We start from the raw sequence: 144,179 nt of genomic DNA on the forward strand, positions 1-144,179 counted from the left end.
CCTGTGTAGGATAAGCAGTAAATGAAAATGAATGGATATATAGATAAAATGGATGATACAGATGCAGCCTGTAGCATTTCTGCCTTGTTTCATCCTGAGCTTGGGTTACTGTCTGTGTGGATTTTGTTTGCATGTTGCGTCTACATTGGTTTCCTTCCACCTCTTAAAAACATGCCTTATGAAACTGCCCTTAGGTATGACAGAGCGGGTGAATTTGTATGATGCCCCGTGACTGTCTGGCATCCCGTTCAGTGGTCCCGGGATAAGGTCCAGGATGTAGGATGTAGGACCAGTGTTTACTGGTGATGATGAACATCAATTCTACTGAAACAAACATCACTTCACATGCATGTGTTTCATTTATTACTGGAATGATAAAGGTGAGTATAAAATTGTGATGCCACTCTTGTTGCTAATTATGTCCTTTATTGCCTCTCAAGTATTTAACACAAACCAAAGCATTCTTATTACTTTTATTTATTCTTATTAGCTGATCCTATCATGCTGTGCTTTAATTAGATAGCGCAATGCTAGTACCACAACCCTGTCAGCCTTGCTTCTACCCCATTTGCGCCGCTTGTTTGCAGGCCTACGCGCTGCGCATGCGTCAGATTAGTGCGCATGCGCATTGCAGCTCGGGAAAAGCGAGAGAGGGGGGCAGTGCTCGGGTAGTGACAGACAGATGCAATGCGAGTGAAGGAAATGGCGGCTGAGCAGGACGAACGTTTCCCCTCCTAGATTCTGCAAAAGCGTTACATTCATATAGCCTTATCATCTGCTTTCATTTGCTCTCTACTGCACTTTAAAAACTTTACCGAGGTGAGCCGTGTTTTTGCATTACAGTTTCCGATTTTGTGTGTGTGTTTTTTTCCGTCGTGCAGTCGGCGTGTAAAATGCGCACGAGCGTCATCATATTAAAGCGGCTTAGATCTGCGAAATGTTTTTTTTTTCGCCTTTTAGTAGCCAGGTTTTAATATTCGATAAATGTGTAGCGTGTTTTCTTTTTTTGTTAATGAAGTTAATCATTGCTTAGCGTCGCTTAAGACCCATGTTAGTCGAATGCACACAGTAGTTTGAAGCAACAACAAAGCCATAAAATAAACCGAATCCTTTTTCTCCAGCACGCGCATACATAAAGATGCCGTATGGTTAGCATTAGCAAGGCTCTTGTTTAGCTCTTGCTTAGCTAGTCAGACAAATTCTCTCCAAAATATTTCAACGTAGTCTCGTTTATTTTGTTTTAAAGTCCCGGGTTTTAAACAAGACGGTTTGTATTTCTTATCAGCAAATATTTTATCTGTTTTATTCGGTTCATTTTTCAAAAAATTTTCCTCTTAAAAGCTGGCAGTGGCTAGTTAAGGATAGATATTCGACCTCTGCACTGAATAAATACAAATACATTTAAAAAAAAGACGTGTGTATACACAACGGGAGGTTATACCACTCGGTAAATGAGTAATGTATATATTTTTTGTGAGTAATACCTTTATGTTGGTGTATTGGTGAAGAAATAGTTGTCCGGTTTATTCGGTTATATAATTGAGCAGCTGATGTTCTTAGTTAGCATTAGCTAGTCGCGTCGCCGCATTAACTTACATTGACCTATACATTGAAAGTGGATTAGGAAAAGGTTATGTTATTGCTTTAAAAATACATATATGCATTATACAAATATTATCATAATGATGGGTTAATATAAAAAGCTGGTGTTTGGGGCTAGTTTAACTCCGAGGTGAACGCAGTTACTGTTGAAGCGCAAAAAAAAAAAAAAGCTTAGCATGACCGGCTAACTTGCGCGAGCCGAAAGCGAAAAACATTGTCCCGACTTTGCAGTTTTATTCTAAATATATATATATTTTATTACGATAGTTTTTTATTAGGTAGTGTACGATAAGAATGTAATGGAAAGAGAAGAAAGTGTCTGCGGTGATAGCCGGTTAACTGTTTGTGAAGTGCACTACACAGGGTGGATGAACAACACTTGGTAGAGTGCTTTCTGATATCTAAACATCTGAGATTTGCATAACTCGGTGGTTTGATGATTAAAGGTTCTGGCTCTGCTCCAAAAACTAAACTCGTGTACGCCACAATAGGCGCTACACACTACTCAGTGGGGTGGAGAGCGGTTTGGGACGCGGCGCGGTGGGGGAGGGGCGCGAGACGAGTGTGTGTGTGTCTTTAACCCTTTCACCTCCGCGTTGGTCTAAACTGGACTGGAGCTTGTGTTATATTGGACTCGTTGAGTAGCTGGTTTTTGTTGTAGGTGAGGATCTTAGCTTTAGATCTAGTGAGGTGCATGGCTTCGTCAGACTTACGTTTTTAAGTTGTCTTATATACATTACTGCACAGTGAAATCCTTGGGGGTTGGGGTCAGAGTGCAGGGTCAGTCCCTGTAACAGGGTTGGTTGGGGGCCTTGCTCAGGGGCCCAACAGTGGCAGCTTGACGGTGCTGGGGCTTGAGCCCCGATCTTCCGTCAACAACCCAGAGCCTTAACCACTTGATCTACCACTGGGGTGTTACTGTTTAAATGTATGTCTGTTTCACTGTATGATGGTGTTTATTGTTGGACAGACCAAAGGACATATCTGTTTGCTTTGCGTAGATAACACAGGTCGGATTTTCTTTACACACCTGTTAAGGCTCTTTTCTACTTCCTGTTAATGGCACCTATGGAAGATGGCAGCTTCGCTGAAACCGCAATACTGACACAAATAGTGGAGCTGGTATAAGACCCTTTTTCTGTCAATGTCACGATTACGTCACAGTGCTAGCTGGAGGCGGCCATTACAAACCAGTACCGAGTCAGCTACACAAGGAACACAAATGTCATCTTGTTGTGTTGTTGGGTGACGGAATCGATGGCGTACAGGGTCCAATTTGAAGTTTTATCGCATACCTGGTGCCACTGCTAGCCAAAAAACGAAGGCAGCTGTGGTTAAACACAACAAAACGAGTGCACTGGACAGAAACTATTATCAAAAATGCTCACCTTTGCAGCGCACACTTCATATCGGATGAGGGTATTGTTTTTCGTTGGTATATAGTTTGTGTCTAAATATTTCTTTTGCATTCCCACCTCATCAGAAATTGGGGAACAAGTTAAATGATTTCTCATGTAATGCTAACTTTTTAGTGTGCAAGTTAGCTAACTGGTAGCTAACGACCAGAGACTAAACAAAGGAAACCGTTTGTGTCCTCTCCCTTTCTACAGTTGCCAGAAGCACTCAGTTTTTCTATCGGATAGTAGTAGATGTCAGGTCACTCAACCGGAAGTCATCCTGTCACATCGTCCATCCATAGAGTGAGCGTGTACGGGACGGACAATCTGCTTCCGTCCGTTAAAGTTAATTTTTTCAAATAACATTCATGGTCCTGGACAGTGAGTGACCTAACATAATCAAATAATTTGGGATTTTGACCAGTCATTGTTTAAAAACAAACTTGACAAACCTTGCTAACTACGGCCACCTAAGCTCCGCCCACAAAACAATGTTTAACAGAAAACGGGTCTATAGCGTCATGTGACGCCGTGTCCTCAACTGAATTAACAAGATAATATCGTGTCTCAGAATGCGCACCTGTCTATGATTCTGGACTGTTATTGAGTCTGAGGACCAGTCTTCTAGATGTTGGAGATTAGTAAAATGTGTTTGAATGCATGGTGAAGGCTTTTAATTTGAGATTAGCATCATGGAGACAAAGTTTTAAAGAGAAGCAGAGCTTGTCTCTCTGTTTAATGTTGCTATTTGTGATTCAGCTAAACACACAGTTTGACTTTGAATGCAGGTGAACAGTGAGGTTCTAAGGCTCCACCATACCAGTTATTGGATGCTGCTTTTAATCCTCCGTTTGTGAGCGGGTTGATTGCAGGTTGAATTGCTTTCTCACCGTGATGGTTTGCTTGGAGCGATACCAAGACTTGGCTCACTGGGATGGTTGAATCGTACCACAGATGAAAGGGTACCAGGGTTCAATTCGCTGCATTCGGAAGCAACCTAAGTAATGTTTCCGGAGGATGTCTGTAATTGTGACCGTCGAGATTCACAAGGCTTTGAGAATTCACCCGTGTGTGTGCATAACATGGACTGAATTTTAACACTGGATTGAATGTTTATCATAAACCCTTGTATGCATGACTTGTATGCACTCAGGTTGTGCTTGACCATTAAGCGGTCACATGACCATGACATAACACGTATGTATACTATACCCATTTTTAGGAACTCCGTAACTTAAAAAATTGCCACTTCTCTGAAAGCTCCTTTTGAAAGTCGTATATAAAATGCATTCAGATTTCAAACTTTAATTGGTTTCTCTGTGCCGTGATGGAATAAAGTGCCTCCTGGAATGTTTGAAGAGAAATTGTAAAACCTTATTTCCCTCAGGGGATAATGGAGTCTTTATGAACTTTTCAGTTCAGACAGGTTGTATATCCTGGGTTTTTATTCCGCTGGTCATTTCATAGAAGGTAAAATCTCTCATAACCGTTACAGGCACACACATGCACAGACCGAAAATAAATAAAGATATGATGGATACAGATAGGACAAAAATCCCAGATATAAAAATTTGATAATGACTTTACTGCTTTTCTGCATGTAAAACTGATCTGAAAAGAGGCTCTGTTGGGGGAGAATGGTGAATCATGACATAATATTAAGAAAATGACCATCTGATCATAACCAGCACACCATGACACCGTCCCGGGTGTTGTTCTCGTATATTTTTGTGTTGGGGTCCTTTAATATCTGTAATTCTGTTTCAGGTTTGACCCAAAGTGGAATTTATGGTTTGTTTTTGGTTCAGTTTGTTTGCACACTGGACATAAATAAAAGCAAAACAAAAACAGCTTGGAGGTGTTTACTGCTTAATAAGTGTCTGTAACATATCTCACATCTACAAAAAAAAAATGCTGCCCGCAAACCAAAACACAACATGCTGCACCTTGGTTTTTTTTTTTTTGATGGCTGGGTTTTTGATATCTGAAGTTATTGAACTGGTTGCACAGCGTGATGCATTAGTTACCCATCAGCTAGCAATGAACTGAATTTGAACTTAGTTTGTATGAATTTTTTGCGACATGTGTAATGTTTACATCTCACCTTAAGTGCTGAAAACCCACACACACTGTTGTGTAGGCTTGCAGTGAGAACAGGAAAAAGTGACTAACTATTAATGGCGCTGTTGGCCGACATCCAAACGGCTCCCTGTTCGATCTGTAGTGCACTCCGAAGGGTGCCGAAGCCATTATTTTACACCTTGTGTAGGGCTCCTAGGTATTACTGGCCGTTTGGGACCGCTGATTTAGACCGCATGTTCTACCACGGTCATTTTCAGTATTAAATCATTTGTTTAGGTTTATGGAGAATGTGTCGTGTTAATTTGGTTTTAATTGTTTCCTTTTTTTTACTTAGAGAATTGGATGCTGTTGTCACCAAAGACGTTGACAGAGAAGAAACAGGTTAGTTCACCTCGAATCTTACATTTGTGTGTCTGCTCACACCCCTTTCTCGGTTTTTCTAATTCATGCCTCGTATTCAAAGCTGCTTCAGAGAAGCTGCTAGCGTAAGCAGTTGTGGTTTTTTTGTTGTTGTTGTTAAAGGGGTTCAAAGTGCTGCATAAGCTTTACTATTAATGTTAAATGGGTGTGAGTGAGAGTTTGTATGCACACTTGACTGATTTCCAGAATTTACAACTACAGATTTCACATTTTCTGTGATTTGAAATTGAGCTGCTGCAGATGGTTGTTGGAGGATAGCTGACCAGTAACGCACGTAATGGTCAGGAAGCACATAACATGGATGACTGGAAACACAAAACAGGACAGCGATCGCTCTATTTAGATCCTGACGGTGTCCTAGCCATCCGTGGTCAGGCTTCAGAGAGAGCTAAATTGGTCATTCTTTCAGGGAGAGAGGACTGATAGCATCCTTTTTGTCCTTTTATTAATCACAACCATGCCAGCCAGTCACGGTATGTGAGCTAGTGTGTGCGAAAGAGGGCAGAGGGTTTTCCTCCAAGTCTGCACCTACCTGTGATGGAGCATGAGCAGCGGTTCATAGAGATGCAGTCTTAAAGGAAGCATGTGATTTCCTTCACACATTGGGAGCACTGATAGAGGAGATCTAACTGGTGGACAGGAATTGGCCCAGACTAGATTCTGGGTGAGTCGAGTTGAATGTCTAGACTGCAACATGTCTTTATACCGCATGCCCAAATGATTACAGCCTGGCTGGTGTTTTATTCCTAATAGAGATGTTTAGTTCCAGTTGCTGTTAGTGTTGTCATGGTGTGTAACAGGATGAGCTGTTCATAAAAACCAAAGCAAGGAGTGAAAATGAAAGTAAGATGCGGCGTGTTTCTTTCTGTTGGTTGAACATGCTTAAACAAAATGGGGGATGGCTGTATATTTTCTTCAAAAAAAAAGAAGGAAGACGATCTGCTTGCTGATTTACCCTTCTGTAGCTAAAGAAGTTGATTTATCATTAAAAAATAAAACATTTTTATACGTTGTTAAAATGTTCCTCTCCATGTGTGCTGTAAATGAGTCAAATACAGAATGTGTTTATCTGAGCACATGTACAGCTTCAGAGCGAGTGCATGACCGGTTAATCTCCTAAACGTCCAGATCCTGGTCACAGTTTGATAGAGGTATAGTGTCCAGGCTGGTTTTCAAGCGGCATAGTGGTGCTTTTGGCAGATTTGTCCACTTTCTCTAGTGGACATTGTACATGCATCGAGACACTTGAAAAGGCCGGGTTTGAGCGACAGTCCGTCTTGGCTGGCCAATTCTGAGCTGAGTACCTGAGCCGCATGTTAATGCCAGGTGTCAACACTGCCCCCGAAAGCAGGAACATTCCTGTATGTGTTTTTTTCCCCAGAGCTTCCGGGTGTTTGCAAGCTGCCAGACAACCAAAAGGGGTGAGGTAGTAAAGAGAAAGTAACGACTGAGACAAAATGTCTGCATGCTTTGATGTAGATTAGGAGGCTGCTGTTGTTGTCGCAGTGGCCTTATCTGAGGAAGACGATACAGAATGAGGCTGTTTACAAGAGAGAAGACGGCATTGTATTTATTGTTTATTTATTTTTTTTATAATAACTTGAATGGACAAACTGCTCTACAAATAAACCAGTCAAAAAAATATAACATTGAAAAAAACATGAGACAGAACATGTAAATGGACAAATTAAACACTAATCAGTGAAGTTAGGAAAGGGAGGATGTCCATTTTGGCCCATATTGTAGTTTACACATCTTAATAAAAAGGAACAATGTTATGTCTGTACTGGAAATGCATTTTCCTACAAAGTAACTTACTAAAGAACTAAATGAGATTCAAGGTGACTTGATCTGGCATGATGCCATTTTTCTTTTCTGATGTGGGACCTGGCAGTCAACTCGGTAGACCAGATTCCCGAGAACAAGCAGATTATATATCAGTTTTTCATTCGTAGTTGCTTGGCAGATTAAAAAAGTTCATGTAAGCAGCCTATATATTGGTTACAGTGCTTTATTTTCCACTTGTTCAAAAAAACCTGAACTATTTCTACTTCTATTTTTTTCACTCATGCAAAAAACAAAAGAAACTATTTTTACTAGGCATATTGACTAGCTCGAGCAGATGCAAGAGAGCACTTTCAGAACTGTTTATAGTGTGGGGGAAAAAACAGTGCAGGAAAAATTAAAAGCTCAGGTCAGCAGTGTAAATGAAAACACTATCCAGACTCAGATAATGAGATTACAACAAACAAACGTGTTGCGGAAAACATTGTCTGCTCTCTTGCTTTGCTCCACTTTCAGTTTAAAATCTTTCCACTCGTCTGACGTGATAAAAAGCTAGCTACTTGCTAATGTTATGGTAACTTGGTGACTACTTTACTTTATTTTATGTTGTGTTGCTCTACAATGAACTCTGGAATATTTCCCCCTAGATTTGTTATGGGATCAGATTTGTCCCCTCTTGACTCTGACCCAACATTTCACATTTCAGAAGTCGGTGCCAGAAGAAGGGCGCTTGGCCAGTCAGTTAGGATTTACTCAGTTTTAATATTTAATTCCCAAGTCAGTTGTTGACTAACAAAGCCAAAGCTAAAATAAAATTGAGGTGAGTTTTCTAAACGATGTTTTGTGTTAAACAGCAGCAGAGATGCTTATTGAATTCTTCTTTGTTTTTGGCCTGCTTCGAAGTCAGACAACATATTTTACTCATGAGATATAACACTTCCTTTCTGTCGATCTTAAAGCTACAGAGCCAAAGTTTCTGGCAGACATTTAAATCATCATGGCCATCAAGATGCTATCGGCAATCGTCTCGAGTCTAGTCCACAGGCTTCCTGTCGCATTTTAATGTGGGGTGTTGGAGATTTCAGCACCTACTCAGCTTGCTGTAATGAGCTCTGGAATCGAACAGTTGACTGTGTTTGGATTAGATACAGTGGCTTCAGGTCCAGGACTGTGTTTTGTTTGGATGTTCTGGCATTGACGTCTGAGACTACGGTCTGATTAGCTACAGTGGCTTGCAGTCAGGCTTTTATACCGCCTAGGCAAGGCCAAAGCTGAACCGCAAGTTCACTAGCTATAGATGTGAGCGTAATACAGAGCATTGTTTTATAAAACAGGATCCAGCTTGGGGCACACTTTTTGTTTCAATCGGTGCATCTGCTTGATTTTGCTATTTGGTTTGGATTCATTTGTCAAGAGGGTGTTTGTAGTAATTATTATTAATTAATTAATAAATTATTTTTTTAACCACTAAACTGCGATGGTATTACTACAGTTTCATTATAAAGGCTCCTTTAATCAGCCTGCAGACTTTTCTTAACGATTGTTTCTCTTTCTCCTTCTTTCCCCTTGTAACTGTGTAAATTGTACCCCCAAACCTAAGTGTATGTGGTCCAGCGCCTCTCCTAACACATCCATTTTTGTGACCAAGTGTGTTTAAAAAGATGGCTAGTAAATATGTGAGGTGGAGGGTCAGTGATGCACAAGCTACAAGACTGAATGCAACTGAACGTGCATCCAGATGTGACTCAAATAATCAGGCGATTGATGCCTTTGGTAAAAGGATCTCTCTAGAAACCTATGTAAATGAATTTCTTTCTGGGTAGGATTTAACAGGGCGAGTAGTGCCGAGATTTGTTCATATTTAGACAAAGTGGATGTTTCTGAAAATTGATCATTGTTATTTATAGAACAGTATGATTAAAAATGTCTAGGGTTAATGAGAGTTTTCTCTGTATGGTGGTGTTAGGGAGTTTTATTTTGTATTTACTTAAAGTAATGACGGGAACACAAAACAGAGTTGGTGCATGCCTTGTGAATGCCTGGCTTGAGGCAGTGAGGGTTGCTATGGCGACAGCTGACTTGCCGTGGCGATCCATTCGCTCTGCTTGCACAAGAAGTGGGTGTGTTATCCATTTAACCAATCATCAAACGCTCTTCGTTTGATGGGTAAAAGTGACTCTTAATTTCAAGGTGTGTTTGAGGCCACAGGCAGTGGTATTGAAACAAGCAAGTGGCTTATCATATTAGTCATATTGCAAAATAAATATTTATATAGGATGTAAACGATAAATTGGTAGACGGATGCAAGCCTAGCCGTTTGTCTGTAGTGGAGTAATTTACCTCTCTGATCCCATAAGTAGATTATCCTAAGCTTTCTCTCCCCATTACCGATTTGCTTATTTCTCAGCGCCAAAATTAAACTCACAGTAGGGCTTGTGTGTTAATTCTCATGTTTATCGGGAAATCAAAAGGAAAAGAGCAGAATGCGTCGCGACTGGAGTGGAGAAGACATCTGGGGGCACACTGGTGTGTGTACACGTTGCATCATTACAGCGGAAAAATACCAGAAGCTGGTTGTAACTGCACTCGTTAAAGGGGTCAGAAATGCTGCAAAACCAAAGTTAGGACTCAAAAATAAACACTGTGGTAATAGCTGTGACTGAGCCCTTTGAAGATCGCAGTTTAATTATATAAACTGCGTGTGCATTGTAGTGATCATCAGCAGAGTTATTTATAATAAACAACACTGTTTTTGTTTTGTTTTGTTTTTTTCATTTAATACTCGTTAATGTTTTGCAAGTCAAGTCATTCAAGGCTTTATCGGTTTTGCAGCACGGGCAAGATGTTAGATAAGGATGTTTTTTTTTGCCCGGCTCCAAATTCAGACAGCAGGTCATTAAGGTTCATGTAGGATGCCAGAAAAAGCATTACAAAATACAGAGCATTTTATTTTTGTTGCTCTTAAAGCTGCCGAGACCCCATTTTCCCACAGACGTTTAAATCTTCAAACTTGTGATATTGGACATGACAATAGTTGGATCCTGTCTGTGATTCCTAATACAATTGACCGTCATCCCAACCATACATGGTAAAGAAATCTGAAGTGTTGTACTGGCCTAGACTGTCCTCACATTGCCCTGTTAGTGTTCTGTTGTGTTTAATGTCATATATTTATTGCAGAGTTTGACAGAAAGTCTGATGATTCAGAACTTTATCTCTTGACCTCGTCTCCATTTGCAATGTGGAAAAGAACACTTTGTGTGTGTTTTGCAAATAACATTCATTTAAGATGCATTATAGTAGAGCAGTGCACAACCTGGATTAAATAAAGTGTTATACGTCGTCTTTTCTGCAGCACTCTCATTGCAGCATGACTTCTTTTCTTCCCATGGTTAATAAGGAGTCTATACCTGAGGGCTAAGTGTATGTCCTGATTTGAACTGCAGAGTCAAATAGAGCTAGGCAAGCCAAAATGATATCATTAAGAGATTAATGTCTGACATCCCCACAAACTGGAAGTGGCCAAATAGATGATATATTGATGATAAAAGACCATTCAAGGATTTATACACTCACTGGCCCTCATCAATATGGTCTTTCTATCTGCAGATCGGTTGCTCACTGCATTTATTTTTTATTTTTGCACTGTTCAGTGTTACTTTTGTTATTGTATACAATACAGTGACTGCTAAACCTAAAACTGTGAAGGAATTTAACTTAAGTTGAGAATAAATAAAGTATAAATAGAGTACACTATATACAAGATTACACAAGTGTCATTTCTTGGTTATTGGAATGTATTGGAATGAGATGTATATAGGCTACTGCACACAGTATAAAAGAGATATATTACACATTTTATAAGGTGACAAGGTGCACTGTAGTGCATTTCACAGCAAAAGATAGGTCCTTAGTCCATAACAGATGTAGAGGGAGGAGTAGAAGCAAAGGATTGATTCAGTTGTAAATTTTCCCTAGTCCTTAAACAGTTGTAGAGGGGTGGTTGATCCGCTGGGGGTGAGGGGTGGTTTTAGCTAAAGCTTTCGGAAAGAAGCTGCTCTTTAGTCTGTTTGTGTGCGACTTGATGGCTCTGTACCTTTTCCCAGATGATAAGGGAACAAACATACTCTGCCCTGGGTGAGTGGAGTCCTTGATGCCTTTCTTTGCAGTCAGCTAGCATGCGCTGTGTCCAGGTTTGGGAGCTCTGTGCTTGTGATGAGCTGATCCTTGCTGTTTTCCCCAGCGCAGCTAGCATACCACACTGATACCATTTGTGAGTATGCTCACAATGTTTCTCCGATAAAAGTTCACCAGGAGCTGTGGTCTTTTTCAGTTTCCGTAGGAAGAGTAGCCTTTGTTGGGCTTTCTTCACCAGATGAGAAGTGTTGATGGACCATATGATATCCTTTGTCAAGTAGACTCCAAGGAACCTGATGTCATTCACACTCTCCGCTACCCCTCTATTTATATGCCGAGGGAGATGAGTGGACCTCCTGGATCTCTCAAAGTCTATAATGATCTCTTTGGTTTTTGTGGTTCAGAACTTTGCTGCTGTTTGTGCACCACTGAATCAGATGTTGACTCTAGAGACTGCTGTGTGTGTGAAAGTCCTAGGCTTTTCCCTGCAGTTTGTAAAATCTTCACTGGAAACACATTTTCCTCCATTTTAATGTTTGATGTGAAGTTTAACAGAAATTTGCGACCTGTATCTTCATACATGGTTGTATGAATTGTGCTGCTGCTGCGTGTGATTAGATAATTGGATAAATAAGTAGGTGTACAGGTGTTCCTCTGCGAGTGGCACATTTTTTTTTGCCTTAAAACAATATCTATTCAATAAAAAAAAAAATAGACAATAGATTCTATTGTGGGTTGGTTTTTTTTTTTTTTTTTTTTTTTTTTTTTTGGGAAATACTTTTATATTAAACTTTACTGTTATTATCGGGAGAACCCAACCACAAAACACATTCTCTCACTATGTAGAAGGTATAATAACATTTAATAACACTTTCTTATATTAGACTCCCTAGATTTATTCGTTTCCTCTTGTGTCTGGAATTAGCAATTTCTGTAGGCAGATGAAAAGAAAAAGCTTTAGTAAAACATTAAGACAGTGTTGTTTAAGTGCTGCGTCCTCAAGTGAACAAGCTGTCAGTGAAAGCAGTGTACCGAGTTAAGTGTGTGTTGCCTCTGCTCCTGACATCTCAAGAGGTTTAAAAAAAGGCTCATGACATTTCTTGAAATGGCCTCTGGTCTAGCATGAACAGGAACTGCACGCAAGTCGTAGTGTTCAGAGAAAAGTTTCCCAGAACCTTTGCTTGACTTTGCTTTTGTGATTCCATAATGCAGAGCATGTGTCAGATTGACTAAATAAATTCCAACATATAAAGGGACAAAGGGGGTAAAAGGGGGTGTAACATTAGAGTTGAAAATACCTTTCAGGTAAGACCTCTCAACTCCAATTCTGTTGCTTGGGGCTGTGATTTGTTCTCCACAGTTTGAGACATGGCCCTTAAAACCTTTGACAGTGTAAGCATAGCTCCTGCAATGAAGGCTACGTGCATCTCTCCGAAATTACATTATAGAACAGATGATTCTTTATTGTGCAAGCAGAAGACCGATTCTGACAGATTTTTCTCTCTAATGCAGTGAAACGTATGTTTTTTTATGATAAACATTTAGCCTAAACATTCAGAGTTTCCATATTGAATTTCTTGTTGTTATTCCAGTTGAACTAGTTAGATATTGGGAAATCGTGAGTTAAGGTCACAGGAAGGTCTTTCTTCAGTAGCTGCTTCTTGCAGAAGTGTACTAGACAGTAGTCATTAAGGATACACCTTTCAAGTTTTCCCCTTAAATGTGTCCTTTAGTGTTGCAGACACCAACCGAATATGAAGAAAAAAATACAATCCAAGAACAGGAATCCATCTTTATACGATCTCAGGATTACTCCATATTTCAGAAGAAGCCTTTATCACCACGCGTACATTGCAGCACAGTGGAATTCTTTTCTTCACATCTCCCAGCTGAGGAAGTTTTGTTCAGAGTGCTATTGACTATTTAATAGGGACTTCAAGGCTGATTTATTCTTCAACATCTGTGAAGATTTGCAGGTGTATGTTTTTATTGTGCACATGTCCCTCAAATTGAATTTTGTGTGGCAAAATATCACAAATAGCAGATATTCAAGTAACACTGAGTAGGCCTGAATCCTGATGTTTCTTTTTGCACTTTAGTGCCAGAACACACGGAGTGCAGTTCCTGCCAGCCTCAGTCTGCCGACCGCAAACAGCACCACCTCTGTCAAATCCTGCGCCATCAGCGATGCCAACTGGCCCAGAAACCGCCAACGCCCGCCACATCTCAGCCGGAAGCAACTGCTGAAAGTTTAGCGCCGTGTCGCGGCCCTCGCCGCCAACCTGGGAACTCAAGTGCAGCTCACGTCCATCCACCGGGGGAAGCAAAACGCTGAGGGGTCTGAAGTATTCTGCACCAAAGCTCACCTCTCAGGTGTGACCTCTGACTGTTTCTCACTGTACCCTCAGTGCTCCATGTATTGTCTTAGGCAATACATTTACTGCACATTACACCTCTTATGACTTGCTGTTTAGCTAATAGGCTGTACCTTATATTTTGTTGCCTAAAGTAATTCTCTTATCTGAAACAGTCAGGAGTGACTTTTACTAAGAAAAAATGAACAAATCAGTAACCAGGGCATGTGCTGTTTATTTGTTTTTTTTTTATCTGTAATTAGTAGTAAATGTTATAGTTAACACAGAGCTGATCATTTAGGTCCATTGTTGCAGTTAATAAATCCTAATGTACCATACACTGTACCTTATATATTTATTATTCATCTTTGATTCAACTGATCATGGTAGTGGTAGTACACTGGTAAAAAATTAGACCTGGGCAATAGGCTGATGCAATCATCCGTCTGCGATGGTTGACATGTGAGCCAAAGCTAATGTCTGACAGATGATGATGATCATAGTGTTTTGTATTGAAACTGGTGCATTGGGCATGGTAATATAAAAAAAACATTGGCTCACGCCACAACACTGTAACCGTAACTCGGTGTCCTCTATAATCTAATCAGAACAAAACGCTGGTAGCAGTGCTTTTGCAAGCTGCTGCATTCTGACTGCATTGCAGACGATTCACGTTGAATATCTTAATACGACATTTTATTATACACTGATCAGTCATAACATTAAACCCACTGATGGGGAATGTGAATTTCATTGCTAGTGACACCTGTTAAGGGCAGGAATACATTAGGCATCACGTGAATAGCCAGTTTTCAAAGTCGTGTTGGAAGCAGGAAGAATGCGTAAAAATCTGAGCGATCTTGTTGACCATCTTTTAGATGACTGGATCAGAGCAAGGTGGCCTGGTCTGATGACTCAGGGTTTCTTTCAGGGTTGTGTGCGTCACGTACCTGGGGAAGAGATGGCACCAGGATCCACTATGGGAAGAAAGCAAGACTGCAGAGGCAGTGCTGGGAAATTTTATGTCCTGGAATTCATGTGGATGTTGCTTTGACATGTACCACTGACCAAGTACACCTTTTTTGGAATATTCTACCATAATGGCAGTGTCCTCTTTCAGCAGGATAATGTGTCCTGCCATACTGCAAATTTGGACTTCAAATTCTTAAGATCTCAATCTAAACGAGCATCTGTGGGATGTGCTGGACAAACAACGACTTGGTTGAACCAAGATACGGCTGCACACCTTCAGAGGGCATGTGCAGTCCTTGCCTCGATAGGTCAGAGCTGTTTTGGCAGCCCAAAGGGGACTTGCACAATGTTAGGCAGGTGGTTTTAATTGGTGTGTACTTCCTGTGTCTGTTTCCCTGTTACTGATATTACCAAACAGTGCTTGGATTGCATCCTGATGAGTTATCAGGATACAGTAGAGCAAATATTTCACTTCTTTGAAAGCAACATACTGAAAGTTATCCATACAGTTCAGTTTTTTTCAGAGAGATCAGATGAGTTGCAAAATTATCCTAATATATTGCTTCACACACTGTCTTTATTTATTATGTATGTATTTATGGATTTTTGATGCACTAATTGTAGGTTGACTAGTGCTTGGTCCAGGCCTCAACAATCCGCAGATTTGTCTAGGTTGATGTACTAGGATGTGGGTGTGTTCGGTGTTTGAGAGTCTCTGGCCTTTACCTATTGGATCGTCTGGTTCTCCTTTCTTTTGGTTTAATCGATGAGAGTCAGCTTTGCCCCTCAAATGCTTGGTTGAGTATTGTATACTAGGTTTTGGTCGAAAAATTGCGCAAAATTACAAATGTGTATTAACCTAAATCCCCTAGTGTGATGATCACCATTAACTTTACCTGCACTTGTTCACACACTTCACTCCACCAGCTTGGACTTCTACGTCTCTCATTGCATACAAAGCAAAAACGAATGGATTTGTTTGGCTAAAACACCTGTACTGTCATGTGGTGAAATCAATAAAGCTTTTTTCTTCTCTGCTGCTTAACTGATAAGTGGAATAGCATCTAATTTCCCCACTATACTACTTGTGTATGATATTCCTATGTATTTTTTTTTTTAAGCTATCATAATCAAGTTTAGATATGGTACCCAGTCTTAATTACTCCTAATGGGTTTTCTCTTGTCTGATGTTCCCATGTGTATTTACAATTTATTCTACACTTGACACTGTTCTTTGTGAGGCCCTTTATAAATGATTTTTTATATTGTGCTTATAGTGATGATCCTTGGCATTTTACATTACATTATATTTTTGTTGTTGTTTCTTAGGCATGGCTCCCATTCGGGACTCGGTCAGCCACTCCCCTAACCAAACAGGTGATGCTTTTTTTTTTTTGTTTTTGTTGTTGGTTGCTAATTGTAGTGTTCTGTGGGGTGGGTGGGGGGTTTTGGTGTTGGTTGTGTGGTTTGGTGTGTGTAGGCAGGTGTGGGGATGTGTGTGGGTGGGAATGTAGCTCTGCTGATGATTTTTATGAAATAGGGTGTCCCATTGAGTGTTTGCATTTGGATATATAATGCAGAAACTTGCACTAATTACCAAATATGAATGAACAAATATGGTTTGAATTTCAGTATTGTGAAAAATTTACTTATCGTAACCTAGCATAGCTGGTCCTGTTGGGATTGGTCCATGTGTTTTTCCCCCTCTATCTGCAGCTATGCCGAGTAAATGAAGGTCCTGAGGGAAATCAGTTCTTCAGTTCTTTTCCCACAATCTTTGCATAAAATGCTACAAGCTTTCCGAGGTGCTATTTTTAAAAACCATGCATTCATAGCAAAAGCAGTGGTCAGACCCAACCCCAAATTAAATTTGCCTGCTGTGAATACCAGTTCACTAAAAGGGAAAGGACATGGACCATGAAAGATTTATTTGTTTACTAGGATTTTCATTTTCTTTGGGGTAAAAATGATCTTTTGACCTGTGAATTTGATATCACTCTTGTGATACCTATATATAAATTATATAAATATTTATTTATTTTTGGTCAAAAGAAAATGGAGCTGTTTATGTAACAGGCATGTCTGACCCATGCCTCACTGTGTGCTTACAGTTAAGGTAAGCACAATTTAATAAAGAAAATTAACGAATATAACAAACAGAAATAATGTTATAATGTATATCCTCTCAAACCTGTGAGAAATTTAGTGTGACTCAACAGTATCACGTGATTAGTTGCCAAAAACGTCTGTCTGGATCTCGGCGAAGTGGCTTAACTGTAATCTGTGAAATGTGTTACAAACAATTTATATTTTGCGTATCAGTAGACAGACCTTACTTAAAAAGGGGGGTTATGATGTGAGGTGTCACCTTTTTTTTTTTTGTGTTCTTGTTGTGTAGAACGTTTCACTTTTCTGCATTTTTTTTTTTCTTCTTGCTTCTGACCTAAATTATTCATGAGCTAACATTCCTGAGCACTCTCCTGTGTTTAGCATATAATTTATAGAATAAGTTTGCGTGATACTAGTTCAGTTCAGTGACATACTGTCTGCTGTTCAGAATTGTACAGCACACATGACTTAATGATGCTTGAAATCTATAGTGACACCATTTTTTAAATGTAATAATAAAATGTGATCTTTAACTGCTCACTTCTTTTACTTACTTTTACTTCTCATTCGTTTGAGGAATTTCTGCCACATGAAAAGTTTTCCGCTATTGTTCCATGATATCCGCTGTATTGCAACTTGAAACCACCATGACAGCTTTTTTGGGCTTTTCCCTTTCACTGTCTGTGTCGCATCAAAAGGTTTACTTGTTTCTTTATTTTCATTTTGCTGTGTCTGTTGCTAGCCCACTCGATGAGAACAACCACAGACTTGGCAAGTTCAGCTCTTCAGTGCGATTTGGCAGCCATTTTTAGAGTAGCAAGCACAGACTCGCACAAATAACTTTGCTAGAAAAAAGAAAGGAATGCTGAACGTTGCATATTTTGGCTTGACCTTGCCTGTTCTTGAGTATTGTCACCATGTCTGTCTGACCGGGAACAAAGCTTTTCTCCTCTTTTTAATTTTTTTTTGTAAAAAAACATCCGTACACCCTTAAAATATGGGCTCTTGTGCTCTCTGCGTTGTATTCACTTTAACTGTCTGATCCTCTGTCATGCTGCAGTGTCATGCTGCTTTAACAAAATGGTGGGCGCTGTGCTTCTTATTCAGCCAGGCTGGAATGAGACGCTTCCCGTGGCGTGAAATGTCTGCCAGTTTAATACATGCAGTGGCGTAGTATAGAGTCTGGGTCAATGAAGATCTGTGGTTCATAAGCTTTACTGAATTTTCCCAGTGTGTGAGTAGTGAGTGGAAAGACTGGCTTGAGATATACTGCAGCACCGGAGAATTAATGTGATCTGTTGAGTGAACCCCAAAAACCGTGAAAAGCTACTCAGATGTATGCGGCATGTCATTTTTGAAGCATTTTGCAGTATGTGTTTATATATTCAAAAAAAGGCTATTTTGTTTTGGCTTGTTCTGTAAAAGTGATTCTAGACCATTAGCTTTTTTGGTATAGATATAAGATATAAACTCATAATGGCTAAATCTGAAAACAGGTAGCATAGGAAATTGTAGCCGTGCTTAAATATAATGATGTAGGGGCAGCTAACTACATATGAACATGTTAGCCTTCATCCGCTTAGAAGCTGTTTAAAGAGGGGCAACTATGGGGTATAGATTTTAAATAGCTTTATTGGAAAAAAGGTCACATGAGGTTGTGTTTTTTTGTTTTTGTTTGTTTTTTTTTTTTTACAAAATTTGATACCCTTAGGCTTTATTAAGGCTTTTTTTTTTAAACTATAGTTCTCTCTTAGGTTATCTTGTATTGTTTCTAAACAACTCTTATCACTTGTGTTCACAGGTTTGGATCACGCTGGTCTGGACCCTCAGTATGAGAATTCACCCTGGAGCTCTGGCTCACCCTGCAGTGACTCAAACAGTAACTGGGGCAAAGTGATTGTAGACAGCTGTGATAAGGGAGCCTGGCCTTCCATCACTGGTAGTGACCCTGAGCTGGCCTCAGAATGTATAGATGCTGACTCTGTCTCCAGCTCCGGGTCTGAGAAAAACCTCTGTATGATGGCGTCTGGGATTGCTGGTGGTGACAGCAATGGCAATAGGCAAGGCAGCAATCAAGGTTCTCATTTTATGGTTGCAAATGGCAGCAATAATATGGCTAATGGGAGTGTTAAGGGTCCTTGGGGCTCAGTGCTAAGCACATGTCAAGGTTCTGGAGAGAGCCCCAGTGACAAGCTGGCAGAAGGTGGTCATGGAAAAATGAATGCATGGGGTACCCAAGGTCCCTCGACTAATGGAGGTGTAAATCCAAGCACTTTGAACCCAAACGCCAACCATGGTGCCTGGCCCGTTCTTCAGAATGCCGGTCCCAACTCCCACGGGGCTTTAGGCAATGGGAACGGGGGTGCCAACACTCAACGAAGCACCATAGGTCAAGTGCCCAACATGCAGAGTGTAAACTCTAAGATGTCTTGGGGAAGCCTGCAGGAAAAGGTGGTCGACTCTGAAGTCAATGGTACAAGCAAGGTTCTAAGTGGGCCGCCTCAAAACCTTAACACTGAATTTAACGGACCAAATAACACTACTAACCCTATGACCTCTAGTTTACCAAACTCTACAGGTTCACTGCAAATGACTGAACGATCCTGGCCTGTGAGCACAGGGGGATCCCCTCAGCTCCAAACTTCTCCTGTCTCTAACGGCACTTCCATTTCTCAGCATGGCAACAGCGAGGGGATGAACAGCGGGTCCTACGGTACAGCATGGGGTGCTCCGCCCAGCACTACTTACTCTGGAGACAAATGTTCTGTCCCAAAAGGCCAAGCTGTGGGCGACACTGTGAATGCAACTCTAATGCAGTCCGGAACTAATGGATCTTCTGTGAGCGCTGCTTCTTTCAAAAATAATAATAACGGAATCGTCAGTTGTGGAGGAGGCTGGGACTCTCAGTCCACTGCCTCTCAAAATTTGACTTGGGGAGCAGGCAACAGCATGGGTGCTGCTGGAGCCTCATGTCCCTGGGGTAGCACCTCTTCTTCCTCGTCGTCCTCATCAACGTCTTCAAACACTGGCACTAAAGTCTCAAGTGGGGAGTGGGGCGCATTGCCCAGCAACAATCAGCATTCCAGTGATGGCACAAGCGGGAGCAGGAAGGGAACAAATGGGTGGAAGTCCTTGGAAGATGACGCTCTTGGGATAGGGAGCGGTTGTCAGTCATCCCAAGGCAGCACATGGAACAAATCTACAGGCAGTGAAGGAAGTGGGGAAAGTTTGGGACCTCGTAGTGAGAAGGATGGACAGCGCAGTGGCAACCGCAGGAGGGGCAACCAGCAAAGTTTGATTCAAGCAGCTCTCTCTAGAACCGATATGGACCCAAGGGTGCTATCCAACCAAGGATGGGGACAGACCCCAGTCCGACAAAACACTGCCTGGGATGTGTCCAGCTCTGAGAAGAAGGCTGTAAATGGGTCACAAGGATGGGGTGGTGCTTCACCCCAGACATCAATCTCCCACAGTGGATGGGGAGACACCCCCAGCACCAACACTAATGATGCTGGTGCATCTGGATGGGGTGAGCAAAAGCCTACCTCTGGATGGGGGGAGACCAAAACTCAGAATGGCTGGGAAGACTCTTCAGCCGGAATGAACAAAGGTAATTCATCTTGGGGTAACTGCAAGGATGACAAATCCCCTTCCTGGAGTAATGGACAAAAGACTAAACAGGGTTGGAGTGGATCTTCTGGAGAAGGATGGGGCGGAGAAGGGTCAAGAGGAAACCACTGGGGCGAGCCGCAAAAGTCTGGATCCGGAGGGTGGGATAGTGACAGCGACCGTTCCGGTTCGGGTTGGACTGAGACAGGGCGTTGTAACACAAACAACACTTGGGGAGGTAGTGGAGGCACTACCACTCCTGACCAAGGTGGTCAATCAGCTGGATGGGGAGAATCGGTGAAGACTAACAATCAGAACCAAGGCTGGGGTGAGCCAATCAAACCAAGTCACTCCAACCCAGCCTGGGGTGAAGCCACAAAATCCAGCAACCAGTCAGAGTGGGGAAAAGGCCAGGATGCCAATGCAGGGACCTTCAGGGCAGGAAATGGAGCTCAAACTGGAGCCAAAAACAAGCCGACTGGATGGCTGGGAGGTCCGATGCCTGCTGCTGTAAAAGAGGAAGAGCCGACAGGTTGGGAAGAGCCATCACCTGAATCTGTCCGGCGCCGGATGGAGATTGATGATGGCACTTCCGCATGGGGAGATCCAAGCAAGTACAACTACGGCAATGTGAACATGTGGAACAAGAACAACTCCGCAGAGCAGGATATTTCACAGCAGCAACCACCTCCTCCGGCCCCATGCTCCATGGGGCAAAAAGAGAAGAGCTCAGGTATGGTGCCCTTTACTTTTTTTTTTCCCTCTCATGTGCACAGGCAGTGACTCACAGTCTGTATTTATTTACTGCTCTCTAGTCATGCCTTAGGAATTCTCTGCACACTGTCCTCCCACCTACATGCACACTCTGTCCTACTTTCCCCTCCCCCTTAATCCTTTTTTTCAGTACTTGTGCTAGCTAACAAAGCCATAGTGTCATGTCATGTTCTTGTCTTCGGTGCGTACTTGCAATGTAAAAAGAAATATACAAAAGAATGAAGTGAAATTTGGCAATCAAGCATACACATTAGGTTCTGACTGAGGTGTGTGTTACTATGTTAAACATGTAAAGAGGAGTTGTTTTTAGCTAGGTTTTCATAGTTAGGCCATAACATTTATGAAGAATCCAGAGAAGATATGGCTATTCGGATTGGCACTTGGAATAATTTCAGTAGTGTGCAAGTAGTATAAACAGTATAAAACAATCCATGTAATCAGGTTTTATATCAACACGTCATTAATATTAAAATGTAGCTCTGGTAAGGTGCAAGCTTCTTTGAGGGTTTAAACTGTTTAGTTATGGTATAATGTGCTACACAGATTATACTATAGCCTTGTTATATTACTATAAATACAATATACATGTTTTACAATTTAGTAGTTTGTATCCCAAGGTGAATAATATAACTTGCTCAAGAGCTAACTGTCCTAGCTGTGCATGTGGGGTGTGCATGTGCGTGCGATGCAAATTTGTACTCCAGCCACAACTTTGAAAGGTCAAACATGGTGTTTCTCTGAGCTTAGCTGTACTTGATGAGAAGCAGGCTAAGGTTACAGTCATATGCTAGCAACTTGAGCAGGGGGGCACACTGAACTGAGCTATTTCTGTCCGAGGAATGCAGGACATGCGCTGAACGGTGAAAGTGCAGGAACCCCAGTGGTCAGATGCAAACTGATCCAATCAGCAACACAGGAGAGTAAACATGGGTTACATAAGTGTGTTTATATTGGGTGAGTGGGTTATTGTGAGGCCCGGCGCTAGAGGACAGAGCTGTACTCAAACATAATGCATTGCCAGACACAGTTCTGAGAGTAAGAGGTATGATTCATTAAACATATGGAGTTCCATGTAATTCTTGGATGAAAGATCTAGATTAATTAAAAGATCTGTTGCAAATAAAACCGTGTCTTACTAATAGTGCAATGACCACAATTCAGTCACCTGTCCATTCAGGAGATAGACTAGGGACAGCTGCCATTGCTGTATCAATGTTTTAGGGAAGATTTGCAATCATATGATCATATTTTACATGTGCTTCTTGTACTAAATCGAGCAAAAAGTGAAGAAGAATCAAAACTGAAAGTGGAGGCGCCAGTGACGATTATGCCCTGAGTAAATTGTTCTTGATGTCCCTTCCACAAGATAGTTCAGCTACACCTAGTAACTACTGTAAAGTATTTCTGATGTGCCACATGTTTGTGTCCAGGATGGGGAGAGCCATTTGCAGGTCCTCAAAAGGCGGAGTCCTCATCATGGACAGAGCCTTCGGTGGACATTGGTACGTCTGCGTGGGGAAAGCCGATGGATTCTGGGTCGAGCTGGGAAGATCCGGGAAGAGAGAACAGAGGAAATGGGTGGAACTCGCAGTCACAGCACAAATCTGGTGAGACAGGAAAAATCTAATAATCTTTTTCTATTTTCTTAAAGAACCTTTATTATGTTCAAATAATTGTTTATATTGGATACATTTATATATGTTCCTGGTTTTAGAACAGAATGGTGTTTGCTCTCCCTGTTGTAAATTATTACTGTTCCTAATGTTTCTCAGTCATCACTGTCTTTTTTTTTTTTTTCTCTTTATGCTGCAGGACCGAAGCCTGTGCAGAGCAGCTGGGATGGGGAGATGGCGATGCCTGCTCCCTCTAACTGGGGGGAGGAAGAGGAGGAGGTGGAGATCGGCATGTGGAATAATAACACACCACAGGAAGTGAATCAGTCAGGAAACTGGTCCTACTCGAAGAAGGTCCCTCCAAAGGTAGCTACATAGGGATGTATGCCAGATGCTTGTGTTTATTAGCTTGTCCAGAAAACGTCATTTATATTCTCTTCTATTCAAAGGGATTTATTTTTTTTGGACCACTATAAAGTATTTCTTTTGGCCCACCTGGAAAAGCCATCATTCAGAGCTCAGTTTTTGCTTAAAGTTTAGTTGTTCTTTCACTTGATTTTTTGTATTTTTAAAAAATGTAGCTGAACAAACATGTCACTGTTTTTAAAAAGAAAATCTTAACCTAATGTTAATTCCTAAAATATTTTCATCTCTGTAGGAATGCTTGTGAAAATTAGCACCAAAGTAATCATGCAAAAAAATGCTACTAAGTCTGGCTACACACTAGACGATTTTATGCCCCATTTTGGGCCTAATATGCCGCTTCCAGTGATCGTATCAGAGAGTGATGTCTCAAACCATGTATACGTACATATCCATGTATATATCCTATGTGTGTGTAACAATGCAACTTTGTAAGTTACCCAATTTTGTGTGTATGAGTGTTTGTGGTGTTTATATTTTTCACTTAATCTTTTCCTTCCAGATGAACAAAGGCACTGGGAAACCTGACGATCCATGGATGAACCAGTTTGTGAAGCAGTTCAACAGCATGAATTTCCCTGTAAGCTTTTTTTCCTTTTAAAATGCCCGTAAAGCCCCTTTCACACACCAGACCCTGAACATTCCAGCAGTGCTGGCTTGTTTTGTCCAGCACGTTCAGGCACAATGGAAGTTAGGAAATGATGTCAGACATGTGGAATGGAGACATTGGTTTGAACAAATGTGTCGAGCATCATCAGTGGTAGCACTGCTGATTGGCCTTGTTGACTGATTTGGTCTTTTGCTTGTATACATCTCCCAGGTTTTTGCTCTAGTTGTTTTCACAGAAGTTAAAAAAAAGACTTTTCAATGCAAACTGGTGGTGGTGTTGAAAAAGAAATTCCATATAGCTTTCACACAGCTTTGCCATTGTCCTTTTTTCGTCTGTTAGTGTGAATTAATTCAATCTGCTTTTGTGTGTTATTTGTAGAGGGATTCTGAAGACTCCCTGAAGAGCAATAAGATGGACATGCCTACAGGTATACTTGTTGTGGCTTCTTCTTTTTTCTATTGAGATTTTAAACAAAAACCTGTGTAAACAATAAAAAAATATATTTCTCTGGGGATAATGTACTATTTTGTGCATTAAAGTGGATATTCCTTACACAAATAAACCCAAACTGTAGTAAGTACAGTTGTATATGGGGAGTTATGTAGCTACTGTTACACATTTTTAAAAATAAAAGCCTCATTTCTGATTGCTCTTCTTGCTTGGACTTATATAGACCTGAACCGATAAGACCTATGTATCTAAATGCTATATAAGAAAATGGCGCAAGTTCAGTTTTTATTTTGACACCGGTTTTGTGGAGAAAAAAAACCCCTGATATTTAAATGAATGTTCAATAGCTGTTATTATTCAGATAAGCAGAGTGCTGAGTTCTTACTCTTAACAGAAATCACGATTAAAGCAAATTGACTGTTTTCATCTACAGGAATGATGGATAAAAGGATGGATATGGATAAACATAGTATTAACATGCCATCAGCCTCACGCCACCCAATCCACAAAGATCCGTCGCCCATCGATCGCAATTCGTACATGGAGAAGGTCAGTGAGCTTTTAAGGTTAAAACGGCAGTGCCCCGTTTCTCTGCTTCTCCCTTCAGCGCAGTGCTTTTTGTAGCGCCCTCTGCTGTATGTCTTGAGCTTCACCTCAGTTTTTCCTGCTAGACTAGATTTGTCTATTCAGGGCTAAATAAATCAGTGTAATAAGACATTTGGGCTTTTCATCGGACTGTGTTTATAAAGGCTGCATGATTATTACACTGGGTTAAGTTAACGTGGACCTTATGGTTATATAAAATAAAGCAACTTTTCAGCTCTTGTGGTATTATGAGTATTTTAAGAATTGGTTATTGCATACTGCAGTATTTTTAATGTTAGACATTTTGTAGCTGATATTTTACTTGGAAGGGAGCATAAAAGGCATTTTGTCCAATTTGATAGTATGAATATAAAATTTGGAAACCTGAACCTCTCACCTGATCATTTATTACTGGACCCTTTTCTCAAAACACTAACATGATACAATAAATTGCTATACATCAGCACCCCAGCTTGGCACTAACTCTCCGCTTTTTCTCCTGTGTGTTGCTGCTTTCCTCTCTTGGCTTTTTTCCCTTCCTTGTCTGTGCTGTCTGTGCCTTTATCTGTATTTGCCTTCAGCTCTCCCTGCCCTGTGATAACTCTGTAGTGGAAGAACAACAAAATGCACAAAGCTTGAGCTTTCCCCCCTCTAACCCTGCTTCAGGCAGGCAGGTGAGTCGCCGCCTACGCTCAGGCTGAAGTGTAGGAGTTCTGACCGTCGGCTGGTCTGAGAGAAAGTTCATGGCTTTTAAGGATGTTTGCATTTAGTATGTTAAGATCTGTTGCGTTTTGTCTTTTGCAGAATGTTAACATGTACAGTGGTGGAAATGCAGCAGCACAAGGCAGAAACTCCCAGCAGCCTCCAGCACAACCTCTGAACTCGACTCAGTCCAATTTACGCAACCAAGTGCCTCCTCCACTGCTCCCCTCTCAGGTACCAACACCTGTCTTCTGGCATTATTTTGTCAGGGACAAATGCAATTATGGTGCTTCTATATATAATAGAACGTTTGCTGACTAGTTTATTTAACGTCATATCAAAGGTTAACCAAATATTTTTGGTTGGTGGGCTATTTCTTACTCCAGCAGTGACGACAAGGGTTTTTTCCCCCTTCAGTGCCGCTCTGGCCAACATCTCACACACACACGCTCGCATGTCAGTTGTCCCTGCTGCTCTGAAAATGGTCTACCACTTAGATAACATGAATCAGCTATAGTCCCTGGGATGGGAGGGATGGGAAGGAAGGGGGCAAACAACAGCAGGCTTTATTGTACAACTGCAGAGTGAACTGTGTGGCCTTGTAACATTTCAAATTTATAACGGCTTGAATAACTTACTCTCTGTACTTACCTTTTTCCATCCCAAGGTCCCTCCATCATTGTTGAAGTATCCACCCAATAATGCAGGTCTGAATACGATTTTTGGTCCTCAGCAGATGGCTATGCTCAATCAGCTTTCCCAGCTCAACCAGCTCTCTCAGCTTAATCAAATAAATCAGCTACAGGTAAACCAACCCTCTCCTGTACTGTCTTTAAACACATGCTTGTAGTGAACACAATCTTGTAAATTACCTGTAGCACCACAGACATTAACATTATTTCAGGTGGATGAATTCTGTTGGGGTTTTTTTTTTTAAATAGAAGTCTGACAAAGCATGCATATTTTAGATTAAATAATGAGCAGAAAAAGTGATTGAGTAGACTTTTAAAATGACATGTAAATATATAACTTATAGTTACTTAATGTAACAAAGGAATGTACGGTATGCTTTGGTCAAGCTATCTTTAAGGTTTAATCCATGAGCTCACCACCTGTTTTGTACATGTTGCAGCGTCTCCTTATTCAGCAGAAAGCTCAGAGTCAGAGAGTCATGACTGGCAACACCCGCCAAACCCAAGAGCAGCAGGTGAGACTGTTATTCCACACTTGCTGTCACAGGGTTACAAACTGCCTCAGACTTCTCAGTCAGCTCTCATATAATCCTTGCAAGTTAAGGGCACTACTGCTACTATAAAACTACCGTGTTTCCCTGCACATTTTATATAAATATAAAGAGAAGTTTTCCACTTTATTGAACAGACCTGGACCATGGAAATAATAGCTAAATGATTCCAGATTTTATTGGCCATGTGCAGCATTGGTACTCTTGTTTATTCTTACCTCGCAACACAGACTTTTTGCAGTAATATTGCACATATTTTGCACACATTTCTTAATGTGTGTTTTATGCTTAATTCTTTTTTATTGATATATAAAATCAAGGTTGAACTACTCAACATAACCATGCGTGAGTTGCGATGCTTGAGCAAAGTGCATGGAAAGAACCAGACATGAGTTTTAACCTGTGATGTTTTCTTGCAGGTCCGTGGATTTCCTGCAGGTGCCATGGTCCCGCCTCCTCGTCATGTGGATCCTCCCCTGCTGAAGCAGCACTCCCCCCCACAGCCTGCATCACTGCACCAGCCCAAACCCTATATGGATAACTTCATCAGCCTGAACACACCCGACTTGCACAAAGAACACCCACTCAACTCTTTCACCAACTTCCCTTTAGGTGGGTGACCCTGTTCAGATGAGCAGTATGATTTTAAAGGATTTGCTATGAAAATGTTATACAGAACATTTCACATTTGTCCTGACCGTCTCTCCCTGTCCTCCCCCATAGGCTTGGCCTCAAACTTGAATGTAAACAATCCTGATATTGGGAGTGTTGGGTTCAAAGAGCCACAGTCCCGTCTCAAGAAGTGGACCGCCATGGATGTTTCTATTAACACGCCACTCGATCAAAACCCCAGCAAACCTGGTGAGGCAAAACACTCAGCTTTGTTTGTATTTGTTTGCCACTGAATCTGTGATTCGGTATACTGGCTTGTTCTGACATAAAATGTTCTGTTTATAGCATTTCTATCACAATCGCAGTTTTGTTACTGCCCGAGTCGCGTGTTTTGTTTTCTTGACCTAAATGCTGCTCATTGTTGTGTTTTACATCTATTCAATTTAGCTTTTTTGATTATACCAATTTAATGACAAAGTTTTATGACAAAAAATCCAGACATCCTTATCTGGTATGAAACATTAGGCAAATACAGTTGACTGAAGCATGAGACAATATGTGCATAGACAGATATGCAAAATTAAAACGTGTACATCTGTAAATAATTATCATTAACAATATTGTGTTCCACAGGTGCTATGTCCTCTCTGAGGATTGAAGACCCTCCCTTTGGTCCGTACGACTTTATAAACCCCAGTAATTCTCCCATCAGCCCTCCTGGTTCAGTGGGGGATGGCTGGCCCACTCGTGCCAAATCACCTCATGCATCCTCTAATGTCAACTGGCCACCAGGTTTGGATGCTATCTTGTTTTCTTTTCTTTTTTTTTACATTATCACATTAACGTGATTTTCCATTTCCATTAATCCTGATGCAGAAAAATGTCGTTTCATATTTGAGTTTAAAAAAAATCATCTATGTTAAAAAATCAAATGTCAATCACTTTTTGGTGCAGAATCACATGCAGATAAACATGACTTATTTGACTGTGTCATAGAAATGACATGCATATTACGAATGTGTTTGGTAGAGTTTCGTCCCGGTGAGCCATGGAAAGGTTACCCGAACATCGACCCTGAGACTGACCCGTTCGTCACTCCTGGCAGTGTGATTAACAACCTCTCTATTAACACAGTGCGGGATGTTGATCACCTCAGGGACAGGAACAATGGTAAGCTACTCATTAGCACAGTCAATAAATGCTCATTTTTTTATGCTAATAGATTTCTTTTAAAGAATTAATGCTACAGGTAAAACTCTTTGCAAATGTAGCACCCAAAATGCTTCGTCTATATTAATGTGCATATTAAGAGACATTGCCTAAACTAACAATTTGCAAGCAAATGTATTTACATGTTTAATAGTGATAATTTACAGTAGGACCTGGCAAAAGTAAGTGAAACCTTAACTAGTAGAAACATCTTTTGCCTCAATAGCTAATCAGACTTTCTCTCCAAATTTATGGACAATCTCTAACAGTTCAGACATCTGTGGAAGTTCATCTACATCTATAATACCTTAACACACGTTTTATCTTTTAAACAGGGCCATCCTCATCACTAAACACCACGCTGCCTTCCAACAGTGCCTGGACATCCATTCGTGCCTCCAACCACAGTAGTTCCCTCAGCAGTACAGCACAAAGCACTTCAGGTATGACAAATTGTGTTTTAGCCTTCAGATGCCACAGCTTTAAACGGTTAGGAATGGTTTTAGTAGGTAGAGTAAGTGTTAAAATACTAGATGTTTCTGGTTATCAGTGTATTTTCATTACTGACCCACCCATGATGGCATTGATGGTGTTTCTTTGTATTGTCATGGCTGTTGTATTGATGCGAATTAGAGTTCCACCTAGTGGCTTGTACATCTTTCTGCCAGGCAGCCATGCTGCAGTATTTTCTGCTTGTCAGAATAATGAGTACGTTTGCTTCATGTGGCCATTGGGTGATTGTTTTATTCAAATTCGAGAACAGGTAGACAGCACCTAATGTGTCTAATGCAAACACTGGCGCTTAATGCATGCAATTAATAATACCTACTAGATTGCTAAAAAAAAAAAAAACGCATTTTGTGGCCTGGAAAATATACAACACACTCTGAGTGCTCATTAGCTCTTTTTAATGGTAAATGCCAATAAAAAGAGAATGTAAATAGTGTGAGTCTGGGCATTTTGTCAGTGTATTGATCGCTTCTATTGTGCTGTCTCATTGTTTCTTCCTGCAGCCAGAAGCAGTGATTCTAAATGGTCTCCTGGTTCAGTGTCTAACTCCTCTTTAGCTCATGAGCTGTGGAAGGTTCCTCTGTCATCTAAAGGCGTCTCTGCTCCGTCCCGTCCCCCACCCGGCCTCACCGGGCAGAAACAGCCCTCCTCCTGGGGCAATAGCGCACTGAGACTCGGTGCCTGGGGCAGCTCTGAACCCAGATACACCCCAGGTGTGTAGAATACATGTTACATGCTTGACATTATGTGTGTCATGTTGTGTGTATAAAACTGTATTTTTGACCTAAAAGCTCTAAAACACTCATGGTCAGAAGTATTGAGTATATACTGAATATTCAAAAAATAATAATGATTAATGGTTTAAAGTGTATTTACCTAAAATTACATTAAATTTGCAAATGTTTTCCTTTCACAGGCTCCAGCTGGGGTGAAAGCAGCTCAGGGAGAACCAACTGGCTCGTTCTCAAAAATCTCACACCTCAGGTAGGGCTTCCTCTTGCTGAACCTCTTGTTGTTCACTGTGTAAGGAATAAAACCATTGGGGGCGTGCCATTATTGGAAAATAAACAGTTTTAGAAAGTGTTTTAATCCTCTTGATTTCATTTTAAAATATGAAATACACTAAATTAAATGTCAAGTTAAACATCAGTTGTAGCTGCTGCAGTTTTCAGGTTCATGAAACTGAAATCCTTTGTATGATGTGGTCACTCCCACCCTGTGTAGAAATTTTTAAATGGTTACACTTTAAACTTGAATTAATATTATTACTATGACTATACTTGTGTGATCTTTTCCCACGTGTTGCAGATTGATGGCTCCACCCTGCGTACTCTGTGCATGCAGCATGGTCCACTCATCACATTCCACCTGAACCTGCCACACGGAAATGCTCTTGTCTGCTACAGCTCCAAGGAGGAGGCAGCAAAGGCTCAGAAATCACTGCACATGTAAGTATAGCCTCGTTTTCCCTCATTTACTGCTAGTGATTGCAGCTAGGGCACACCGTGACACTCGCTTTTTCTTTCAGGTGTGTGTTGGGGAACACTACTATCCTGGCTGACTTTGCAAGCGAGGAGGAGATAAATCGATTTTTTGCACAAGGCCAGTCGATGTGCGTGTCTGCGGGCTGGCAGGCGCTAGCGTCCTCTCAGAGCCGACTCTCGTCAGACGCCTTTTCCAGCGGCGGCGGTGGGGGTGAGCTGCACTCGTCCTCCTCACTCTGGGGGACACCCAGCTACTCCAGCAGCCTATGGGGATCCAGCGCATGCCCTGAGGGGGGCAATCGGCTCAGCAGCCCCTCCCCCATTGCTTCCTTCCTGCCAGTGGATCACATGACGGGAAGTGGCGACTCCATGTAATGCATCAAAACACAACACAAAAAACCCTGTGACCTCAGCGTGGCATAGCTCATCTGAATCATGACTATATAGATTCTTTATGGAGAAAAAAAAAATCTAAAGGCACTAGTTTCTTCACTTACAAGCGTAATAATATTAATCATAATAAGGCGGGGTCAACCTGTGGAAGTAAGTTACGACTTTTTGTTTTTGATTTTTTTTTTTCTCTCTCTGCACATATGTCCACTTTGTTTTAGCCCAAAAACAAAAACATATCAGTGTGAATACTTGAATCATGCAGGCCAATACGATATAATGTGAAAGGATGCGTTTTAAACCTTCCAGGTCGTGCTCTTCATAGCAGACATACAGGAAAAACAAAATCTTTCAGCTTATTCATGTTTATCTGAATTCCAGTTCTTTTATTATTTTTTTATGTGTTTGTTTGCTGACAATGTTTGAGCTTTTTTTTTTTTTTCTTTTTTTTTTTTTTTTAACTTTGCACTGAATGTGGTTTTTCTCAGTATATAACTCTGCAATATCGAGGGAGCCGACAGTTCCAGTGTAGATGTTTACTCAAGGATGTTCTTAAAATGCGTATGTGTGTGTTAGCGAGTGTGTGGGGGTGTGTGTGTGTTTGTGTGCATGAGTGTGTGCGCTCTACTATGCCTTGACGTACGCCTACCTTATCGTGGTATTGTGGAGTCCGAGATCAAGATAAAGATGCTGACCTTTAGGATTACCTGATGGTGATATTACACGTTAAATGAGTATTGCACCGATTTATCTCTCTTCTTTCTTTTTTTTTTTGTTTTTGTTTTAAAAGAAAACTAAAGAATTTAGCATTCTGCAGTCTAAAGAAACTGTAGCCACAGCTGTGACTCGCAAAAAAAACAGCACTTTGAAGATAGGCTTTTGATTACTTTGGTCTTTTTTGGAGGCACCACATAGGGTTCCTCTTGTTTACAGACTTTCGAGGGGGGAAACGTACGCTCATTCTTCCTTCATTTTAAATGAGAAACATAAAATGCACAAAAACCTTTAAAAAATTATAAAATAAGGAAAAAAAAATTCATAAAAAAAAATTAAATAAATTTTAAAAACGTTGGAAAAAAAAAAAAAACCTACAGAAACTTGTGGATGAAGACGATGCGGTGTATCTCTGGGAAATACTGATCAGTGTTCGGCCATGCCGTCGGTTATTCGATGTATTCCTGTCGTCTGCTCAATAACCAGCATGGTTCTCAGGAAATATAGCCAGTTTTTTCCCCTCAAATAAAAACTCCTAATTGTAGGAAAAATCAACTTTTAGCACTGAAACGACTACTTTGGAGCTGAGTGCGTTTATTTCTCTGCCAAATACCTGCTTTAAGCTGGAGACATTCTACACACCGCGCTCATCAACTGCCCCACTCACTTCCTTTCTCTAATTCTGCTTCTTACTATTCTACTCCTCCTTATTTTTGTTAGTATTCTCTTATTACTCCTCTTTGGATTTGTTTGTTCCCCCCATCAGTGTTCTCTACTATTTTTTCCATATATATATATATTTTTTTCCCTTATTCTTCATTTTGCATTTCATTCTCTCTCTCTCTTTCCCTGTATACCTTTACTGACGTTCTACTGTTTCCGTTTCTCTTTCTGTTTTCGTCTCATCTGTTCTTTTTTCCTCAGTGTTTTTGAGTGTGGTTTGAAAGGAAAGAAAAAGCAGAAACTATGCATTTCCTGTAGCTCTGTGACGGAATTGCTTTTTCTTTTTTCTTTTTTTTTTTTTAAGCTGAAGTTTTCCCAAAAGGCATTTTGAAAAGCTGATTGTAGACTAGCCTTCATTTTTCAGCATTTGCCACAGACGGCAGTTAGTTCAACTTTTAAGTCACCTACATTTCATTAAATGTGTGTGTGTTTTCTTTTTGTTTCCCGAAGATGATGCAACACCGTGGCTTTTTAACTGTTTACAAATCGAGTATGATTGTAACGTGTACAGGTCTCTGAAGTTCTTTTACAATATGGATCAATCTGGCTGCTCGTGTCATTACGATTATCACTATTATTATTATTATTATTATTGTGTTCTCCCTTTGGTTTCTCAGCGCTGGTGTGTCGGTGTGTGAACAGCTGGAGCCTCTGATTGCGCCCTCAGAGGGGAATGTAACCTAAACACACGCGTTAGTCATGTACATAATAACCATATATCGCATTGTTGATGCACAGAGATGTCAGCATTAGGCGAAGCCATGGACCTTAATGTGTGTGTAAGCTGTTTTATGCTCCCTATTGCGTGTGTGTGTGTGAGAGAGAAAGATATCCATGTTTAAACCCGTGAGTATTAGCCTTTATTTTGCGACTTTATGCTGCGTGTGCCAGTATTGAACCGTTTTAATAACCGCTTTACCAAATCGACTTTAATCAAAAGCTTCTTCGCTGTATGATTCCACATTTCCATTAAAAAAAAAAAAAAAAAAATCCTAAAATGCCTTGCGATTGCACTTGGTGTGAACAATCACTGGTGAAAGTGTTTGTCCATGCAGAGTGTAGCTGTAGAGAGTGAGAGGGTTATATTGTGTGTGTGTGTGTGTGTGTGTGTGTCTACATTACACTTTAACTGTACCCCACAATACACACACTTACTTTGTGTTACTACTCATCTGTGTGTGTCCATGTCCAGTCCCTGGCGACACTTGTTCCCCTTCACACACACACACTTCCTTGATGTGTGGTGCTCCAGACCCTTTTGCATGTGCACATGCAGATTTATGTCCACAGTGTCTGTTACACCTCACCCAAGTGTCCATGACTACAGTCCTCTTATTTTAGCATATTCTAAATCCTTATTCTCTATTTGCTGTGTATGTATGTTTGTGGAAAACGCTCAACAAGAACACGCATCCGCCTAGAGAGGAATGTGCATTGTGTTTTTTGTTTTTGTTTTTCTCTTACAATAATGCAGATGAAATGAGTGTTGGTGCTGGTATGATCAGTGTGCATGCGTGTTCGCTTCGTCTTTATGTTCATTTATTGCTCACTCTCAGACTCTGTGCAGTGTTAATTCCACTTCACACATACATCGTTGCTTTGTTTTGTGCGTGTGAACGAACAGCAGTGCATCTTCCTCGATTTTTTTTTTTTTTTTTCCCTCCGTCCCAGTAGACTCACTTCCTTTTTAAACGTGTATTTTGTTCCTGTGCGTGTTTTTGGCCACAGTCCTCCGTTACACTCATTACACTCTGACTACATGCGTCCATTTCTACACTGCTGTTTACTTCACTCAGTACATTTATTATGTGTGTGTTTATTATGGGGAAAAAAAATATCCTCTCTGAGCTTTAACAATGGTTCTGATTTACGCTCGTTTCCTCCTATAACTTGCTGACTGAAATTGAAGAGGGGGGGGGGCGCTTTAGCCACTGAGTTTCTTTCATTTTTGTCCTATTGTATATGTCGTGTTTATGTATGAACGAGAAAACAGTTCTGTAATCCACTGTCATGCCAAATCTAGGGAGAAAGTGCAGGAGGAAAGGGATTACTCTTTAAAAGCTGGAATGTGTGTGTGTGTGTGTGCATTCTAACTGGATGGCAATGTACAATCCCCATAATGCATAATGGCAGCCGGGTAAACGGGGGTGGGAAGGGGTGTAATCTGGCATAGACATTCTACTTTTGTACTGAATGATTTGTTTCTAATTGATCCTGTGAGCGAATCATCGCTGTGTGTGAGTGTGTGGTGTTTATTTTTTATTTCTTTTTAAAACAAATATCGTTCCTACTGTTTGCAATTTTTGACTTTAAACTGTGAGAGCGTCTCGCCGTCGGTTGTTGTCGTTCCGATTCTCGATTGACAAAAACCCTAAAAGCTTTAGAAAAAAACCAGCACAAAGAGGCCGAACGAGAAACTCTTCCACCCTGGAGAACATTCGGAGAACGTCTATGCAGCGAAGGACGAGGCTTCCATTAAGAATAAATCTGTGTTTATGCGTAAATAATAAATAGAATTTAAAAAAAAAAAAATCCCAAGTGGAATTTAAAGGGTTTTTAACGAGAAAAAAAAATCAAAAAAATCCTTCAAACGCACGTGCCATGACTGACATCCGTATTTCTTTTTGTTTTCTTCTCCAAAAATAAAAGCGGGCCAGTTGTAGCAGACTTTGGAGCATTATTAGCGTTAATGTTATTGTTAAATGTTTGATTCAGCGACTTCATGACACTCCTCAGCGGCAAAAGTTTTTAAACTGAAAATACACCGTTCTGGTTTTACGCTCACACAAACGCGCGCATCCTCGATATGCACACCGCTTCGCTAGGACTGTTTTTGAAAAATACAAAGATTTCAAACCGTGGCAGAAATGACGCGAGCGAGCAGGACGTCTCCTCAGCGTTCCTGCCGTCGTCTTTAGCATCAATGTGTTTCGCTTGGGGGAAACTGCACTTTTTTGAAGGACAATCCTTATTTGTAACGGTCATTGTTAACAATATTTAGTCGACGAATAATTACGAGAACACAAGGTAGAAACTCTTGTAGTGATGAATGTTTCCTCTAACGCTGTTTTTATTTTTCCTCTTTGTTGCTTGGTTTTCGATTTAAGTGGAATAAAGCCGTAGAGTAGGTTTTTAGCTCTTTTTTTTTTTGTTGTTGTTGTTGCCTCTACTTGTAGACTGATTAACTGTTTGTAATGTTCTGATCTTAATATCAGAATACAAAGCTGTATAAACCTGGGTGCAACCCGCAATAAATAAATAAAAAGTCTAACATTGAATTGTGTCTCTTTTTTTGTCTTTGCACATCATAACATTAGGGCTTTTCACACTTGAAATTAACCCTGGGGCATCCTAAACCCCAGATAAACGGATTCCTGGGTTATCTGTGATCACATTTCTCACTGTTCGTACTATACCTGGGGTTAACTGTTAATCCTGGGTAGACGTTTCACACTGTACTGTTCCTAAACCCCAGGTTAAAGTAATTTGCGGTGTCGCCGAACTGCAGGCAACCTGTTTACACTACGTGCGTTTCCTGTTACTGACGTGACGGGAGCCTCGCTGCTCAATTTCTGATTGGCTGTCTGTTGCCAAGTGTCCAGCAGCAGCAAGCAAACGCTGCTCCGTTTCACACTGAACAGGACCCAGAGCAGGGTTTCATAACCCTGGGTAAAAAGAGGTGAACCGTTTCTTTACCCCAGGGTTAAAAGTGGTGTTTAGAACAATGATAACCCCGGGGTTAAGTGCAGTGTGAAAAAGTCTAATGTTCTAATTTTGTATTTAAACATTTCTCTCACCTTGCCCCCCCCCCCATATCTATAGTAATTGTTTGACTCTATTGATCGTCATAATCGAAGGTGTCCTGGACAGCTCTCCAATGTCCTATAGTGTTCCCCATTGTCCTGCACAACCAACCCTCCTGTCTATAAATCTAAATGAGCCGTTCCCTCTCTACAGCCGACAAGTTCAGTCTTTGGTAGACCAACCCAATTTATCAGAAGTTGAGACTCACTGACTTCTTTCCAGCACAGACTCATCTGGCCACCGGTGAGCTGGTCACCTTAGCATGCAGGACTCTTTGCTTGAATGTTCACTAGCTAGTAGCACTTTTTAGGGGATACTCATTTCAATTTGGAATCGTGCATTTTAATTTTCAGGGGCCAAACCACTCTAGGGACTTGACTAATGGTGCTTTGTCCATTTGGGACGGTAGATACTTGGTGAGGGCGCTAAAAAACAGTGCCTTGCTAGTCATAAGAGCAGGAAAAGCCTATAGCAGGGATGGCCAATCTTATCCACAAAGGGCCAGTGTGGGTTTTCAAGCAGGAGCCACACCTATTTCCACCTGTTCTTGGCTTTCAGTGGCCGCAGGTGTGGCTTTTGCTTGGTTGGAATAAAAACCTGCACCCACATCGGCCCTTTTGCAGATAAGACTGGACAGCCCTGACCTATAGTAAAGGCCGGTTGTAGGCCACTGCATATTATCCACCCAGAGGGGCTCATTTGTTCATCTGAGCCATCCGAATCATTACAATATTTCAAACAGTAATAAAGTGAAGACTAGATGGACCATCCTCATTTCCCAGTGGTAAAGTTTTCTGATCTTATACTACAGGCCCAAATACCATACATTTTGACAACCTCTATCCGGTGTATCTCCACTCCCAACCGTTCCATTAGAAGATTCTCCTTGGTCCAGGCAGCATGGTGCAAGCATATCTCCTCATGCTGCTCCTGTTACTTTTTCAAATAAAGCATTTGCATGTCCGTTAGTAACCTGGTAGCTGTAGTCTGTAGACCACAACTCATTTACACAGTCACAAACGATGGCGCTCTTTTAGAATACTGTGACACTGTAATATCCAGTCTCCAGCCAGCTCTAGCCCATCATAACAAGTGGAAGAAGATTTGGTGCCACAGGTTAGGTTGCTATGTCCACCCTGAAATGAACCACTATCATCAGCCAACCACAGCTTTTCAAACTGCTGCTTCTGCTGCATCAGTCAGAGGGAGGTCTGATCCAACCTGAGCTCTGCCTCCTAAACTCACCAACACCCAGGACTGGTTTGTGTTGCTGTAGTCTCACGTAGTCAGACCTTCAGACTGACGACAGAAGATCTGGACTCCAAAGCAGCTTTTACTGCCCAATAACTGACATACAAAGCAACCAATCACAGTTTGTGTTGTTTAGGGGGTTGAGGAAATGTAAAAGTCGATGTCCGTACAAAAACAACCCAGCGTTCAACTGTAGATCATTCGTTTTAGAAATTCATGCTAATTAGTGAACTTCACATCGTTTCGAAAATCCAGCCTTTAGCTACGGTGGCTGAGAAGTGCAAAAGAAAATAACAAATCCGAAAATGCAACAATTCAGGTAAACTGGAAAAGGTAGGTTTAGTTAGCGAATAGAATACTTACCACTGATTGGACGAGACATCTGTCACTCAAGATATACAAGCAGTAGGAAATTGTGTATCTAACTTTATTTCTTGTACGTGTGTGGGGATCTGCGTTCATTTTAAATCATATTCTTTTGATAGTGCAACTTTACATCTAAGAAAATATCAAACATATAATCAATATAACTATCAATTATAGAAAATGGAATTCATTCAAGGCTACTTTGAGGAAGGACGTGTATATGGATATACTGATGTATCATGGCTTAAAGATTAGTTTGCGATTTCTAAAAACACACCTAAAGAATGCAGGAATGTTTCGAAGACCAAACTATTTCAAATTATAGTTTGTAAGGAGCGTTATAAGAGCAGAGCTGTGTACACTCACCAATCCACTGTCTACTGCTGCAGCCTGCTGGACTTCCTGTACACACCGATCAGGCATAACATTATGACCACCTGCCTAAATATTGTCTAGGTCCCCCTTTTGCTGCCAAAACAGCCCTGACCCATCATGGCATGGACTCCACTAGACTGTAGGTGTGCTGTGGTATCTGGCTCCAGATGTTAACAGCAGATCCTTTAAGTCTTGTAAGTTGCAAGGTGGGGCCTCCATGGGCTTAAAGGATACTTACAGGATTTAAAGGATACCTTTGATTGATACTGACCACTGCAGACCAAAAACACCCCACAAGAGCTGCAGTTTTGGAGATGCTCTGATCCAGTGGTCTAGCCATCACAATTTGGCCCTTGTCAAACTCGCTCAAATCCTTACGCTTGCCCATTTTTCCTGCTTCTAACACATCAACTTTGAGGACAAAATGTTCACTTGCTGCCTCTAATATAATCCCACCCACTAACAGGTGCCATGATGAGGAGATCATCAGTGTTATTCACTTCACCTGTCACTGTTATCTGATAATGTTATCTGATAGCTGTCTGATCGGTGTATCTTGAGTGACAGATGTCTTGTCCAATCAGTGGTAAGAATTCCATTAGTAAACTATACCTACTTTTTCCAGTTTGTCTGAATTGTTGTTTTCGGATTTATTTTGTTTTGAACTTCTCAGCCACCGTACTTAACTGATCCTCATTAGCACTCATTGTCACAGTTGTAAACACAACAGCTTCCTTCTTTCATAAGATAAGTAGAGCATCATGATGGCTTTGTTTCTAGGTGGACCTGGAAATCCTGTAGAATCTCACCAATCAGGTGACGACATCGATACATAAGAGATTTTTTCCCTAGGCATGGATTGCTGAGGCATTACCAGGATTCACAACTTTCTAAACTACACTATATTGCCAAAAGTTTTGGGACATCCCTCCAAATCATTGAATACAGGTGTTGTGTTTCAGGGGTTGGGCTCGGCCTCTTAGTTCCAGTGAAAGGAACTCTTAATGCTTCAGCATACCAAGACATTTTGGACAATTTCATGCTCCCAATTTTGTGGGAACAGTTTGGGGATGACCCCTTCCTGTTCCAACATGACTGTACACCAGGGCACAAGGTCCATAAAGACATGGATGAGTGAGTTTGTGGATTATGGAGGAACTTGACTGGCCTGCACAGAGTCCTGACCTCAACCTGATAGAACACCTTAGTGATGAATTAGAGCGGAGACTACGAGCCAGGCCAAAACTGAAACATCTGCTTGTACATGTACATGAATGTAATATGGAGTTGGCTGCCCTTTGCAGCTATAACAGCTTCAACTCTTCTGGGAAGGCTTTCCACAAGGTTTAGGAGTGTGTTTATGGGAATTTTTGACCATTCCTCTAGAAGCGCATTTGTGAGGTCAGGCACTGATGTTGGACGAGAAGGCCTGGCTCACAGTCTCCGCTCTAATTCATCCCAAAGGTGTTCTATCAGGTTGAGGTCAGGACTCTGTGCAGGCCAGTCAAGTTCCTCCATAATCCACAAACTCGCTCATCCATGTCTTTATGGACCTTGCTTTGTGCACTGGTGTGCAGTCATGTTGGAACAGGAAGGGGTCATCCTGAAAACTGTTCCCACAAAGTTGGGATCCATTTCACTATAATCCAATCAACAACGTAATCAAGGTCTGTTTGAGGAAGTGAGCTAGCGATTAGAAGATGTTTAGAGAGACTGGTTTTGTTAAACTGAACGCAGAAAGCCAAGGCAAGGCTAGAAATGAAATGAAATATTTCTGCATTAGTTTCAGCTCTTCACCAGAATGAGAAAAAAAAAAATCACAATTTTTTTTCTTTAAAGAACCAGCACTGATTTTATTTGTCCTTGATATGATCCAAGCCTGCTTAAACTCCTTATCACAAAGTAATAAGAACATTTTTTCTTTTTTGCAAAGCGTATCATAGGTACTGAGCTGCTAGCTGACTGCACACAAAGACCAGCAGCATCATCAGTGTCTTTATTCACCCAGGAATGTGAATTGTCCTCTTACTGTCTGGAAAGAGCTACAAGGCCATCAAGTCCCACATGAACAGACTGAAGTTTCCCAAAGCTGCCCACAGTAAAATCCCAATCCTCTACAGCTGTTAAGCGCTACTTTGCTATCTATCTTTGCTGCTATATGCACTACAGCTCACTTTTGTGCAATATATATCACTGAACATTATGACCAGTGACAGGTGAAGTGAGTAACACTGATGATCTCCTCATCATGGCACCTGTTAGTGGGTGGGATATATTAGAGGCAGCAAGTGAACATTTTGTCCTCAAAGTTGATGTGTTAGAAGCAGGAAAAGTGGACAAGTGTAAGGATTTGAGCGAGTTTGACAAGGGCCAAATTGTGACGGCTAGACCACTGGATCAGAGCATCACCAAAACTGCAGCTCCTGTGGGGTGTTCCCGGTCTGCAGTGGTCAGTATCTATTAAAAGTGGTCCAAAGAAGGAACAGTGGTGAACTGGCAACAGGGTCATGGGCGGCCAAGGCTCATTGATGCACGTGGAGCGCGAAGGCTGAGCCGTGTGATCCGATCCAACAGACGAGCTACTGTTGTTTAAAATTGCTGAAGAAGTTAATGCTGGTTCTGATAGAAAGGTGTCCGAATACACAGTGCAGGACGGGTCAGGGCTGTTTTGGCTGCAAAACGGGGACCAACACAATATTAGGCGGGTGGTCATAATGTTCTGCCTGATCAGTGTATAATCTCAATATGCGTTTCAATAATCACTGTCCTTTCATTTTTATGTTCTTGATTTAAATTAATTTCAGGAATGTTGTGATATTAAATATCCTTGTTACTGTTTGATTTGTTTATTTAATTTATACCTCACTTATTTAAAATATAATCATAAATCAATAGCCATAAAGTCAGAAGATCTTGAGTGCATTTTTATGAATTTCCTTTTTTTTTTCTTCCATTTCCATTCCTATACCTGTGCTATATTTTTCACATTTGATTTTTCTCTCATCCATGTTGATGGACTGTTGGTTTTATTTTCCATCCTTCCACATTTCCATAGTTTGAATTTGAACCTTGAATCACTTTATGATCTTGCATAAAAGTCCCAGAGGAAAAGGGAATTTGTCTTTGCTCACCCTGGAGGTTTGGGAGTAAGACTTTTCCCTATTCATTCGAACAGAGCGAAGACGCTTCACTGTGCTCTAATTTTCATAAAATTTTCATAAAATCTTTTTTTTAAAAAAAAAAAATCTGATTTCAGATAAACGAGGTCAGAGCAGAACGAGTCGTGTATGATGTTACACACACGGTGCAGACAGCGAGACTCTGGTTGGTTGCCAAGTGACTTGAGGTTGAAGAGGATCATATAACCTCATGACTCATTTAGATTTCTATGTATATCTGTGACACGGATATGTTTACTGACCGCACCACATGCCACCTCAAAGCCATTAAACGGGAGAGAGTTCTAAGCTCTTTTTCCAGGTCAGGGTTGCAAAATCCTGGGAATTTTCAAGCCTGGAATCTTTTCATGGAAATGAATGGGAAATTTGCAAGATTGCAGGTGCGCCTATAACAGGGAACTTAAATGTAGTTAAAAAAATATATATATATCTTGCAGCATATTCTAGGTTAAAACAACCAGAATTGATGCAATTTCAGTTGAATGTCTCCCCTGTATATTCCTCAGTCACATGCCCACAGTACTGCAGGATATATTTCTCCATAACATGCACCGATCATTTCTTGTCCAGCGTCCAAAAAAAAAAAAAAAAAAAAATGTCCCTCTGGGTGAGTAGTCATGTAAATGACACATTTATATTTAAAACTTTCTTGTGCTGTAAGCTATTGTGCAAAATGTTTATTTATGTTTGCATATACAGTTTATATAAATTTCTAAAGAATTAAAATAAATCTTCTCATCAATTCTTGACAACTTTCTGGAAATTTCCCACCCCTTTGCAACCCTACTCCAGGTCTTCATCAGTTCCGGCTTGGTCCTTACCTTACAACTCTTATAAAAACTCACTTTAGTATACTCTTGAATTAAATATTCAATTACACTCATGTCTCTTTCCCAACAAAATATTATATTTAATATAAACCACACATACAGTATGTACTCGAAACAAAAACTAGACAATGGGGACAAAATACTTGAAATTTTGCTCCATTTTATTATCTTAAACAAAACTTTTTCAACTGGTAATTTAAATTAACAATCATGAGAATGTAACGTAAATTAAAAAAAAAAAAACAATGTAGAGGAAATTATTCACAGTGCAAACATCTCTGAAGCAGATCATTACATGCTGTGCCTGCCACCCATGCTATATCCAGTTGGAACAGTAACCATATTTTATCATACAGTCATTATACGACGATCGGCTTCCTCTGATAGTAGGAATAAAAGGGGAGATTTATGTAAAAAGGGCACGTTTATGTTCACATATCTGAAGTGCCTGTTTTACAGCCTCTACAGAGTTAATGACAAAAAAAAAACAAAAACAAACCCATCAGAAAACAAGGAACAGATCCAAAATATGCGTCCAAAAAATCTGAGCAAATGATTACATCAGCCTTCATTGTTAAAAGGAGGCTCCTCCCTTCGTGTGGCAGAGTTTAGCGTGGTTAAATCATTCATTTCTACAGAACAGTAACCAAGTAAACAAAGCTTGAACAGTAGTCTTTGTAATATGCAGAAATGTCTTTATTCACTGTACCAATGAGCTTTTATATAAACAACTCGCATATCAAGTCTCAAACAGGAGCTTCGTTTTGGTCGTCCTTTGTCCTGTTGTCTCTCTCGTCCTTGTCCTTATCCTTACTCTTTTTCGATTTCTTTTTCTTATGCTTGTGTTTTTGTCCCTTGGTATCGGACTCTGATTCGTTGCCCACGTGCTTCTTGTGTTTTTTGTGTTTCTTGTGCTTTTTGTGCTTTTTCTTTTCTTTCTTATCTTTCTTATCCTTCTTCTTTTTCTTGCTGTCCTGACTGCCTGGGGAGCTTGGGCTGCTGCTGTGGGCATGGCTTCCAGTGGGGCTAGCGCTCCTACTGTGGGCAGGACTTGCGCTGCTTTCCTGTCCCTTTTCCTTAGGCTCTGCCTTGTTGTCTGCGTCGGATGCTTCGCTGTCGCTCTCGCTGTAGTCTGGGACGAAGGCAGCCTCGTCCGTTTCCCGTGTTAAGTCTGAGGACAGACGCATGGAACGGGCTGAAGGAGGCTTCACTCGAGCATCGCTTCGGTCAGCATCACTCTTGGTCTCTGTTAGTGTGGTACTTTGGTTCGTTTTGTGTTGCTCCTTGTCTTTTGCTAGCCGATTATCATAGTGCCTCGTTCCTTCTCTGTGTATCGCCTTGTCTGATTTAGAGTCCTCAGTGGAAGCCCTTCTGGACTCCCGGGACGATACCTTCCTGTCTGTGGAGGGACTACGTTCGGATATTTTTGACTCTTGTGATGTAGTAGGAATCCTCTTAGTGGTGTCCATGGTCATTTTTGAGGGTGGAGGTGGCGAGTCCTTCTTCCTGGGTTGTTCTCTTGACTTTGTGTCTCTCTGCCGCGAATCTGAGTGATCTTTTGAGCTGCTGCGATGCTCCTGCTTCTTGTCACCAAGACTTGCGTTGTTTTCTCTACTTGACGGCTTCCTGGATGTTGACGGAGGCCTATCAGTTAGTCTGTCTCTGGAGGACTGAGATGAGGAGCTTCTCTCACTTCCATGGTCACTCCCCCTCTCCTGCACTCGCTCTCGGTCCTGATTTGATGGTCCAGGTTTCTTTCTGTCCGAGACATCGCGTTCAGTGTTGCTCCTGTCTCGATCTTTTCCTCGATCACGCTCCTTTTCCCACTCACCGTCTTTCTCCTTATCACTTGGCAGATCCTTTGTAGGTTTTGCCTCAGGATGAGTGTCTTTAAAAGTTTTATTAGCCTCTTTTTCGCTAGATTTTGCAGCAGCAGGAGGAGCAGTGTTAGCAGAGGAAGCGTTGGCATTTCCAGAAGAGGCATTCGCCAGCTTGGATTCATCGTCTTCAGATTCAAAGTCTTCTTTCTCCCATTTGGAGCGAGGTACCTGGATCATGACTATTTCATCCTCAGCAGGGGTTGAGCTGTCATTAGTGTATTCCTCCAGTGTTTTCACCACAGTCTTCTTCAGGTCTAGTTTCTCCTCATGCCTTTTGATGGGACTTCCACCGGTTGAGCTGGTGCTGTCAAGACACAACGGACTTTATTCATAACATACATATGCAAAATAATAAATAACCTATTCAACAATTTCATGTGCAAATAGTCTGGCAAAATACAGGGCTTCCTAAAAGTCAGGAACTAACGAGGATACATTGAGCAAAACTCAAACATGATGTGGGTGAGATGCTCAGAGTGCATGTAAAGCATTTGCTGTAAATAAAAATACAGTGTACGTGTGAATGAGATCACATTGTGCTGCTGACCAATCATTAATTGCATGAATAACCAAGTGATCATCAATAAATGGTGTTCATCTTACCTGGTGTAATCAACCAACGTGGATCCAGATCGGTCTGTGCCATGCACCTGGCGTCGCAGCTTGACCTTTGACTTCTGGTCTAGTTTGTTCTTCCCAGCACCAGATTCCTCTGAAGAAAGCCGATCAGTACTCAGAATCCTCTTTCCACTCTCTCGATTGAGCTTGATCTTTCTAACAGGTTCAGGTTTAATGTCCATCAGAGAAGGAATTGCAGGCTTCTCCTTCTGCACCGGTTTCTCATTCTCCAACTTCAGCTTGGGCTTGGGCGAGGAAACGTTGGCCGTCTCGGCGACTTCCACCCTCGGAGATTTGTTTGGCATGCACTCTGGCTCCTTCGCGAGCGGCTTTTCCTCTTTTCTTTTACGTTTCTCTACCTTCACATCACTTGCTTTATTGATGGGTTTCTCCTCAGCTTTGATAGGCTTCTCTACCTTGGGCTTACTATCTTTAGCAGGAGGTTTCTCAACTTTAGTTACCTCTTTGACTGGTTCTTTTTTTACTTTAGGTTCCTCTTTGACAGTTTTTTGCTCTTGGTGTTGCTTGACCGGTCTAGACTGCATCAATTTGCGAGGAAGCATGAGTTTCTCAGATGTATGTGGCTTGCTAGCATCAGTCTTTGGAACAGGATCTTCTTTGATCCTTTTAATGGCTGGTTCAGTGGAAATGACCCTTTCCCGCCCTGCATCTGCCTCTTTTTCTCTGGCAGGCTTGGTGCTTTTTGCTGGGGCTTCTTTCTTTTGTGCAACACTCTCAGTCTTGCGTTTAACTTTTTCAGTCTTGGTTTTGGTTTTCTCTTTTTTCTCCTTGTCTGAAGCACTCTTGTAGGGCACAGAGGTGCTATCCATGGGCTCATCCCTGACGGGTGTGGCATCATCACGACTCGAGTTCATCAGCATCGAGTCTCCCTTCCGTTCGTCTTTCTTGGATTCATCCATTGAATCAGAATGACTAAATACATCTCCCTCCTCCCCTTTCCTTTTTTTCCTATGTTTCTTGTGTTTCAGACCCTTAGAGTCCACAGCAGTGCTTGTGGTTGGCTCTCGCTCTTTGGTAGGTTTCAAGCTTTCTTTGTTTATTCCTCTTCCCACTGCCATATTGTTGACATGAAGATGGCCGTACTTTTCTGCGCACCTTTCCTGATACGTCAACGGACGATTTCTTGGCGGGACGGCGTGTGCTGGATAGTCCTCCCGGCGCCCTCTGCCATACGGCGAGTTGTCTCTGGGCCTGTGAGGCGGGAAACGCTCTGGAGAATACGGATCTCGTCCACCTGGACCACGACCCCGGATCTGACCAGCTTGTGGCCCCTCGTAATTTTTGAAATACTTCTCATACCACTCTCTGTACTCCCTCTCCCACTCCCGATACCTTTCCCTTTCATAGGGGTCGCTCTGGTCAATCACTCGGCCATAGTAAGCTTTGGCGTCATATGGAGGAACCTCTCTGTATCTTCCTCCGTATTTGCGTTCCTCAACCTGAGCAGCTGGAGGTGGTTTCTTGCCAGGACTGTAAGTCCTATAGATTGGTGACCGAGAGCGAGATCGATAGATGCCTCCACCACTCATTCCTCCTGCTTCTCTCCCTCTATAGGAAGGAGAGCGTGTTCGGGACCGATGGTATGGAGGTGTGCGGGATCTAGAACGATAACTGCGGCTACGACCTCTGCCTCTTCGAGAGTACGGAGAGTAGGAACGAGAACGTGATCGCGAACGAGATCGGGATCGTGATCTAGAGCGAGATCGGGATACGGAGCGTGAATAGGAACGTGGAGATCGAGAGCGGGACCTGGACTTTGAGTAAGAGTAGGACGAGCCACTGTAGGAGGAGCGATATGGAGACTTTGACCTGTAGGGAAAATAATAGTTCACACTCATTATCGAGTCTCACTTCAATTCAACATAACTTGGAAAAAACATCTCCGTACTCACCTGGAATAAGACCGCCTTCTCTCCTTCTGAATCTTTCTGTACTCCAACAACTCTTTGGCAAAGTCATTGGTAAACTCCTCAAGTTTGGACTTCTCCCTAACAGCAAATCAATAAGGGAACGACTTATTTAAAAAACGAGAGGAAATGAAACTATGAAAGACATATAACAACCATCATTTGAAATATTAAAGTACAATCCGAGTTGAAAGCAAAAGTCACAATTAAAAAAAGAAAATCCACAAATTGCTTAAAACCAACGTACTCTTCCTTCAGCCGACGCTGTTGTCTGTAGAACTCCTCCTTGGACAGAAAGTGTGTTGATGGTATCGGGGGTACTGGGGGGGTTGTGAGTGGGGGCTGAGTACCAGGAGGTACCCAGGGATTGGGTACATTTGTTGGGGCAGGGGGGTAGCCTGGGGGAGGTATGTTGTAAGGGGGGGTAGGTTGTTGCCCCTGAGGGAACTGTATTGGGAACTGTGGGGGCACAACACCAGACGGATGGGGCAAAGTATGCTGAGGGGGAGGGAAAAGAGATGGTGGGTAAAGGGTTGGAGCAACTGGAGGAGGTTGAACTGGAGGAACCAGTGCCCTTGGGAGCCGATCATTAGGGAGTGGCCGGCCTCGGCCTGAGGACCTAAAAATAAGTGTGAAAAGACAAACTCCGATCAAAAAATTTTAATGTAATAAAATCCAAATTTCATGTATTATATAAAACTGTCAGGATGATGCATTTGTTGCTTAGAAATAAAACAATGTACTATCTGAAGTTTTGACACATTTATAGTCAGTTGAGGAAAAGCAGCCAAATACACCAAAACTGTTCTGCCACCTCTTAGATCACAGATAATGTCTCATCACCAACTTCTGTGCTCACATGGGATCTTAAATACTTTAATTTGCACTCCTTTTCCTTATGAATTTTTAAAAAACAGCCTTAGTAACAAAAAATATTTGTTAGCCAACAATGACTATTTTTATAGATTGCTGACATTGCACTCTTATTTACACAAGACCTTTTTGCCTGTTTACACAAGACTCGTTCCGTTTTCTAATATTAAAGAAAACTGCTGTAACATGCAGCAACACTCACGGATCCCATGAAGGCCGGGTTACTGGTAGTCTTGGGGCACCAGGCCTCAGTGGTCCTGAGAATAAAATAATTATTCAGCATGTCAGAAAAGAGAATAACGGTCTCTACAGAAAATAAATTTATAAAGGCATATATTATTCATTTTCAAACACAGCTACTTTAAATTTTTAATACAGTCATGTACTTGTATGTCTTAGTAACATTTAAAGAAATTCACTTTAGCTACTTTTAAAAAACACTGTCATATATAAGCATTTCTGCTGACCTTGATAAACCTGAGGAAAAACAGTGTGTGCGCGCGCATATGCATAATGGCTTACCTGGTCTGGGAATGGGGAGAGGAAGTGTGTGCATATGCTGGCTGATCACTGGAACATGGTGGCCCTAGGGTAAAGAAACAAAAAAAAAAAAAAAAGGTCACTGATGTACATACAAAATGTCCTTATTAATAATTTAAATGCCAGATTATGAGCCAATGAGAACATGCTATACCTTTGGAATAAGTGGAGTAGGAAGCAGACTGTCAGATAAAACCGCAGGTGTTGGCTGTGTTTCTGGCTCTCTGTGGGGAAAAAATGATCTGTATTAAATACCCAGAAAGCAATAAAACTTTCAACTTTTAGTAATTTTATCTTATGCTAATGCAAGAATTATCAAATGCAAAATTAAGAACCAATGCTGAAAAACATTAATATTAAGCAACGATACAAAAAAACAAAAACAAACAGCTAAACTGTTGCTTACTTGGGTATGACGGCATCATCCTGTTTGGGCTGCTGTGGGGGAGAAAGAGCCACCGGTGGAGGAACACTGCTGTTCACGGCCACAGATGGAGCATCGACCTCAGGTGGTGTGGCCGAGGCCTGCTGAGTGACAGTAGTGGGTGGGGTAATGGCAGCAGGGGGTGGGGCAACAGCAGCAGGTGGGTTCTGGGGCGGTGTGTTAGCGCGTAGTGGATCCTGTTGGCGGGAATTCAGAAGTTTGTGGGGCTGAACAGGGCGCTGGACGCGGGGCTGAGGCTGAGGGGCAGGGACAGAACTCTGAGCAGCAGCTTTACGAATTCTCTTGGTGTAGCCTGTTTCATTCCTGAAGTTGTTCACAGCCTGAACAAAAAAAAAAAAACAGCCATTAATTATGTTACAAGAGCTAATGCATCTAAAATGCTAGCTCTGTTTCTATCCACCATTTTACAGGTTCTTACTTGACGTAGGAATTTGTTGGCAATTAAAGCATCAGGTGAAACTTCAGACTGGTTGCAGGTGGGACACACGTGTTCCTCTGACTCCAACAAACTGGTTCGAATACCTGTAGAGACAGGGATCACGTATTATATACCACTCAGTAATCAAACAGTAACACTCCCCTACCTACTGATGTGTTAACAATACTGAATACAAAATGCAGCACTCAGCAAACACTTTCTTTTTCTTATTCTACCCTACAGGGACCTACAATGATGGAGTGAAATCCTCACATAGCTTGCAGCAAAGTACATCTGAACCGTGATTGTTCTCACTCACATTCATCACAGTAACTGTTTCCGCAGCAGGGAATCACGACGGCATCCGTCATGAGGTCTTTACAGATCAGACAGAGCAGCTCATCTGGAACGGGATCTTCATCATCAGATGAGGAAGACTGTTCCTGAGGGACGAAGGGCGGCTTCTCCTTCTTTCCAATTGCATAAGCCTCACTGTTTAAAGCAAAAAGAGTGCAAGATTGAACATCATTCATGCTATGAGACTGTATTTGGCTGATCACTGGTTATACTCTAATTTGGATAGCAGAATGCGGTTTTTGTTAAACATCTTCATATATTTTATAACCAGCCACAAGCAGGTGCCTACACAGGTCTAGCGTAATAAAGAGAGGTTGTGCTTACGCGTCAATGGTGGGAATGGCGTAAGTGCCTGTGTTGGTCAGCATGGCACCTTTAATATTTGGATCGTCAACTTCCATCATGAAGCTGCGAGGAATCCCTGTGCTCTTTTTAATCCGCTGAGGCGCCTCAAAACTTTTATCCTGCTAACACAACAGTCAGGTCCAATTATGGAATTTTTGAAAAATACTTTTTTTATTAATATTTTAAATAATATTTTCTGGGATTAGTCACAATATTCTGTAACAGCATTTTAAGTGTGACTAAAGAGAGATTAATTTGAATAAATATTTCTATAATTATTTATAATAAAATATTAGTTTACTTCTAATCGCTTATTTTTCTTATTTATTAAAAACAAGCACAGTCACTGTTTTGTACTTGGAGGTGTATGAAACCTGGCCATTTATAATTATTAATAATATTACTATTACTACTATTAATGAAAACCCAGTTACCCCATTGGTTGGGCAGTTTCTGATGTAGTGTCCACTTTTCCCACAGCGAAAGCAGGTGTAATTTGGAGGAGGCGGCCCCACCAGCTTCTTTGTGTAACTGAAGAGATGAGGGGGAAAAAAATCTCATTAAAGTAAAATTACTTCCTTTCATTAGGCTTAACAAAACCACTTATTTCCTCAAGGAAATACTCTGGCTTGGAGAATTATGATAAGTGGAGGGTTGAAAGGAAGAAGGAAGAGATAGAAGAGAAGAGATTTATCCTTATGCTGGGACCTAATAGAACTGCAAATTTCAATAATAATGGTGTTTTGGGAGAAAAAGTAATAATGTAATGGTTAATACTTACTGAATAGGGTCGTATTCGTGATTGGACTGCGACATCATTGCTTTGATTTTGTCTTCCTCTGAGGCGTTCGCCTCTGCCAGATTCGCCGTCTGTTCAACAGGCAATAACGGTTTCAAAGGATGACATTAATAATGCAAACTGAACAAGATACCGAGAGCCCAGAGATCCTTCATGCAGTAAAGAGATGCTCCGTTGCTTTATTTGTTTCAAATTAGACAGGGAGTACTGGAAGCCTGGAATGATAAAATATTAACATTTTTCCTTTAGGAGCTTTATAATAATTGCAGCATAGTGCGTTTTATCCATGTTGCTGTAGTTTATCCTGCAAACTGGTAAGATCAGATGATAAATGTTATACTTTAGGAAGTATGTTGTTCCATGAAATACCCAAGTAGTACTGATGAGTAATGCTTGTTACAAATGCTGATTCTAAATTAAATGCACAACAATCAAGGGTGCTACAGCTTTCAGATCACATGACTGAGGGTTACAACATTTCTGATGAACACTCATTTGGAGTTACATTATCCAGACGGACAGATCCTATATCATGCTGAGTGCATTACATCTAATCAGGATCATACAGATTTCCAGTTATCTCTAGGTGTTAAGTCTTCAAACATAGTTAAGCAACTATAAGAATCGAAATCGAGGCTAAGAACTTTGTGCCTTGCCAAAACCGAGGTTCACTCAAGTGGAGTCAAATGTTTAAGGGCTGGAGTAACGGATATGAAATTGTATACCAGCACAAATCTAGACAAAAATCAAAACATGCGTCACGAAATAATGAATGTAAAAAAAAAAAAGAAAAGAAAATCTTCATAGTAAAATGGTCAGAATAACAAAATAAAACGAACACTTCACAGTGGTGTTGAGGGGAAAAAAAAAAACCCAGCGTGGATAAATTGTGAAAAATAAAAAGGCATTTCCTGTACTCCAGGTCACATTAAAGCAAGATGGAAAGCATCCTCTTTACATCACCAAGCATTCTCACGGCTTAGACCCCGAACGTTAACACAAAATCATATTCACAAATGATTCGTTATAACTAATATTTAAATGTTTTGTTTCTCTGCTCATTTAAACCTCGATAAGACCATGTGACATGAAAGTCTGGAGGTTGTAAACGGATAACAGTTGTCTCGGATCTTTCCACACACGGATCCGTATCACGACAAACCGTTTCCGGACAGAAGGGAAGGATCTGATTATCTAAACGTTTGTGTCATCTTCTAAGACAGCAGCTCTGGCGGCATGTCCTGCTGCAAAGCACATCTAAAAATATAATAGAAATATGCTCGTTCTAAGATGTCTCTGTAATAACTTACAGACAGACTAGTGTGGCAGATGCACCACATAATTGCATGAAACGTGTAATTGCTGATATGAAATTTCCTGTCAGGAAACGGGGAAGGAGCCTCCAGGATGTGTGCTTTGTATCAACATGGGAAAATCTTCAGAAGAGGGGACTTTGTGACTTCTCTGTAAAAATCACAAGCTGCAATAGATGGGAGTTCTACATTACCACAAATTCAGAATTAACTATGAACGGTGATGAAACCTCCAAACCCTTACATCATATCAGTCTTATGAGGTTGAACACTGGGATGTTTTACATTGTGATAAAGCTGAGCAGTAAAGCGTGGTACAGACACCAGATGATTCACCGAGACACACGACCAAAAACTTTCAGGAAGATAATACTAACACAAACGTCTACTGCTTGACAAACATATGCTGAAAACCTGGTAATCACACAAACCCCTGAGGTGTGTAGACACGAGGAAAGACAAACCGTGTGATTTCTGTAGCAGCTTAATGACGAGCAACAACATTTCGTCTCAGGACGATACGGTCTTGCTTTTTCAGCCCAAAAAATAGGGATGATTTTGTCTAACATCAATCTTGGACTATGTACTATGTTTATGTTCTGTAAAGCTGCTTTCAGACAATGTCCATTGCTAAAAGCGCTAAACAAATAAAACGGAACTGAATTTGTTCAAGAATGAGTCAGAATCGGATCAAATGAGAATATTATTAACGACAATTATTAAAAAGGAGCTATAATGACATGCACTACTTTCACGCTAAATCGAAATAAACAAATGAAATGTACCTTAGAGAGCTGGGCCAGAGAAATGGAGGGAGAATCATCAATCTGTTTATAAAAAAACAAAATATTGGACAAGAAATTATATTGCAAGTGACATCGAACAACGAAATGGCTCCAAACTGAGTCACAATGTTGAAAGGAAAATACAAAAACTTGGATTAGATAAAAAAGGAAGCACGAATTTTTACGCAAACATTTACATAAACCTTTCCTTCTTTTTTTATTTTTTTTTTTATTTACAAAAGTGTTTTGTCCTCGCTAGCTGAATTAGCGCCATGTTGTTCTGTAAAAACATGCTGGAAATGTTAATACCACCACAGCTGACTTTACCGTAATGTAACGGTCTCCGTTTGGCTTGACTTCGGGGACAGAAGTGAAAACACGAGGCCGTATGAACGATGTTATAACACTTTAAAACGCAGGGATTTTATTGATCAAGCTCAACGTTGTTCAGCATCATACAAAACACTTACTTTAGTCAGAAATAAAAAATAAATGAGTGGCACTGTGAGCACTGATGAGACACCACTGCAAATTGGAACACAGATGATTTTAATTAATAAATAATAATAATAATAATAATAAAGAAAGAAAGAAAGAATGGTGGATGAGAATTTTTATGGTTAGCCATTTTTGCTCAAGTGGTAGCAAATTATAAAAATTTGAGCATGACAAAGAATAAACATAACATTTAAATTAGAAGAAAAACTTCAACATTTACACAAATGTGACTGACAAAGGGTCATCATACACAAAAGAAAATGACCAGGTACAGTTACCATGGAAACAAGCACAGCTTAATCCACTTTCAGAAAGAAATAGAAATTAAAATCTCAGGGTCATGATGGCAAGAAGTTCAAAACAGTTCTAGATGCATTACTGTACAGATTTGTGGTATACTTAGCCTTCACAAGGGAGATTATTATTATTATTATAGAAAGAGCATCTAAAGCATTTACAATAAAAAAATAGTGCAAAAAAAAAAAAAAATCCCACCCAATTTAAAAAAAAAAATAAATAAATGTAAAAACCAGTGTAAATGCAACCATAGACTGGTACAAAAAATATTATGACTTTATGATTGTGATTCTTTATAAAATCTGTGTGTGAGAAAATTAAGGATTAGTAATTAATGGAGAATGCTTAATATTTGCAATTCCAGTCGTATAACTGCAGATCATTTGCTCTTTATGCAAAGATAAAGCAAGCAAAAATATGAAAACCTTATAGACAAGTTTAATATTAAAATTGTACCATAATTATTAAATTAATATTCTTTCTAAGACCATTATCCCCAATGAGAAATACAAGTCCACTTTCCCACATGTACAGACACACACACACACACACATATATACATGCATGTATATACATACACACACACACACACACACAATTCAACAAAACGTCTATGTTTATTCAACCCATATGAAAGGGTTTAATTTAGCTTCTTTTGCCGAATGACTCTGTAGTAGTGAATATCTACATGCAGAAAGAGACACCAGAGATGGACATGCTGCAGATTCGGGAACATTAACACACTGGAGAATTAAACATTAGCTTTAGTAAGACCTTTGAAGTCTTTCGTAAGTCTTATGCAACCCTGATACTTTCCTGATCCGTTGTTGTTTCGGTTAATCATGCTTAACTACCTGCCCCCTTTTCTCGTACACAGATTTAGCATTTCACATGACTTGCACAAAAAAATATAATATACAGGCCATGCAAAGTCTCTTTACTGTTCTCAACATAAGCTTTATTTGTCACTGTATGAATGTAGACAGAAGAATCTGTCAGAGGTCAAGTCATTATCTCTTTAATTGAGAAATATATTAAAGGGAAATAATCTATTTCTCTTTAATATATACATCAACTGATAATGCATGCAATAAATAGAAGAACTGTAGCACATGAGCATTCGTATGTGAAACAAACTGGGAAGATATATGGCGTCTTTGTGGGGTTTTCTTTCTCCTGTGTATGTTGGCACTCTCGGTACACAGTGACTGAAGTTACGTATACTGCTCACGTTTTATTTCTGTCTTTACTTTGTGGAATTGCTAAAATAACACTATGGTTTTATCGACCAATCGAAGCTGCGTTATTTAGAAAAATTACATCCAAGATCTAAAACATTTGGATTTCTAGTTTGTTCAGAATTGGCTAATATGATGATTAGCTGAATTTTATGTGACTTTTGGCACAATTTGAAAAGACTGAGAAATTTACACATGATCAATCAGAAGCCATCAGGGAAAATACTCTGGGGTGACCAGCTACCAGCCAGGGGTGATCTGGACACAAGTGGCCAGCTGTTTACCGTCCAGGCAGGAGATAATCAGCAGAGCCTGGTGATCCTTTACTTACTCATTAAACACAGTGATTCAACCTGCTACTGCGTAATATTTTGTTTAACTTGCCATCTTTATGTAATAATGGATTATATGTTATTATTAAAAAGAAGCAAGTTTCCACAACGGGCATTCTTTCATAAAATAAAAGCAGAATGGGGAAATTGAAGATGCAGCAGCAGTGTTGCTGTATGCTTTTTTTTTTGAGAGAGAGAGACATATTACAAATGCAGAACAAAAGCAGTGTTACTGTTGTACATGTTATCAGTTGTCAGGGGTTAGGGAAGGGGGGGGGTTTGGAGGAGGGCTGAAGTTTTGCCAATTCAGTTTCAATTTTGCATAAAATATACTGATTTATAGTGGCAAATAATAGTATTAGTGGCCTTAAAAAGAAGTTAAAAGCAATTTTACGCTCAATACATACTTGAGTAGAGAGATGTGGTTCAATTTTCCACTGAATCTCCCACATGCACTACATATGGTGTAGACCCTGTATAACACCTGGTATAACACCCTGCATAATTAATGGGTCAGAAATCATTTGGGATTCAGCTGAACATTTTGTTCATATTAATAAGATACTCATCAAGAGTAAAAAACATCAAGAACCTCTTTTTTTGAAGGGGGGGGGCATCTGGAGGAACTTAGGTACATAAGGACTGTAACTGAGGACGCAGTCATGGAGAGACAGGAACACACACTCGTTCCGTCATCATTTATTCCACAGAATCCCTGTTCATCACATCATCTGTTTATCCACACCATCATGTTTACACCAACATTCAAAATGTGCATGAAAACAAGCGGCTCATAAAAGTGCACTGTTAAATAGACTCGTCAAGGGAGAAGTTGGACACTTCATTTAATAAATTAGTGACAATCAGGCACCTTCACCTGAGCATTAATTTTAAGCATTACCATTAGCATTAACTGTTATAACAATTAGCAGAAATTATTAAAACAGACAGTGAAGCTGTTTGGTAAACTTTAAAAATTGGTAAAAAATAAAAATAAAAAAAAATAAAAAAATAATTTTTTTTTTTTATTCATAAAACAGAAAGACATTGTACAAAGTACAACAGACAGACTTTTAAAGATCTTATAAAGATCAGTGTGATCAGACAGTACATCAAACTGTACAGTATACCCCAGTGTGTGTGTTCAGTGTGTAATACAGTGCAGCAGCAAGCGCACACACCTCCATACACATTTCAATGTAATTGCCAGTCTCAGCACAACACATGACATGAAAGAAACAAGGCACGTGAGAGGGAGAGGGAAGAGAGGTGTGTAATGCGTGTGTGAAAGATAAGAATAAATGAGCTGGTGTTACATACGGCTTTTGAAGATCCAACTGATGGTTCAGAGCGATCACTGCAACACAAACACAGGGACAGTAATCAGAAGGGCTCGCCACACACAAGTGCTAACACTACTCATTGAAAGTTAGCATTTACAAATCAAAAGGACATAAAGGGGCATGTGTAAGCAATGAGGGCAGTAGGTCTGTCTGTTCTGAAATGCACACCACTCACACATCCTTCAAACTGGTCCAACTCCTCGCCTAGATGTCTATACATGTTTATCTACCGATTTGCATCTATAAACATATTCTCTTGTCCATCTGTTTAAATATCAGCAAAAATATCTAATGAACTTTTCACAGAGCTGAAATAGGATAATGTTCAAGCAAGACACAGAAGATACACAACGCCTGGTGCTTTAGTGAGCCCAGAGAATAGTGTCTGAGGTAGGCATGTGAAAAAAACTGTTTATCAAACAAACTTTCTGGAAATGTTGACTAATCTTGACCGCCCCTGCAGCCAATTCTGACTGTGCCTACATGAATTAAACATACACTATATACACAATGTAACGAGCACAGTCTCATGGTGGTCTTTCTTTCTACCACCAGTTTCATATCTGGCCACAGGTAAGACCCTGGTCCTGTCAGGTGCTGTTCCAATGCACACACATAGTCTGAGGTTTAGGATTAAGGTGAGACAAAGAGTTGACTTACATGAGAAATGTTTTGCTGGCTGCCTTTACACCACCGATTGGTATTCGCCTGATAATGACGGATGAGTTTTTGGGGATTAGAGCTCCATCGTCGGTGTATTCTGGCGAAAAAGCACATCACAAAGACGACACAGGAACAAGGAATACTTATTAAAACTGGACAATAACATAAAACATGGTCTCGGCTGAAATAAAAACAAAATGTTTTAACTTACGATCAATAATGAAATTAAACAGTTTAGAGCAGAAGCAGTTCTGTCTGGACACCAGAGGGGACCGGCTGCCAAAATGTTAATTATAATAATCAGACCAGTCCAAGCCAAAACACCAGTATAACTCAATTTTTTTTTGCATTTAAAAATATTGCTGACACGAGCTCAATTAGCATCAAATTAAATTCATCTTAATTAGATCTTTCCTTAACAGGAAAATCAATGTAAGCTTCATGCGATTAGACCATCAGGAAATCCTGTGGTACATGCGGTAATGTTTGGTGTAAACATCAGAGTAGGTTAAAGGCAATTTCTGAGAGTTATTACAGCCTTCCAGTCTGAATAAACACAGTTCAGATGTTCTCTGACTTCAGAAAGTTGGCTTCATTTGCAGAACTGTGGCTCACTGGATGATTTTTGTTTTTCGCACCATGCTGTGTACACATTACAGTTGTACATGAAAAATCCCATAGGATTTCAGTTTCTGAATTACTTAAACCAGACCCGTCATCAACAAGCCCTTTTCTGATGTGAAGGTGAACATGAACAGGTTTGTCGTGTTGCCACATGGCAGGCTGATTATATAACTGCACAGATAATTAGCGGAAGCTCCTTTTAAAGCGATCGGTTGGGAGTATTGTTCTTTAACGTTGCATAACTAGTATTAAGTTAGAAGAGGTGTGTGTGTGTATATATAACTGATCTTACCTTCTTTAGTCTGGGCGTTGGTGATCTGGAGGTCGCAGTCAGCGGCTTTCAGCTTCTCCCGCCCCATGATCTGGCGCTTCAGCTCGCTCACGGTGATGTGCAGCCCGTCGAAAGTCACCGTGTCGTAGTTAAGTTTAGAGGAAAACTTATAATGAACACAAGACATTTTTACACACACGCTTTCCTGTCAGATCAGATCAGATTATTTACTATCAACACAATGAGCTAACGCTCCCTTTCCTCTCTATGCCAAGGCCAACAAACCCCATTAAGCCCATAGCCCAACAACAGCAGCGGAATTAGCAGCTAAAGAAAACTCGAAGGATGTCATGATGGATCCAGAGGCGGTTAATGATGACCAAACACTACAAACAGTCCGGAATTAAAGATATTACAACGAGAAATGAGCGTCCGGTGATGGGGAGGTCAGTGTTCATTAAAGCGTCCGTGTGAAAGCCTAAGCAGGCTTCACGGCGTTAGCACGCAACGTCCACTTTCAACAACGATTTTTTTTTACAAATGCAGAGATTTCCAAATGTATAGTCCAAGTGATGGGGGGGAAAAAGCGCAGTCCGATCAAAAAAAAAAATCACCCAATCTTTTAATTTGCTCCAGAAGCGCTCCAACGTGAAATCCAACAAAAATCAAAAGAAAACAAAGCGACAGAGGCCTACAGCAATGCGGCTAGGGAAACTAGCAGCAAGCTAAAAAGGGAACCGTTCTAAAACATTAAAGGAAAACAAAACAAAACACGAACAGTAAATACAATATCCAGCTTCTTGTCGATTCCTGCAGCAATTAAATCAATCGTACAGTAGATCCAAGCGCCGTTGCGGACATTTTAAAGAAACAAATCCGAGTCGTGAATACGCGTTTCGCTAACGAGGCCGTTCACTCCGCGGGGTTAACCACGGCAAAGCGCAGGGGCAACAGCATCTACGTCATAAATATGAGCCCAATGCTGCATTCTGATTTAACACGTGACTCAATTTCGGAACTCGTGTTAGGAAACACCAACTCGGAATTCGTCGACCGGGGACTATACACACGTAATTATATATATATTATATATACGGTCCTCCTCCACCACGAGCTCACCAAGTGACTTCAAATCATTATGGTTGTTTAAAAACAACATTTGCGACGGACGAGGGACAAAACAGCATTTGAACAGTAAACAATTGTTCCCACTTGGAAGTGGGAAGTCGGAGCTGGTCGGATTTAGTTCGGTTATTCAGCCTCCGTGCATCTGAGCCTCCATGGTCATCTTTCGCTAGTAATAATCCCTATTATCATAATCATAAATATTTACATTTATGAATATTATATTTCACACATCATGGTCAATCAATTATAAATCTTGTTGAACCCCTCCCAACTTTCCTGACATGAGTGTGATGCAAAATAAAATGAAAAATGTCCCAACAGGTTGTTTACTTTATGATGTTCTTTGCAGTGACGTGTTGATATGACGTCACTCTTTGAACTCGTAGTTGAGTCCGAGTAGGAATTTCGTGTTGATGTGGTTTTCCTGCATTCGACCTTCGTGCAGTCGAGTTACACTATGAAGAAACTGTTGCGTTCGATTGGAGAATTGCGAGTTACGCAATTACATTAGCATTTCTGAGCATTAAATAAAGCATGCTCTGTACACATACTATGTTGCTTTAGATCAGAGGTTATTTCATACTATGTAGCCTTAGCTAACCACACAATAATCAGAAATAGCATTTAAACCTCCCCATCCCATATTTATTCCACGATCAACTGAAACATAAGTAGAATTGATTTATTTAACATTACTGGTGATCCTAATGAATTGTAAGTTGCTCATAATAAATCAGGTAAAAATACTAACAGCCCCTCATCAACTGCACAAACTATTGCCTCACAACAGTGAGTGCTTGAAATGCTGGTCAGCAAACTATTCCACCTTGCTGGTCAGAGAGGGGGAGTACAAAACACATGTACTAAGAAAGAGGTTGGATAATATGGTGTAATATAGGATAGTAGGATAATATGGTGTAATCTATCCAACGACAATCCACATGTATTGTAGCTAACAAGCTAGCTAATTCGTTTAGCCAAAACTATTAATATAACAAGTGAAAAACAGACTTGACGTTTGTGAGGTAAAATCTAATTTTAAAAGTTTCCATTATATTCATCAACAACAAGCTGACAGTGTTGACAGATGGTCAAGCTGTATTTTAGAAACTCAGAAATTACACTGACCGATTAGTTGCTCAGGAGCTCTTGGTTGCACAGTTCCTCATGACTATAAACTGTCGAAGAAAGGACATAATCTACATTTACATTATTTACTCTCCAGTGTCACCCAAATGAGGGCGAGGTTCCCTTCTGAGCCGGGTTCTTCTCAAGGTTTCTTCCTCATATCATCTCAGGGAATTTTTACTTTGCCACCATAACCTCAGGCTTGCTCATTAGGGATAAATAGTATCTTAACATTAAACTTTATAATTTATATCCTATGTTTCTATATTTTACATATATCTACACTATATTGCCAAAAGTTTTAGGACACCTCCAACTCATGCACCTAGGCATGCAGACTGCTTCTACAAACATTTTTAAAAGAATGGGTTGCTCTCAGGACTTCAGTGAATTCAAGCTTGGTACTGTGATAGGTTGCCAAGTCCATTCGTGAAATTTCCTAAATATTCCACGGTCAACTGTTAGTGGTATTATGACAAAGTGGAAGCAATTGGGAACAACAGCAACTTAGTGACAAAGTCATAGGCCATGTAAAATCCCAGTGCATGCTTCTCTGTCTGGCAATCCGATGGACGAGTCTGGGTTTGGTGGTTGCCAGGAGAATGGTACTTGCCTGACTGCATTGTGCCAAATGTAAAGTTTGGTGGAGGGGTATTATGGTGTGGGGTTGTTTTTCAGGGGTTGGACTCGGCTCCTTAGTTCCTAATGCTTCAGCATACCAAGACATTTTGGACAATTTCATGCTCCCAACTTTGTGGGAACAGTTTGGGGATGACCCCTTCCTGTTTCAACATGACTGCACACCAGTGCACAAACCAAGGTCCATAAACGCTTGGGGGAGTGAGTTTGGTGTGGAGGAACTTGACTGGCCTGCACGGAGTCCTGACCTCAACCTATTAGAACACCTTTGGGATGAATTAGAGCGGAGACTGCGAGCCAGGCCTACTACTTTGAGCTTAGTTTGACCCTACATCTTACCTTGTTTTATTTTGCTATATTAAACTTGATTTATGAGACAGGGCCCAGGATAGCTGTGTAATCCTTGGCATGCAAACATATTTTCCACCTTGACACTCCAATCACTGGGAGGAGCTTTATGAGAGGTGCACAGAGATGTCTAGGTAAGTCTGTCGATGCTCAGGCCATCAGCCTGGACAAAGGAGCTTATTGTGTTAGCTGTCTGTGAAAGATTGTCAGTTAATCTGAGGCTCAAATACCCAGTTTGGATCAAATTGCAAGGCTCTTAGGCCACCATAAGGGAACAAACCAAAGGTTCACCTTCATGGAATACTGTGAGGTCAGTCAATTTGGAAAAAAAAAAAAACTGAGTTTGAGTGCTATGACCTTGAGCAGAAACTTTAGGTTTAATCACAGAGTCATGTGGCCACCAAGGCATGCAGTTCTCATAACAAAATATTATATACCAAAATATGACTGAGCAAAAAAAGGCAGTTTTTATAATAAGTAGTTTACTATTTCATATTTAATTAGAAATTTATTAACACGCTTTCTTCTTTTTCTTTCTTTCTTTCTTTCTTTCTTTCTTTCTTTCTTTCTTTCTTTCTTTCTTTCTTTAATAATTACTTCTTTCATTAATGTATTTTAAAATAATTTAATTTTTATGTATTTACCAAACTTGTTTCTTCTTTAGTGAAGTTTTCCACCACTTTGCAGGTAATTACAGAGCATTTCAACATCAAATGTGTTGTAATGCACATGTCTGGTCCTGAAGCATTTCTGGTGCCATTTTTAAATCACACAAAACAAAATGACAAAAAACTGAACAGTTAGGGTATTTGCAAAATCTAGACAAAAATAAGACTTAAAGGCAACTACTTTTCAGTCAAAATCTAAACCGTTTACCTCAGGTACCTCAAAGTATCCAGATGTGTATCCTTATCTGGTTGAAATTGTGTGCTTCTATATGAGAGCAGCTGTGAAAGCTCATCACAGTCTGGACGCTTATAACTATTTGAAGTTGAAGCAAGTCAAACAGTGTCAAAATTTTACTATGTTTGGTTTATTGCTAAGGTGATTGGGGAGGTTTTTACTGGACATTGTGCTTACATGGGTTCTAATGTTCGAGTACCAAAGACGTCACTTCTGTAAACCCAGGAATAGATGTTCAATACAAGGTGCAAACTGCTCTATAGGTCTCTATAGAGCAGTTTGCACCTTGTATAGAGCTTTTAACAGAATGTATCCAAGACTCAATGCATGATCTGTGTATGGCCTTAATACAGACATGATTTTTTTTTTCTTAACATCCTTTATTGTTAGCTATATTAGCTTTATTGCTTCAATGCAAAACGAATGAACCAGATTTAAAGTTTCTTTAATGCGTGATTGTTGACTTTTGTCCAGATTGTGCTACAAGAGCACACTTGTGTCACACATTACAGTTGTTAATAGGGTGTGTTAAAATCGGGACCATGATAATATGATGATACTATTATGAAACAAAAATTTTTTGATACTCACTTTTCCCTAACTAGACTCCATTACTGTACACCAATTTAATAATTAAATACATCAGTTAATTATAGGCTCTTTTTTTTTTTGTCAAAACCATCAAAGCTTTTTTGTTTCTTTTTTTTAAACATGTTTTTCTACTTTATGGCCACCAGGTGGCGGTAAAGTGTAATTCTTCAGTTTTTAATGCTTACCGTTTTCAAGGCAGATTAAATAGTTAATTATTACATTTATAAATCTATTAATTTAATTATTTTGTTCCTATTGTTGAGATTTCTGTAGTGTACTCCATCATACTGAATAGTTTTACTGGTCAATCTTGTGGCACTTGACTGTTTTTGTTTTTTGCTTTTTAAAAATTTTTTTTTAATAAACACTACTGTACAGTTTGCTTTGCTTATATCAATCTATACAGAATAATAATAATAATAATAATAATAATAATAATAACGACACTAACTGATCTAAACACAGCTACAGTCCACATAGCAGCATGTTTTATATATTTCTCCTGCCAAATATGAACCGTTTTCGGTTCTATTTTGATATTGACGTTGATTTGTCTTTAGTAAGCTTTACGTACTCTGCAGTGTCCATATAGATATGCAGATAAACAATTATATTGGAAACAGAAAGATATGGAAGATGCCAATTATGGATTTCTTTCCTGCATTTTCTGATACCAACAAATGTAAACTGACTCTCTGAGGATCAGAGAACATCTGTGTGTGTTTCTGTGTGTCTTACTCTTTCTGTCTTTCAGAAGTAAATTCACATTGTCTTAATGTCTAATGTCTTTATCACACACACACACACACACACACACACACACACAAGTTAACCAGATAGATCGAACACACTCATGCCCTCATCACCGACAAACATGTATCTATCTGAAAAATATTAAACAGGAGGATGTGGCTGTCTTTCCGCCTCTTTTATATGGTTTAAAATGCTACAGTCCTTCAGGTTACATAACGTTCATGGAGTTTTTGAATTAGTGAGGTTGACTCATGGCCTGACTCAGACGTCAGCTTGAACTCCACTCAAAAATGAAAACTTCTGAAAAAAAATTACCCATCAATCTCAAGACAGTAAACAAATATAAAACAAATTCCCCAACCATAAGTGTCCATAATGTCTGTCAGTTTCGTGACTAATTTTATAGCAGTGCTATGTGCATCTAGCTCAAAGTAGTTATTAAGCACAACAACCAGAAAAAAGCACTATGCATTGTTGGTAAAACTGTAATAATAGTGTGGTACCCCAAATACTTATAGAGAGAGGGAGAAGGTAGCATTGGTTATGAAACATTCGAAAAGATTGAATGGAAGAGGTCATGGTACTGAAAATGGACTTGCTTGTGGTAGTGGTAATTACATACACATCAACCTTCACTGCATTCAGAATCTAGAATAATTTTAACCTTACAAAATAAAAGCATGGTGCCTGGGTCACATGTTTCTAGAAGGCTCAACATGGGGGAAAAAAAAAAAAAAAGTTTTTCAATTCAATTTATTTGTATAGCGCTTTTAACAATGGACATGGTTCAATGGACACGCAGCTTCACAGAAGTATAGAAACATTGAAAAGAAAACTGATAAAGTTTTATAATTATAATGAGCAAGCCTGAGGTGACGGTGGTGAGGAAAAACTCCCTGAGATGATATGAGAAAGAAACCTTGAGAGGAATCAGGGAACCTCATCCTCATTTGGGTGACACTGGACAGTAAATAATGTAAATGTAAATAATGTCCTTTCTACAACAGCAGCCAAGAGCTCTTCAGGAACTAGTAGGTCAGTGTAGTTTGTGAGTTCATTATAGACTTAGACACTTATTCCTTTCTGCTGAAAGCTGACAGATGCAACAGCGGTTCAGAGACGGTGTGATAGTCTCCAGGTGGTTCTATCCACAGGCTGTTCATGCAGATCTGTCCCCAGCAGCAGTGAGCACACCAAGCAACGAGAGTCCAACCAGAGGTAGAGTGTCTGGATGGATCAGACATGTCCGGAAAGAAGAAGTGGTCACACTGGGAACTCAGAACACTGGGAGCTCGGGAGTGGGACGTATAGCTTGACACAGACAGAGAGAGAAATATATTAGGTATGCTTGTGATCATGTGATGTTAGTTGCTTATTATTACCATGAAGGAACAGGTCACTCTTCACATACAGCAAAATATACATACATACACTACATTGCCAAAAGTTTTGGGACACCCCTCCAAATCATTGAATTCATGGGTTGTTTTTCAGGGGTTGAGCTTGGGCCCTTAGTTTCAGTGAAAGAACTCTTAATGTTTCAGCTTCATACCAAGACATTTTGGACAATTTCATACTCCGAACTTTGTGGGAACAGTTTGGGGGTGACCCCTTCCTGTTCCAAAAAAAAAAATCCCATTAGCAAGGTGAGGAATGCTTGCTAAGATAGCTAAGTCAGGACTGTAAATAATACCTGTAACTACGCTCATGGAAAGTAAAGTATATCAAGTACACATGAATGTGCTTTGTGTTGAACAGCAACAGAGATACTTATTCAATTCTTGTACAGCAAAGTATAACAGTTTTTGCTTAATTGAAATCTCTGTTCATTTATTCCATTATCTGTTTGGCAACAACAGGGAAGGGAAGCTAGGATACATCAGAGAAAAGATGTTTTGTTTACGCTCCTTCACAGTAATAATGCGTGTAAATGTCCACAAACTAGGCCATGGTTTCCACCTAAAAGCATGCCAATAAAAAGTTGAGCCCGTAGCTGTGAATGAGGATATATATGTGTCTGTCATGGTCCCCAAACCACAACCCTCATCACGTTAAAGAAGTTACTGAAGATGAATGCATAAATGAAGTTTCAACTGATTTCTGTGAGGCACAAGCTGCATACCATGCTGGCTGATCCTCTTGGTAAGCACCTTGAAATAAAACCGCCACACACACATTTTGTCCACTGCAGGAATTACCCAGTAGGAGATTTAATCAAACAGTCTTTTTCATTCCTTCACATTTCAAAGATGTAAAATGACAGAAAAAAGGCATGAAAGGAAGCTAATTAGAACATCAAAGTGTGTGAGGGACAGATGTTCAAGGCGGGACATTCTCCTCTTTATGCAGTCATGAAAAGCATCTGATTGCAGTGTGTGTGTGTGTGTGTGTGTGTATGGGGGGGGGTCGAGGGAGATGGAATAACTGCTAAGAGACAGCATAGAGTCGGCCCTCTGTGAAGTACTACAGGCACACACATAAACACACACATACACACACACATATACATACAGTATTGATGTGGCATCCAGATGTTCTGCCTGCCTTCTAAAGTTCCGCCTGATATCAATACAAATTCCCATACATGTGGACAGCAGTGCAGGGAAAATGCGGGAAATATAACGCCACTACTTGGTACAGAAAGTTCATGCTTTTGTTGCCACTAAAACTATTCTAATACTTTACTGTGTGGATGATCCAGTATGTGCATAACAAGCTCCAGTTACTCCTGAATGCCGATACCAGTGCCTTTACTAGAACCAGAAGATTGGATGCCCAGAGCACTGACTCCCAATAAAATTTCACATTGTTTATAAAGGACCAATAATAACTTATAAAGCACTAAATGGTTTTGCTCCACATTACAAGAGCCAGTGCTTTGGTTTCTTATGATCTGCCATTCCTGCTTTGATCAAAATGTGCATGCTCTTATTTAGTACCTAGACTGAATGAAGAATAAGCAAATAGTGTGAAGACTACAGTGTGGGTATAGACCGATCCACTTCTTTCACCTGTAAATCACCCACTACTCCTACGGATAGCCTCACTCAAAAAAGGAGACCAAAATGAAATCTGATGTTCATACTAATGATTATTTTAACACCTGCTGAGACTTTCTAGCAGGCATTTGTGAATTAATCACAATAGCATTATCCCATGTCACCTACAAGATAAAGGATGGGTTCACCTTTGCATCTGGTCCATCCTTAAGCTACTTCAGCATGTCTAAGGGAGTTTTTTCTTGTAACCCTGGTTATAAAATCAGAGACAGCACTGGTTAAAGTGGTAAATGACCTACCAATGGTCTCTGAGAAGGATTGTGTGGTCTTGCTTTTGTTGCTTGACTGTTCTCCTTGATGGACTAGAAAATATTGTTGGACTTAAGAGTATGGCTTGTTTGGGTTTTTTTTTTGGTTTTTTTTTACCTCTGGAATGGTTCTTCACGAAGCTGGACCTACGTAGTGCCATACAACCTGGTGCGTATCCATGAGTGGGATGCAGAGCATCTATTCGCCTCTACTAATACCTTGTCATGCCATAAGGGCTTTCTAGCTCCCCATCAGTGTTCCTGACACAGGTCATGAGGTGCTGAGAGACATGTGTCAAAAGTTTGTTGTGCTATACATTAATGACCTCCGGGTGCCAGCTTTATTAAGTGGGAGAAGTGCAAATTCCATCAGTGCACCATTTTGGTTCTGGGGTACATAATCAGCCCCAACAGGTTGACTCTATGCTGGTCTAAAGTACTGCTGCACAGATTTCTGGGGTTCACAAACTTCTGTCTGTGCTTCATCTGGTGTTTCAGGTCCATTGCAGTATCTGCACTTTAGTCAGGCAGTATCTGAGTAGTTCTTATCCTGAACAATTAGCTTTTAGTTTCCCAATCCCAGTTATTGATTTTCCTAATTCCCCTAGATATCCTAGGTGTTGTGGTTCCCATTTTCCCTGTATCTCAGATTCTCATTTTCCCTCAATGTCTCCTAGTTACTAGCTCTAGCTTCCTACTCTCCATGTTTACCCAGTTCTAGTTTCCTAGTCCCCTTAGTTTTAAACACACCACACACTATTTAAATATTTACAGATCTTTAGTACTGGTACTTTCAGGTCCAACCTTTTAAGTGCCCTTTATTTCAGTTATCAGACACAATTTCATCATTTTGTCAAACGCTAACATATATTGCCATGTACTGATGAAGTAAACAGTGTGTGAGCAGGATTGGAGCAGTTCTGTCTTTGTGGTGTTTTTATTAATCCCGGAAAGTGTGCTGTCAGCGCTTGCACTCTTTCATTTGTGTATTAAGCGGCTTGTGTGCTCTCTCATTATCTGTTTCCACCAATTGACTTTGCCACTTCCTAGCACCCCTATCTCCCTCACGCAGAGTGTGAATGACATTATGAAAAGCTGCTATGAGTGCTTCCCTCGTACTGCAGGAGGAAGCATTTGAAATGAAATGAAATTCATGTTCAGCTTTTTATGGCTGGTGATAAAGAAACTGAATAAATAAATAAAAAGAGGGGAAAAAACCCCCAAAACCCCTGCAGCTGTTAGTCAAACAACAGAGGGAGAAGGCTATATTTATTCAGTGAAATTGACATCAAAGGCCCCCTTAAGCTCTAGCCTTTGAATAAAAAATCTTATTTTATAGCAACTATAAAATATAATTTTTTTCAATATATATGAGATTCCTGTTTCAAACCGATGATTTTTAATTCCTGCATCGACTTATCAAATATTTTTTTGATTTAGAATGTATGTTTATGGTCATCACACAGGTTTTGAAATAAAGCATCCTGATACTTCGTAAAGAAAAATTCAAAATTACACTATTAAGCATATAGGGAAATTCTATTCTATTCTATTCTATTCTATTCTATTCTATTCTATTCTATTCTCTCCCTCACACACATATATATGCAAGACTTGTGTTTGAGGTTTTAAATGACTTTTATTCTAAAATGTCAGCACAGGCTTTTACTGTGACAAGTTGCAGGTATAAGAGAGACACCGGGAATGCTAATTAAGTAAATGGCAAGCAAGCATTGGACACATTTATTTGGCTTCAGTGAGAGTAATTTCTCATGTAACAGGCCTCTCAGACCCAAAAGAAGAAGGAGACCATGTACAAATGTACATTACATAATGATCCCTGGTCCAGTTTGCTGTTTTCAAGCCCATCGTGGCACAGAAGCTGGAAGGAGGGTATGATGGTAATAAGTCAGGGTTTGTGGTTCATACACATTATAGGTTAAATACTTTTTGTTAAATACTTTCCATTTTCCGTTCAGATCTAACACTATTCATGTTTCAGAGCTGCTGCTGCTGCTGCAGTGTCAGAGGGTTCATGATAACTCTGGATGATATGGAAGACACACTCTCCTGCTTGTGTGAGGCATCATGAGGAGCTTTGATTGATTTTGCCACAGTTCCAATCACTGTTGTTATGACACCAAATAACAAAAAGAAGAAACAAAAAACAGCTGTATAACAGCTGTATGTGGTGGGAAATGTGTGACAATTGTCAATCCCACCTACGGTCTGGTTGTGGATCAAAACAATTTTTGTTTTTTGTCTTCCTCGCTGCATGTTTATGCATGGTGCTTATTAAAGATGACATTTTTGTTTTTCTTGGGTCAGTATGCTGCACTGCAGTGGTGTTAGTGATACAGATGAAGCCCTCTGTCTGGTCATTTCACTGGATAAGCTCCGTCTTGTTTTTATCTGATGACACCCCAAAGTGTAAGCTCTTTTAACATTACCTTACCAAGAATGTAAGTTACATTCTGAAAACATCGTTCAACTGTCAAATTCAGGATGACCCACATGCCTTGGTCCTTTTAAGGACAGTTATATGGAGAGTTTGCTGTATAAATTTGCATTTTATAGTCTGACTTCATATCACCAGTGACCAGACAAGTATAGTCTGACTTCATATCACAAGTGACCCATAGCATAACTGTATTTTGCCAGCTTGTTGAGCATATACTGTCAAATATGGCATTTCCCCTGAAAGCAAAAAGCCAAGAATCAGCAGTTATGTATGGTCATGGGTTATAGAAAAGAGCCAATTGCTGAACCCATCCATTCCATGTCCTAAAGCTGCCAGCTTGTCATGTTCCCATCTATGGATTCTTGTATCCTGGTTATCAAAGCACATGTCATGGCAAAGTGCATAGAAATGGCTCATAAGACATGTAGTGGGATATTTACTAGTAAAAACATTCCAAATGCTCGATGTTGCTTCAACTTTAGACCTGTAAAATCTACAGAAATATTTTTATTCTATTTTCCACACTTAGATTCCCCTATCTTTCAGGTAAGAGAATGTGGAAATTTTCCAATTTTAGGAAATATAGGTAATATATATAACTCAGCACAGGTAACAGTTGATTTAAGATTCTCTAGCAAAGTCACTCTTATTAAAGAGAGACACCTTTCAATCCAGATCGTTCACGTTTTCATCAAATTCGGATATATCCTCATGAGGTTCACTGACACAAATGCAAAAATTTTAGAAATTGGATACACCAGATTTCACTGAAGGGAGGCACATTTTCCAAACACAAAAAGCAGGATGTCTACATTTGCAATGTTGATATGAAATTATAGAATACATTAAAAAAATTTGCTACACAACTTATATCTCACTGTTTCAGAGACTTCTGTATATTTTTCAACAGCACATCCAGGTTTGTGTGCTATGAAAAGTGTTGCCAAGTAGTGGAGTTTCAAAGGACATTGTTACCATAACCTATATGGTTTGCAAACACCAGACCATTTTAATTGTCAGAATGCTGTACATACAACAGGAAGTCCATAACTTCTCAGTTTTTAATCCTCCGTCCAGTCCTGATTTAAACACTAATGCCCTATTGATGATGAAGATGTGGACTTCACAGTTCATGCAGTGTAAATAGGGCCCTTATTGATTTAACAACTCAGTTTGGTGCTAAGCTGTGCCCTCCCTAGCATACTAAATTCTTGCCCTTTCTAGAGGGGCTTGATAAATTGCCTTTCACTCATCTTTTTGTACGTGACACGACTGCGATCAATGTCTGACCCCTGCTGAAGTCCTGTGTTCCATTCCAGGTTTTAATGCATACAGTCATTTGCCTCTCATCGATTGTTATTATTTCTCAGCTGTCCAAGCTTTGATTTCATTTCTGAAAATTGTATTTTAATGCTTGAAAACACTCGAGGAAATGGGCATGAAAGGATGAATTTTAGGCAGTATACAGCATTGTGAATATGCCCTATGAAGGGTGGAGGATTGCACAGGGTACTGATGCCATTGCCTGGATGGGTTAACAGTGTTAAATGCTGAACTGGAATTGAGGAATAGCATCATGATGGAGTTGATGTTATCCAAGTTGGTCAGGGCAAAGTGGAGTACTGTCCTGTTAAAACATTCAGTGATGTTGATGGTGAAGGTGACAAGATCTCTTTGATGGACATGACAGTGGCATGTTATGGCACTGGCATAATGGTTTTGAAGTGGGTTGGGACCACTGCTTGGGCCAGAGACCTCAACTCACTGCTCTTAGCAGGCCCAGAGAAACCTCTGATGGCATAGTGTGTGACTGGGAGAAATCCCAGTTGGGGTGATTTAATGGGCGATTCTGCTTTCCTGGTTGAATTGAGTATAGAATATGTTGTGGGAGGGAGGCATCACTGATTGAGGGGAAAGTGTTGGAAGGTTTTTGGATGCCCTGCTTCGAAGGACAAGGTTATTGAAGTTCTTCACTATTCACTATATTTGTCTTTCATCCCCATTCTCCTTAGGTTGGCCCTGGATGAGCTGTAGGCTTCCCAGTCTCTGGACCCAAAAGCAGCATCTCATATGCCCGTTAGATTCAGATTATTAATCCTTATTTATTCACTGGGGAATGCTGTAATTCTCTTACAGGTATTGTGTTGACACACCTTCTAATGTGGCCAGCAATGTCAGTGTGGGAGATTATGGTGGCCTAATAATCATGGCTGTAATGAAGAGTCTGCTCCTTCTATCAACACTTTTAAAATCTTCACCAAAGGCTTCACACGCAATGATGGAGGTGTATTTGGGAAGTAGACGCAGTGATAGGTGATCAGTTTGCAGGAAAGGAATGGCTCTGGATGTTTTAGTAACATTAGTTACCTATAAAATAAGTGTTTGTCTCCTCTCATGGGACAGGAGACTAACAGGAGACCAAATGGATTTTTTGGATAGTAGTCCTCAATTTGGCTTGAATGAAATGGGCAGCAACAATAACGGCTCAATCCAGATGTGCTGTTTGTAACCTGCTAATAGCAGCACAGAGTTCTTTTGTGACTAACTTAGCATTAGCATCCAGAGGGACATAGACTGTAGAACAGTGGGTCTCTGTGACAATAGTGTCCATACACCAGGTCTTGTCAACCAAAATGCGAAAACTGTTCTGTCAGTCCTGAGTCTCTCTAGCTCAATGCACTGATTGGCATGTTACCACTCGGCCAAGCTTCTATAAAAAAATCATAATAATTTTCAATGTAATCCAAAGCAGTAATTTGTTTATTTTGTTTGCCAGAGACCGTGTACTGAGGAAGAAGATGCTGGGCATCACTGGCCTTAACCTAGACTACAGCCCACCTAACTTACTCTGTTTTTGTTTTGGTTGACGTGGGTGTTAAGTATTCCCTGGCTGGCTTTCTTGGGCACTGTGAACTGGAAATCCCCAGTGGTAGCTGAAAGACGTCAAATACAGTGTCCAGAGCTATGTATATTCAGTGAATTTTTATGTCTGGGCATGCTTTGCAATTAACATTGTACATATACAGCCATATTGGTTTAACTCGCAATCTTTTCCTTTGTGCAAGATGAACAGTTCATCTAAGGATTAAAAGACTGTACAACTCTGTACGGCATTCACTGAGCAGAGAATGCTATTCAAATTCACTTTCATAGATGATGAAAGATTGGTTTGCCAAACTGAGTAATATGACCTTGGGTAGAAAATCAGGTTTAACCACAAAGTCACCCCAGAGCCATCTGGTCACCGCCACATGTAAGCAGACTTTGTTTTGAAAGCATGTAAGCAATTCTCCCATTCTTGATGTGATCTCCAGCACTATTTATAGCCAAGCCTTTGCCAGGGTCTCGGAATCACAAATAGGACTCCTGTTTGTGAGCTAGTTACCCTGAAGCCTCAGACAAATCAGTGGTAGAGATGGAAAGTCAAACAGTAGATGGAGAGGCCAGTCAAGGGACAGTGTGTCTTGTCTGAGCAGGCTGTCCAGCTCGAGGAAAACCATATTTGCCATTAGCAAAACATTCCCTTTGCACCTTTGCATGTGTTCGGTGTAGATGACACTCCTCCCAGAGGACAACAACATGTCTGCTGCACCATTATACAGTGCTGCCAGGATACTGTCTTGATGATTAATCTATATGTCTGGGATACAATTGTAGAAGTCGGAAATTTTAGGGATGGATCAAGACTCAGACAACATTTGAGGCGTTACTGCTTGCCATGGTTAATTTCCCAGAATCTTCCTGAACATGTCCCTGCAGAACCTTCTCATTTTGGTTACCAAATGGTATATCTTCAAGTATTTTCATAACTGTCATCAAAGGATCCTGTCTCCTATTGATACAGACATTGTTGACTCCACACATTAACGTATTTCTTAGGTAACTAACATTACACTGTATGCAGTACAGATGATTTTTTTTTATATCTACCAATATATGATTAGGTTTGAAAAAAAAGGAGTTTGCAAATATGTTCCCATTTTTGTCAACATTTACTGGTGTATTAGGTGCAGGGAATAATCACATGCACACTTTCACAAGGTGGCCTTTACCAGTATTGATTCTCCTTCCTTGCCCAGTAATGCTTACACTCCTACCTGTGGTCACATACTATAAAATAATACTTTGCCTTTATGCTAATAAAATAGACATATTTAGATAATGAGGTATAATCAGTCATTCTTTCCTGAGATTGTGTGATGAAGTGTGGGGAGGTTGCTTGCTAACAAAATTGGGGCTGTGGTCCGTGCTTGGACTTGCGCTAGTTTCAGGCACAGGAGTACAAAGGAGGACAAATTTCAGTCTCTTGATCACATTTTTATCCTCTCTGTAATTCAGCAGAATCGAGTGCTTGTGGCTCCATATGGCAAGTTTTAAACCTACAAGGCAAACATATCCAAAGTACACTCCTGAATTCTATGGTCCTCTTGGGTCTGTAATGGAAATCACATGATAATGAGCAGCAGCTGGATTTCTAGTTTATTTCTAGCTTCTTTTTTTAGAGTGGCCAAATTGAAGCTTTACTAATATGCAAGCTAATCTTTGCAGTTTTATCTGGACCATGTTTAACATTCTACTGTAAGAACAAAAATTACAGCATACAATCTAGGTGCAGAAATGTCCGCGGGTTGCATTGTTCATCATATACAGCTTAAAAAAATCAATCCTGAAAATGATCGGAATCTTATTTTCAGAGAGTTTTAGTGATTATTTTAGGATATCAGGATAATCAGAATTATATGTTGAAATATAAAATTACTATTTTAATTCTTTAGCAATGGTAGTAGTAGCCTTCTGCTGGTCCAGCTGCAGGATCCTGTGCTCTCATTGCCGTGACCCGGGTTTGATTCCTGGGCAGGGAGCTAGCCTAGCCACTGAAGAGTTAACTCTCAGTGTTGGTTTCAAGCCTGGATTAAATGGGAGGGTTGCGTCAGGAAGGGCATGATCCACTATGGCGACCTTGAACAGGAAGCAGCTGAAAGTACAACAACAAGAAGTAGTAGTGCTTCATTCTTCTTCTCCTTCTTTTTCTTCTTCTTCTTCTTCTTATTATTATTATTAATAGTAAATCCCCCCCAATTTAGTCATTGCCAGTTTTCACACAATAGTTAGTTCTCCTTTTGAGACCCTGAGGGTTAACATACTGCGGTTCATGCATTACCTTAGGGCAGCTAAATGCACTTGATACCATGACCTCAGGGAACTGTGACTCTCTAGTGTCCCTGATTTAAGAAAGAAAACAGCCAATCCTAAAGTCCTGGACGTTAATGGACATTGTACTGTCAGGAATTGAATTTTCCTAACAATGGAAATTCTTACAAATTCTGTCTGATTCATACTGAACATTTTCACATAATTTTTTTTTTGTCTAACTTCTTTATCTAACCCTCCTTGTACAAAAATGATGCCTCTAAAGTGATTGATGGTGCTGTCTGACTATGAAGATCTAAGTGAGTAACAACCTTTCTCCTTCTTCGAAAATAGTCTCACCTTCCTGGTAATCTCGGCTAGACGATATTGCATTTTCACTAGTTTGGGAGACTTCCGAGATGCTTTACTTTTTCCAAGATAATTCCAAGAAACTTTCTTTACCTTCTTCTTGCTCTGATGTTTACTGTAATTCCGTCAGCTTGAAAAATAACCAATTAGCAACTTTAATTATCTGGATTTTTGGCATTTTGGTTTCTGAATTGCGACGCCTGTGCCTGAAACAGTCACAATAAATCAGCCATAATCCACACTTATTTTTTTAAAAAAAAACTAGTTTAAAATGCCAGTAGCAGCCCAAACATAGCAACAAAACAAAAATACCTCCACATTAAAACAGACATTTACTGTATTTTTTTGGATTGATGTTTTAAACTGCTTCTATTACCCTTTTGCATTTGCAGAAAGCTAGGATTTAAATCTTTAGAACCTACAGTAGACAATTTAGTGCCTTATTATACAGTATGCACTTGTTATAGAATCTACCCTGTGTGATATCTAATATTTTAGGTTCATTTACATTTACGCAAGCTCTTTCATAGATTTTAATACTTTAAAATTAATGTAAGATTAATATAAGATTTTCCGTTACACTATCCACTACACTTTCAGACAGAATTGATTCAATAGAAAATGATCAAATAAAATAAAAAGAAAGAAGGAAAAAATATATATAGCATATTACAAAATCTAGAAATTGAGCAGGAGAGGAAATAATGTGAGCCAGGCCATTTCTTGTGCTTTAGGGTCAATGCTCAACTTACTTACAATTACTCATACTTTTTCTTCAAAACGTTGAAATACAGAATTTATATAATGTAAAAAAATTTTCTTTGCTTGAGGTTGGTTCCTGCTGTGGAAGACATGCCAACAGTGTAGACCTTCTGGATCTTCTGAGCTACACGATCTCTGTAGCTCTAATAATAATAATAATTAAAAAATAAAATAAAATAAAACAAAATAAAATTTAATAAAATAAAATAAAATTGTAGCTTTAATACAATAATAATAATAATAATAATAATAATAATAATAATAATAACAATAAAAAATTCAAGCATATCTTGACTTTATGGTCTTTTAAAAGATTAAAAGAAGCACAGATAATAAAAGTGCAATTTTTAAATATACTTTATTATCTACTTTTTAAATATCTCTGGCTATAATAATTTGATTTCAACTACAGTATTCCAAAGGTGTGCTTTCTCTACAGAATGTTTAAACTGAAACTGAAATATCATTGAAAGGGTCGCATGCATGGCACTGATTGGTTGAACCGAGGGGAATGGAGGCGGAGCTTACATGAGTAATAACAGTCCTGTTACTGGCTTAGACATGAGGAAGAAAGAGACGTCTGAACCTGCTTTGTTCAGGTGAAAATAACAATTTTAAAGTGTATAGCTTTTTTTTTCTCTAAGAAGTGCACACTACAGGAATTTGAAACACACTCCTTACACACTCATTAGGTTACATATAGAACAGCACAACTTTCAGAACACAAATAAAATAATATCATCGGTGCACAACAATAACCCAAATAATCATGGCGAGCTTTAGAAACAGGGTTGTGTACCTTGACTTGGATGATCAGATTACTGAACAGAACCCCAGGGATAAAATTGTAGATAAAACAAAATGAATTTATGGATTTAGATAGTGTACACATACACTACTACACAAAAAGAGAACACTTTTAATGTTCCAATACTGTAGTAGCTAGCTAATTAAAGATTAGCATTAGCTGAGATAGCACTTTCAGGGCACCTATAGGTTTGTTTAACGTACAGTATATGGCCTTCAGATCTACATTACAGATTTCATAGCAAACGTTTCATTTCACTCATCTGAATGTTCAAATATTTCCAAAACATCTTGCCACGTAATAATAATCATTACCCTGCATTCACACTAGAAAGTGACAAAGCGACATTTCTTTTCTAAACATGAGCGCCGCATGGAGATTTCAGTGATTCATGATTCTATGCAAATTAGCTGAGATGGATGAAGTGGGAAAAATCTGAATGATTATCATCCTTGAATGATTCTGCATCCTATATGGCTTGTGTGGTCCGAAATGAATTGGTCCGAACCTTATGCATATAAACGGACAAAAATCTTAGAGTCATGATGTCATCCTGCTATATATGACCTCTCCTTAAAGGAGAAGTTCACTTTCAGAACAAAAATTACAGAAAAATACAGATAATTTCCTCACCCCCTTGTCATCTTCAGTCGTAAAGAAATTCGATTTTTTGAGGAAAACATTCCAGGATTTTTCTCCATACAGTCGACTTCTATGGTGCCTGAGAGTTTGAACTTCCAAAATGCAGTTTAAATGCTGTTCAAAAGGCTCTAAACGATCCCAGCCGAGGAAGAAGGCTCTTTTCTAGCGAAACAATCGTCATTTTCTTATAAAAATACAAAAAATTTATACTTTTTAACCACAACAGCTTGTCTAGCACTAGCTTTGGGATGCGCATCCGCGATGCTACATACTACGTAATCACGTCGGAAGGTCACGTGTGACATAGGCTAAACTACAGACCCATTGTTTACAAGGAGAACCTGCAAAAACCAAGGAAGTGCAAATAAGTCAAACGTTCTTTACTAACAAAAAGGTACATATAACTTTGTGTCATTCCACACACAACAACTTCAGAGCGCTCCTCCTTCTCCACACTAGTAAACACTGGGTCTGTAGCTCCGCCTACATCCCGCGTGACCTTCCGCGGATGACAAGTGGGTGGGTAAATTATTTGTACATTTTTGTTCTGAAAGTGAACTTCTCCTAAATGTCTACAAAGAAGAAAATAGTGTATGTAGCTAGTTTTCTAGCTTTGTATGAAGTATGAAGCAGCATGTAGTGTGTGTAATACACTGATTAGTTTGCATGGTTGATAGTGTGAATGTAGGGCTAGATGTATGCTAGCAATGCATTATGGGTAATAACAATATTCCCTCATACACAGCTTTGGTTCAAATGGCCAGCGGTGTAGTATAACACTACCTCTAATTGGAGAGCCACAAATAAGTCATGAAAGATTCAGACATGACAAGACGTTTTTTTTAACATAATTAGATATACTATATATCTGCATGGCTTTGTAGTTCGTATTTACCTTTTTTCCCCCAGAAAGATAAAAGTAAAAGGCAGTAAATTGCATTACTATGTTTACAGCAGTATTTCCTCTGGCCATTTTAATACACGGATATGTAAATGTGCCATATTTGATATTTGAATGTGATTCATATTTCCTCAGGCATTTCTATATGCTGAATTTCAACTTCTTCAAAGCCCTTGTAAGCATAAGTCATTTTTAATTACATTTTTTTTGTTTATTTATTTATTTATTTATTTATTTATTTATTTTTAAATCAAAAAGCCCTTGGAGGTGTGATGTTAATATAACCACTAAAATACTGTATTATAATTCTATTGAAGTATTTACATCACATTTATATAGGCGTATGTAGATAATACTGCATGAATCTAGCGTAGAGTTTATAATCTTTTGTATTAAAGTGTTTGAACATCTTTTCTTATCTGGAGATTTATTTTTCAACTTTAGTTTTATGGATACCGAGAGAACGTTGTCTAATATATTCTACTTCGTTTTAAACTCTACAAATGAAATATTCAGTCCTACACTCAGCAGACACTGGCTAATCTGTTCTCCAGTACAATAGAATAAATAAATAAATACATATACAATTGTTATATTATAATTTGGAATAGTACTGAATGTAATGGAGAAACATAACACTAGTGCATGAAATGGACTGTACATGACATTTAATAACACCATTCTTTTTATCTTTTTTTTTTAAAAACCCTGTTTGTATTAGATGAGAGAGAGAGAGAGAGAGAGAGAGAGAGACAGAGAATGAGAAAGAGAGAGAACGTGGAAGAGAGACTGAGAGAGGAGAGAGAGTCAGAGAAATAGAGAGAGAGAGAGAGGAGAGAGAGAGAGAAAAAGAGAGAGAGAGGTTTACGTAAGGTCTCTATGGGCACTCAGCTTGTCTTTGTCAATTTGTGTTTGTTTGGATGCCGAGATTTACCCTTAAAACCCCTAGAGACGAGTGTGCACTTGTTCCATAGATGAATTAATGAGTTTGACGGAAAACAAAAGGAAGCACCAAAAATCACTACCTAGCTTTGATAGCAACATAAACCACTATATAATTATCATCCATTCAAATTCAAATTCGAACCATGGCCAAATTGTCACTTTCTGTGTTTCTGTGAATATCCGTTCCTTAAACAGTCAACGAAATGATAAGATCTAACAATCACTAGCTAGGGTTTTATATTATTATTATAGGAAGAAGGTTTATACTAGGAGAAAAGGCTTGTAAAGTCGTTTTTGATGTCATTTCCTGTGTGCTTTGATCCTGCTCATTGTTTTCTATCCTTCTGCAGAGTTGTGTGTGGCTTGACGCTACTTCCTGGGTCCTTTTCTATTTCCTATTTCCTCCATCCATCCGCCCATGTCACACCGGTGTTGTTCTCCGATTGGCTGCATCCTTAGCATTAGAGTTGTGCAGGAAGTCTCTGTCTGAGTCAAGCAGCTTCCCTGCGGCAGTTTTGTCCGAGTCGCGTGAGAGCGTGAACATGGGGACATCACGTGATGGTGTTTCGCTGGAGCGGCGCCCGAACCGGTAACGGTACGTCGGGATGCGGCCAAAGCCGAGACTGGACTTTTTGACGAGCGTCTTGGCACGCTGCTGCTTGCGATGTTTTTCAATAAACATGTGCACTGCGAGCACGCCCACTGTCTCAGCCATGATGAAGGAAAGAGCACCAAAATAAAAGGACCAACCGTACGAGTAACTCTTCTTCGAGTCACTCTGACCCGGGTCACCTGAGTTAGCCGAGATGTAGACAATTATTCCAATAATGTTACTAAGACCTGCATAGAGAGAGAACGAGAGAGAGAGACAGAGAAACAAAGACAGAAAGACTCACACACAGAATGAAAATATTGTAGACCAAGAGTTTGCACACACCTGACCATCACACTTGTATACTTCTTGCCCATTCCAATCCAAAACCAGAGCATTAAAAGTGGCTTGGTCCCCTCTTTTCTGTAATAGAATTCACTAGATTTTGTGAAGTGGCTGCAGAGATTTGTGTTCATTCAGCCATAAAGTCATAAGTGAAGTTAGCCGCTGAATTCAGACGAGAAGACCTCGGTGTATAGTCGGTGTTCCAATTCATTCAACACAAATATGTTCAGTGGGGTTGATGTCAGGGCTCTGTAAAGGTCACTCGAGGTCTCCTTCACTTACTTGGGGAAAACATGCCTTCATGGAGCTTGCTTTGTGCACACAGGCAGTGTCATGTTGGAACCCTGATCGTGGTTTGTGCACATGCATGGCAGTTGAAGAGTTTAGGGAACAGCCACATATGGACATATAGGTGCGATGGTTTGGTGTCTACAAACCTTCAAACACAGAGTATGTGGTAATACACCGATCAGGCATAACATTCTGAACACTGAGAGGTAAAGTTAATAACACTGATGATCTCCTCATCATGGCACCTGTTAGTGGGTGGGATATATTAGACAGCAAGTGAACATTTTGTCCTCAAAGTTGATGTGTTAGAAGCAGGAAAAATGGGCAAGTGTAAGGATTTGAGCGAGTTTGACATGGGCCAAATTGTGATGGCTAGACCACTGGATCAGAGCATCTCCAAAACTGCAGCTCTTGTGGGGTGTTCCCGGTCTGCAGTGGTCAGTATCTATCAAAAGTGGTCCAAGGAAGGAACAGTGGTGAACTGGCGACAGGGTCATGGGCGGCCAAGGCTCATTGATACACGTGGGGAGCGAAGGCTGGTCCGTGTGATCCGATCCAACAGACGAGCTACTGTTGCTCAAATTGCTGAAGAAGTTAATGCTGGTTCTGATAGAAAGGTGTCAGAATACACAGTGCAGGATGGGTCAGGGCTGCTTTGGCAGCAAAAGGGGAACCAACACAATATTAGGCAGGTGGTCATAATGTTATGACTGATCAGTGTATATGACAAACTGCATTAATATATGTACAAAGGGCTAATTACCTCTTAATATATTGCTACACTGCAGGATATTGTTTACTATTTTTACTTAGCATGAAAGCTCAACTCACTGCTGTGTGTATTTTATTCAAGAAAAAAAAAACTAGAGTGTAAATGGATTTAGTCATCAGTTTATGAAAAACAAAAGAAAATGAGTGATGAGAAATAAAATGAGGACCTGGTCATTGTTTGGACCTGGGGTTAGCATCTGTTTTGAGGGATCTAAACAGAATGAATTCAAAATCTTTCCATAGCCAGTGTGAGTATAGCTTTTAATGACCAATCTGTGTACTTGATGAATTAACTGGAGTTGAGTTATGTGGAAATAGTAAGGAGTTAGTCCAGCACATCTGAGACACCGCAGAGAGTAGGCAGGTGAAGGAGTGTGTTGAAATTATTTATTTATTTTTTGACACCAGTTTGTTGAAAGGAACATTTGCACTGTCTAAAATGTAGGATTTGGGCTATACATTAACCATAAAGAATATGAAATATCAGTCTATGTCAATGTTAAATCCAGAATTAAATGATTTATTCTATAATCATATTTTCCACTATTTTTTTTACAGATTGAAGTATGAACCTTAACTTCATATATTACACTATGTAACAAATTTTTACTTATTTCTTGTTCCTGGGAAATAAGTGTTATTTCCCCATTCTTTGTAACCCAAATAAAGAGAAAAATCCCATTTTAGCCATGAAAGTTTGGGTTAGTTTTGGGCAGTTTTTGTTAGTAAAATGGGCTAATTTTGAGGTTTTCATTCTCTTAAAAGCCCAAACCCAAACTTCAAGGGGCTTAAAGGCTATTTTTTTTTTATCGCTTTCCATCAAGAGTAACTGGAAAATGTCATTCACTACCCAGGAACAAAAATCGTGTTACATAGTGTAATATTACAAACTACACTGAACTGTAACCATTGCAGATGAGTGGCTGGTTATAGCTTGGCATTATTTGGCATTTAAAACAGATGAGTAGCTGGTTATTTCACTAGCTTGGCATTATTTGGCATTTAAAAACTATAGATTTGGCGATTAAAAATCATGATAATATACAGTAGTTTACATCACACACATTATAATTTTATGACTTCAATTCAATTTACTGATGGCACACAATCCAAAATATAAACAAGCTTCAGGGTCTTTCCAGTTATTTGCTGCAACTCTTAACAGTAAATACACTGCAGCTGTACTTTTAGATAATCGTGCAAAAAATATGCTGTGCTGGACCAAGTGCTATTTTTAAGTTTGCTGTAATTAATATTGGCATACAAAGGCCCTCCATTACGAATTTTTGCCTTAAGAATTGAAATTTTCAATCGCTTATAAATCTTCACGGCTTATGTTTAAAGCCCATGGTCTAGACTCTATCAAGTAAAAAATATATTTAGACTGACTTTTGGTTTTTGAAATACTTCCATTAAGCAAAAGTAGTTCTAAAATCTGGTCACAAGTGGTCAGTGGAGGCTAAACCACATAAAAAAAAAAAACTGGATGTGAACAGCTATCTGTCTCAGCTGTCTGTTTCTGACTGGATCCCCATCAGTTTGATTTTGACACCAGATCTAGACATGAACCAAGAAAAAGAGATGAAGATAAGAACTGAGGAACAGGGAATTGAGATTTTGAGAATGACAGAGACAAAATGAGAAAAAGAGGAATGTGAGGAAGTGCAAGTGGGAGAAATAGAAGGTTAGTGAGAGTGCAACAGAGAATGACAGAGAGAGAGAGAGAAAGAGAGAGAGAGAGAGAGAGAATGAGGGGATGGATAAATAAGAAGGAGAACATAGAAAAAATAAAAAAGAAAGATGGCAGGGTTCGAAAGGGAAAAGAATAAGAAGGTGTACAAAAGGATTCTGAAGAAAGTAAGTAATTTTTTAGACAGCTAAAGAACAGAATTCAACCGGTGTTTCAATTCAGACTTTAGTTCTTATATTAATTAGTGTTTTACATTTGCTAACAAATAACAGGAAATCATGTCAAACCTTTAGAACCAGACAAAAGGAGGCTAATGTATCACTGTCTACGGCTTCTATGTGGATGCTGATATAGACAGAAAGATTTACAATATGCAAAAGCAGAATTAGTTCGTCTGTGTGTGTGTGTGTGTGTGTCTGTTTGTGTGAGTTACCAGCAGAGACAAAGAAGATTCCAGCACTGAGGATAACATTGTGTTTACTCCTGTAAAACTCGCTTGCTGCTACACACAATCCACCCATAAACAACAAACCCACACTCATGATTGGAAACACACTGGAGGCTCGGAGTGCACCTGAGAACACACACACACACACACACACAAAGAGAATGAGATTGTGGGTTAATTAATCTAAATCTGCATTAAACAGTATGATAGAACATGTTAATATGTGGAATCCTCGACTCTAGATGGGGCTTGAAGAAGCTTGACTTCCTGTAACCTGTAGCTTACCTTTGTGTTTAGACTGTTTTTCTGAATTATTGTGACTATTTTAAAGGTTCATATCCTGACCTCTTGTCCTCTTGATTAAAGTGGCCCGCACATATAGAGTTTGTTGACTGAAGGGTGTCCCTGGTTAACAAGGGCATTAATAAAGCTTCATTTGATTAATCATCAAAGAGTTGGTCAGATCACATCACCAAAAGAGTTCATCTTATGTCAGCTAACTTGCTAGCAAATCTGGATGGCTACTTAACATCAGCTACTGCTCTAGACGATCCCACTCCCCAACAGTGTGAAGCGATAGAGGCTTGATGAAAGGTCAAGATCCTAGGAAGATGAACATTATTCCCAATAAGAGGGGCCAGACCTGCAGACTTTTGGGTTGCCAAATCTTGCCTGGGACACCAGTTCTGTCAAGAGCATCTTGACTGTTAATGAAGCAGCAGTGGATACCAAGGTCTTGCCAGCCATCTTAAGTCTCCAACACAAGTCCAAGGTCCTGGAGCATTCCTGATGGCTGAAATGCTTGAATATGCAGCAATGGAATGGGCACTGCCTGTAGAACCCCTTGTTTGGAACTGTATTGTTTGCTTTTTCTCTAGTTCTCTACCCAACACCGCCAAACCTTTTGAGCCACCGAAGAGACGGTCCAAAATAGATGGCTCACTGACTCTGAAAGGTTTTAGGACAACACAATATTGAACCCCCACTATATTAGTATCATTCATAACGACTAGACTGACGTGGTCAGTGCTTACTGAGGATTGTTCTCAGGAGTAAAATAGGTTCCACTCTATGACCTTTGACCACATTAGATTCGATGGTCTTGATGACCAGCTCAAAACCTTTCAGGTAAATTGCTCAGTGCTTACCAGAAACCTAGGAATGAACCAAAACATATATTGGAGCAAAAACATTACTGGAGCAACTGCTTTAGGGCGATAAAAGCATGAAGAGTGCATACTACATGTGATTTAAAGCTTTCACCAGGGAGACATCAGTGCAGCACTTCACCAGGGCAGTGATCATCTGGGTGGAAGGATTCTTCTAGGAAAACCTCTAGTGACATGGTGCAAAAGTCAACAGAAGGCATATGTCCTTGACAGGACTACACAGATATGGGTGAACAAGCTTTTGTCACCATTAAACATGACAGTACAGTTTTGTTGACAAGCAAAGGAGTCATTAGTGTGGTTGGAAAACCCACTCCAAACAGAACGGGAATCCCAGCTAAGAATAGCAGTCTCAGCAGTTAACAGTGTGTGGTATGTAGAGTAAGTATCAACTTGACGACGCTTAGCAGCACATCTTAGCCACAAGCTCCGTTAGCCAGTTAATTAGCAGAACCCATCGAATTGTGAAATGCTTAAAGGGAGAAAAACAACAGGGAAGATGATAAAATGGTGGGAACATGAGTGGTGTTGTCCCATTCACACAACAAGGAATCATTCAGCTCACTGGAGACCATCCAAGGTGAATGAGGTATAACAAAATGGAAGGAGAACCAACTTGGTGAGAGTAGTGTGGTCACTAATACTGTGGAGTATTGAATGTAGTTCATGTACAGAATACAAATAAAATCATTGCAGAAGATGGAAAGGATTAAAAAATGAGCTAGCAAGATAGCAATTGGTACTGACTTTTGAAAAATTCTAGTATAAATAATCAGAAAATAAGCAGGACAACAATAATACTCTCGAAAAATTGATCCATGATGCATGAAATAGCATACATAATTAAATATTATAGTTATAGGGTCAAAAATATATTTTTCAGTGGTTGTTTACATTTCTAACACATTAGCAGTCAACACCTGATACTAACACACACATACACACACACACACACACACAATGAGCTATCCATTCATCAGCATCTTCGGAGGAGTCGGCAAACTGCAGTGACAGAACTCATTCATCTATTAACGCTCAGGGGAAGAACAAACACTCGTCCATCATCCACTTCTCCTTTCGTTTCTGAAGAATGGATCAGTCACAGCATTTAATTACAGAGGAAGAGGAACACGCACATCGAGGTCTGGCAGAATATTTTATTCAAAACCTGTCAGTATAATATTTCAGATATTTAAAAAAAAATAGTGATACAACAGGTTTGTCACTTTAAAAGCATTTACCAATGAAAGCTTAAAATAAAAACTTCAAATGATTTATTATTAAGCGTTACTATGTGGATGACTCCAGTTTAAAACAGATTTTACTGTTCTTATATATCCAGCAATTACACTGACAGTAATGAGGTGGATATATAGGTAGTGGGAATACAATGGCATTCAAGGGGTTAACTTTTTTCTTCTTTAGGGATTTTCTAGGAAACCTAACAATGGTGTGTATTTGTGACACAAATTACATATTTTTCCTTGTTAATTTAATGTAATTTATTTTAATTTAAAAGTTATGGGCCTAATACTACTACTACTACTACTACTACTACTACTACTAATAATTATTATTATTATATATACTGCCTTTAATGAAGCCCTTTCAATAATAATAATAATAATAATAATAATAATAATAATAATAATAAAGGAATTTATATTTTAAAATCTATTATGATTTTGCATCATATTTAGATCACACTGTTATTTCATTATGAATTTTTCTTTTAAAAACAACAGGAGTTATTTAAGGTCTTTGCTCAAAGCTTAGCTCTGGCAGCTTGATGATGCTGGGATTTTAACCCACAGCTGTCTGATTACTAACCCCACAGCCTTCACCACAAATTTTATACCTCATTTGTTGCATCTACAAAATTCAGTAGACTGCATCTCAACGCTGGATGAATGTAACTTGGCATAAAACTGCAGACTCAGAGGTTTTACTTCATGTTCAACCTGAATACAGCATAGAATAAATTTGCATATTCAGGATGAAACCTGCAGGGTGTGTAGGAGCAAATCTGTGTGCAACTGTGGTCAGTGAGCATGATGAAACACTGCAACACTTTTGATTGGCCTGCAACATAACTGAACCTTAGTCCTGTGGAAAAATTTGGCTTTATTTGGAATATACTGGATTTATTTCTTCTCTATAACAATAACATGGGGGTCAGTGGTGGTGGCGGATCGGGTTTCAAGCCCCAGCACCACCAAGCTCCACTGTTGGGCAAATGAGCAAGCCTCTTAACCCTCCCTATTACTGGGGCACTGTATGATACCTGCCCCTGCGCTCTGACGCCAACTTCCTCAGCTGGGATATGCGAGGATAAGAATTCCACTGTGCTGTAATGTATGTGTGGTGATAATAAAAGGCTTTGTGCCCTCAGTTCTTCTTCTAACATCACCATCACCTCAATAACTTCCGGTAAGGTCATAATTCCTGTACACCAACTGTGTGCTGGCGTTTCAATGTGCTATTTTGATGCTTCGCCTGCTGTTCCGAATAATCCCTTACCTGACTAATAGCTGTCACAGAAGAAGGCACTTGAAGAGCCAAAATCTCCAATATGACAAAGCAGAAAACTTTTAAAGGAGTACACACAAACTCTTCAGTTGAATCATCCATCCATTCATTTTCTGTACTGCTTATCCTACAGACAGCCTGAAGCCTGTCCCAAGGGGAACTCAGGGCACAAACCAGGACAGGTTGCCAACTATCACAAGGCAAAGTTCCACATGCGCTCACACACTATAGACAATTTAGAGATGCCAATCAGCCTACAGTGCATGCCTTTGAACTAGAGGAGGAAACTGGAGTATCTGGAGGAAACCCCTGACGCACAAGGAGGACATCAATACAAACCCAGAGGTGCAAGACAAACATGCTAACCACTAATCACCACACCATCCCCAGTCACCTGTACTGTATTAGGCTATACTAAATAAATTATATCTGTACTGTGTTACAAGCTCTGGGGAAACGTTGTCTCTTTTTATATCCAATGATGTGTTGCAGCTAGTCAGAGACCAAATCAGCATCAACAAAAACACAAAAGTGTGTGATGATTTAGACATGTTATTTTTTATATAATGTTCAGATAGATAGATAGATAGATAGATAGATAGATAGATAGATAGATAGATAGATAGATAGATAGATAGATAGATAGATACTTTATTGAACCCATGAGTGGAAAATTGGGAAATCCTTGTGTCTTCTCAGTCAGTAACAAGATACAACACACACACACACACACACAGGTTAAATTAAATGTAGTAGTGCAGATATTTAACAGTTGTGGATTTTACCACATTTACATCAGTATTACATCACAGTACACATGTGCAAACTGGCAGTAGATAATGAATATGAAGAACCTTGGGAGTCTAGAATAATTAGATCTAATGATTCTAAATATTTTTATAGAGTTCTAGAGTTCTAAATATATTGTAATTTAGAACAATGATGTTAATAGTGCAATGTGAATGCTACACACAGGTGAGCTGTTGTACAATGTGTACAATGGGAATGGGAAGAATGACCTCCGGTAACCTTCTCTGTGACAATGAATCTGAATGAGTCTTTCTAAGAATGAGCTCTACTGACTGTGTATTGTGTTGTAGAGTGTAATGAGTAATAATAAATAAAGCACATGTGCGTTGTCTACATTAGTTGTATTATTGTGCTTAATGTAACATGTTCCTCTGGCTAAGTAAGTAGCCTTCATTGGTCACATATACATTACTGCACTGTGAACAGGGGGGGGGGGGTTGAGGGCCTTGCTCAGGGGCCCAACAGTGGCAGCTTGCCAGTGCTGGGGCTTGAATCCCGATCTTCTGATCAACAACCCAGAGCCTTAACCATCTAGCTACCACCTCCCTTTAGCTGTTGGCCTAACGCACTACCTCTCTTAGGTTTGTTACTTGAAGGCATTAAAAAGGCATATTTTCTTCAGTCACTAGCTTTGGGGAACAGCATTAGAAATTCTGTACGTTACATGTCTCGGAAAAATGTGTCTCGTCCAAAGCTGTCTGTCTGAACCTAAGCACTGTCTGGGTGGATACATTCAGCTGGAGTGTGTGTGTGTGCGTGTGTGTGTGTGTGAGAGAGAGAGAGAGAGAGAGAGACTCACGCAGTAAATACTCAGCTGTGTCCTGTTTATAATCAGCATCTTCAGGAAAGTGATCAATCTTCTTACACACCCCACGAAATGTCCCTACAGAGAAACACAAAGGGAGAGATTGAAAAAGAGATAGAGACAGTACAATGTGAAGGAAAGCCAGAAAAAGTGGAGAGAGTGAGAGAGAGAGAGAGAGAGAGAGGAGAGTCAGATACAAAGTGAAGAGACAGAGAGACAGATACCCAGTGTGAATATTAAATATTTTATATCTTTAAGTTTCAAACATTTGTTTTCCTTTGTGTTATTAATATGGATGGTCACACTGAGTGCTGTCTGTGTGTGTGTGTGTGTTTGTGCTTGGCTGCACGCTCAAGATGACAAATGAACAAAAATAACACGGCTGCCCTCAGGCAGAGCACGCACCACACACACACACACACACATACACACACACACACTAAAATGAGGTTTAGTGGCCCTGATAGTGCACTGTGTCTACTAATTAGTACACTGTGTGTACTAATAGTATAAACATGTCACACAGCAGCAACACTCTTTCCACTGATCATCACACACTCATTCATCACCATCATCCGATTGACCACGCAGAATAGAAAAAATGCAAATGTTTAAACCTTCCAAGACCCTGATAAGATAAAAGAATGATACATATCAGGTACATGATTCCTTTAGAAACTAAAATTTAGTCTGATTTCAACCATTTTTCTTTAAAAATTGCGCTTAGCCACAATACTAAATCAAAACCCAATGACCAGAGATGCCGCTCCCACCAGAAGTGACAGATTACTGCTTAAAACTCTTGGTTAAAACAATGGAATGTAAGCATCAACAAAACTAAAACCATTCAATATTTACTATATTGCCAAAAGTTTTGGGACATCTGCCTTTACATGCTCATGAATTTAATATGGAGTTGGCCCGCCCTTTGCAGCTATAACAGCTTCAAATCTTCTGAGAAGGCTTTCCACAAGGTTTTTTGACCATTCCACTAGACACACATTTGTGAGGTCAGGCACTGCTGTTGGACGAGAAGGCCTGGCTTTTGGCAATATAGTTTATAAAAAAGGCATAAACACAATACAACACAAAACAAAATACATGTAACAACTACACAGCATTAACGTTGAAGCAGAACACTGGAGAAAATCTGTGAGTATTGAGCGCCTGAGAATAAAGAGAAAATAATTCATAACATAATTTGCTCACTAAAAACTAAAAACTACAGTCGTTCCTTTTTTTGTAATCTATCAAGGTGAGCAATAAAACATTCTTGAGAATTCTTTTCAGCTACACATTCCATTAAACACAACATTTGTGAATTATTTACATTTTTCTTGTAACATGTTTCTTATATTATTTAACATGATGTGTATTGAGATAGACACATCCTTTCTGAGTGTGTGTAGAGTGTGTATGGCCAAAGTTCTTGTCACACATGCACATACCACAAAACCAGCATCAGTATCAAGTAACATGATGCGATGTGTTGTGACGACGGCAGCGGACTGTACAAATGTATTTATTTATTTACTACTGTTTATGGTGGAAAAACTGTAATCATGTAGAGATGTAGTCTGCACAAGCTTTGCTCTTTTTAATAGTCACAATTTGTTATGCAGCTTATGACAACAAGCACCATGATGGTGTAAAACAAAATAACCGCTGGGGGAACAGTGGCTTAGTGGTTAGTACGTCCCTCTTAGACCTTCAAGGTTTGGGGTTTAATTCCTGCCTCTGTGTGTATGGAGTTTACATATAATTCCTTTATTTTCCTCTGGGTAGGTTCCTCCCTCAGTCATGTACTGGTGTCTGTATTGTGTGTGATTCTGCCTTGTGATGTGTTGGTTCCCTGGTCCAGACTGTCCCCTGAGTCCCCTGGTATAGACTGTGTAGGATGTGCTACAGAAAATGGATGGATAGAAAAACAAAGAAGAGCTTGTGATAGTCTTTGTATTTAACATGGAATAACTGGGATGAAGTCACTTTTTTTATGGCTTGGATTTCTAGTGGGTAACGCTCCTGATGCACAAAAGATGCTTGTGTAGCTGTTTCTATCCAAATATATACGCTATATTGCCAAAGGTTTTGGGACACCCCTCCAAAAAATCAAATTCAGGTGTTGTTTTTTAGGGTTTGGGCCTGGCCCCTTAGCTCCAGTGAAATGAACTCTTAATGCTTCAGCATACCAAGACATTTTGCACATTTTCGTTGATCAGACGAATTGGGGGTGGCAACTCCTGTTCCAACATGACTGCACACCAGTGCACAAAGCTAGGTAAATAAAGACATTGATGAGCGAGTTTGGTGTGGAGGAACTTGACTGGCCTGAGTCCTGACCTGAACCTGACAGAACACCTTTGTGATGAATTAGAGCGGAGACTGTGAGCCAGGCCTTCATGTCCAACATCAGTGCCTGACCTCACAAATGTGTTTCTAGAGGAATGGTCAAACATTCCCATAAACACACTCCTAATCCTTGTGGAAAACCTTCCTGAAGAGTTGAAGCTGTTATAACTGCAAAGAATGGGCCAACTCCATACTAAATTCATGTGCATGTAAATATAGTGTCTATATAAATACTACATATAAGAATGTGTAATACTAAATAAAGATTATCTCTGAGCATTTGAACCCAATTAACTTCACAACTGAATGGCTGTAGCATGTGTGTTGCATCCTGGTTGATTAGCGATGCAAGCGCTGCTTATGTTCGAGACAGACATATGGAGGATATTCTGCTAAGATGGGTTGTTACTTATTAATATTTGTTTGTCAAATGATTCGTCTAGTGCAGCCCAGAGCTTTAAGTTTGGAATATGTCCAGAGAAATTGCTGGCGTACGACTAAGGCACCGAGGACCTGGCAGAGGTAATGGAGGATAGCAACAGTTGCTAAGCACTGATTTGATTTCAAAATGACATCCCAATAAAGGTACGGAAATAGATTATTACATGAGAACTTAATGACCGTTTGGTTACTGTTTCTTCTGACAATCAAATGTGTAAAAGACGAGTGTTGAGTGAACACTGTACTGACTCTCCTGTTATAGGGTCACAGCTTATTGAAAGACATTTGAACCTAGACTACTAAGAAACTCATATTCTTGGGGCATTTGTGAGGAAATGAGGAAAATTAAAATAGCTTCTGATTTCAACACTGGGTAATGTTTTGAAATGATCTCCTCCTCATCTTTACCTGCTTTACAGTAAAAACAAGGATAATTCAACAGGCAGGCGTAACCGAGGAAGCCACTGATGCTCTCTACTGAAGAGTCAGAAAAGACTAATGAAATAAACAAAATCAAAATAACCTGACTATTTTTCAAATTCAATTTCATTTTATTTATAAAGAGATTTTACAAAGAACCTTGTCTGAGTCCTGACCACAGCCCGATAGAACAGCTTTGGGATGAATTAGGGCGGAGACTGCGAGTCTTCTCGTCCAGCATCAGTGCCTGACCTCACAAATGTGCTTCTAGTGGAAGGGTCAAAAATTCCCATTAACAGTCTCGTAAACCTTGTGGAAAGCCTTCCCAGAAGAGTTGAAGCTTTTATTGCTACAAAGGGTGAGCCAACTCCATATTAAATTCATGTGCATGTAAAGACAGATGTCCCCAAACTTTTGCCAATATAGTATATATATATATAAAGTCACAAAGCAGCTGGAAGAAGGAAGAAACCTGGGGAGGAAAAAAAACATAGAAGGGAGTCACTCTTTTATGGGTGATTCAGGTCAAGGACAAGCATTCAGGTCTTTATGATTATCATTTACTTTCATAGGATTTTGATAGGCACTCTTTTCCAGAGCAACATACACTTTTATACTACTAAGCAGTTCAGGGTTAAAGGCTTTGCTGAAGCTTAGCACTGCTGGGATTTGCACTCATGCCCTTCATGGTCACCTTAATGACCTCCTGACTTTTAAGTAATCCATTGAGCAAACACTGCCACAAATTGACTGAATTCAGGCCAAAATGTGTGAATAATAAGATGTCCAATCTTCACAACATTTTCTCACAACCTTTAAAAAGCAACATATCCTTTACATATTCACTATTTAAAATACACTATATTGCCAAAAGTTTTGGGACATCCTTCCAAATCATTGAATTCAGGGGTTGTTTTTCAGGGGTTGGGCTCGGCCCCTTCGACCAAGTGCAATGAACTCTTAATGCTTCGGCATACCAAGACATTTTGGACAATTTCATGCCCCCAACTTTGTCTTCCATGTCAGTCCATGTCTTTATGGACCTTGCTGTGTGCACTGGTGCGCAATCATAAAGGGGCCATCCCAAAACTGTTCCCACAAAGTTGGGAGCATGAAATTGTCCAAAATGTCTTGGTATGCTGAAGCATTAAGAGTTCCTTTCACTGGAACTAACAGGCCGAGCCCAATCCTGAATACACAGCACCTGAATTCAACGATTTGGAGGGGTGTCCCAAAACTTTTGGCATAGTGTAATTAAGTCATTTTGCTGTATAAGCTGCATACCACTAAAACAAATTATTAATGAAAAAAAAGCAAGAAACAAAATGTTAAAAAGTTTCAATGTTGTGTGTATATATACACTATATTGCCAAAAGTATTCGCTCACCTGCCTTGACTTGCATATGAACTTAAGTGACATCCCATTCCTAATCCATAGGGTTCAATATGACGTCGGTCCACCCTTTGCAGCTATAACAGCTTCAACTCTTCTGGGAAGGCTGTCCACAAGGTTTAGGAGTGTGTTTATGGGAATTTTTGACCATTCTTCCAGAAGCGCATTTGTGAGGTCACACACTGATGTTGGACGAGAAGGCCTGGCTCTCAGTCTCCGCTCTAATTCATCCCAAAGGTGTTCTATCGGGTTGAGGTCAGGACTCTGTGCAGGCCAGTCAAGTTCATCCACACCAGACTCTGTCATCCATGTCTTTATGGACCTTGCTTTGTGCACTGGTGCACAGTCATGTTGGAAGAGGAAGGGGCCAGCTCCAAACTGTTCCCACAAAGTTGGGAGCATGGAATTGTCCAAAATGTCTTGGTATGCTGAAGCATTCAGAGTTCCTTTCACTGGAACTAAGGGGCCCAGCCCAGCTCCTGAAAAACAACCCCACACCATAATCCCCCCTCCACCAAACTTTACACTTGGCACAATGCAGTCAGACAAGTACCGTTCTCCTGGCAACCGCCAAACCCAGACTCGTCCATCAGATTGCCAGATGGAGAAGCGCGATTCGTCACTCCAGAGGAGTCTCCACTGCTCTAGAGTCCAGTGGCGGCGTGCTTTACACCACTGCATCCGACGCTTTGCATTGCACTTGGTGATGTATGGCTTGGATGCAGCTGCTCGGCCATGGAAACCCATTCCATGAAGCTCTCTGCGCACTGTTCTTGAGCTAATCTGAAGGCCACATGAAGTTTGGAGGTCTGTAGCGATTGACTCTGCAGAAAGTCGGTGACCTCTTCGCACTATGCGCCTCAGCATCCGCTGACCCCGCTCCGTCAGTTTACGTGGCCTACCACTTCGTGGCTGAGTTGCTGTCGTTCCCAAACACTTCCACGTTCTTATAATACAGCTGACAGTTGACTGTGGAATATTTAGGAGCGAGGAAATTTCACGACTGGATTTGTTGCACAGGTGGCATCCTATCACAGTTCCACGCTGGAATTCACTGAGCTCCTGAGAGCGACCCATTCTTTCACAAATGTTTGTAAAAACAGTCTGCCTGCTTAGGTACTTGATTTTATACACCTGTGGCCATGGAAGTGATTGGAACACCTGATTCTGATTATTTGGATGGGTGAGCGAATACTTTTGGCAATATAGTGTATATATATATATATATATATATATATATATATATATATATATATATACGTATATATACATATATATATATATATATTTATACAGTATATATATAATATCTGGAGCTTTTGGATCATTTCAATGAGAGCAGAATAGAATAATAAAAATACAGAATGAAGCAGTAAAATGACCGGCTCACCAGTCGGGCCTTTTTCAGTACGGGTGAAAAGATGCAGTAATATTCTGGTGTGATGATATATATATAGAATATATGGTGGTTGTCATTATGTCACGGTTTCTGTTTACGGCCTCACACAGTGGTACTGTAGAAATGCGCTATATAGGATCTCTGAAATAAAGGTTTCCTAACCCTATGTGGTGCAGTTTATGTTCAACTGGGATTCAAATCCAATATAAAGGACGTCCAGTATAAATGACTTTTTCCATTAATCAAATTGGACCTGTATATTTGTAACATAAGTCTTACAATTTCACTGGCTTTTATTACAACAGAGGAAGGGGGAGGGGGGTAGGCTTGGTGGTTAGAGGTCTGCCTCACACCTCTAGGGTTGGGGGTTCGACTTCCTGTGTGGAGTATGCATGTTCTCCCTGAGCTTTGGGGGTTCTTCCAGGTATCATCAGACATCATTGTAGGCTGTGTGGCATTTGTCTGGTGTGCGATTGTGCCTGTGATAGACTGGCATCCTGTCCAGGGTGTACCCTGCCTTGTGCCCTGTGACTCCTGGGATAGGCTCCAGGGGCTTCATGATGCAATACGATAAGCAGGGTCGAGAATGGATGGATGTGTGGATAAATGATCACAGTACATAATATATACTAATATACAGTAATATCACTGCAATGTAATATATCAGTATCTATATCCTTTTATGCCCACAGATAATTTGAAAAACCCAGATCTAGAAATACCAATGTCTGTGAATTAGTCATGGTCTGTGCTTTTCTTATATGTTTAGTTTTGGGGGTCAGTGTTGGCTCAAGTGGTTAAAGCTCTGGGTTGAGAATCGCACCACCCAAGCTGCTAGGCCTTTGAGCAAGGCCCTTGGCCCTCACTGCTCCAGGGGCGCTGTATCATGGCTGACCCTGTGCTCTAACCCCAACCCACGAAAGTTGGGATATGCGATGAAAAAAATTTACCATTCTGTAATGTAAATGTGACAAAGGCTTCTATAGTTGGTTCTCCCACCATGACCCTGACCATTAGTTACAGGTTTTTATTCCAGTCTAGCAGGATCCCAGTCCTGATGCTCGCCTCTCATGCCCTGATAGCCACTCTAGCAGGCACTACATGCAACAGACCACTATAAAAGGAAACCAAAGTGATGCTTGAAGTAACTGATTTCATGCACATTACACACACACACATCACTCTGCGACATGGCATCAACACCATGCTAGAAAACTCGTTATCCACACAATTATTTGAGCTGAATCAAATTAAGAGACAATAAAAAATCTAACGATGAACTCAACATTCAGTATGGAAATGACTTCTGAAGAAATCTGAAGTGCCGTTTTCATTTTAGCATGCTGTCTTCCTTTATAACGATGTACACCAATCAAACTAATAAACAGAACAGTGCGTTATGGGTATTCGCCGAAAGAGCATGAGAATAGTGCACTATATAGTGAACAGGGAGTAATTTTAGACACAGCATCTCTCTCTCTCTCTCTCTCTCTCTCTCTCTCGCTCTTTCTGACACACACTGTTAGTCACACTTCACAGTAAGACCCGCTTGCCTTAATTTGCTTTCACATTCAGTATTGGCTTAAAGGGGTTTACCCTTCATGTGTAACAATGTTATTTATACTGCAATGATGTCAGTGAATTTTCCCTGCTTCCTGAACATAGCTGTACTCCTGAAAAGAAAGACCTTTGTGTTCAGTGTTTTTTGTTTTTTAATAAAAACCTACAAAATATAAGGCATTGCTAATACATCTAATGTTCTGACAAGTAATACTAAATCCACTCGCATGGTTTATTGGATTTGGATATAGACTAGATCGATTTCAGATGTTTTCTCAGTAAGGTTGTACAGCAGGTAGCAGTGCTGCCTCACAGCTCTAGGATCTTCTGATTTTTTTTTTTTTTACATGTTTTTACCATGTTCTCTAATTTCTCTGGTTTCCCCAACACTAAATGACCCCTTTGATGCATTCCCATTCAGTGTGTGTCTCTAAATGTCACCCAGTGTTCCCAGGATAAACTGGATAAAGCCAACACCAGGATAAACATTATACTTCATTTTTGCACTCACTCACTGGTCACTATAGGAAGACTGCACAATACTGGGTAGGACCCTCTTTTCTCACAGATCAGTCTTAATTATTTCCCCAATCTGATCATGTTGCATCACAATTGCTTCAGATTCATCAGCTGCATGCTGTGAATCATCTGTTCTGCCATATCCCAAATTTATGTGAGCGTAATTTGCTGTATGTTGTCAGGAACAATACTGAGATAAGTTGTGGCATTCAAACAATGCTAAACATTGTCATCGTGTGAGAAGAAATCCTTCCTCACACTGTTACACCACCACCACTAACTCGTGGAGTCATGCTGTTTCTATAAAATTTTGATTCTTCATATCGAAGCAGAAATCAAGATTCATCAGACCAACTGATACTCCACTCCACTCCTCAGATTTTTGTTCAGGAAGTAGACACTGATGTGTGGTTTTTTCCTGTTCTACCTCAAGGTTCGACAAGTTGTGCATTCATGCAAACAGTGCTGATGCTTTTTAGCTACACTGGACTTCCTGTTAGCTTGAACCTGTCTGGCCATTCTTTTCTGACATCTCTCATTCCTGACCACAGAACTGTTGCTAAAATCCTCCGCTATCTTTCAAGGGTATTGGTCATCATTCACCTTGTCTCACAGCTTCTGTAAATAAAAGCAGCATGAAACAGAATATAGATGCAATGAAGCATGGACAAAAAAGAAAACAACAGGTCAAGCAGCGAAAGAAAGGGCAAAATAATAAAAAAGCTTTGCAAGCAAATGGTCCAAAATGCATCAAAATAACAGAGATTTTGAAATTAAGTTCAAATGGAAGGTCAGACTGATCTGCAAACATGCTTGTGTAACTACAATATTTAATATTTATCTAGCAACTAAAACGGCAACTTGCTGCATAGTTAACATTCTTGTTCATATTTTTTGTTCTAAAAGTGAGATTTAATGTAAAGGTATAATAAAAGTTCCTTTATTAGTAATGCACATAAGAGGAACAGAGATATCACTTTTTTTATCAGTATTCACAGCACAAGAATAAGCGTGAAAGACTATACACCAACCAGGCATAACATAATGACCACCTGCCTAATATTGTATTGGTCCTCCTTTTGCTTCCAAAACGGCCCTAGCCTGTCATGTGTATTCTAACACCTTTCTATCAAAACCAGCATTAACTTCTTTAGCAGTTTGAGCAACAGTAGCTCATCTGTTGGATCGGATCACACGGGCCAGCCTTCACTCCCCGTGTGCATCAGCCATCACCCTGTCGCTGGTTCACCACTGTTCCTTCCTTAGACCACTTTTGATAGATACTGACCACTGCAGACCGGGAACACCCCATTAGAGCTGTAGTTTTGGAGATGCTCTGATCCAGTCGTCTAGCCATCGCAATTTGGCCCTTGTCAAACTCAAATCCTTACACTTGTCCATTTTTCCTGCTTCTAACACATCAACTTTGAGGACAAAATGTTCACTTGCTGCCTCTAATATATCCCACCCACTAACAGGTGCCATGATGAGGAGATAATCAGTGTTATTCACTTCACCTATCAGTGCTCATAATCTTATGCCTGATTGGTGTATATTAGGTCTGAATGAATGAATTCAGAAATGCTCATACTTTCTCAAAAACCCCTGGTTACACCATTTCACTTGACTCTATACAGTTATAGAGAGGAAATGATTTATAATCACACTCTCCGTTGTCACCTAGATGATGATGGGTTTCATTTTGAGTCTGGTTTCTTCCTCATATCATCTCAGGGAGTTTTTCATTTGCTCCTCATGCTTCTGGTTTACCTATTAGGGATAAATATAAACTTTTTTACTTTTCTAATTTTTATTCCAACTCCTGTAAAGCTGCTTTTAATGACTCCCATTGTTAAAAGAGCTATACCTAGAACAAAATTTTTTTCAAACTGGGTAAAACTGTGCATTCCGAAATGCTTTTCTGCTCATCACTGATACAGGGAGTGGTTATATGAGTTAGCATAGCCTTCCTGTCAGCTTGAAGAAGTCTGAGCAAACTACTGTTTTTTTTAGCGTTTAGGTAAAATTTACTGATTCCCTTATTTTGAAGTTTATAGTTTTTTAGTGGATAATTCCATTGTATTTCCATAAATATACAGATGTACAGGTGTATATTACAGCCAGTGTTAAAGTGTTGGAGTGACTGGGCTAGTGTAAGAGTCCTAGTCTGATTTTTTATTTATTTTTTTAATCCCAACCTGGTCTTGACATATCAAGCCAGAACTATTGTCAGAGCTGCTAGAAACCATGCAGACAAGTTTGGATCGCAATTGCCGCACACTGTTTTTCACCATCAGTGAAGAGTTCAACTTCAATAAGATTTCATGATATACCTAGAATAAATCTCCTGTATATGCAAACTGCACTTTTTGATCATATAGTACACAGTTATAGAAGGGAACTTATTTAAAATCGCACTTATTGCACCCGTGTCACCCAGATGAGGATGGGCTCTCTTTTGCATCTCAAGCTTTCTTCCTTATATCGTCTTAGGGAGTTTTTTTTTTCTTCTCGCCACTGGCTTGCTCATTAGAGATTCATTTAAATTCATTCAAATGTATAATTTAGATATCCTGAATTTATATATTTCTGTGAAGCTGCTTTGGAACAATTTTAAAACATTGTGTGTGTCCAATGTTGTGCAAATAAAATGGAACTGAATTATGGAAAATGTATCAACACCTTCTGAGTCAATCATTCAACATTACTGCACAATAAATTATACTTATTATTACAGGATAACATGATTACCAGATGCTTTTGGCTACAGAACCAGGAAACAGGGCACTAAAACTACAACACCTTCAAGCTTTGCACTTTATTTTTACCTTTAAAACACTATAAATACACACGAAACCTTTTATTTTTCACTTTAGGTTTGTCTTTTATGGTTTCAAATAATATACTGCAGTAACAGAAGCTGGTATATAAAAAAAGAGTGCAGTGTGAGCAAGATGTTGGTTCTCTTTCTAGGGAAAGTAACTAACTGTAGGCAAGACAAAGATGTCTGACGAACACCCACATGCACAAGTCACCCAGCAGACAAGACATGAAGTGAAGCATTTATCACTAATTTCCACAAATGGAACAAACTGAGCTGGAGGAAGTGCACTTTTTAGTTAGACTTTCATGCTTAATGCTTAAAAAAAAACAGTATGTACATGTCTGTGGCATATTTTGGATATCCGTCTGACCAGTATCTAAGGCAGGGATGTCCAATCTTATCCGCAAAGGGCCGGTGTGGGCGCAGGTTTTCATTCCAACTGAGCAGAAGCCACATCTGAGTCTACTGAAAGCCAAGATCAGTTGATTAGCCAGTTGGAATCAGGTGTAGCTCTTGCTTGGTTGGAACGAAAACCTGCACCCACACCGGCCCTTTCTGGATAAGATTGGACACCCCTCTAAGTCATTTGTAAAATTGAGCTGATTAAAAGCCTTACGTTTACAATTACCAGGAGGTCAATAGATGTTCATAAAAAAATGAATATTCATGAATATGCAAATTTAATCCATTCACCTGACAGACCTTCATAACAGGGTTGGAAAAATCACTAGGTCATATGTGCTTTTTATACTGTTTATTTGGTACGTTTGTTTAAATCGCCTGATTCTCTGCGTTGCCATGCGCTAGTCATTTTCAAATCCCTCCACCTGCTTCCCTGTGCATACAAAGCAAAAGATGTGGTCTTGTTAATGTGCTTTATTATCTCATCATCATCAACAGTCATATCATGTTATTTGTTGTTGTTTTATGTCTAGTTAATTGGATTTCCAGGCAACCAAAACATGGAATAGGCAGCGAACTGTAGCTCTCACTTTCCCCATTTCCAACAGTGTGTGTTACCATAAAAACCATATTCTGTTCTTTGCTAACGTTAGGTAAGACAGGTAACTAGCTCATCAAGCAGCTAAATCCTCTCAGCTACCACAGGCATGTTTCCACTCTGGCTCCAAAGCTGCACAGATAGATATTCCCTTGAAAGAGACTCATCAGTTCTTAAACGAGTTCCTGTTCCGCACAGCCATTTTGTCCCTATTTGTCTCAAGAATGAGCAAACTGGTGCTTCATGCTAACAGGAAGTGTAATTACCAGTATGTGGAAGTTCATTTATTTACCATCAGTAAGCAGTTTATTCTTTTAAGGGTTGCAGAAGATCCAACTGGACATAATTCTGAATGGGATTCACTTATTTTCCTGCTTACACTCAAGGACAATCGAGCATAGCCAATCTACCTACTGTTTTGATTTCAGATACTGGAAGTAATCAGAGAACACTGACATAATGGGGTTTATACCTCAACCCTGGAGATATAAAGCGTTGTGAGCAAACTACCTGCCCCTAGTGCAACCCCAGCTCATATTTCTTCTATCTGATGCTACGTGGCTGTTAATATCAGTAAGCAGTGTGCGTCTAATAGTGCAGGTGGAGGAGTACGCAGTGAGAACAACACTTCTAATGGCTTGTTGACTCATCGGCTTTCATTAAGCACGGGCTTAACGATCTCCACAGGGCGCGCTTATCTCCCCCACTGCTCATTGCAAAATTAATCCACACATCGCTTATTAAACACTAGCAAGACGATCGCTGTGCTTTATCCGGACGGTAAATCAGCTTCCTGAGGAGCGTCATTATAAACATGGCACAAGCTTCTGTCTAACACAATGAGCTGCAGGAGCTTACATTTACAGCTAACATATCACTCCCAAAGCTGTGAAAGGTTTCACTTTATTAGTATGGCTCTCGTTCCAATAGTTCCAGCTCAATTCTCCTGCTGGAGAAATCTCCTGCTCTCTTTCTAATATTACATTTTCCTTTTTTTGTAAACAAAAAAAGTGCAATTAAAAATAATGGAAATTATATAAAGATATCATTACATGTTTCATTTTTGGCATCCATATCAGATTATTTGCTGTTCGAATTTGCTGGGAGATTATTTTGCTCTTTTGTGGAATCAGGCAGAAAACCGCACTGAAAACTCCACAGAAAGGTGTGAAGAACGGGCTGATTTCTTTCTAGCTTAGACTTTAGATGCATGCAACCTATCTGTTATGGTCATGTCAGGTGATTACACATGGTAAAATGGCCCCACTATACTGACACATCTATAAAACATCATGAGCAATGCAGCACATGTGAAATATATTCACAGGTGTAATGAATGTGAATGAGGTGAACTTTTTTATTTGAGCCAAAGTTCTACCTGAGCAAACTCAAATTCAGCTTTTCCATCAGGAATTCTGAGAAAGCATAGTATGAACCCAGTAGACCATTATGGATTTGAAACACTAAAAGTCACTTTTGAGTTATGATTGTGTGTAAAATATTTGTTTATCGTGATTTTCCATATACACCGACCAGGCATAACATTATGACCACCTGCTTGATATCATGTTGGTCCCCCTTTTGCTGCCAAAACAGCCTTGACCCATCATGCACTGTATATTCTGACACCTTTCTATCAGAACCAGCATTAATGTCTTCAACAATTTGAGCAACAGTAGCTTGTCTGTTGGATCGGATCACACGGGCCAGCCTTCGCGCCTCAAGTTCATCAATGAGCCTCATAATGTTATGCCTGATCGGTGTATGTAAGCCATCTAGGTTTGAGATCAAAAGATGAACATGTGACATTACATGTGGCAATTACCTTGCTCTGATCTGATCTTCAGGTTTCATTTCCTTATAAATACATCTAGATGTCCAGTTGATGACAGACCACCCAATTTGAAGGTGAGCAAAAGTATTGAAACAGCTACTCTTAAAGGATATTAAAGTAAATAACAATTAATGGTTGCGAATCTCTTACTTGCAATAACTGCATCAAGCCAGCAGAATGAACTGACTGAACCAGCCACCAGAGGTGGGCACTAAATGTAATTCGTTACTGTACTTAAGTATCTTTTTCCAGTATCTGTACTTTATTTGTATAGAACATTTAGACTTTTTCCTTTCATTCCACTACACTTTGATGTAACATGTACTCCACTACATTATCCCACATCTCTCATTACTTGTATAAAAAATGTCCTTTTACAGCACAGCAAACCGAGCTACAGCGCAGGCATTATTTTTGACCTACGTATCTTTTCGGTTTCATCAAATGCAGCGAGCGCAAATGGTTCGGGAAAAGCATTAAAACCCTGACCCCATCCTGCCACCTGCACACCCATGACCCGTGGCCTGACTTGCAGGATTTGTTTTAAGTTGTAGAACAGAAGAAAAGCTCTTTCATATTCAGATTCCTGCTCTGCCTCAGTAACATACAACTTCTTCTTACAAGAATTCAACATCATATTTGTGAAAATGTAGAGTCCTGGATAATCATAATGGCCATTTACTTAAATGTGAAATCTAATGTTAGCTCACAACAATGAACTATTACACAGGTTGCTTGTGTATGTGAAAAAATCTGTCATTATTTTAATTACATTGTGTATGGCTAGTTATGCTTTAGTTAGCTAAGTAAGCTAACATAATCAGTAACTCTTGAGCAGCAGTCTATATTAATGTTACTGATGTTATACAGCAACACAATAACCCAATAGCTCAACTTTTATCGTTGATTTTTGACTAGTCACCCAACACTGTTTTATTAAGTGTTTTATCAGGTTTTAATGTGTTAATATCTTAAGTATAACATAAATCTATTTGCTAATCTAATCTAATCCTGCTATTTTACAGCCCCTAATGTTAATTGACATCTGTATCATGATCATTTCTCAGACCTTGTATTAACAGGCATGTGTGAGTGACAGATTCTTCTCACATCAAATGAATAGTTTGTTACAAAAAATGACAACATTAGTGCTAGGATAAATGTGCTTTTCTAGGCTTCTTTCAGGTGCTCATTTTGGGGGGTTTCTCCCTTCGGTCTCCTCATTAGGAGGTGAAATGCATGCGCAGTTGGTTTAAAGTCTGCCGATTATCTTGGCTTGTATTAGACTTCTTGAGTAACATCACCAATATTGCTTAGTGAGCCTGTTCCAGAAGCAGGCATGCAAGCCCAAGCCATTACACTACCTCCACCATGCTTGTATCATTTTGGATCATGAGCAGATCCTTTCTTTCACCATACTTTGGCCTTTCCATCACCATGATATTGGTAACTTTTGTGACTCTCTGTATTTCTTTGTGATTTCCAGTCTTCTGATTCTGATGAGTGGTTTTCATCTTGTGGTATGGGCTCTAAATTTCTGCTTTTAAATTCTTCAAATGGAGGATCGTTGTGCTTTCACCCCTGCCCTGTTGAGGTTGTTGGTGATGTAACTGACTACTATTTTCAGGTTTTCCTTTACAGTTCTCACACTGTTTCTGTCATCAACTGCTGTTGTCTTCCTTCTCTGGTCTTTTTTAATGTCCCATTATTAGCACACCAGTGGATACTTTCTTAATTCAGGCCATTCAAAATTTTGCCCATGCAATGGCTCTGATTGACCTTCCTTTTTTTCTCAGCTTCAAAATGGCTTGCTCTGGTCTTCATGTTGGTTTAACAACAAACAAACCCCAGGGCTCGAACTAAGAGCAGACATTAGCTAATAAGTGTTTAAACAATCGATAGAACAGGGCACAACTTGGCAGCAAGAAACACCTGTTAATTAACATGTTCCAATATTTGTGGTGCGTTCAAATGAAAGTCATTTAACACATCTAGATGTAAAAATGGTGAAAGTCTGATCTGTCATCTCATATTCATCTACTGATCTGAAGCCAAAATTTCTTCAGTGTATCGTAAAGTGCTGTTTCAGAGGGGACTGTAGTTTATCCTACATCATTCTAAGGCGGCGATGAGGCCTTGTGATAAAATGCTCAACCCTAATAGTCTCATTGTCACACTATTGATAGATCCATCTAATGCCACAACCAGCCATCACTGTTAATTGCTCTCTCTCTCTCTCTCTCTCTCTCTCTCTCACTCAGTTTGTTTAACAGTTGCTCTCTCTAGTTGTATAATGAAGACAAGGCTCTATGTAAGTACAAGGCAGATTAAAAAATATATTTTAGTCAGTCACTGTTTTCATTAGAGAGTCGTTAGGCAGAAAAGTCTACAAGTACACAGCTGTTTATAGAAAGAGTGCCAAAATAACAGTCTAATGAAAAGATTTGACAGTTGATGTTCATTCATTCATCTTTAGTAATTACTTTATCCTGGTCAGGGTCACAGCGATGTTTATGTTCCGTTCATTTATTAAGTAAATAAAAAAAAAAAAGACACTTCATTTCCATAAAGGCCATAAACCATAAAGGCACATTAGAATTTCTATGAATAATAATTCATTGTTCATGATATTAATCACTTACTTGCTTACTTACTTTCAGTAATCATCCTTATCCTAGTCAAGGGAATCTGGCGCTACCTTGGATATGCCATTACACACACACACACACACAAACACATAGTCACACACACACACACACATAGTCACAATTTTATCTTAGCTACATGGAAAATATGTGAAACCACATGAAGAGCATTCAAATCACCCAAGCTCAGGATACAACCTAAGACCCAGGATCTGTGAGATGGGAACGCTACCTGCTGCACCACCACACTGCCTTCAGTGATTTCATGCATAAAATTTTGTGTCAAAGCTACCAGAGAGAGTAAATTGGTTCAGCTTAGTTGGTTCAAGCTGAATCACAGCATTGTGGGCTAAAACAGCCATTTTTTCTCATTCTAATGAATCAGGACCACTCCTTTTAAATTAGTATGCAACACTGTATATCTATTAGCATATAAGGATCAAATAGTGTTAAACAAATTTGATCAGAATCTAACAATGTGATTGCTGATATAACAGAGCAGAATGTCATCACTTATTTGTGTTGTTAGAACTACTGTAAGTAAGCACACATGGCAGGGTTTGCTGTTAAAATGAGGAAAATCATCCATGACAGGATTATATAATGTGGCTTAATGTGGCCTTAAATTTACTGTAACCATCTAGAAGTGGATTATTTTCCTATAACTGCATGTCCCTAAATGTCTTGTAATTCATCGCAGCAATTCTCCTCTCACACCAACCTCTCTTTGGTTCTCTGTGTTGTTAATGCATAAATAAATCCTCCTTAAGATTTTCCAAGGTGGAAAACTTACTGACTTTTGAAAAAGTCTGAGACTAAAGACGCCATTCCAGTAGTGTTAAATAAAAGCCCCCTAACAGAAAGCTAACCCAGATTGATAAGTATATAATTGATAGTACCCATGTTTTTAAACCCATGTATTGTTAGATTTAGATTATGTATGTATGTGGATCATCTGTCATAACCTGTGAAATAGCTGTTATTATTAGAAACATATTAGAACAATTGCACTAATAAGAAGCTCTAATCATAACTGATATCACTTATATTACCATAGGCACAATAAGAATCTCGTACACTCTTACAGTATGAAACCTAGAAGCGCAGTGTATAACAGCCTTCAGCTATTGTGTGATTTGTGCTATGAGAAAAAAAGAACTAGGAATTGTTGCATGTTTTTTTCCCCAGACAAAAATAAGAACTGCTTGTGAGCAGTCAGGAAATAAATAGACATAAATACACCGATCAGGAATAACAATATGACCACCTGCTTTATATTGTGTTGGTCCCCCTTTTGCTGCCAAAACAGCCCTGACCCATCATGCACTGTATTCTGACACCTTTCTATCAGAACCAGCATTAACTTCTTCAGCAATTTGAGCAACAGTAGCTAATCTGTTGGATCGGATCACATGGGCCAGCCTTCGCTCCCCCATGTACATCAATGAGCTCATGACACTGTTGCTGGTTCACCACTGTTCCTTCATTGGACCACTTTTGATAGATACTGACCACTGCTGACCAGGAACACCCCACAAGAGCTGCAGTTTTGGAGATGCTCTTAAGTCAATAAGTGATTAGTTGCTGGCAAACAATAGTGATCAGTAAATAGTCATTGGAAATATAAGCTTGTTTAACTCATGTCTAGTCAAGTCAACACACTAGTGATGGGTCAATCAAATCTGCTCTCAACTCGTATAACCAGTACTGGTATAACTGGAGCACTTTTGATGGCAAGTCTGGACTTTCAGGCGCATCACATCATAGTCTGATCATAGTCTTGAATCATAGTCTGAGGCCAGGCCTAATAAATCAACAACAATCCAGAGCTGGTGCCAGGCAGCAGATCAACATGCTAAAATCATTTTAAGATCTTTAAACTATCATAATGCACAAACCCACAAAAAATAAGTCTACTCAGTAATTTCCACTAATTAGTATTTATAGACCCTGAAGGCCCTATTCTGAATTTCAGTATAAATTTGCACACTTGACTGTTTCTGTAGATTTAATTATTGGAGAAATAAATGTTCATTTTGATAATCCACTAGATCTGCTGAGAACAACGTTTGTGTCCATTCTAGACTCATTACGATGGACATACCCTTGATTTAATATTGATGCTTGGATTAAATATAGAGAACCACACCAGTCTGAAGCTATTTCAGATGACTTCAATATTCGTTTAAAATGGGTCTATAGTCAGTTTATGCACTTCGTTGGACTCACATCAAGTATACAATCAAGTCATCTTTTTTTAAAATAAAAAAATATATACTGTGGTTGATTGGTTCACCCACAGAACATGATCAGGTAATTATATGCTTAGAGTCACCCTTAAAAGGTTGTTTGTCAATGGCAAAACTGAAATGGAAAATTTTCAGTATTAACTTACAGTCAGTCAACTAACTAGTTGATAACTAACTATGTAGAAATAAATATGACCGCATCAGTAGATCGATTAGAATCTTTTACTCCAATTTAACAGACAGAACTAATTTAACATCATCAGTTTTATCAACTTGTGTACTAGATCCTTACCTACATATTTCTTTAAAAGGATACTACCAGAAATAATCGAACCTCCATTAAATTTAATCAACCCCTACCTTACCACTGGCTAGGTACCTAAATCCTTTAAACTAGCAGTTATCAAACACTGACCTTGACTTTTGTTAGCTGTCTTTCTAAGAACCCACCCCATCAAACCTCCCCGTTATGTCTAAGATTCTAGAAAAGGTTGTAGGACAGCAGTTAGGGTCACACTTGCATAGTTATAACACTTATTCAGTGATTTATTCAGGATTTATGCCTCATCATGGCCCTGAAAAAGCACTGGTTAAAGTGATAAATGACTCATTGACAGCAGCTCATACCACAGACCATTCTATTCTTCTTGATGGACTACAAAATCCTGTTATCTGATCATTATCAGTTTGTAGATGCAAAAGATGCTTTCTCAATGCATACAAAAGTCTCGTTTGGTGTTCTGAAAGGCTTTGTTCTAGGCTCACTACTCTTTTCTATATATGTGCTACCTCTGGGTTCATTTATTTGGAAACATGGCACTATCTCCCATCGATATCTCTATGAGTAATGGCTTACAGTTTGGTGCCAATTATGAAAAGATGATTGGTTACAGGTTGTTCTTAAGACTTCTCAAGTCCACATGTCATCGCAAGGAGTGTATTCTTGCCATTGTTGCACATTAGGGATCTAAATCCAAATCTAAATTCAGATTTCTTTAAAGCTTATGTTAGGGGGTTTCTACCATGTGTGTTTCCTCCGGGGATTCCGTTTTCCTCTCCCCGTCCAAAGACATGCGTTGTTGACTGAATTTCATCTTTAAATTGTCTGTAGTGTGTAAATGGGTGTGTGAGTGTGTGTGTGTACCCTGTGATAGACTGACATCCTAGAGAATAGATGGATGGATGGATGGATGGATGGATAGATGGATAAATAGATGGATAAATGGATGGATGTGAGCTGGAGAGATCTACAAAGTGCAGGGGTCTAAAGTCACAAAACGGCAACAATGTCACTAAGTTGGTGAGACGTTTTAAAGGTGTATTGAATATAAAGGGCATCTTGGTTTTAAATTTTGAAGCCAACAAAATGCCTCATGTCGGCAGAGATTAAAGTAGGGGTGGAGTTTCAAAATGGTGCATTTGTCAACATTGTGTGAGAACAGCAAGGTAACATGTCTGAAAATCAGTGGCTGAATTCTCCAAACAGTCTAAGCATGTATCTGAACAGCTAAGCACTTATCTGTGTGTTGTGTGTGAGGAGAACAGATTGCAGGCAGTAAAGACAAACAAGGCCAAATTGGTTCAGGTAAAAAACAATTCAAGGGATGTTCAAGATGATGTTACTGATCTGGACATTAACAGCGCACCCACAACAGGAAATTGAGGAAGTCCATGGGCGTAATGTTATTTGCGCTTGTCCATTTCTCATTTTCACTGTAATTCCCTGCCAAGTTTTTGAAAGACTCTCTCATGGACTAGCTAGCGTTATGTTGGCGTAGCTAAATATAACCATGGCAGTAATGACCTAGTAATCAAACACAAATATGAGTGTTAATGAAAACGAGAAAGAAAATGTTAACTTTCATCGTTCAGTCGAAGTAGCAGATCTTTCCACCATGACTCTCACAGTGAACAGAATTATGAGCGTTCAATGCAGATGCCCAATACTTGTCTAGTGCTATCTTCATACCTGTCCATATGCTGCTTTCCAAATGAGACAGACCTTAATTCCTTCCATAATGCCTTTGTATGCAAGCTAACAGAAAATGGAAATGAAAAATGCTGAGAGTTTATGTTAATATTGTGTTAACTCTGTTTGCTAAAAAGCAGTATTCTGAGCGTGCTTAATTCGCTTTCCTTATTTCGCAGAAAACACAATAAAAATTAGTGTCAACCTGCTTGAATGCGTTTAACTACTGTAGCATATAAAAACGGCTTGAATAAATGATAAAAATATTCATTATTCATCCATTCCTGTGGTTTAAAACACAGACAGAATAAACCACTTAAGTTACATTATAGATAAAAACGGAGTTTCAGCAATATCCTACAAAGAAGAGACATGATTTTTCCATTACTATAGCCACACACACACACACACACACACATTTGTCTTACAGTCCTACTATGTCAGTGTAAGGAGCTTACACTCATACAAGTTAATTAATGATACAACAACACCTAAATTTATAGCTATTCATATTTGTCATAAATAAATAAATAAATTGATGTCATTGCTGCTTGCTCTTCGCAACCACACATAAGTACAAGTACTACACCTTGTACAAACACTGTGAGAGATTACTGTGTATGCATGTGTTTTGTGTGCGTTTTTTTCCAGATTTGTGTTTTTCTAATAGTAGCGCTAATGCTCATTGTGTACATGAATGCACATAGCTCTATTTGGTTAAGATTAAATTTACATCAAAACCTTTTAGATAGACACACTGTTGTAAACACTAATGAGTGTCTATTACGCAAGCAGATGCTGCCTCTTACATTGGGAAAATACTGCTAATTGTTGTATTTAGCTGCCTGTGTGTGTATCCAATTCCCTCCACAACATACTGGATATGGATTGTATATCTTTGTCTATGTACAGCCTATACATTGGAACCCTATAAAATCAATCAGAAGAGTGTGATCCCTAAGCCACTTTATACTGCAGTTGTACCACGGTCATCTAATGTTGGCAGAAATGTTGGCAAATAAATAAATATGATCATATAATGATGTGGGACACAATCTCTTTTCATAGACTAAAGCAACCGAGCAGATGCTAGTCCCTTTCGTATTAATTTAATTTCCATCCAGACGTGAGGATTTTAACATAGAGGAGACAAAAAGGTAATTACAGATGTCATCCAGGGAAACTAATCCTGTCTGGATAGGTGTGTGTGAGTGTGTGTGTGTGTGATGTCACAAAGATTTGACAGTTTTCATCTCATGGGGACTCCACTTGGCCCTGTGACTTGACTTGAAATCAGTGGAGAGACTTGAGATAGACCTGCAACTTAGAGACTTGAGTCTTGATTTGAATGTCAGCTCAAAGACATGACTCATGAGATATAGATCAGCTCAGAGGCTTAAGATTTTACTCAAATGTCAGCACAGAGAATTGGTCTTGCAGCTCTGAGACATTAGCCTTGACTTGAATGTCAGCTCAAAGACTTTAAGCGCAACTTGTATTTGAGCTCAGAAACTTGAGACCTGTCTGAAACTTTGAGACTTGCAGAACAGCGACTTGAGACTTGTCTTAGATGTGCAGCCCAGAGACTTGAGACTTATCTTAGACTTGCAGCTCAGAAACTTGAGACTTGTCTCAGACTTGCAACTCCAATAATTGTCTTAGACTTGCAGCTCAAAGTCTTGTCTTACACTTGCAGCTCCAATACTTGTCATAGACCTGCAGCTCAAAAAACTGAGACTTGTCTTAGGCGTCAAGCTCAGAGACTTGTCTTAGACTTGTAGCTCAGAGACTTGTCTTAGACTTGCAGCTTAAAGACTTGAGATTTGTCTTAGACTTGCAGCTCAGGATCTTTAGACTTGTCTTAGACTTACAGCTTAAAGACTTGAGACTTGTCTTAGACTTGTAGTTCAGAGACTTGTCTTAGATTTGCAGCTCAAAAACTTGATACCTGTCGTAGATTTGCAGCTCAAAGACTTGAGACGTGTCTTAGACTTGCACCTCAAAGACTTGCCGTAGACCAGCAGCTCAAAGACTTGAGACTTGTCTTAGACTTGCAGCTCAAAGACTTGAGACTTGCAGCTCAAAAACTTGAGACTTGTCTTAGACTTGTAGCTCAGAGACTTGAGACTTGTCTTAGAATTGCAGCTCAAAGACTTGTCTTAGACTTGCAGCTCAGAGACTTGAGACTTGTCTTAGACTTGCAGCTCAAATACCTGTCGTAGATTTGCAGCTCAAAGACTTGAGACGTGTCTTAGATTTGCACCTCAAAGACTTGCCGTAGACCAGCAGCTCAAAGACTTGAGACTTGTCTTAGACTTGCAGCTCAAAGACTTGAGACATGTCTTAGACTTGCACCTCAAAGACTTGTCTTAGACCAGCAGCTCAAAGACTTGTCTTAGGCTTGCAGCTCAGAGACTTGAGACTTGTCTTAGACTTGCAGCTCAAATACCTGTCGTAGATTTGCAGCTCAAAGACTTGAGACGTGTCTTAGACTTGCACCTCAAAGACTTGCCGTAGACCAGCAGCTCAAAGACTTGAGACTTGTCTTAGACTTGCAGCTCAAAGACTTGAGACGTGTCTTAGACTTGCACCTCAAAGACTTGTCTTAGACCAGCAGCTCAAAGACTTGTCTTAGGTTTGCAGCTCAGAGACTTGAGACTTGTCTTAGACTTGCAGCTCAAAGACATGAGACTTTACTCAAACAGACTAAAGACTTGAAACTTGGCTCAAATATCACCTCAGACACTTGAGACATGACTCAGACTAGCAGCTAAGGGTCTTCTGACCTAAAAACTAACATGTCAACCACTGAAATCTTTCTGCTTGTTTGAACAGCCCTATTTACTGACCACACTCCTCAACCCTGTAGAAAAATCCTAATAATTGTTCCTACATCTGTGGGTGGCATGTCACAGCCCACGAGGCATACTTTCATGGTTGAAAACCATCTGGAAAACATCTCCGAATGAATCGTCCAGACCATCATTAAAGTCCACCCACACTAACCACCGCCACTGCTTCCACTGAGTGTGAGATCAATATAGCTGCTTTGTGTATGAGATAAGATTCTCCAGCGTGAATTCTTTCACAGTGGTTTGCTGAGGATGACTCCTGGAGACTGAGAGGTGTATCAGAGACGGATCTACACCCACTTCTTCCTCAATTCACACGCTCGTTAGGAATCTTGGCAGGTTTTATTACCTTGGCAGCGTCTTGGCTACCTGGATAACAACGACACTCAAAACCCATATCAATCCCATGCCTCCAGGAGATTTGATGATTTCAATAAATGTAGCAACACAATTATGTGAGTTTCTTGATTTGTGTTTCTATAGTGATGATGACTTTAATATGTATGGCTCCCAAATCATTGCTTAAAGATGTTTGGTTTTTCTGAGCTTTCCCTTACTTGTTTTTTTTTTTTCTTTGGCAATTGTATGTTTGATGTTTGTTGTCTGTTTTAATGCTTTACTCTTCTGCTGGTTGCCTGGTGTGCACACCCAATCCTGGACGGCACGTTTCCCCAGGCCTTCATCCAACATGCATTATTATGTTCCATGTTTTGCTGCTTCAGGGAAATTTTTCAATATCATGTTATCCAGTCTTCATCCCACATTTCCTCAGCTTCCAAAAAAAAATAGCAAAGCCATCACATGGGCAACCATAAGAAAACTGAATCTTCATTGGGTTAGAAATGAGATCCAGATTCTTAGACTAGTAGATTAAACTTACAAACCTGGAAGACAAAATCTCCGCATTAAACACCATATCAAGTGCTGTAACATCAAGCCCAATGAACATGAGCAACCGAACACTGACTTGTCTTTCTAGAGCTCCATTACCTCAGTTACTATTCTTAAATCCCTATTTTTCTTATCCCTGAGGGATTCTAGAAGATTTAACTGAGCTTTTTCTGTAACATGAAGCTGGTTTGTGTGGTAAATTAGTCCATTCCCCAGCCAAGGTAATGCTGTAGCTGTAATGGTTTAGCTATTCCTGTTTAGCTGTTGCTATTTAACTGTAATGATTTGGCGGTAGCAGTTTAGTTGTAGCAGTTTAGCTGTAGCTGTTGATGTTTAGTTGTAGCTGTTTGGCTGTTGCTGTTTCTGTTAAGCTATTCCTGTTTGGCTGTAGCTGTTTAGTTGGAATGATTTAGCTGTAGCTGATTAGCTATACCTGTTTAGCTGTAGCTGTATAACTGTTAGTGTTCAGCTGTTCCTGTTTAGCTGTAATAATTTAGCTGTAGCTTTTTCTGTTTAGCTATTCCAGTTTAGCTGTTGTTATTTAGCTGTAGCTGTTTACCTGAAACTATAAAGCTGTAGCTGTTTAGCTGTAGCTGTTAAGTAGTAGTGGTTCAGCTGTAGGACAAACTGTGCTTTTCAGTATGTCTCATATACACTGTGGATATTGTCCCTTGTCATTTGGTTTTTATTGATAGATGTTAGATTTCTGGCTAATATGTTGTACCCTATGTAGTTAGCATGCACAGTGAAGTTCACATGCTCTGATGATGCTGTGGTTAATGGTGAGGAGGTTTGTCCTGCTCTTCTCCCAACTGTTTGTGATGATTGCTGCTGCCGTTGTCCGCCGTCCATCCCACCTAATAGCCGCCCCGCATGATGCTTCACGCATCTCTGCATCTCCACATCATGACATTCACATTGCTCCTGCCTAATGCTATTGTGGACATTCAGATTATGGGTGTGTTTCCTTCGGAAATGATATGTGAGGTGACATTGAGTGTGGGGAAGACACTAGAAAAGCCAGCAGAATATTTTTCTTGACAAACCTTGCTGAGCAGAAGGAGGAATATCTGTCTCTCTCTCTCTCTCTCTCTCTCTCTCCTGTTGTCGTTCTTTCTTTCTGTTTCTCTCAGTCTCTTTTAGGCGGGAGAGGCCTGTTTCCAAGGTGACGTGTGAGTCTGTGTGTGTGTGTGTATACAGTGAGTGATGTGAGTGTGTGTGACAGGTTGTGCTCTCCCCGAGGGCGGATTTCTCTTATCCTCACTCGTTCTTTGTGCTTTCGCTCCCTTATTCCCTTGCACCCCCCCCCCCACTCGATTCCCCTAAACACACTCCCCTGAGACCTACTGCATTAATCACACACTTCTCCATCTCTCTCTCCTGCACACACACACACACACACAATAACACTCTGTTACAGAGATACAGACAGATTACTAGAGAGACAAAACCATAAATTATATTATTATGCATCATTAGTGTTATTACATGTCAGTTTCTGTCTCACTTTTCATAATTATAAAATAACAGGCATGTCACAAAAAGGGTCTGGAGGTAGCCTTGTGGAATGGTGTGAGATATAATGTAGATTAGCGGCAGATTCTTAGGTTGTCATGTTATCTTCAGAGATTCCTAACAGAACGAAAGGAAAAACCTTGTGAGATGACGAACAGGACTGGAAAGGGAAACCTTAGTAATTCATTCAGCAGCATTTCTATTTTGTCCAACATGATCTGCATCCTCACAACACTTTTTTTTTCCAGATTCTTTCTGATAACATGCAGTCTGAGCGATGTGATCATGCTTAATCGTCATTATTCAAAACTCAGTGAGTCTCGATCAGAGGTCTGAGGTACATTGGAGGTTCAAGGAGGTACAAGTCCTAGCCAAATCCAAATGACTAGCTCCATTGAAAAAAAACCAGCCATGAGGTGCTATTTGCTTTTGTTAGAATAAACATGTCCTACATCCTGCACGTCTCAATTCAAGGCTTCATCCAGACATCCAGACACTTTTTTTTTATCCAAAATGTCTCAGACGTGACTGTGCAAACCGTCGTCCGTGTCCTTGTCGTAGGTGATACACTGATAGAAATAATAAACCACTGATTATTTGTTAAATGGTTTCAATTTGCACGCAAAAGGTAACTGTCCGTTCCAGCTGCCTTTTTTTCCCCACCTTTTCACACCCATGTGTTGAAATATCACCAGCAGAGCGCTGACCTGTTAATCATAATCACTTGTGACTGCAGGTCACAACACAAAGTCATTCCTATTTTAGTTATTTGTCAGTAGACGCCTTACCGTGGTGTGTATTTTTGGTCATTTTTAACAGCTCAAATTCTTGACAAATAGAAAATCTATAAATTTCTAGGATTTATGCAACCCACTGCGTTCGACGAAACTTGGCATGAAGTCTTTCTAGAACAAACACCCTGTTCTCGGTGGTTTTTTGATCAGCATGTCTTTAAATTTCCAGGTGGTGGAGAGATGAAAAGTTATATGTGGAAAGCTCATTGAAGTGTTGGAATAAATTTCTTGTTTTTAAACCTGATGACCAAAAACAAGCTTATTCTGTCGAGCCAGTACACAGTGTGATTGTATACTGTGGTAATGATGGTTTATACTAATCCTACTATTCAACACTGACAATTTGCATGGTATATTTATTTCCTCACAGTGAAAATGAATCTCAGCACCTGGGATAAATGACAGTCAAAGACCTAAAAAGCTGGACCTGCACAATAATGAAAGATTAGTGGCCCATTTTTTCATTTTTTAATTCTAAATGGCTCTAAGGGAGTTTTAATTCAGGAAATGAAAATAAAAACCCTGTAAAAGCAGCCTTAAAGGCTTTACAGCCTGCAGTGAATCGGCTTTGAACAAATTTCGCATTAAGACAAATAATCACTCACATTCTGAAGTCTACTGCTACACCTGTCATCATTACCTCGACTCTATGAAGCCTGACTTTTTGTTTAGCTATCTTTAGCTATTATTGGGTTGATGAGCATGTTTGTGTCTGCTGGACCAGTGGGAAGATGTGTCTTGACAGTGTGAGAATGAATCACCCTTGCTCCCAGGTTGAGTTGATGTCCCAGTTCTTGTGTCATGACTAAACCCAACTGGGAATTTTTTCTTTTTGTAAAATATGCTAGTAATGGAACATCACTTTTTGGTTAACAATGCATATAAAAAATATATATATACGTTTTCTTACATTCATGTCTTTCATTAAATTTGCTTGTGACATGACGTGTAAGAGCTGCGTAGAGCAGGCGTTCATACTGCTTTATGCCTTTGGAATCAGGTGTTGCATAAAGTAGTGCTGATGAAATGACTCAGCTATCATCAGCTCCGGATCGCTCGCTTTATAAACAGTGTCTGCTTTACATTTAGTAGCTATTTTGCATTGACAATGTGCAGACTTGTCGCGCAGCAGCTCCTACTACTACCTTTAGGACAAATTTCTCGGTACGTGTGGTTATGTGGAATGATTTATTGCTGTTTAATTCAGTGACTGCTTTATTAAAGGGCAGGGTCATGGTGGATCTGGAGCCTGTTAGGGGAACAAGAGTGCAAGGCAGGAATACAACCTGGATGGGATGGGAGTCAGGGCACCACACACACACACACACGTAGTGACATGACAGTGTGGCTGATGCATTTTTGGGAGTCAGGAAAGAATCGGAGAACCAAGAGAAAGCCTGAGCTGAGATGGGCGGGACCACGTGAAACTCTATACAGATGTGACCCTAAGCTCAGAATCACACCCTGATACTGTGTCACGTCGCTGTAAAGTTTTAAATTAAATTAAATTTACTGGATATAACTCTTCGCTATTTCTTTCTTACTGTCATTTCCATACAATATGTGTACACTATTAACATATATGTTAATTGCCAAGCTGCCGGACCTAAAATTTTTGATGTGTAAAGTCAAATTCAAATACACAACCAAGTCCAAGGTAGGAGTGAAAATACGAGTTAATAAGGGAACTGAACGGCTCGAACGTCCATATTCTTCTTTATATTTCACAATTTATGTTGGAATTATTCACAGATGAGCTGGAAAACATCTGTCAATTCATCTTCAATAACTGCTTTATCTTGGTCAGGGTTGTGGTGGATCCAGAGGCTGGGCGTGAAGCAGGATTACATGCTGGATGTGACAGCAGTCCAGTGCAGAGCATCACACACACACACTCATACATACGCCCTAATGAGCAGTTTTAGTCATAGCTTCATGCATGTTTTTGAGAGGTGGGAGAATACTAATGGACCTGGATGGAGACACAGGAAGAACATGCAGAGAATCTCCACACAGTACCCCAAGCTCAGGATCAAACCGGGGACCCTGGAGCTGTGAGGCAGCTACCCGCTGCGCCACCATGCCGCCCACGTCTCTGTAATGAAAATATGAAACAATGTTGTCTACACACACACACACACACACAAACTCTCACTCTGTCTCTCTCTCTCTTTCTCTCTCAGGACTGTTATATTGATCTTTATTGGAATGAAGGTAGATCGAAATAAAATAAATGGTTAAAAGAGATGGCCTGAAGCAATAGGTGAAAGCAGTGCCAAGGTGTAAACAGAATGCTTTTACCTTCCAGGCAGCAGGTTCGCCACAATCCGGAGTGGGTCATCACTTCCTCGTTTTTCCTGCTAGTTTCGTTTTCATGGTTGACTTTGGTTTTACACACTCCTCTGGAGTAAAGCCAGTAGTCTGTGCCCACTGCGATGGTCATGAGGCTGAAGGCGGCAAACGCGCCCACTGTAGTGATGAGCATCTGCACTCCTCGGTCACACAGCAGCATCTCTCGGCATGCAAAACTCGAACATACACAAATGTCACGTCTGAATGTGTCGCTGGTGCGATAATAAATCAATTCACCATAGTGCTGCTAGTTATAGTCAGTGATGTTGACGCGATGTAGCTTTCCTGTCATTAGCGCCGATCAACTTCTCCGCTCGATCTGGTAGCTAGATGACCCTGTTTGAAATCCGTTGCACATAATTGTTGGTATTCTCTTCAATTTCTTACCAACTTTTTTTCCCCGTCTCAGGTCAGAAATTTTCAAAATGGCTCCAAGCTGTGGAATAAAAAAGGAAGAAGAAGAAGAAGAAGAAGAAGCTTTTTCTTTTCTTTTTCTTTTCTTTTGAAAAGAGTTCTTTCAAAGCCACATGCCGTTAATGGAACATTTTACCCTGAAGTACCCTGAATTAAATAGACCAGCAATGACAGAGGATACCGAATCTACAGTTTTGCTGATTTTTTGAGCTAAATCTCGGCTAAAATCAAATAACAATTATATGCAAATATGAATTAATTCATACAATTGTCCTTCACTTTGTTAATCCAGCAAGAAAAGCTCTTTCCCGCGACGACAGCAGACGTTTTCCTTTCGAGTCTCAGACGGAGGCATGTTATCCGTGTCATTTTCCCGACCTGCCATGTTTCCCTCAGTGAGAGTAAAGAAGCCGATCAGAAACGGTGTGCTGATATTAACCCCACCGCCGTGGTAGAAATGATGATGCTTCTGTCCTGCTGCTGCTCCTCAAATGTGACTCTACAGAAAAGATGAGCGGCTTTTGGAGCGCTCTGATATGGAAAGCCAAAAGAGACGAACACGCGGAGAATTTATACGTATTCGAGCGAGGAATCAATCACGACGGTGTGTATTGCTATATTAATACACCAAACGCAAATAGCTTGTGTTCTTATATTATATTACATATGTCATATGACACCCTCCAATGATATTTAATTCACTAAAATCAAACACCTTATGAGTTAGAACTGTGTACACTACCACGCAGTGGAATGCTCGAATCTGATTGGTCTGCATTATTTCTGTAGAACTGAACAGATCGAATAATAGTTTCATGACTTATAGACCCTTTTCTTGTCAGAAAGATCGCGTTTCGTTAGTTTTTTTTTTTTTTTTTAAACAGTGACTGGTTAGTATCCCAATTTATCTGACTATGTTAGGTCACTCACTGTCCAGGACTGCAAATGTTATTTGAAAAAATTAAATTTAACAGACAGAATCAGATTGGCGACCCGTACACGCGCACTTGATGGATGGACGATGTGACCGGATGGTTGAGTGGCCTGACATCTACACCTATCTGATAGAAAAACTGAGCGTGTATCGTAATGAAAAACTGAAGGTGTATAAATCATTATACGAGTTAGCTAACTTGCACGCTAAAAAGTTAGCGTTAAATCATTTGACTTGTTCCCCAATGTCTGATGAGGTGGGCATGCATTAGAAATATTTAGACACGCAACCAAACCATAAACTATACCAACGAAAAATAATGATAACTGTTTCTGTCCAGTCCGTTTGTTTTATTGCGTTTAACCACAGCTGTCGTCGTTTTTTTGTCCAGCAGTGGCAGCAGGTATGCGATAAAACTTCAAATTGGAGCCTGTAGTCCATCGATTCTGGCACACAACAAAATGACATTTGCGTTCTTTGTGTAGCCGACTGGTTTGTAATGGCCGCCTCTAGTTTTCCTTTTGTTTTGCCTCCAGCTAGCACTGTGACGTAATCATGACGTCGGCACAAAAGGGTCTATATGTTAATATTAATGCATCTGTTCTTATACGTTATTAGTTATACAGTAAAAGCTCAAACACAAGGATTTGTCCGGCAGACAGATCCCAGGAATGTCTTCAGGACCTAGGGTTTTATGCTGTCTGGTTTCTCTGTAAAATGACAGGATGGTTTCAGAATGACTTAAACAATAGCACTATCATGGTTCTTGGATGTTCATCAACATTCAATCTATCTATAAGCCATTACAATGTGGGAAGTGTCAAGTGGTTAAGGCTCTGGGTCGTTGAACAGAAGATCAGGGTTCAAGAAATATTTTCCTCGTTTCCCTCTATCACACTAGAATTATAATTATAGAGAAAAGCTAGAAATTTGCATTTAAAGATAAGTGGTGATGATCAGTCCCCTTGATTATTAGGCAATGGTTAGTATTAGTGATCAGCGATTGATCATTGCATTGTGGTGATCAACTAGGTGATGCTGATCATTAGGTGATGCTGTGCAGTGATTGGTCACTAACCTGTGTTGGCCACTGATTGGTCATTGGGCCACATTGTTTAGAAATTGGTCATTCTGCTGAGGTGATCTGTGATTTGTCATTAAGCTATATTGACCAGTGACTGGTCATTGTGGAGTGATGTTCAGTGTTTTGTTATTTTTTTTATCATTATCATTATCATTTATCATTATAAATACATATATGTATATAGTGATTAGTGATGATTGATAATTGGTCAGTAACTTGTGGTCAATGATAAGTAATTCACCAGTTATGATCTGTGCTATATCAAAATTGTATATAAAAATATTACAGTTGTGAGATTGGTACCATATTTATGGACTGTTTGGCATTCCATATGGACTCTCCCACTCTCTCTCTCTTTCTCAGTGCTACTTAAGCCTTCATATGCAAAGATATTGTGAAGTGATGCATGAAGAACCAGACTCTGGCGAAGAGAAACACACTTAAGAGAATCACCAAAATTCTCAACAAAGAGTGAATAATTAACAAAAACACTGTTGAATTTTGATATATCAAGGTATTAGCATTTTATAGTCAATTAAATTAGCTGTTAAATCTGTATACTACTGAAATACCACCTATATTGGAGCTGGAACTGGATGCAAATCAAATCTGTAACCATTATTTCAATGTCATTAATTCAACATGGGCTTGCATACCAAAAGTGTCAGTGGTGAATTAACACTAATAACTTTTAACATTTATTTTTGCTCAGTTATACAGTAATAATACAATAAAGAAAATTCAAATAGCTCATACAGTAAGGAATTGCCACCTACATTGTTTATATGCTAAAGCTGCAGGTGATAATTCCACACTGTAGGTATCCAGTGCTGTAAGAAATAATTCAACACCTCAGTGCTTACAGTGCTACATTAAGTGCGACAGCATTGAACGAACATCTGCAGTGTTATATTAATTATAGGGAATTTTGTGCAAATAGGAGTGATTACATCAGAAAAATGTCTTGGCATGTAGGTATATATTAGAAAGGTAGGCCTACATTGATTATGTGAAAGCTGATTTCGCACGCAGCTGATTCAAATCAGCCTCATCAGAACATTTCCTCAGATGTTTACAGAAATTCCTGAAGGATGGCAACTCAGCATGTCAGCATCTAACACATCAATACATGGTGACACATGGTGAGTCAAACAGCTGTTCTCTCTGATCCACTGATTACCATCGCATTAAGGACTCACACACTGCGCTTGATGTAAATGAACTGCGGCTCTGTTTCAAACGCTCGGATGTCTGGGGCTCTTTCTAGAATATTGTCCATTTCAGTGCTACGTCACAATTTCTAAAAGATACAAAATCTGATAGTTTTTCTTTTTTAATTTGCCAGGATATGCTAGAACATGTCCAGTTTATCTAGAGCTAAGTTGGATAAAAAAAACAACAAAAAAAACAACAACATCTAAATGGGTGAAAAAAAATAAAATGATCTGATTTGCTAAAATTCTTATTTTTTGGAGCAGTGAATACTTATATTCCCTACTCTTTCATCAACACCTTCTTAACCAAATCCAACACTGCTTTATGTCTTTGTTATTACAAAACCTATTCATTTATGCCATCCATTTCATGGCTTCTGAAATGAAATACAGATGATCCTGACCCCTTTCTGCTCTCTGGACCTTCTGCTCTCTGGACCTGATCCATTCTGATGTCCTATTTCTGGTTGGAGTCTCATCACTTGGAAACCAGGCACTGCTGAGGATGACACTAAATGTACAGATTACAGATACATTAAAATGCTGTGGATGGTTCCACTTAGAAACCATAAAGACGACTTTGGATTACAATTGATACACAGGGGTTTTTCCTCATCATCACCACCGACTTCTGCACATTCCTGCAGTTACAGACTCAGCCAATCATGTTGCAGTATGACACAATGCATACAATCATGCAGCTCAGGTCAAGAGCTTCTGTTAAGGTTCATATCGAATATCAAAAAGGGGCAGAGATGTGATCTTGATGACTTGATTGTTGGTTCCGAATGCTGAAACTACTGACCCTCTTGGATTTTCATGCACAAAACACCAAGTGAGCAGGGAAATCAGCAGGCAGAAAAGACCTTGTTTATGAGAAAGGTCAAAGGAGAATGGCAAGACTGGTTAGAGTTAAAAGGGAAGGCAAGAGTAACTCAAATAACTCTTGAGAAACGTACACAGCACTTTGGTTAGGAGAAAAATGGAAAAAGACCTGGTAGTGTTGTGTCTCCAACAGCTATGCCACTGTCAATGTCACAGATATCATAATTTTCACTATTAAGATCATCAACTGATTAGATAATTCCATAAACAAGCCAGCAGCAAGGTGTTCCTAATAAAGTGGCTGACGATTGTATATAAGAATAGTGGGGTATTATCCTTTTTCTGTTTGAAGACATTAATCAATTTCAATAGTCGTAGTTAAGAAGATATAAATGTTAAGCAAAACAAACACTTTGTACCAGCTTAAACCACTGTTATCCTAGAGCGAGAGAGAGAGAGACAGAGAGAGAGAGCAGTCCTGCTTTAGCATTTATGCCTTGTAGCTGTAATTAAAGTTTAATCAAACCCAAATTTGACCCCATTTGCTGCTTACCTTTAAAACCTCAGCCACAGAGACAAACCACTGCATTACATGTGGCAAGAGAAGTGTCAGTTTGTACAAGCAAGAAGAACAGAAATCTCTTTTTTTCTTTTCACAGCACCAAATGATTTACACATTTAGTGTGACATTGTGGTAAAAACACTACACGCCGTGTTAGGAGTGAGGCAAGCTAACCATAATATGCTGACAAGTGTTTTTCTAGCACCTTTGGTTTGAAATTGAAATGCACTTAAATTGAAAATACTGAGAAAACAAACTGTCCTTTATGTAACTTTAATATTTTGTTTTTGCACAATATGCAAAGATACAAGAGGAAGATCCACAAATAAACAGTGTATGATTCACAAATATTATATTATATTATATTATATTATATTATATTATATTATATTATATTATATTATATTATATTATATTATATATGATCTCTTTATTACATTAGGCTGCTGTATTAGATAGCTAAGTTGGTTTGTTCTCTTTTACTTGCTAGCCTAGATACTAGCACAAGCTCTTCTTTTCTCAAACATGTTTTATTATATTCACCATGCATTTGTCCCCAACTCTGCTGTGTAGGTTCTGCTGAACATGACACTGAAATATGACACGACAATGATTTTTTTCTGATAGCGTTTTCTCACATTCGATGAGCCTCTTGCTCTCCTCATTAAGGATGACCGACAATGAGCTACTTTGCAATTCTGACACGTTTATCTGAGCGGGGAAATAAATGAGCAAATGAAAAATGTATGTGTCACACCTTAGAGTGACTTTCAGGCCTGCACTGTGTGAAGAACAGATCATTCTCTCACGCCATTTTTCTCCAAGACAACATTTCCAATCACCTTTTACTTCATCTATTCATCATGGCACCATTTTTTTTTTCCAGTAACAGGAATTTAGGCACATAAATAACAAGTTTTGAGATCCAAAAAAACCCCCATAATAACATTAAGCAAACAGAAGGTCAAATAAGGCACATGGTTGGTCAATGCACAAAGATTCAAGATTCAAATTGGTCATAGGCTAGGCACAAATCGTGGTCAAAGGCAAAAAATAGATCAAAAGATGCTTAGTAATGTCACAGACTCCAGAGAGCTTAATGATGTAGACTGTAGTTGTTGTTCTTTTGGCTGCTCACCACAGTGGATCATTTGGTCCTCGTGTTTGGATTTGGCACAGGCCCTTCCTGACGCAACTCTCCCATTTAATCCGGGCTTGGGATCGGCACTGAGAGTTAACTCTTCAGTGGCTGCGTTAGCACCCTGCCTGGGAATCAAACCCAGGCCATGGCAAAGAGAGCACGGGAGCCTGCCCCTGGATCACCAGGAGGCTTCAATATCCAAACTGTAGTGTGTAGTTTAAATGGATGGAAAGAAATGAGGTACTATCTCAGCATAATGAAGTCCATGTAACCACCAAATAAACGCCCATCAGTGATGCTGACATCTAAGAGAGTATGAAAGTGGACAGGTCGTGTCAGTCCTCTGGCTGATTTAAATATCACTGGGGTCCAATGCCACCCCAGGCGTCCTTCTTGCCAACCCCCCAAACCCACCCCACCTCTGCTTATGTAAAAAAGTCGTTCTGAGAAGGGAAGAGAGTTTGACTGGGTCATATTCTGTACAATTATAGTAATTAAAAAACTGTCAGAATCTTCTTTTGCCACTGCCACACAGAGAAGCTTAGAAGTTATAGAGGCATTAATGCCTTTCATGGCCAGAAAATAATAGAGCAGTAGAGCAGAACAAAGAACCATGACCTGAAAAGAGGAACTGTCATGTATGTGTCACACCAGCTCAAGCCAGTGCATATTAAATGTATATAATATTGAAAGCATTTCATATCACTTGTCACCTATGTTATAAAGGCAGAGTGTTTCTTACTGAAATGAAGGTGGAACTATTAAAGAACCTCAATGTTTAGATCATCTATTAAGCATATTAATGGATTAACTCAAACTTATTTACTGAGCATAAAGCCATGGTCATATGTTGTGCCATGAGGTAAACCATAGGTGTGGCATCTCAAGCTGACGTAATGATCCACATCAATCTTTAACAGATTTTTCTTTGAGCTGAAACTTCAACTCAGAGTTTGAAATCTTTTCTAAGGATTTATAAGCCCAACTTATTAGCTCATGCTTATCATGGTCGTATTATCCTCATGAATAAGCCTATAAGAAACTCCAGGTACTCTATCCGAACGATATGTAAAGATAAGAATGCCTGCTGTCCTGATGATTATTTCTTAAAAGGAGCACAAAGATGATGTAGTCAAAGGAGCACCAGCCACAGCCAGTTTTGCTGAAGTGAAGTAAAGTACAGAAAACTGAGGTGTGATTTGACCATAATAGGCACAGGAAGCTATGACCAAATATGGAACGAGGGCTAAAAAGAACAGGCAGGAAAGGAACAGGAAATAATGACCAAATAAGGAAGGTGGCATATGAAAAAAGTGTTGCAAGAGCAAAGAATATGGAAAAATATAGGAGTGGATAAGCATGAGGGACTGTGAGTTAAGAACTAGAAGAAAAGAGTTTTAGTTTTACGACATGCAGATTGATACAGCAGGGGAAAAGGCAACAGAAAATGTAGACTGAAGGCCTGAAGATAATCCTTTTTTTAGTGTAACACAATAAATGCAATAGGCAGTTATTTGATGTCTTTCTGAATTTGTCTTTTAGAAATCTGAAATCAATACAGAGAAACTTTACCACTATGTTTACTGCAATATGTTTACTGCTTGAAGTGAAGTAGCCATCATTAAATAACCAAATTAACTGAATTTACAGGTCTATTCTTGTCATTTAATGATACTATTTTTAAAAGCTATACAGAAATCATAGGGGGTGGAGAACAAGGTTGCAACAGAAGCATGGGCAATGCACTATAGATTTCCTATATCTAAAAACCCAATATCCTACATTCCCATATCATAGCTATATATCTTAATATCGCTCTTATAGCAGCATTAGGAGCATAGACCAGACAGCTAATTCAACAACCAAGTTCTAATGCTATAAAAGCTCGATTTTCCCTCGTAGCGATTTATGATAATGGTTGAGCGCCTTCACTGAACTGTTTTTCTTTGTAATGAGCTCTCATGAGCTTTTCAGCTGTCACCACCGACAGCTTCATACAGATTACATTTACGTACCTCTCCAGGTGCAAGGTCACTAAATCTGTACCCGTCTTCACTAGCAAAAAAATTACCGTTGGAAAAAGCACTGTCAGTGTATATTCGTGTTTTTCCTTTCATTACCTTTGAGTTAGTGTGTATCTGGTTGTGTTGAAAGATTTGTCAATATGTGTCAAAAATTCTGGAAGGATCGTGTTTAATTAATTAATGCTCTTAGTGTAGTATTTCAATGGAATAGAAAGGATTAAAGGTATACACTGGTAATGGTTCGTTTTCTCCTCTCCGGGTGTCAGAATGCTGTGCGTTTCTCCTCTCCTGGTTTTAAATCTGCATTTCATTAATGCTCATTAATATTCTCTTTCCGACTCTTTCTTATGGGATGGTCACCTGTATGCATATTAATCCACCTTTAAATACCAAAGACTTTGAACTCATCCCACACACAGACACACACAGACACACACACACACAGGGGCAAATGGCTAACATTGATCTCATTTCAGCGTGCACACACCAAGAGCTAAAAGCTAACACAGTTCTGTATTTATTGCACATGCATTTCTGTCTGGAATGTAATGCCAGATAAGTGATTACAGGGCAAACAGTTCCTGCTCTCTAAGCCTTTACTTACCTACCGCATGAGACAGACATAGATAGATGGATAGATAGATAGATAGATAGATAGATAGATAGATAGATAGATAGATAGATAGATAGATAGATAGAATAAAGAATATATAAGAAATTCAATCAAAGCCAAAGAAAGAAAGAGGGAATAAAGAAGTAATGAGATAAATAAATGCATGAGCAGGAGGAGGACATTGCACTGATGGGCTTATCTTCACCCACAGTCTTATTAGCATAGAAATTACTTTCTACACCAACACAGGTAAAACTGCGGTTAGCAAAGGGGAGAGAGAGAGAGAGAGAGAGAGAGAGAGAGAGAGAGAGAGATGGACAAACAGACAGATGGAAAGATGGAGCAGCAATGAGCAAAGATAAGTGGACAGAGAGAAAGAGATAAAGCAAGAGAGAGAGACCAACACAGATAAAACTGGAGTTAGCAAAGAGGAGAGAGAGAGAGAGAGAGAGAGAGAGAGAGAGAGAGATGGACAAACAGAAAGAAGGAAACACAGAGCAGCAATGAACAAGAGATAAATGAACAGAGAGAGAGAGAGAGAGAGAGAGAGATGGACAAACAGAAAGAAGGAAACACAGAGCATCAATGAACAGAGAGAGAGAGAGAGAGAGAGAGAGAGAGATGTTTCTCTAACTAACAGCAATACCTCCTTTTACTTATTTACTAATATTCACAAGCAAACTCCTTAATAATATTTATATTCATTAATTGGCTCAAGGAGGCTCCCTAAATATGTCTGCTGTTCCTCTGTGTTGGTGCAATGCAATTTATTCTGAATGTAACACTTCAGGTTAGTGTAGAAGATGCATGCATGGAGCTCAGCTAACACTTACCTTACCAGGACAGGACCACGCTACAGCTCCAGAAGATATATTAATCTACCGTTTGTTTGTAACCAAGGCAAACAATATTGTAATAAACATTACAAACTTCCTGTCAAATTAAATATGATGAAGTGGTGAATTATCAAAAATAGATGGAAAAAAACAGCTATTTAATGAATTGCTGTTTTGATGACTGCATGACCTTTATAGTTTATAGTTAAGCTAAATGTTTTACTTTATTTTACAGCATAGCCTGTGCAAACCAGCTAAAAAAACCCCCACTTGACTATAAAGAACTTTTGTGAGCAGCAAGAGGATCACCAAAACCAAAATTATTAAAGCAGCATTTTATGTTAAAACTCAATTTCCAACACAGATGGTCAGACATTCAGAGGTGGATGGAGGTGATAAAGAAACTCAAACCATTAAAACACCAATAAAGGGATTTTACAATGAAACCGAAGTGGAAAATGATCAGATTTCAGACTGCCGTCAGCCATAATATTTGGCATTAAAGGGTAATTAATACAAGAAAGAAAATGTTTATCTTGGTATCTTGAAGGGATTGTGTTATTAACTCGCTTAATCATTCTGCAGAGCGATCGAGGTCGAAACTCACTCCATACTGTCCCATTCTGTCCCGTTTTTATATATTTACTTCACGAGACAGAGACGTAACCACCACTTTAACATATCCGTTTTATTCTCAGTGGCTGTTTTCTTAAACAGCTGAACCATCGGTTTTCCTCTGTTTTCCTGATGGAGGGATGAACAGGAGAGTTGAGCTATGCAGTGTTCCACACCCACAGCAGCTGTAATTAACTGTTCCAGCATTTCAGAGATAATAACCACCCTGGTGATGCTTAATTATCAACCAAAGAAGAACCCGGGAATTGCTTTTGTCCATCTTTACTTGCAACAGCTACATCATGTTCTAAATGAAGATCGAAAACACAGACAAGTTCGAACTAGTTTTCACAGTTCAAGCTCTGCTGTGCTGATTGACTTCTCATGATTACCGTTGTCCATACTTTCAAGACTATTATTATTAATCCTCTCTCTTTTGTACAGGTGAGTGTGGAGACTCTGGAGATGAGATCTTCATTTGCCTGTGAAGACGTAATGTGCTAGAAAGAGAATAAGAGAACAAGGGGCTTGTGATAAGAGAGACTGTTTCTGCTGAGTGTGGAGTGATCTTGATCTAGAACAGACATACCCGTCTGGGGTTTTTTTCTCTCAAACTGAGCTGACATAAGGGAAATGTGTATGCCCATTAAACGAGGCGCACCAATGGATAAGATTGTTTTGATTTATGGTAACAAAAATTGATGGCTACAATTAAGCATCAAAAAAGTGTGATATAAAAAAATATTGACGTGAAACTAATGTAATGGACTTGATTGACTAAAGTGTGTCTTTGTCTGCACTAATCAAGAGCTAAACTATACAGTGGACCGCTGACTGATAAGATCATCTGTATCTGAGGCTTCCTTGATGATCTCACACACAGTATTAAGACAAAGCTGACTTTTAAACTCACATATCCCATCACATTTCATGGGTTCTTTTATGTGCTGAGATGTTCCACTACTTCACTCATTAATATTTTTTTCCCCTCTTGCAGTATGGCAAACTTCTCTCTAATGTTAACTTGAAGCTCTAGGGATCTGTAAGAAGTGACTCTGCTGTTTTACACCAGGCTTTTCCCTTAGTGATACTTCCCATGTGAATGGCCCTGGGATTAGAGTTTCTTGCCAGAGAATTTCTCTAAACGTAAATCACTACAAATCAATCCTTGAGGTGGATGAGCTACGGCAGCAAAAGACTTTCACTTCTGTCAGCCAAGAACAGAAATCTGAGTACATCATGAGCACAGACTCACCCAAACTGGACTGTTGAAGCCTGGAATAAAACAGACTTTGGGTGAGTCTGTGCCCATGATAGCTTCAGATCTGTCTCTCACTCAGCGTGTAATGTTTTTCACACCATTCAGTCAACTCTAGAGACTGTTGTGTATGAAATTTTTTGGATATCAGCAGTTGGAGATCAGCTACTTAAACCAAATCTTTTGGTACCAACATCCATGTGAGAAGAAAAGTCACAGAGATCAGACTTTTTCTTTATTCTGATGTTTGATAAACATTAACCTGAAGCTCTTTATCTGTATATTCTTTTTATTGTGCTGTGGCCACATGATTGGCTGACAAGTTGTTGCTTCAAGTTTCTATGTAAATAAATTGTTTTTGAGCAGCTCTATGGCATCCTGTCATTCAGTCAGAGCTATTGGGTTGCCTGGATACATACATCATACATCATAAATACCTCATTATCATCAAGTCCTAACTTAAGCTTTCAAATATGCTTTAACATATGTGTATGAATTACAGGTTGAAGAACTGTTAGCAAATTTGAAAGTGGGTTGAAGATTTTTTTTTTCATTTATTTGTTTATGTATTTAATTATGTGTCAACTTAGTGGTTAAAGTGTTGGACTACTGATCAGAAGGTTGTGAGTTTGAATCCCAAGTCCACCAAGCTGCCACTCCTGTGCCCTTGAGCAGAGCCCTTAACACTCAGTTGTGTAAAATGAAATAAAATGTAAGTTGGTCTGGATAAGGTTGTCTGCCAAAAGCCATAATTGTAATAATGTTTCACCCTTATGTTAATATCCAGGAGGCCAATCCACCAAATCACTTCCCTCCAAGTACCTACATCCTTCCCTAACCAAGTATGTAACTTTACACCCAGTAATACAAAAGTTTTGCTTTTTTCAAGAAGACTTGGTACTCAAAGCTAACATTTGGCACAATAAAAGTTATACTTCCTGAGACCTGGAATGTCATTGAGGCAAATGTTAGAAAGCTGTGAGGATGGTCCAACACACAGTATGCATCCTGGACCTCCAAGAAAATCTCCATATGCTCAGTATGGGAGAGATTTCACTGTGGCCAGGAAAGACAAGTAATAGGAGCTCTGTATGGGAGAGATAAATACCTGAGAAAAAGTCCATGTATTATGACAAGAGTTACTGTTTGGGGAAGTCAAATATAAGGTATTTAGCACCTCCGTGAGAGGTGGTCCTTCATGATGGTGGTAAAGGGAGATGAGTTGAGACTGGAGTGTTTAAAAACATCAAAACTCAATTCAAATACTATCCAAGATCATTTCTCACAAGCCCAGGGAGCAGAGATTGCCAAGTTGCAAGGTCAGTTATTGAAGACATGTTTCTCCCCTGCCTGGATGCAATAAACACCATCTGCTTATTTAGCAGCAGACATAATATTCCATAGCAACAATGAACAGCAGTATATGCAGAATGTTAAGGGAGTCTTAAAAATCCAAGACATGACTGGATATCACAGTATAACCCAAAAATGTGCATGGGATGACTGGAGGTATCTGGGTTTCCACTTGGGCCATGACCCATGACCAAAAAGCAGGTGAGACAGTTCCTGGGCCAGGGAGGATATTATCATAGCTCTCTGCCTAATTATTCAGACCTCACCAGCCTGCTATCTGATCTCACTATGATGGGAGCACCAGATCCAGTTAATTTTTAGACTCACGGTCTTCTTAATCCCAGATCTAGTTGCCTTGCATGTGTTTTTGACTATGAAGCACTTCTGTAAGCTGCTCTTTATATGGGCTTCTGCTACATGAATAAATGTAAATTTCCATGCAAATGGAATGACTAACATGGCACACCGGATCCTTCTTGTTGCATAAGTGAGTAGGCGCAAAACCAAATTGCCTGTTTCTTTTCTTTGTCTTTTTATAAGTTGCTGTTAATTGACCATGGTCACATAAATAATGCATAGTTGTCTACATATAAAATATATAATTACTGCTTGATTAATGATAGATATGTTTCACTAGGTAACCTTGATTATCTTAATCAGCCTAATCCTTTCTTGTTAAAGAAAGTCTGCAGACGGTGTCTAAAGATTCCTCTGTCTGAAGTTTGCATATGCATCTGCAATCCCAGGGTCATCAACCAGCTACTGCTGGGTTCTTAACCCTTAACTGATCTTTTATGTTAACGAGATAAATATAAGTCACCCTGGATAAAGGTTTTTTGCAAAATGTGCTATTGACTTTTACCCACTGCATGCACTAACAATAAACAGTACACTGCACATGCGACATAGCCAAGTGTCCGTGTGCACAATTTATGATCACAAAACGCCCAGGATCTACCAGTGGACACCCTCCCCCGAGTTCAAGGAACATGTCTTTGAGGGTCATTCAAAGGGTCATTGTCTTTTTCCAGCACATATAAAGCACATGGACACTCAGATTGTGAAGCCTTGTCATTGTTCACTGTTCTCAATTTGTCTTGATATTTGTGAAACGACTGTTGCGTCTTCTCTAGTTATTTCCCCACTTTTGGATATCCCTTTGGTAAAATTAAAGTTGTAGTGCGATCTAGCTTTGCCTGATTGCCCCTTGTACATGTTTTCATTGAAATATATCCATATTTGACCCTAGCTTGTTTACTGTTTAGGATTCTGAATGCTGTTTCTAATAAAACTCTTGTGTATGTTACACTTAATGGTTCGACATTGACTTGTAACAGCAGGCTTTAGCATACAATCTGTCAGAAAACTATGCTTTTATATAGCAAACATCCAGCTGTTCAGCTTTTCCTCAATTTGAAATCCAGCGGTCCCATATATCCTATGGAGTGATATACCGTGATGCAAATCCAGCCCAAATTAAATGGAAAAAATTTGGGTTTTTTTTCAGTAGCAGATGCAAATTTTAAGTTTCATATAAACAAATCATACATACACATTCATCAGTTCGAACAAGAGGATGTTTATAAGATCTTTGAGACAGGTCAAATAAAATATCCAATAATATGACAGATATACAATAAAACCAGTGAAATGATAACAACCAGAAATAAAACATTTAACAGCTTATAAATGATTCATCAGTAACATCATTGTGTTAATCAATATATTGATTGCGTTTATTAATTTTTTTAAGATTATCTTACTATTCACACACACACACACACACATTCACCTTTTAGGGGCCATTTATGTCCACTCTACGTCTTCAGGAGGTTGGTGTGTGAATGATCATCATATCACTCGACAATAAACAAAGAATGTCAACAAATGTACATACCAAAGTGCATAAAAAACTCAAAAACAATAAACATGGAGAATTGGAAATCATAACAATAGGTTGAAATGTACATTATATTCAGAAACTAATTGCTACAAGATGAGAAAAGTTTAGCATTGATACACATTCTATTCCAGACTCTAATTATAAGATCGCTAAAATGATACAGTTCTACCTACATTTGATCATATTATATATATGTATATATATATATATATATATTTATTGATTTTTACACAGGCAGTGTACTCAGCTGTCAGAGAATCTATAGAAGTCATGCAAATGTAAAAAATGAAATATCTTAATTATCTAGTTATGATTTTAATCTTTTTTTTTCCCCAAACACACTCTCTGTGCACTACGTAGTGCACTACGCTGGAAGCGTCATAACTATGTTATAGAATAAAGCATAGTGAAGAACAGAAGAATAATCAGTGTACTCGGAAAAATCCCACAATGCACTGCAAGATAGTATTCAAACTAATGTAACCTACTGAATATTCAGAAAGCACTTGTTTGTTAGAATGAGGGATTGTTTTTTTCTTCTTTTCAGTCTCATTCTGTTTGTCTGTCATTTTATATGATTTTTTTTTATTCTTGCCTTGTTTTCTGTCTGCCTCTCACACTGTCCCTTTCTTCCTCTGTCACCTGTCTTTTTTGTGAATCCCACCATCTGTTTCTCTTCCTTTCTCTTTCAATTGCTTTTTTTTTCATTACCTTACTTTCATTTTTCCTAATCCTCTACCTGTCCCTCTCTCTCGCTCTCTCGCTCTCTCTCTCTCTCTCTCTCTCTCTCTCTCTCTCACTACCTCTTTTAGTCTGTCTAGTTCTTGCTAAAATACGATTTTATAATAAATTGACTGTATAAAAATTCGATAGACATTGACTCTATTGATTTTCGAATATCCTTAGCTTCTGTACTGAGTGGATAGATTGTGAAAACTCAGCAATATCATTTCCAGAGGGAGATAATGATCTTTCTTACGTAATGAGTTTCAAGATGGTGAATTAAACATCAGCCCGATGTGCCACGATCAAACTGAGCAAAAATGCAGAGGGGGAAAAAATAATGAGCCGTGGATGAATAATTGAGCGTGGTGTTGTTGTTGTTTTTGTTTTTTAAATTGCCCGTTTGGGGTTGGTCACGCTTTTTCTTAATTTACTGCATTCCCTGTTAGATTAACTGTAATATGACATTCAGTGTAGGGCATAGAGACAAACAGCGCCTTGTGAGATGGCTAAAAGATTTTGCAGTTTAGCGGAAGGGCATACTTTTACGAATCAACAAACACTAGTTATTTTGTAAATCTGTAAAAAAAAAAAAAAAAGTTCCATCCTCTCCAACAATGGCTCTCGAAGATTTTGTTGGGGCAGGACGACATTAATAACAACATAGCCTCAAACAAAATGAAATCAATAGACTATCACGCTTAACTTTCGCTATAGGCTACAATCTAGTGAATTTTAAAGTAACATCGTAATAGGCAGTTGAGAATTGACAGCATACAGTCATCCAGCAGCTTGTTTTAAGACGTTTTGGATGTTCCTTTGTTCAATAGGTTTCAATACCACAATTCCAGCCTAACTACATCTCAATAATCCTGAAATCCTCAAAATAACCCTGAAATAATTCTTCTTTTTCTCAGACATATTTCACATGCATTTCTGATGCAGACACGATCCACTCCATAATTTCCCTTTCCCTCCATTTCCATATATCTTTACAATATATCTTAAAATAGAAATATTTCTGCATATCGTAGACACACTGTGTGTTCTTACACTTTACCTTCTTTGCATGAAATTTAATTTCAGTGCTAGAAAACAAGGTCTTAGCAGCCATTGTGGGTGTTTTTCAAGCCCAACCCTGTCATTAGCAATAACCATGTCCTTTCAACTGCTCCTCCCTCCAAGCATGGGGCAACATAATTTCTGTCCCAATGGGCCTCTAGTTTCTATAATTACTGTATGGTTGCTAAGCGGATCTACTGATCCTCTACAAACAACATCTTGGTCCTGTCCTTAAAATGACACAATTTTGAGACACTCTTGTGTCATGATCATGTTGTTAAGACATTTTATAGGATATGCAGCTGTAATAGAAGGTTAGAATCCATGTTATAGGAGGATGTACCAATACTTTTGATAGAGAAATAACTGCCTAGTTCATATGTCAGCTCAAAACTAAAGCAGCCAGTCTAACAAACGCAGCTGTAAAAATGCTTGGGTGTTTTAATTGCTAGCTTGCTAGCATTCCTCACTGAGTGGATGTCATGCTTTGATCAAGATTATGGTTATGAGCCCTAGCCAAATGCATCATATGTGAACACATGACCATCATTTCACCGTATGTTGGCCTTTTACAAACATTTGTCAAAAATTTGGAAGCACACAATTGTCTAGATTGTCTTTGTATGTTGTACCTTTAAGATTACCCAAGTTCCCTGAACTCTGACCTCAACCCAACTGAGCACTTTTGGATCACTGAGTGCCAGACCTTCTTATGCAACATCAGTAATAATCTTGTGGTGCACTTAGCTAGCAAGGTTTTAGATATCTTTCGGCAGAATGACTTAGTTTTTTAGAATGCAGTGGCTACTCATGGGGTTTCCCAGGCTACCTCACATATTAATAATTATTACAGCATTTTTTAAATATATATGATGAAATATATAATATCAACATGCTGTCATTTATAAGAATTACTAAACAATTGTTACGTGTTGAAAGTTATAAATGATAACGTTAACAGATTTAGGCGTTCTAGATCTGGATTAGTCGAGACAGTTGTAATAGTTGGGGTGTTAGAGTAATGTTCAGGTTAACATTAAGGGGTGGGGGTGTGATGAAGGGTGGGTATAGACTGGGGTTAATGCAAAGAGGTGTTGAGGACAGGGTTTGGATGATGATGAAGATACAGCGAGGGCAGAGAATTGCAGGTGAGGAGTAGTATGTGATTATAGTGTGGGGTCAAGGTGACCATAATTAGAGCTGGGGATGCTATTAGAATAATGGCCAAGGTTAGCACTAATAGCTTCATTGATTAATTGCATCACTCAGCTTATAGAGTTACTATAAATTTAGAGTGAAGTAATAGCAAGCTCTCAGAAACCTGAGTTGTTGTGATCCAAAAATGGAGAACTGTATTGCTATAAAATCTAGAGTGTTCCAGGGCAGCTTCTGGGATGCAACATTGCTAAATATTGAACACTACAGGAGGATTTCAATGCTTCATAAAGGTATTTCTAAGATCATTTTCATGACTGAGATGGGGGGACATATTCAGGATTTGTGTAAGAAAAGCCAAGAAACTCGTCTTGATCCAGATTCATGATGAAGAGTTTATCAGTCGGCGTGAGCTCCGTTGGCATCTTCGTAAACTCGCGATCGAAGTTGCATGTATCTCGGCTGTTTTTCTGCAAAAAAGGGGAAGGCCTGATGTTAATTTTTTGGCATGTAGGAGACAACCCTATTTTGCAGGAAGGTTTTCCTTCAAGGCTCCAGTTCTGCATTGGAACACACACACTGCGTTTCCTTTTGTCGTTCAGCATCCGGAATGACAGAGACGTAGAGAGACAGAGATAGAGTCGGAGAGAGCGAGGCTATGAGAAAGAGTTTCTCTGAAGCTAACCATTAATGTAAATCCATGAATAGAAGCAATTCAGCTGAAAGAGGGAAACACACACACACACAGACACACACACACAAGCCCTGCAGTGACACAAGCACATATAACAAACTTTTTGGAAAACACTTCACACAGGCGATGTCTCAAATCATGTAGCATGAATATTTGCAGGAAACTCAATGAGATGTAGTGTATTATTAATACTCAGAAGAAATACTGGAATTAGATGTTTTTTTGTGCTCTTTGCTCACAGTCAACTCTACATGGTGGATGGTGTGAAGCCATCAAAAGCTTAATCTCAGTAAATTTCAAAGAGTTTTGCTATTCAGTCACTGTCTCTGTTTGGCAAAACAAGCTTCCCTGATATCAGGCTTCTTCTCTGAAAAATACACTTCAAAATACACTATATTGGCAAAAGTTTTGGGACACCCCCACAAATCATTGAATTCAATTCAGGGGTTGGGCTCGGCCCCTTAGTTCCAGTGAAAGGAACTCTTAATGCTTCAGCATACCAACACATTTTGGACAGTTTCATGCTCCCAACATTGTGGGAACAGTTTGGGGATGACACCTTCCTGTGCCAACATGACTGTACACCAGTGCACAAAGCAAGGTCCATAAAGACATGGATGAGTGAGTTTGGTGTGGAGGAACTTGACTGGCCTGCACAGAGTCCTGACCTCAACCTGATAGAACACCTTTGGGATGAATTAAAGCGGAGACTGTGAGCCAGGCCTTCTCATCTAACATCAGTGCCTGACCTCACAAATGCGCTTCTAGAGGAATGGTCAAAAATCCCCATAAACACACTCCTAATCCTTGTGGAAAGCGTTCCCAGAAGAGTTGAAGCTGTTATAGCTGCAAAGGGCGGGACAACTCCATATTACATTCATGTGCATATAAAGGCAGACGTCCCAAAACGTTTGGCAAGATAGTGTATGTGCAATACTCTGTCCTGTGCTTTCAACTTACTAGATATTGTTACTCAATAAATAAGTATAGTCATTCAGTGTAATGTAAGAATAGAGGGCTATATATAGATTTGAGTTAAATTCAATGTATTATTATTAACATCTTTTAATATTAATAATATATGTTCAGTTCTAATGAATTAATAGTATTTGCCCTGTGTTTATTGACATAATAATGAACATCGCTGATATTTAACTAGCAGATGAGTCAGCTGATTAGTCAGGATATTCTTCAAACCATCAGCATGGTTTCATTCTCACAGAATAAACATTCAAGCTGCAATCTAGCTATACTAGATGTCTACAAACCCAAGCAATTTCCTTCCTCGGTCAACACTTTCAACACGAATATGGTCCATTGTGCACAATCTACATTTAAAGACACTGTTTCACCTCTTAATCGTTTTGTACTGAATAGCACAAATTGAGCTGTAGAACAAAATTGGCACTGCACTGTTTTTGGTAGCCATATCTGTTCTTCCTGTTCGCTGCTATGCACTCATCCCCTTCACTTCACACTTAAATTATTCATCAAATCATCTGGTTTCCTTTTTCCCGTACTACATTTGTTTATGTTTCTCAGTGAAGGAGAAACGAAGATAGCTCCAGTAAAATCTTATTCATTTCCTAAGTGTTTTTTTACCACCAAGGACCAAATTGGTGCTTCTTATCATCTGAACTTCCCGAGAATCTTTAGTCATCTTTTGCCAAAATGTTTTTAGGTCGAATGCTTATATTTTCCATCACATCATTTAAGACATTTATATGAAAGAAAGACACGTTTTAAGGCATTCCATTCTATTACATCATAATATTAGCATATTTAATTTTTTTGTATTCTTTGAGCTGGCACAGTCTAGCTCACAAATATTAAATATTAATAACATAGAATTTCACATTCTGTGTGTGTTCTTCATGTGTGTTTATGAATAGCAGAGAAAAATTAAGGCAAATATGTTAAACATAGAAACAAATAAAAGACATAGAGGACTAAAAATCTTTTCAATAGACAATATACAATATGTTATAAGTGTTGCACAATGGCAATGGTTGACTATCAGGTAATCTCTAATTAGTATGTGTTTTAGAAAACAGAAGTATTTAACTGGAAATATTTTTAACTGTTGTTAACTGAAACAATTCTCTGACCAATACAGACATTTCTATTGAAAGTAAATAAATACTAGGAACTTCAGTTCTTTCTGAGTGACGGAGGTAAAATATGATGACTGTGCCTGTGTGGAGGTTCTGTGGTAGAAACAGTCTGAATGTAGAATATTCTAATGTAAATTATTCATTGTGATGAGTGTGTGTTTGCATGTCAAGGGTTTTGGATGCAATTCTTGTAAAAGGAGAGACAATGTTCCTTGAAGTATTTGTAAAGACACTTTCACACCTACCTTGTTCTTGTGGATCATTTTTTTTGTCTGGATCATTTTGACAGATATGAACACTCCACCCACACTTCGACTTGGATCTTTGGACGTTCATTTTTTGGCTCTGATAAAAGAAGTTGAAGCTACATAACATGCAGCTCCTGTCACTGTGGCTTGGGTTGCATCACTGGAAGTCTCACCAGAGGAGGTCTCTATACCCAGATGTTTGCAGCCCCAGTGATGAGTGGAGATGACTCCCTGGTGAGGACTCGTGAGATTGCATCATGCGTGATACACATTGGCAATATGTTATCAGTTTCTTGCTAGCATTTGGGAAATCCCTCCAATTTGGAGACGTTAACCTCGCCATCACTGGGAAGCCAGGATATGGGGTGAATCTCTAATCTTTAATCTGGGCTGAATGCTAATTTGGTTTAGATGCCTCCCCCTGGTGTGGTCTGCCTGAAGATTACACATTAGCCCTGTAGACCCACCATCATAGAGAATATAAACTACTGTTCACAAGTTCACCTCAGCCTTCGAGGGATCTCAAAGCCTATTTCAATTCATTTCAATTCAATTTGATTTATTTGTATAGCGCTTTTAACAATGGACATTGTCTCAAAGCACCTTTACAGAAGTATAGAAACAGAGAAGGAAAAAAAAGATAAACCTTAAATTAAAGTTGCTATTTAATCCCTATTTTATCCCTAATGAGCAAGCCTGTGTCGACAGCGTCAAGGGAAAACTCCCTGAGATTATATGAGGAAGAAACCTTGAGAGGAACCAGGCTCAGAAGGAAACCACATCCTCATTTGGGAGACACTGTAATGTAAATGTAAATAAATAATGGCTTTTCTATTTGGCAATAACAGAAACAGTAGACCCTGCAGTTGGTAAACCTGTACATGGTAGACCTGCACAAGGCTTTTTTTTAGGGTTCCATTACTGTAGATGATGCTTTTTATGGCCTTTTTATGCTTTCCAACTGAAAGTCCTGCTCTTTACCCTCTTCCTCGCACCATGTGGATTTTCCAGCTATAGGCAGGCAGCCTTTATATACTCAAATTTATATATGAGGTTACTGACCTTGCTGTCTTTAGTGTATGGATACCTGCAGTGTTTCTTGATATGCAATCCAATCCTCAGACCAAGTGCTCATTTGATATAGAGGCAAGACAAATGGCACTCCCATGTTTAAGCCAAGACTGGCCACTGTCACTGTCACCTTGGACTAAAAAGGGGCTGGTCACCAACTTTCTACTGTAACCTGCCCTATGTCTTCTTCCCATGGACCTTAATTAGAGGTGTGCCACACCAGGAAGAGTATGTGCTGCTACTCCAGATTCTTCAAGGTTAACATTGCCCTTACTACTGGGCTATAATGGTCATTCCTGCAGTATTAGGATGATCATGGTATTGTTGGAGTACATCCACTATATGGCTACAAGTATATGGACAGCTGAATGTCACCCATTTGTGCGCCTTCCCTAAACTGTTACCATAAAGTTGGAAGCACAGGATTGTCTAGAATTATCCAGTTTGCTATAGCATTATAAATCCCTTTCTTTTTTTATCCCAAACCTTAAGGCAAGATTTGCCAAGGTTGGTTTGGAAGAACATGAGTGTCCTGCACACAGCCCTGACCTCAACCACACTGAACACCTTTGAGATAAACTGGAAGGCTAACTCCAGTCCCAGACCTCCTTGCCTAACATCAGTTCCAGACCTTACTAGTGCTCTTGTGACTGAATGAGCAAATCCCATACCCATGCTCCAAAATCTAGTGCAAAGCCTTCCTAGAAGGGCTGAGGGAATGGGAGATTCAACAACATATAGGTGTAATGGTCAGGTGTCTACTTACTTTGGACATATAGTGTATGCTCCAATAAGTAAAAACATACTAAAACAGAGTCCTGTTCCAATAGTAACTTTGCTTTGCAGGGTGCTTCACCAAACAAACATCTATCTTGTTCTCACAGCCTCTCTGATTTCATTAATAGGTTCGAACAGATAAGATCTAACACATAGTTTCTTCTTTTGTGCAAATAAACTTGACTCAAAATGTGTTGTATCCTGGCATGAATTCCACAAGATGCTGGTCCATGTTGACATGTTTTTACATAATTGCTGGAGACTTATTCAGTAAATCTCTTGTGCTCTATTCAAATCAGTTCTGGTTATTAGGGTGGCCACAAAGGGTTCCACATGGTCAGCATTAATACTCAGATAGGCTGTGGCATTCAAACACTGCTCGGCTTGTATTAAAGGGCTGAAAATGTGCCAATAAAATATTTCATACATCATTCCTCCAGCAGCAACAACCTAAACTTGGGTCTATGAATTCATTCTGTTGACGCCAAATTCTGCCAAAAGCATCTTTATGTCACCAGAAAAATCAAGATTCATCAGAAATAACAACACTTTTCCAATCTTTAAGGATCTCTGATTCCTGTTTTCAGCTGAGAGATGTGGTCTTCTGCTGTTGTAGCACATCTGCCTCAAGGTTTAACATATTAAGTGTTTTGAGATGCTTTTTCCTCACCACAGTTGTGAAGAGTGGTTATCTGACTTACTGGCCATTCTTCTCTGACCTTAAAACCACCACTATAATACACTGATTAGCTGATTGGGTAATTATATAATTACATAATAACTTACATTTACAATATTTACAATATATATGTTAATATAATACCATTTTATGTGCAATATGGTCTTAATTCTCTTTCACCTTTTCTGTACTTTTTGTAAACATTTTGTATTTATTCATTTTTTATTTATATTTCATTTATTTTTTATTTCTCTTGTCTAATCTGAAGCAGTCTCTGGCAAAAGAACTAATCCTTCAGGATTAATAAAGTTTTATTACTATTTTATTAATCTATCTTATCTTATTTTACATGAATGGTCACTTTCATAATAAAGTACAAGTATTTATCATGAATAACATTTAAATATATATTTTTTTCTGAAATAAAATTTCAACATTAATATAATTCATTCTTACATTTTTTCAAGCAAACCCCAATCTGTCTTCTCTTCATCTCTCTGCCAATCAGCGTAAACAATTCTCATGGAAACGAAGCCCTAAAGCACTTTTATACTCAGAAACTCCTCATGATGATGCAAGACTGTGTGTGTGTGTATATGTGTGTGTGTGTGTGTGTGTGAGCACAGCTGCGAAGTAGAAATAAGAGATAGAGGGACTGGCAGTAACATCTTGCACTAAATTCATGCGTCAAATTTACAAATACTAGGCATTTTTATTTATTCTCCTGGTGGGTTTTGACATGAGCAATGCTAAGGGGTTCAAGTGAATCTTTAATTTGTGCCTCCACTGAGGCGACAAGGTTTTGAGGATAAAGCCGAATTAGGAGCTGAAGAGCTGCAAATCTGTTCTCTGCTGATAAGCAGCAAAATTCAAAATGAATGAATTAATGAATCAGGAAGCTACTGCATGCACACACACACACACACACACAGCAGATAAATAAGTTTAAAAGACAGAAGTGAATGAACATTCACTAGCAGATTAGCTTTCCATTGCGTAACACTGTGAACTGGGAAGGATTAGCAGAAATGTTTACAATCAACAGCTTTGAGAACAGCTGTAACATGCTCATGCACATTATATGCATTATCACTTCATCTTTATCGCCAGTCAAAAGTTTCTGAACACACTACATTGTACATGGCCTCGTTTTAAATACTCTAAAATACTAAATACTCTAAACTGTAAACATCTAACCAAGAAATAGGGAGAAAAATTTAAATTCTGTCTGTTTTGGTTGTTTACATGTTTAGCATTGAATGTTATTGTCATGTCAGACTTCACAGTAGTGCTTAAAATGAAGCTCATATGAAAAAGACATTCAGAGCTTTAAGAATTTGTAGTTTTTCATAAGTATTTGTTTTTATCTTACATACTATGGGTAATAAATTCAGGAAAAAGATTTTTTTTTTTAAATTAAAAAGCAATAACCGGGTTTTTTTTCCCCCACACAATCATTTCTATCTTCAAAGTTAATGCTAATATCAAACCCATTTCTGCTCTCTGAGATGTTCATAAGCAGCTAAAATGTGTATCTTCAGCCACTACAATTCTGTAGGGTTATCCAACAGAGGGAAAAACACACGTCTCACAATGAAAGCCAACAGAATCCTAACTCATTTCATATCAGACTTGCGACTAGCGATATAATAATTCATTCGTTTATGCTGACAGAAAATGTCTGATAAGTCGATTTCCATTCTGCAGGCACTAAAGAAGCTTTAGTGAATTCAGAAATGTTCGAAACAGCTTTCTGATGGTCTATAAGTTTTGAAGTGACTCTTATTAGGAACTTTACATGACAGATTTACTGTATTTTTACACTTAATGCAAGAACTAGAACCTTTATCTATAGCTTTAACAGCTTTACACTCCAAACATGCCTCATAAGGATCAGTTAATAAGCTCCAAAAAGCTTTAGGTTTCATTTCAATTTATATTCTGTATCATTTTGTCTGTTCTGTGGCAAAAAAAAACTCATTGGCTGGTAATATAACATAAAAAGTTTAGGTAAAAATTTTTTTGTTTTGATCTATCCTCCTTCCTCATGCTAACATGCACTGAAATTCAAGTGCATTAACATTAACATTAGAATCAGAGCTACACTACATGCTAGCATTATTACACACACACTTACTCAAACACACTCAATCAAACACAAATCCTGCATTACTGCATCTACGCTACATGCTAGCACCTGTGCTGTGAAGACAAAATATCTGTTCAGTTTTATTTAATATTTATATTTATACGTCGTTGCATTTGTCTTTGCAAAATACTCCAGCATATGAAAAATCTATGATATAAAGCACCCACAATGTATGCTAATTATGCTAATCTATGCTAAACTATGTTGTGGTTAAAAATTCATGCATTCGTAGTCATTCAGAATTCATTCCATTTCGGTATGTGTTAGGTGGATAAATAAATAATAATAATAATAAAAACAGCAAAGATATTTGTGTGTGTGTTTTTTGTCTACAACATTAACAGCATTAGCAACTTCAGTGACATTATACAGTTATACAGTATAGCAGCATCTGCTTTTATGGGCAGAAGAGATGGGTATGTCACAGAGCTAGTCAAAATGGAGAACAAGAATAAGCAAGTTTTATGTTGATTTGAGTTTTTTTCTTTAAAAAATCACCACACTCTGCAGTAAACATAACAGTAATACTACACTGATAGCTAGCTAGCTGGTACTGCCTTCAGGATGTTAGCTTCTAGCTAGCAAGCTGGCTTGTATTTTTCCTCAGAAATTCTCTCTGAGCAGCAACTAACCTTAGTTACTTATTAACAGGCAATATCAGGCTGAGAATGGCAAAAAAAATAAAAAATCCAGAATGAATAAACACTTAATTTAGCTAAACTGTTTGCTGTTTGCTAGCAAGAGTCTCTGCTAATTTGTTGCCAGTCTGTAATGAGGTATTTTTTGTTATTGTTGTCAGCAATTATAACTGAAATCAGACCTGAAAAAGCAAAAGAACAATAAAGCATCAGAGGATAATTTATAATATTTACATTTAGGTTTTTATTCCCAAACACCAGATTTTTTAACACATCTGTACTGACTATCGCAGTTTAATTATCATTAACATTACAGTTATTAGCAATGTGTTAAATCTGACACTTCGTCATAGGCCTATTTGTTCTTGTATTTTTTCACATAAGCGCAAATATTGTGGGCTACTTTTCGAAATTCGGTGTCTAATAAATAAGATGTTAAATATATTCTTTCCAAAGGTTAACTCTGTGAAAGCATTTGTTTGTATATTTTATTTCACATTAATGAACTCTAAGCAGGATAATTCTGCACGGAAAGCGGAAGTGTTGCGTCTTTCAAATGAAAAAAATCGACACGAACGACTAAAATGAGACGTATGGAAAGAGCATGGCTTCTGGAATAGCATTCCCAACACACTCACAAGTCATTGCCAGTCGTTCCAGATGTTGATTGGCTAATCTACCAGATTTATTGGGGAAACATTTTCCTCTTTGCCTTCTTTCGAGTACTACCCCTACCCTACTCCTATAATCAATTCCTGCCCAAAACGTAGAAAAGGTTGTCAGGTATAAAAATAATGGGTCTTTAATGCTGCCCTGTAATCTTCATTTCCCATGCTTCCTGGATAAATAAACTGCCCTGAGAGGAGATTTGGTGAATTAGCTTATTGAACCAAAATCAGATTTAAATCAACTAGTGAGAGAATTTGCTGCATTAGCTTATA

The 144,179-nt window shown here is 39.4% G+C and overlaps 4 protein-coding genes across 9 annotated transcripts in view; 1 reads left to right on the forward strand and 3 right to left on the reverse strand.

The window, feature by feature from the left end:
• The first annotated feature begins 660 nt into the window (after positions 1–660).
• Positions 661–35,787, forward strand: LOC131365066 (trinucleotide repeat-containing gene 6A protein-like). Of its 4 annotated transcripts, XM_058408682.1 has the most exons (23): positions 661–819; positions 5,416–5,462; positions 13,157–13,399; positions 13,523–13,796; positions 16,079–16,126; positions 18,660–21,200; positions 22,672–22,848; positions 23,054–23,220; positions 23,780–23,857; positions 24,266–24,314; positions 24,771–24,886; positions 25,727–25,858; positions 26,292–26,429; positions 26,757–26,831; positions 27,287–27,479; positions 27,591–27,728; positions 28,113–28,271; positions 28,509–28,649; positions 29,024–29,131; positions 29,702–29,911; positions 30,115–30,182; positions 30,507–30,646; positions 30,727–35,787. In XM_058408682.1, exons 5-23 carry the CDS (start codon positions 16,081–16,083, stop codon positions 31,055–31,057), a joined length of 5,007 nt encoding a protein of 1,668 aa, XP_058264665.1. In that variant the 5' UTR covers positions 661–819; positions 5,416–5,462; positions 13,157–13,399; positions 13,523–13,796; positions 16,079–16,080; the 3' UTR covers positions 31,058–35,787. The 4 variants fall into 4 exon arrangements, with proteins under 4 accessions (XP_058264665.1, XP_058264657.1, XP_058264682.1 ...); XM_058408674.1 differs by lacking the exon at positions 13,157–13,399; XM_058408699.1 differs by lacking the exons at positions 13,157–13,399; positions 13,523–13,796.
• A 6,667-nt stretch (positions 35,788–42,454) lies between these two features.
• On the reverse strand, positions 42,455–58,829 carry rbbp6 (retinoblastoma binding protein 6). Of its 2 annotated transcripts, none has more exons than XM_058376480.1 (17): positions 57,903–58,829; positions 56,984–57,083; positions 56,301–56,337; positions 52,616–52,657; positions 50,500–50,588; positions 50,153–50,249; positions 49,698–49,837; positions 49,336–49,508; positions 49,017–49,120; positions 48,560–48,918; positions 48,308–48,377; positions 48,136–48,199; positions 47,816–47,870; positions 46,988–47,359; positions 46,726–46,821; positions 44,798–46,642; positions 42,455–44,498 (listed from the first exon to the last, which is right to left on the reverse strand). In XM_058376480.1, the coding sequence occupies exons 1-17, from the start codon at positions 58,066–58,068 to the stop codon at positions 43,061–43,063; spliced, it is 5,247 nt and encodes a 1,748-aa protein (XP_058232463.1). In that variant the 5' UTR covers positions 58,069–58,829; the 3' UTR covers positions 42,455–43,060. The 2 variants fall into 2 exon arrangements, with proteins under 2 accessions (XP_058232463.1, XP_058232453.1); XM_058376470.1 differs by having other exon boundaries at positions 49,698–49,840.
• A 16,912-nt stretch (positions 58,830–75,741) lies between these two features.
• Positions 75,742–118,079, reverse strand: cacng3b (calcium channel, voltage-dependent, gamma subunit 3b). 2 transcript variants are annotated; one of them, XM_058405893.1, is made up of 5 exons: positions 117,833–118,079; positions 117,102–117,588; positions 88,141–88,224; positions 82,819–82,959; positions 75,742–79,536 (listed from the first exon to the last, which is right to left on the reverse strand). In XM_058405893.1, exons 2-5 carry the CDS (start codon positions 117,310–117,312, stop codon positions 79,118–79,120), a joined length of 855 nt encoding a protein of 284 aa, XP_058261876.1. In that variant the 5' UTR covers positions 117,313–117,588; positions 117,833–118,079; the 3' UTR covers positions 75,742–79,117. The 2 variants fall into 2 exon arrangements, with proteins under 2 accessions (XP_058261876.1, XP_058261866.1); XM_058405883.1 differs by having other exon boundaries at positions 117,102–118,079.
• A 13,505-nt stretch (positions 118,080–131,584) lies between these two features.
• The window catches only part of prkcbb (protein kinase C, beta b), a 105,155-nt gene continuing 92,560 nt past the window's right edge, over positions 131,585–144,179 (reverse strand). Inside the window, exon 17 of the mRNA XM_058415050.1 lies at positions 131,585–135,338. Within this exon, the coding sequence (XP_058271033.1) occupies positions 135,180–135,338 (159 nt within the window). The 3' untranslated portion in view covers positions 131,585–135,179. The remainder of the gene's footprint in view (positions 135,339–144,179) is intronic.

The sequence above is a fragment of the Hemibagrus wyckioides genome, linkage group LG02, assembly GCF_019097595.1.
Source record: "Hemibagrus wyckioides isolate EC202008001 linkage group LG02, SWU_Hwy_1.0, whole genome shotgun sequence".
In the NCBI taxonomy this organism is placed as follows: Eukaryota; Metazoa; Chordata; class Actinopteri; order Siluriformes; family Bagridae; genus Hemibagrus; species Hemibagrus wyckioides.

Excerpts from the sequence above, each read along its gene's own strand:
- LOC131365066 (XM_058408682.1), top strand. The coding sequence starts at position 16,081 with ATGGCTCCCATTCGGGACTCGGTCAGCCACTCCCCTAACCAAACAG. Across the intron at positions 21,201-22,671 it reads GCAAAAAGAGAAGAGCTCAG|GATGGGGAGAGCCATTTGCA; the intron begins GTATGGTGCCCT and ends GTTTGTGTCCAG. Across the intron at positions 30,647-30,726 it reads GCTCAGAAATCACTGCACAT|GTGTGTGTTGGGGAACACTA; the intron begins GTAAGTATAGCC and ends TTTTTCTTTCAG.
- rbbp6 (XM_058376470.1), bottom strand. The coding sequence starts at position 58,068 with ATGTCTTGTGTTCATTATAAGTTTTCCTCTAAACTTAACTACGACACG. Across the intron at positions 57,084-57,902 it reads CAACGCCCAGACTAAAGAAG|AATACACCGACGATGGAGCT; the intron begins GTAAGATCAGTT and ends CTTTTTCGCCAG. Across the intron at positions 44,499-44,797 it reads ACGTTGGTTGATTACACCAG|CACCAGCTCAACCGGTGGAA; the intron begins GTAAGATGAACA and ends GTGTCTTGACAG.
- cacng3b (XM_058405893.1), bottom strand. The coding sequence starts at position 117,312 with ATGCTGCTGTGTGACCGAGGAGTGCAGATGCTCATCACTACAGTGGGC. Across the intron at positions 88,225-117,101 it reads GCGAACCTGCTGCCTGGAAG|GGACATTTCGTGGGGTGTGT; the intron begins GTAAAAGCATTC and ends GTTTCTCTGTAG. Across the intron at positions 82,960-88,140 it reads CACAGCTGAGTATTTACTGC|GTGCACTCCGAGCCTCCAGT; the intron begins GTGAGTCTCTCT and ends GTGTGTTCTCAG.